Here is a 144,179-nt window from a genome sequence, read left to right on the forward strand (position 1 = left end):
CTTTCATTGCCTCCCTATTTCACTTTCCAAAATCTCACATCTTTTCAAAGGGCAATTGCTCAGCAGCGGTAAATTTTCTAGCATTGTAGGGACCCTTAGGGGGAACATGACTGGTGAGTTTCGGGCCCCTAGGCCGAAGAGGTCATAGCCTAGGGTCACAAAAACCTGTTTATTTGAGCTATTTCAATGGTAGTGATGGTGACGTACATAAATCTCAGCCATGGCCATTAGCAACGTCTGAATTTCACGAAATGTCTCATGCAGGTAGAAGACATATTGTTAGACTTGGATTCCAAAGATGGGGTCCCTACATTTCTGCAAACCAGAGTTACAGGGGTCCAAAATTGGTAAATTCCCCATAGGCTTTCATTGCCTCCCTATTTCACTTTCCAAAATCTCACATCTTTTCAAAGGGCAATTGCTCAGCAGACGCAAATTTCCTAGCATTGTAGGGACCCTTAGGGGGAACATGACTGGTGAGTTTTGGGCCCCTAGGCCGAAGAGGTCATAGCCTAGGGTCACAAAAACCTGTTTATTTGGGCTATTTCAATGGTAGTGATGCTGACGTACATAAATCTCAGCCATGGCCGTTAGCAACGTCTGAATCTCACGAAATGTCTCATGCAGGTAGAAGACATATTGTTAAACTTGGATTCCAAAGATGGGGTCTCTACATCTCTGCAAACCAGAGTTACAGGGCTCCAAAATTGGTAAAATCCCCCATAGGCTTTCATTGGGCCTACTATTTACCGTTCCAAAATCTCACACCATTTCAAAGGGCAATGGCTCAGCAGTGGCACAACTCACCAGTCATGATCCCCCTAAGAGTCCCTACAATGCTAGAAAATTTGGTACTGCTGAGCCATTGCCCTTTGAAAGGATGTGTGATTTTGGAAAGTGAAATAGGGAGGCAATGAAAGCCTATGGGGGATTTTACCAATTTTGCACCCCTGTAACTCTGGTTTGCAGAGATGTAGGGACTAGTGTTGGGCGAACACCTAGATGTTCGGGTTCGCGAACGTTCGCCGAACATCGCCGCGATGTTCGGGTGTTCGCGCCGAACTCCGAACATAATGGAAGTCAATGGGGACCCGAACTTTTGTGCTTTGTAAAGAGCTCTTTGAAAAAGAGCTTATAGTTTTTGAGAAAATTGATTGTAAAGTTTCAAAGGAAAAACTGTCTTTTAAATGTGGAAAATGTCATGTTTCTTTGCACAGGTAACATGCTTTTTTTCGCCATGCAGTCATAAATGTAATACAGAGAAGAGGTTCCAGGAAAAGGGACCGGTAACACTAACCCAGCACCAGCAGCAGCACACGTGATGGAACAGGAGGAGGAGGCGGAGGAGGAGAAGGCCACGCTTTTTGAGACACAACAACCCAGGCCTTGCATGAGGACAAGAAGCGTGCGGATAGCATGCTTTGTACCGACATGCAGTCATAAATGTAATAAAGATAAGTGGTTCAATAAACAGGGACCACGCGGCAACGCTAACCCAGCAGCAGCAGACGTGATGGAACTGGAGGAGGCGCAGGAGGAGAAGGCCACGCTTTGTGAGACACAACAACCCAGGCCTTGCATGAGGACAAGAAGCGTGCGGATAGCATGCTTTGTACCGCCATGCAGTCATAAATGTAATAAAGATAAGTGGTTCAATAAACAGGGACCACGCGGCAACGCTAACCCAGCAGCAGCAGACGTGATGGAACAGGAGGAGGCGCAGGAGGAGAAGGCCACGCTTTCAGGCGCAACTCAGGCCTTGCATGAGGACAAAAAAATGCGTGCGCAAAGCAATGCAATGAGTAGTTTTCAGGACACAATGGGCTATTCGGAGGAGCTATTCCCACCCCCACAATCTTCTACCTGTGAAAGGTCAATGGAACAGCCACAAATGTTGTGCCCGGATTCACAACCTTTTTCTGTGGAAAATGCACCTCGCACTGAAATTCAAGGCGAGGCCGAGGATGAACATGACGTCAACAACTCAACATGACGCAAAATGGGGGCGGAACAGAAAGCTGCTTTCAATGTTTTGAAGGCCTTAATTGCCTCCGGTGGCCAGTTAGATGCATCATTCATCACACCCAAATCCCAGAGCAATGTGTGCAGGAATTTGAATCGCAGGAGGTGTACCGAGATCATCTGGACAAGTGACCAAGTGACCAAGTGACAAGTGACCAAGTGACAAGTGACAAAGTGAAAAGTGACCAGTGACAAAGTGACAAAGTGACAAAGTGACTGACAAAGTGACAAAATGACAAAATGACAAAGTGACAAGTGAAAAAGTGACAAGTGACAAAGTGACAAGTGACAAAGTGACAAAGTGACAAAGTGACCAGTGACAAAGTGACAAGTGACAAAGTGACAAGTGACAAAATGACAAAGTGACAAGTGAAAAAGTGACAAGTGACAAAGTGACCAGTGACAAAGTGACAAGTGAGAGGTTGTTCTGGGGAGCTCTACTCCACTGCACACCGTCACATATGAGGAGAGGTCTCGTCGGGACTGCTGATCCTCCTCAGCTTGCTCAAAGCCTTGAGGGTTCCTGAAGATCCTCTGCTTGGAGTTTGCCGGGGTTCAGCTTGGTGTCGGGGTCGGCGGCGTCCTCCTCACTCCAACGTGGCAGATCTTCTGTTGAAGGAAAAAAAAAAAAACATTTTTAAAAGTCCAGTACCGCTTCTGAAGGACTCACCAAGAGATGCAGGAGCGCTTCAATCTAGCGCACCATCGCTCGCTGGGTGATGTCCCTCCCTACGTGCTGGAATTCTACGCTGCACATGCTAGCACGCTTTTGCGCAGTGCCGAGGCGCATTCCAGCAGCTAGCTACCAAGCTTCTGTGGATCTGATTGGGCCACCATGTTGGATCTCTGCCAAGTCCTCCAAAATTTTGAGCAATCCACGTTGCTTGTGACTGAGCAGTGGCAACTCTACAGTCAGCATTACAATACCACTGCTGTGTTTACTGAAGAAATCAATGTTGAAGATGGAAACCGCTGGCATGATGCAAGTGGGGGAATCTGAAGATGAAAACGATCAGCGTGATGATACCAACATCAGGCAACCTGCCTCAGGAAACGCTGGTCCCAGCTATGACAAAGAACAGGACGAGGAACAGCTGGAGTTGGAGCAGGAATTGGATGCCCCCACTGCCGAGGGACAGAGCGGTGCACGTTGGACTTCCACAATTTATCGGGAATGGACAGCAGAAGAGGAAGAAAGTGATGCTGGTGACGAATATGGTGCATCACAACAATCACAATGCTCACAAGAACATGAAGACAGAGAAGTCTGGCAGGATTCTCTGGCACACATGGCTCAATTCATGCTAGACTGCATTGAACGCGGCCCGTGCATTATTCACTATTCATTATTATTCATTATTCTGGACAACACCAATTACTGGGTTTATACCCAGTTTATACAAACACAATGTTAAAAAATTGATTAAGGAAAGTGTCAGACAGGTCAAAAATGGAACAATTCCAGCAGGCCCTTGAGGATGGAGACTTTAGAGAGGAGATTGACATCCTCCTCCTTCTCGAGCCAGTTGTACGCCGACAGACTGACTTCAGCAAACCCAGGAGGACCAGGAGGGCAGCAAAGAACACAAGCTGCTGCTAGTGCCCAAAAGGGAATGGTATTGGCAGTGTCCTTGGAGTGGGAACATTTTCTGACACCCATGCAGCAGCCCACAGAACAGCAATCGGGCAGTTCCACGTCCTCCAACACCAATCGCCTGGAGAAGATGGTCAAGGTCTACATGTCAGATGGCGTAGCTGTGTTGAACAATCCATCTGCAGACAGACGGTGAGTGTGACAGCACAGAAGGACCATGGCAACTCACTCATAGTACCACAGTTTGATAGTGCTGCCCAAAAAATTATATGGATCCGTGGACCCGGGCAGTACTGGGAAGTGGGAACGCAGATTTTAGTACCTAAACACACGATACAACATGTTTTCCGGGGTCGGACTCTGAGGCACATACAGATGGTCCCGATCATCATCCTCATCATACAACTCTTCTCCTGAGTCTGACCCACCCACCACCTCTGCCACCCCAACATCCCCAGACACAGATCCCTCATCGTCCTCAACATTAACTTGGGATGCTGGCCTGAGCCAGACCTCCTCCTCCACATCAGGCCCCATCATCTCCTCAATGGCAGCCCTAATTAATCGCTCTGGCGATGGACCGATGAACACAACGTTCTCCTCCGGGGAGGGCTGCTGCTGACCACTGGCTGCTGGGGTGGATGTTATAGCTTGCGTGGGGCGTTGGCTGTTGCTGTTGTTGGGAGTGCTGCTCACAGCGGAGGTCTCTGAGGAACTCATGGTGAGCTCATATAGTGGTTGGCGGTGAGTGGAGTATTACTGGTCCCAGCAATATACACACTGACTGGCAGAGTACGCAATGCTATATAGTGTGGCTGAGCGGTGTACACAGAGTGGCAGTAAACACAATGCTATATAGTCTGGCTGAGCGGTGTACACAGAGTGGCAGTACACACAATGCTATATAGTCTGGCTGAGCGGTGTACACAGAGTGGCAGTACACACAATGCTATATAGTCTGGCTGAGCGGTGTACACAGAGTAGCAGTAAACAATGCTATATAGTGTGGCTGAGCCGTGTACACAGAGTGGCAGAAAACAATGCTATATAGTCTGGCTGAGCGGTGTACACAGAGTGGCAGTACACACAATGCTATATAGTCTGGCTGAGCGGTGTACACAGAGTGGCAGTAAACAATGCTATATAGTGTGGCTGAGCCGTATACACAGAGTGGCAGTAAACAATGCTATATAGTCTGGCTGAGCCGTGTACACAGAGTGGCAGTAAACAATGCTATATAGTGTGGCTGAGCGGTGTACACAGAGTGGCAGTAAACAATGCTATATAGTGTGGCTGAGCCGTGTACACAGAGTGGCAGTAAACAATGCTATATAGTGTGGCTGAGCCGTGTACACAGAGTGGCAGTAAACAATGCTATATAGTCTGGCTGAGCAGTGTACACAGAGTGGCAGTACACGCAATGCTATATAGTCTGGCTGAGCCGTGTACACAGAGTGGCAGTACACACAATGCTATATAGTGTGGCTGAGCGGTGTACACAGAGTGGCAGTAAACAATGCTATATAGTGTGGCTGAGCCGTGTACACAGAGTGGTAGTAAACAATGCTATATAGTGTGGCTGAGCCGTGTACACAGAGTGGCAGTAAACAATGCTATATAGTGTGGCTGAGCCGTGTACACAGAGTGGCAGTACACGCAATGCTATATAGTCTGGCTGAGCCGTGTACACAGAGTGGCAGTACACACAATGCTATATAGTGTGTCTGAGCGGTGTACACAGAGTGGCAGTAAACAATGCTATATAGTGTGGCTGAGCCGTGTACACAGAGTGGTAGTAAACAATGCTATATAGTGTGGCTGAGCCGTGTACACAGAGTGGCAGTAAACAATGCTATATAGTCTGGCTGAGCAGTGTACACAGAGTGGCAGTACACACAATGCTATATAGTCTGGCTGAGCCGTGTACACAGAGTGGCAGTAAACAATGCTATATAGTGTGGCTGAGCGGTGTACACAAAGGGGCAGTAAACAATGCTATATAGTCTGGCTGAGCGGTGTACACAGAGTGGCAGTACACACAATGCTATATAGTCTGGCTGAGCGGTGTACACAGAGTGGCAGTACACACAATGCTATATAGTCTGGCTGAGCGCTGTACACAGAGTGGCAGTACACACAATGCTATATAGTCTGGCTGAGCGGTGTACACAGAGTGGCAGTACACACAATGCTATATAGTCTGGCTGAGCGCTGTACACAGAGTGGCAGTACACACAATGCTATATAGTCTGGCTGAGCGGTGTACACAGAGTGGCAGTACACACAATGCTATATAGTCTGGCTGAGCGGTGTACACAGAGTGGCAGTACACACAATGCTATATAGTCTGGCTGAGCGGTGTACACAGAGTGGCAGTACACACAATGCTATATAGTCTGGGTGAGCAGTGTACACAGAGTGGCAGTACACACAATGCTATATAGTCTGGCTGAGCTGTGTACACAGAGTGGCAGTACACACAATGCTATATAGTCTGGCTGAGCGGTGTACACAGAGTGGCAGTACACACAATGCTATATAGTCTGGCTGAGCGGTGTACACAGAGTGGCAGTAAACACAATGCTATATATAGCGTGGCTGAGCGAGGTACACAGAGTGGCAGTACACACAATGCTATATAGTCTGGCTGAGCCGTGTACACAGAGGGGCAGTACACACAATGCTATATAGTCTGGCTGAGCCGTGTACACAGAGTGGCAGTACACACAATGCTATATAGTCTGGCTGAGCGGTGTACACAGAGTGGCAGTAAACACAATGCTATATATAGCGTGGCTGAGCGAGGTACACAGTGGCAGTACACACAATGCTATATAGTCTGGCTGAGCGGTGTACACAGAGTGGCAGTAAACAATGCTATATATAGTGTGGCTGAGCGAGGTACACAGTGGCAGTAAACAATGCTATATATAGTGTGGCTGAGCGAGCGGTGTACTACTGTTCCCAGCAGCGACACACAATGACTGGGGGGGACCCTGGCTAGTGTGGCTGGAGAGCGAACTACCCTGCCTGCCTACCCAAAACTAAACCCACAGAAAAATGGCGGAGATATGACGTGGTTCGGGTATTTATTTACCCGAACCACGTGACCGTTCGGCCAATCAGAGCGCGTTTGGGTCCGAACCACGTGACCCGTTCGGCCAATCACAGCGCTAGCCGAACGTTCGGGGAACGTTCGACCATGCGCTCTTAGTTCGGCCATGCGGCCGAACGGTTTGGCCGAGCACCATCAGGTGTTCGGCCGAACTCGAACATCACCCGAACAGGGTGATGTTCTGCAGAACCCGAACAGTGGCGAACACTGTTCGCCCAACACTAGTAGGGACCCCATCTTTGGAATCTAACAATATGTCTTCTACCTGCATGAGACATTTCGTGAAATTCAGACGTTGCTAACGGCCATGGCTGAGATTTATGTACGTCAGCATCACTACCATTGAAATTGCCCAAATAAACAGGTTTTTGTGACCCTAGGCTATGACCTCTTCGGCCTAGGGGCCCGAAACTCACCAGTCATGTTCCCCCTAAGGGTCCCTACAATGCTAGAAAATTTGCCACTGCTGAGCAATTGCCCTTTGAAAAGATGTGAGATTTTGGAAAGTGAAATAGGGAGGCAATGAAAGCCTATGGGGGATTTTACCAATTTTGGACCCCTGTAACTCTGGTTTGCAGAGATGTAGGGACCCCATCTTTGGAATCCAAGTCTAACAATATGTCTTCTACCTGCATGAGACATTTCATGAAATTCAGACGTTGCTAACGGCCATGGCTGAGATTTATGTACGTCAGCATCACTACCATTGAAATTGCCCAAATAAACAGGTTTTTGTGACCCTAGGCTATGACCTCTTCGGCCTAGGACTGCATTGAACGCGACCCACGCATTGTGCGCATTCTGGACAACACCAATTACTGGGTTTATACCCTTCTGGATCCACGGTACAAACACAATGTTCCAAAACTGCTTGAAGAAAGAGTCAGACAGGTCAACATGGAAGAATACCAGCAGGCCCTTGTGGAGACTTTAGAGAGGAGATTGACATCCTCCCCCTCCTCTAGCCAGTTGTACGCCGACAGACTGACTTCCGCAAACCCAGGACGACCAGGAGGGCAGCAAACAACACAAGCCGCAGCTAGTGCCCAAAAGGGAATGGTATCGGCAGTGTTTTTGGAGTGGGAAAATTTTCTGACACCCATGCAGCAGCACACAGAACAGCAAGCGTGCAGATCCACCTCCAACACCGATCGCCTGGAGAAGATGGTCAAGGACTACATGTCAGATGGCATAGCTGTGTTGAACAATCCATCTGCACCCTTCAACTATTGGGTATCGAAGCTAGACACCTGGCACAAACTGGCAATGTACGCAATAGAGGTGCTTACTTGCCCGGCAGCCAGCGTTATGTCGGAACGCTGCTTCAGTGCTGCCGGAGGCATCGTCACAGATCAGCGTATCCGCCTCTTCACAGAAAATGCAGACCGTCTGACTCAAATTAAAATGAATCAATCCTGGATTGGAAACGACTATGCAACACTCCCGGACCCCAACCAAGTAACATGAACAATGAACATCTGTGATGGGTTAGCGTTTCCGGTCCCTGTTTATTGAACCTCTCATCTGTATTACATTTATGACTGCATGGCGACAAAATGCAAATTGCTAACCGCACGCTTCTTGTCCTCATGCAAGGCCTGGGTTGTTGTGTCTCAAAGCGTGGCCTTCTCCTCCTGCGCCACCCTCCTCCTGTTCCATCACGTGTGCTGCTGCTGGGTTAGCGTTACCAGTCCCTTTTCCTGGAACCTCTTATATGTATTACATTTATGACTGCATGCCGACAAAAAGCATGTTACCTGTGCAAAGAAAACAGACATTTCCCACATTTAAAAGACAGTTTTCCCTAAACTTTAAAATCGATTTTCTCAAAAACTATAAGCTCTTTTTGCTAATTTTTTTTCCTCTTGTACCCACTCCCAATGTGCACATACCCTGTAAATTTGGGGTATGTAGCATGTAAGGAGGCTTTACAAAGCACGAAAGTTCGGGTCCCCATTGACTTCCATTATGTTCGGAGTTCGGCTCGAACACCCGAACATTGCGGCCATGTTCGGCCCGAACCCGAACATCTAGATGTTCGCCCAACACTACACGTGACCCGTTCGGCCAATCACAGAGCTAGCCGAACGTTCGGGTAACGTTCGGCCATGCGCTCTTAGTTCGGCCATATGGCCGAACAGTTTGGCCGAACACCATCAGGTGTTCGGCCGAACTCGAACATCACCCGAACAGGGTGATGTTCTGCAGAACCCGAACAGTGGCGAACACTGTTCGCCCAACACTAGTCACAAGCATGGATGCCAGAAAAAAATTTTCTGACGCCAGCACCCACAAAAGGCATTGTCTATTTGTGCATGAAATAAATTTATACTTACCTTTTATGGTTTGTCCTTGTGGAGGTAAGATGTATATACTCCTACATATTTCTAATAGTAATCAGATACCTACAGTGCTTCTTACAGAATATGTAGTTTAGTCTAACCCTTGGCGGTCATATATTGCGAACACTCAGTGTTAAATCCAAGGAGCACGACCAACCAGAGCCTGCCCAGCAGACCTGGAATGCCGAGTAGGGACGGTTAATTTCCTGCAAGTCTGAATGGTGGTTGCAAATTGATGCAACCCATCCTTGTGAGTATAATACTTACATTTAACATATTCTACTTGTACAAATGGTACCACACCATTGGGATCCTGGTCTCTCTTATCTAGATACTTTGAAACGATTATGATCACAAAGGTTCACACCAGCCCTTTCTACTATAGGGAGGGGGGAGTTTCTGGGTCCTATAGAGCCTTCCCATTCCTCTCTCAGTACTGCTGTTCCAGCGCTGGCTTCCCCAATAGCAGTCTTTCACTGCTGTGACAAGCTTCAGCAATCTTTGGAAGCCCGAGTGCTCTGGAAGGCAGCCACTCCATACTACGCAAGATTAGTGTAAATTTTTTTTAAAAATGTAACAACGCTCCAAGGATCCAGGAGATAATACTCAAGTGAATGTCACCAGTTAGCAAGCTCCACAACTCGTGGGACAAGTATACTGGAAAACAAGATAGAAGAGGAGCGCTCTTGTAACGATTGGGGAATTATTTCCGTGGTCAGCGCACAAGATGCGCGCTGACACTGTGGAAATCCTCCACAAGCGTATAATTTGATAGAACCCAGCTTGGGTGCAATGCACCTGTAGAGGGCAATTCCCACCGGCAGATGGAGCTGTGGAGTGCAGACGAGCACAGCCTCTGCATGGCCACAGATTCCAGATGGGAATTGTACGAGTTGAAGCAATGCAGGGCAAGATAGCCCTTAAAAAGAGAGAGCACAGAGACAGAATGAATGTGTGTCCACCAATCTAGTCTCCACCCAGTGACGGTGAACACACATCAGCAGAAACAAAGTATGAACGCAATCGCAAGACTGGCGATTGCCAACAGACACAAGACCGAGCAAGACAGAGCACGAGAGTAGCAAAAGGCACAGCAAGCAACAACAATAAGAACATCAAGGAGAATAACAAATGCTAGCTAAACGTGAACACTGCACTCATTCGCAACAGCGAACGCGTTTAAGACACGATCACCGCGCGTTAGGCGCCCAGTGATAAGTGTGCCACCCTAACTAACCAATTTAACACAAACACGAAAAAGAGAACGCGAACGCTTGCTAAACGGTTACCTCACTGAGCCTACAGCAAGCATTCATTCCAGACAAGACAGACAGAAGGAGTAACCAGTAGCAACCGCAGCTCTGGCCTACACTCCCAGACAGAGCACAGAAGGAACCACTGCTGCTACCACTAGAGCGGATGCGATCCAGACAGACAGACAGATGGGGCTACCAGTAGCAACCGCTGCTCTGGCTAGCACTCCTAAGGCAGAATACAGAAGGAGACACTGACACTACCACTAGGGCGAATGCGATCCAAACAGATGGAGCAGCCAGTAGCAACCGCAGCTCTGGCTTACACACCCAGACAGACAGAACGATTTCCTGTCGACCGCTGCTGGCGACAAGACAATCGCAACAGAGAGACAGTACAGGGCAAAACAGATAATACAACCTGACTTCACTAGAAGGGATGCCTAGTGCAGTCCCAAGGAATTACTCTAAGATAAACTTTAGCAAACAAGCAAGGCTGATACTCCAGGAGAGTTAGCAGGAACAAACCATCATGACCAGCAAGGAATTCTGGGAGCAAATGGTATTTATACTGCAAGCCATCAAAGGAAGCAGCTAAGCAATTTGCATGACAAGTAGATGCAAATTCCTCACCAGCAGAGCAACTCTGAAACTTGCAAAGCGAAGACAGGTCTCTTTTCCAGAGACCTGCAGGACTCAGACCTAAAGAATGGACAAACAGCTGTCTGCCCGTGCAGACAGCTGAGCAGATCATTACAGTACTCCCCCCCTCCTCTAGGTATGGCTTCCAGACGTCTCTCAAAAAAACGTTTCCAAAAAAATCTAACTGAAGACTCATGAAGGTCGGGTCAGCCCGACAAGGCCCAATGCCAGAGTCAATCCTCCCGAAACCGACCTCGTTGGAAGCAGAAGCCACCGAAACATGCCCATCAGTACTACAAGTCTCAGTGTAACACCCATCAGAACTGTGAATGCCAGAGAAGAACCCATCGACACCCTTCAAGCAATACCCACCACCTTCCAGGGACCGTCCAAAAATACCAAACCTGCCACAATACCTATTCGAAGTGTCCCTTTCAATACAAAAGCCACTGTTGATCCCATCCAAGGTACCAAGCAAAATTTCTCTTGGAATCTCACAGAACACTTTGAAGCTCCACAGAGATCCCTAGAGGCCAGAATGCTCACCAGGCTCACATGGAGAACTATCAAGAACCCCTATGGAACCTATGACAATTCCGGAATCAGGATTACCAGGACAACCATCAAGATCAGGGCTTTCAGGGACCACTTCTGGGCATGCAGGCAGGCAGGCAGGCAATATCAGAACATGTCTCCACCGAGGAAGCATCTGAGCATGCTGGTAACCGAGGCACACTTGGGCTTTCTGGGTCACAGAGCACATTGGGGTACACTAGCACAAGAGAAACCTCAGGACATGTCGGGGAACTGCCAACCTCCGAGTCCGACACGACAAGACCAAAACCAGGACTGGGCAGAAAATAATCACGAGTAGTGGTCTCAGGTACTGGTCTTTCAAAAGAAGACTTGGACTCAGACTGAGAAGTTTCTGTGACTGTAATTGCATCTAACCAAAACTCATCATTGACTATGCATGACTGAAGCTCCACAAGAGCTGCAAAGGTGGTCAGCATAATAGCAATGCCTACTGAAGTGGGCAATACCTCAGACAGACCTCGGGGGCAGGAGGCATCTCCTAAAAGTTCTGCACCCTTTGGGAGGAACTTGGAAACCTCCAAAACATCAAACAAGACCTCAGAAGTATCATTTCTCAAGTTTTCTGACAAGGATTCTGAACTATCCATGTTACAGGGCCGAACATCAAATACCTTCTGCGGACAGGGCAGATGTCCCAGGAATGGTTCTACTATATGCTGAGACTGAATTTCATCATCAAAAACAGGATGCACAGGAATATCTAGTGAGTCCATTACTGACTCATCCAGAGGACAGGGTGGAAAGTCATCACTTTCCTCAGAATCAGACTTGCAAAACCAAAGCGTTGTCTCACCCTTAGACTCAGCTAACAATGTCGAATCCGAGGAGTCAGAGCGCAAAATTTGCGAATCCAAGATCGCTTTAGGTTGCGAAACTGACGCTTCCAAAGCGCAAGCCTCCGCAATCTGTGGAGCAGACTGCAAAGTGTTCAAAACAGAAACGCTGGCACAACTGTTATCTGGCAACGTGCCTTTACAGGTGTGAACAGAGCGAGACATAGATTTATTTGAAGAATAGGTTGTGACAACAACATGAGGAACTTTATTAGTCATATTAACATTACTCTTGAGGCTGCATGGCTTAGGAATTTTCCCCATAGCAGGATCATCTGAGAAACAGGCATCAGATCGCACAGACTTAAACTCCATACAAGCAGAAGAGAATCTATCAGAATTCACACAGGTCTCCACAATCGAAGTACACCCATTCATTTCAGGTCGCACAGTGTCTAAACTCACTTGCTTCACCCCAGAAAGGCAGGAACAATCATCTGATAACGGTGTCTCTTTATTGGAATCAATTGGTTGGTGAGTGTGCAATTCATTCAAAATCGTCTGCCACACACAAATCACCGGATCCACAAAACACTCGTCACACTCATCAGATTCAATCAAAGTGTACATAGAATCAATACAAGCATTAAGAATCTCTTCGCTTTTTGCGATGTAAAAATCGCAAAACGCCTTCCAATCAAATTCAAACTCCTCATTCAAAGCCCCAATCTCCCACGGAGCGAACGGAGGCTCAAACAACCCTGTATCAAAGAAACACTCATACGGGTTGGGATCAGAAACATGCACAGATTTTTTTACTGCTTTAATATAGTGTATAATCCTACCTATAATAGGATCCACATACGCTTTTGCCTTGGGCAATGAAATCTGAAACAAATTGAAAATTTCCTCTACACTGGGAATTTCGGTTTGGCTGGTCATACTGTAACGATTGGGGAATTATTTCCGTGGTCAGCGCACAAGATGCGCGCTGACACTGCGGAAATCCTCCACAAGCGTGTAATTTGATAGAACCCAGCTTGGGTGCAATGCACCTGTAGAGGGCAATTCCCACCGGCAGATGGAGCTGCGGAGTGCAGACAAGCACAGCCTCTGCACGGCCACAGATGTCAGATGGGAATTGTACGAGTTGAAGCAATGCAGGGCAAGATAGCCCTTAAAGAGAAAGAGAGAGCACAGAGACAGAATGAATGTGTGTCCACCAATCTAGTCTCCACCCAGTGACGGTGAACACACATCAGCAGAAACAAAGTATGAACGCAATCGCAAGACTGGCGATTGCCAACAGACACAAGACTGAGCAGGACAGAGCACGAGAGTAGCAAAAGGCACAGCAAGCAACAACAATAAGAACATCAAGGAAAATAACAAATGCTAGCTAAACGCGAACACCGCACTCATTCGCAACAGCGAACGCGTTTAAGACACGATCACCGCGCGTTAGGCGCCCAGTGATAAGTGTGCCACCCTAACTAACCAATGTAACACAAACACGAAAAAGAGAACGCGAACGCTTGCTAAACGGTTACCTCACCGAGCCTACAGCAAGCGTTCGTTCCAGACAAGACAGACAGAAGGAGTAACCAGTAGCAACCGCAGCTCTGGCCTACACTCCCAGACAGAGCACAGAAGGAACCACCGCTGCTACCGTTAGAGCGGATGCGATCTAGACAGACAGACAGATGGGGCTACCAGTAGCAACCGCTGCTCTGGCTAGCACTCCTAAGGCAGAATACAGAAGGAGGCACTGCCACTACCACTAGGGCGAATGCGATCCAGACAGATGGAGCAGCCAGTAGCAACCGCAGCTCTGGCTTACACTCCCAGACAGACAGAACGATTTCCTGTCGACCACCGCTGGTGAAAAGACAATCGCAACAGAGAGACAGTACAGGGCAAAACAGATAATACAACCTGACTGCACTAGAAGGGATTCCTAGTGCAGTCCCAAGGAATTACTCTAAGATAATCTTTAGCAAACAAGCAAGGCTGATACTCCAGGAAAGTTAGCAGGAACAAACCATCATGACCAGCAAGGAATTCTGGGAGCAAATGGTATTTAAACTGCAAGCCATCAAAGGAAGCAGCTAAGCAATTTGCATGACAAGTAGATGCAAATTCCTCACCAGCAGAGCAACTCTGAAACTTGCAAAGCGAAGACAGGTCTCTTTTCCAGAGACCTGCAGGACTCAGACCTAAAGAATGGTCAAACAGCTGTCTGCCCGTGCAGACAGCTGAGCAGATCATTACAGCTCTATGGTGCATTAACGTTTTATTTTCATTCGGCAAGGGTGTCCTGGCCAAAACACGTCATGGTGCTGCAGGCAATGTGAATGAGGCCCTTTCCACTCCACCCATTCCAAACAGTCTGATTTACACCAGGACCCCCTTGCTATTGGCAAAGGGCATTGGAGAGATGAGAAGGGACTTCTTATTACCCTGTATGGGAGATATGCTTGAACAACATTTGCATCTTGTAAGTGCAATTTTTATCCTTTTTTATGAAAATAAAATGTTAATGGACCATAGAGCGCTCCTCTTTTACCTTGTTGTATTCCATACTACACCTATGCGAATACACTTTCTTGCGCACTTGCTCTTGCGCTGTACGGAGTGGCCATCTTCGGGAGCACTCTAGACTTGTTCTGAGAAACACCAGTCTATACATAAGGGACTTATATGTTATCGCTTTTTGTAAAGCTAATACGATCTTCCTTTTCAAAAGATGTCAGGGGCTCAGGTGAGGCAACTTTTTCTGAATTGTTTAGTACACTTCAACAAAATCAGAAAATTGTGGACAGTAAAGGCAATCTTATCAATTAGCTGCTAAGTGAAGTGAGAGGTTTGAGTATTAACCCTTCCAGGAACTTGTAAACTAGTCACATGTTTTTGTTTTTCTGTTTTTTTTGCTTTCAGTTTTATGCTGTGTTTAATATCTTAGACCATAGGTGAAATGTGAGTTTAATCCCACTTTAGGAAAGCAGAAACATTTTCACACGTGTGATTTAGGTCTTAAGAAAAATGTGATTCCTAAATAAGATGTAAGAACTTTGTCATGTGTCTAATATTACAATTTATTTAAAATTTAGGTTAACTCAACTGTTCAAAAAGATGCATTATTATTAAAAAGAAGCAATAATAAAATACACACAAACACACGCTTAATGAACAATGTTGAAGAAAGAATAAACAAGGAGTATGAATTCAAAACGCCCATCCCTTTTCCGGTACTGGGCTATCAGAACTATAAATATCCCTCTAACATAGTATAACAAAATCTGTTGGATGGCACACAGCAGAGGGAAGAGCTGTGACCAGTGATGAAGATGTGGATTATACCATTGCTCCTCCTGATGGCTGCTCTCAGTGGTGCTGAGGACTCGTGTCCTGGTAAGATTCTACCACCTGTGTTCAAGTTTTAAAAACATCAGTTTTCTCAAGTTGCTCATTCAGATTCCACAGAATTGCAAAGAGTTTGTATGTTCTCTCCGTGTCCGCGTGGGTTTCCTCCGGGCTCTCCGGTTTCCTCCCACATTCCAAAAACATACGGATACGTTAATTGGCTCCCCCTAAAATTGGCCCTAGACTACAGTACTTACACTACATAATATAGACATATGGCAATGGTAGGGATTATATCGTGAGCTCCTTTGAGGGACAGTTAGTGACAAGATATATATATACACTGTACAGCGCTGCGTAATATGTCGGCGCTATATAAATACTTAATAATAATAATAATAATTGAAGCTTATGATCAGTATCTCTCTGAATCTGTATTTCCGATTGTAATTTGGTAAGCGGGAGATGGAAAACAGAAATTGGAATTCTGCGGAAATCCAACTTATCCCAACTCAGCAATTTTAGCCTAATCATAGAATTTGGAAGCATTGGATCAATCAGAAAATGCAGAATTTTTCAGCAAAATTTTAAATTCAGACCAATTTTCCATTTTTCTGATTTTCGTTTTTTCCGATTACATTTTTTTTTCCGATTTCTTTCTTTCTTTCTTTTTTTTGTGTGCATTCTCTAATGCAAAAAGTGACCAATAAAATACTCCTCGACAATCAGAAATCAGAAAAAATGAACATTGGAAATCAGAAAATCAGAAAAAATGGAAAACTGGAAAAATGGAAAATTAGAAATCGGAATTTCCACCGGAACCGGAAATAGGCATTTCCGACCATCCCTATTGATGTTAACCAATTTGGCTGAAGCAGCAATGTATATAAGGGCCCTTTTCCACTAGCAATCGCAATCACAAATCACAAACGCCTGCGATTGCATTTTTTCATTAATTTTGTTATGTGATTGTGATTTGCATTGCATTGCCACTCTAAAAATCGCTCCAGAAAGCGATTTGCAATTTCCAAATCAAATCACTATAGTGGAAAATACTTCTCATGATTTCTATGATAAAGTAATAACCCTAGCGATTTAAAAAAAATCACTAGCGATTTTGCGATTCAGCTGTGTAGTGGAAAAGGGCCTTAACAGATTTTTAGCACTAGCCTAAACAACCAGGGGAAACCTTCAAGGAAATGAGATGGTTCACCAGGTTTCGTTCTAGCTTTCTTTATGCAACTGCTATAAATGGTTGGAATGCTACACTCTTCTCAGTACAGACTCCTACTTTTTTGTGTTTGGGACATTCCCCTCTGGATCATTCCTTTTTCTTTAGGATAGCAGCTTTGGATCTGATGCAATAACATTTTCTCAATCTATCCTCTTATTATCTTACATGTAAAACACTTTTTTGTCAATACATACCACGTATTAAAAAGTATTACTGCATTAATTAACGTGATACAAGATCTACCCGGAACAGCTCATTTTCAGTAACAAGTTTGCATGGTCTGTACTGAAAAGTCATCATGGCGGCCGGCGTGACAGTACTGCGCATGCACGATTTTCTGATTCTAAATCGTGCTTGCGCAGTACTGTCATGCCGGCCGCCGTGATGACGCGTAGCGGCCAGCGTGATGACGACGAGGGTGGACGTTCAGGAAGTGTCAGCCCGACACCGTGGCCCTGGTGTCGCTGGTCGTGATTTCTGCGGAGGGACCGGCAGAGGAGCCAGGAGGACGTCGGGGGGGGGGGGGGGGGGGGGGGCTCCTGACCTACGGTGGGCTGCAGAAAGCCCCAGGTAAGTACCAATTTTGTTTTTAATATTACTCCTTGGTGTCCCTTTAAAGGACAACTGTAGTGAGCGGGATATGGAGGCTGCCATATTTGTTTTCTTATAAGCAATACCAGTTGCCTGGCTGTCCTGCTGATCCTCTGCCTCTAATGCTTTCCATTAGGGATGGGACGAATCCACAATTTCTTCGAATCCGAATCCGGATCCGAATCTAAAAAGGTTCTCGAATATCTCGAACCTTTCGAATCCCGAATCTAACGAATCCTGCACATAAGAATTGTGTGATCCGTGGTATAGTTGCCCGCAGTATAGGTACCCAGGCATAGGTGCCCACAGTATAGGTAGCTAGGTATGGGTGCCTTCAATATTGGTAGCTTTCAGTATAGGTAGCAAGGTATAGGGGCCTGCAGTATAGGTAGCAAGGTATATGGGCCTTCAGTATAGGTAGCAGGGTATATGGGCCTTCAGTATAGGTAGCAGGGTATATGGGCCTTCAGTATAGGTAGGTAGCTAGGTATAGGGGCCTTCAGTATAGGTAGTAAGGTACATGTGGCTTCAGTATAGGTAGGTAGGTAGGTAAAGGGACCTTCAGTATAGGTAGCAGGGTATAGTGCCTTAAGTATAGGTAGGTATGTAGGTATGTAGGTAGGTATAGGGGCCTTTAGGTAGGTATAGGGGCCTTTAGGTTGGTAGATAAAGGGACCTTCAGTATAGGTAGCAGGGTAAAGGGCCTTAAGTATAGGTAGGCATGTAGGTAGGTATAGGGGCATTTAGGTAGGTAGGTAAAGGGACCTTCAGTATAGGTAGCAGGGTATAGGGCCTTAAGTATAGGTAGGTATGTAGGTAGGTAGGTATAGGGGCCTTTAGGTAGGTAGGTACGTATAGGGGGGCCTTTAGGTAGGTGGGTAGGTAGGTAGGTAGAGGGACCTTCAGTATAGGTAGCAGGGTATAGGGCCTTATGTATAGGTAGGTATGTAGGTAGGTAGAGGGGCCTTTAGGTAGGTAGTTTAGTGCCCCCCAGCAGCATAGGTAGGTAGTCTAGTGCCCCCCAGCATAGGTAGGTAGTCTAGTGCCCCCCAGCAGCATAGGTAGGTAGTCTAGTGCCCCCCAGGATAGGTAGGTAATCTAGTGCCCCCCAGCATAGGTAGGTAATCTAGTGCCCCCCAGCATAGGTAGGTAATCTAGTGCCCCCCAGCATAGGTAGGTAATCTAGTGCCCCCCAGCATAGGTAGATAATCTAGTGCCCCCCAGGATAGTTAGTTTAGTGGCCCCCCCACCTGCATAGGTAGTTTAGTGCCCCCCAGCAGCATAGGTAGTTTAGTGCCCCCCAGCAGCATAGGTAGTTTAGTGCCCCCCAGCATAGGTAGTTTAGTGGCGCATAGGTAGTTCAGTGACCGAGCCCCCCCTGCCCCCATACTGTACCTGTCTGTTGTTCTCTCTCCCTCAGTCTGTCCGTCCGTCCGTCCGTCTTCAGTCTCAGCCAGGTCTTCTACGCGAGAGCGACGTCCACACCGTCCACACCTCGGGCCTTCACTGAACTATAGGCGGAGCGGCGTCAACGTCATCACGTGGCGACGGAACGTGAGGTCGTCAGTGGTCGCGATGACGTGGCGGCGCATCACACTGCGATGGAACGCGAGGTCGGCGGAGGTCGCGATGACGTCACAAGCGGCGCAGGTAATGTATACACAGCGATCGCGGCGGCGAAACGTTGCGGCGGATGCGGCGGATTCGTCGGATTCGTATCCCCTAAAATGGCATGGGGATTTGAATCCACGAATCTCGAATCTTTCTTAAGATTCGAGGGATTCGTGGATTCGCCAGATTCGAGGTCCCATCCCTACTTTCCATAGACCCTGAACAAGCATGCAGCAGATCAGGTGTTTCTGACATTATTGTCAGATCTGACAAGATTAGCTGCCTGCTTGTTTCTGGTGTTATTCAGACACTACTGCAGTCAAACAGATCGGCAGGCCTGCCAGGCAACTGGTATTGTTTAAAAGTAAATCAATATGGTAGCCGCCATATATCTCTCACTACAGTTCTCCTTTAAAGGCATTTTATTGATATGGGGCCATATGCAATTCACTTTTTCACCTGAGTTATCTCCTAGGAGATAATTTTCATCTTCTCCTTAAACTAAATTTTCATTTTTTTTAAAATTGAAATACTACCCAAAAGTTGTTGAAAAAGTACTATCAAATTTATTTTGAGTATTTTCTTGCTTGCTGGTGGCTTAAAGAGACTCTGTAACAAAATGTTGAGCCTTATTTCTTCTGTCCTATAAGTTCCTATTACTGTTCTAATGTGGTCTGGATTACTGCAGCCTTTCCTACTTGCACTGTCTCTGTAATAAATCTTATCTCCTTTCCTCTGTCATGTCTGTCGGGCTGAGGCTGGGATGTGTGGAATGTGCAGCACTGCTTGTCATTGGCAGAAGCTTTACACACCCCCTCCAAGCTCTGCATGAGTCACACAGTAAGCTAGTTCTCAGCCTATGATACTCTGGTTAGAAGCCAGTCTTTTGTTTGTAAACACTGCCTAAAACTGTTAATTACAAACCAGGATTGCAGCAGGGAGTGGCAGAAATAGCACAGAGGGGCCCAGGAGAACATAAGGAATAGAATGGTATGCTTTTTATTGTAAGAATTTTAGAGTACAGATTCTTTTTAAAGAGAACCCGAGGTGGTTGCTAAGAATCCAATTAGCACACAGAGGCTGGGTCTGCATATAATACCCAGCCTCTGTTGCTATACTGTTTGCCCCAGTCTTCCCCCTGCGCTCTACTTGCCCCCCATAAATCAATCGCCGTGCTGGTGACACGCAGCGTGTCGCCAGCCGGCTGTTTACATCTAAAGTGTCAGTCGCTCCCCCGCCTCCGATATCGCCGCTCCCCGCCTGTGTCTCTTCCCTCCAAAGATCCAGATAGGCCTCACTATGTTCTTATAAGACCTTGGCACATAATTGCAAATGTTTTCCACCTAATAGCAGGTATTACAAGGAAAGTAAAATCCCAGTCCTGATTTGCTGAATCACCTGGTGCTATGGTCAATACTGAGTGTTGCAAGAAGGCTACAAGGTGGTATGGCAATCAAGATATCATTTGCGCCTAACATCTGGTCTTCAGTGCAGGCGCGGAGCTAGGGGGGGTCGGGGTAGGTCAAGTGCCCCCGGGCGCCGGGTCCCTAAGGGCGCCCAGCTGAGCTGATTTTTTTTTTTTTGGTTTGTTTTTCTCTGCGGAGGGGAGCAGCGCAGAGAAGAGAAGAGGGAGAGCTATGCGGACAGTGGAGAAGGGGGCCATCTCCCCCCCTTCTCTCACCTTAGGACTCTCCCTCCCTCGCTGTCCCCTTCGTTATTGTCCGGGTGTCTGGCGCAGCGGGCGGGACTTACCTCCGTCTCGCTCCAGCGCCGGCCGGAAGTTTGGGTCCCGCAGCCGCTGCTCTGGTCTGGACTAGTCCAGAGTAGCGGCAGATCCATCCGCGCTGTGACGAGACGGAGGTAAGTTCCGCCTGCCGCTGCCAGCACCCGGACATTAATGGAGGGGACAGCGAGGGAGGGAGAGCAGCTCTCCCTCTTCTCTGCGCTGCTCCCCTCCTGCTGGGGAGCCAGGGAGGGGGACACCTGGCTACCTACTCTGGGCACATATACCCCTGGCTACATATACTGGGCATATATACCCCTGGCTACATATACTGGGCATATATACCCCTGGCTACATATACTGGGCATATATACCCCTGGCTACATATACTGTGCATATATACCCCTGGCTACATATACTGGGCATATATACCCCTGCCTACATATACTGGGCATATATACCCCTGGCTACATATACTGGGCATATATACCCCTGGCTACATATACTGGCCATATATACCCCTGGCTACATATACTGGGCATATATACCCCTGGCTACATATACTGGGCATATATACCCCTGGCTACATATACTGGGCATATATACCCCTGGCTACATATACTGGGCATATATACCCCCTGGCTACATGGACTGGGCATATATACCCCCTGGCTACATATACTGGGCATATATACCCCTGGCTACATATACTGGGCATATATACCCCCTGAATACATATACTGGGCATATATACCCCTGGCTACATATACTGGGCATATATACCCCCTGGCTACATATACTGGGCATATATACCCCTGCCTACATATACTGGGCATATATACCCCTGCCTACATATACTGGGCATATATACCCCTGACTACATATACTGGGCATATATACCCCTGGCTACATATACTGGGCATATATACCCCTGGCTACATATACTGGGCATATATACCCCTGGCTACATATACTGGGCATATATACCCCTGGCTACATATACTGGGCATATATACCCCTGGCTACATATACTGGGCATATATACCCCTGGCTACATATACTGGGCATATATACCCCCTGGCTACATGGACTGGGCATATATACCCCCTGGCTACATATACTGGGCATATATACCCCTGGCTACATATACTGGGCATATATACCCCCTGAATACATATACTGGGCATATATACCCCTGGCTACATATACTGGGCATATATACCCCCTGGCTACATATACTGGGCATATATACCCCTGCCTACATATACTGGGCATATATACCCCTGACTACATATACTGGGCATATATACCCCCTGACTACATATACTGGGCATATATACCCCTGGCTACATATACTGGGCATATATACCCCTGCCTACATATACTGGGCATATATACCCCTGACTACATATACTGGGCATATATACCCCCTGACTACATATACCCCTGCCTACATATACTGGGCATTTATACCCCTGCCTACATATACTGGGCATATATACCCCCTGCCTACATATACTGGGCATATATACCCCCTGACTACATATACCCCTGCCTACATATACTGGGCATATATACCCCTGCCTACATATACTGGGCATATATACCCCTGCCTACATATACTGGGCATATATACCCCTGCCTACATATACTGGGCATATATACCCCTGCCTACATATACTGGGCATATATACCCCCTGACTACATATACTGGGCATATATACCCCTGGCTACATATTCTGGGCATATATACCCCTGGCTACATATACTGGGCATATATACCCCTGGCTACATATACTGGGCATATATACCCCTGGCTACATATACTGGGCATATATACCCCTGGCTACATATACTGGGCACATATACGCCTGACTATATATACTGGGCACATATTATTCTCCTGGCTACATATACTGGGCATATATACCCCTGGCTACATATACTGGGCACATATACCCCTGCCTACATATACTGGGCATATATACCCCTGCCTACATATACTGGGCATATATACCCCCTGCCTACATATACTGGGCATATATACCCCCTGACTACATATACCCCTGCCTACATATACTGGGCATATATACCCCTGCCTACATATACTGGGCATATATACCCCTGCCTACATATACTGGGCATATATACCCCCTGACTACATATACTGGGCATATATACCCCTGGCTACATATTCTGGGCATATATACCCCTGGCTACATATACTGGGCATATATACCCCTGGCTACATATACTGGGCACATATACGCCTGACTATATATACTGGGCACATATTATTCTCCTGGCTACATATACTGGGCATATATACCCCTGGCTACATATACTGGGCATATATACCCCTGGCTACATATACTGGGCACATATACCTCTGGCTACATATACTGGGCACACATACCCCTGCCTACATATATTGGGCACATATACCCCTGGCTACCTGTTCTGTGGACATCTCTACCCCTGGCTACCTGTTCTGGGGACATCTATACCCCTGGCCACCTATTCTGGGGACATCTATACTGCTGGCCACCTATTCTGGGGACAACTATAGACCTGGGGCTACCTGTTTTTGGGGAACCACGTCAGATTGAGTGTATTTTGGAGAACTGCTGCCAGGTGAGAGGTGTCTACCATATTAAGGGGGCATTCTACCTATTTATGTGAAATGCTGTCTATTTATGTGACTCATGACTGCTGAATTTGTCTTGTTGGGGGCCTCATGGTTACTGAATTTGTCTTGTTGGGGGCCTCATGATTTGTTGGGGGCCTCAACATTGCTGAATTTGTCTTGTTGGGGGCCTCATGATTGCTGAGTTGGTTATGTTGGGGGCCCCATGATTGCTGAATTTGTCTTGATGGGGAGGGGGGGCTCATGATTGCTGAATTTGTCTTGGAACATGCTGGAAGGTACATACTGAGGGAGGGTGGGTGAGCGTGAGCCTGCTAACCTCCATATACATTTGGCTCCACCCATAACCATGCCCACATTTATTATGTGACCACGCCCCTTCTTGGCGCGGCGTGCTGCGCGCACCGCAACCTTGACTTTGGGGGGCGCATTAATAGTCTTTGTCCCCGGGCGCTGAAAACCCTAGCTACGCCTCTGCTTCAGTGCATAGTGTTTGCCTAGCTGGGACAATAATGCACAAATTCCTCCAGCACTCACAATAAATACAATAAGCTAACACAACATCAAAGACAATAAACATCTAATAAAGTCAAATATAATAGTTTGTTTAATTCTTTAATAGAGATGGCCCAAACTGTTCGCCTGCGAACAGTATTCTGCAAACTTCCGCAAACATTTGGTGTGTTCGACCCACCCCCTATACATCATCATTGAGATAACCTTTGACCCCTTAGCTTACAGTCATCAGACACATGGCAGCCAATCAGCTAGCACCCCTTCTGAACCCCCCACCCCGCTATCAAAAAGCAGTTGCGGTGGCCATTTTGGATTTATTCTCTGCTGGCTGCCGACTGTTAGTGAGAGCAGGTTCAGATTTGCTGCAGACAGGTAGGGAAAGCATTAGCTAGGCCTGTGTTCCTTTTGCTCACTTGCTGTGAAAGCACCCCAAGCAGCCCTTTTGAGGGCTAGTACATCGGTCTCCTGTGTTTTTTTTTGTGTGTGACACCCCACAGCCAACTGACACCCAGAGCTGTGTGCACACTACTGCTATTGTTGTTGTCTCATTACTTTGCACACACAGAACCACCCTTTTGGCATAACGTTTGGCATGGATCCCCCTCAGGCATGCCTCTGTCCAGGTGTTAGATCCCTTGAAACAACGTTTCCATCTGTTTTGTGGCCAGAAACAGTCTTTATAGGTTTTAAAATTTGCCTGCCAATTGAAGTCTATGGCGGTTCGCCTGTTCGCGAACATTTTCCAAAGTTTGTATTTGCAAACCCAAAATTTGATGTTCGCTACATCTCTACTCTTCAAGCCAAGATACAGTTTTAGCAGTAATTGAAATCAGTAAAAGCCGCATTCTAGTCAACAGTAAATGAACATCTTTGCCAGAGTGGCAAGAGGTGACCAACAGCGTACATGTAAAAAGGGACCCCAATAAAAAGAGTGCCAGACATAGTCGCTAATAGAATATTGGTAATATTTCCAATATTCTACTAGTTAACTCCGCTGGAAAAATATTGGTAATCTTTACCATACCCTAACCTTACCCTAACACCTGTGGCACCCGATAAATAGCGGGGACTGGTAAATGTTAATGATATTTTACTACTAGGCTCTTTCCTGGTGCCCAAATTTCCCAGTGGCTTTTTTCATGTATGCCCTCTATTCTCCTCTCCTTTCCCTTCCCTGACCTCTCTTCATCCCTCTTCTCTTCTTTTAAGTCTCTAAGCTGTTACAGCTGAGAATTTGCCTTAGACATTTGGAGAAATAGCATGTGACCAGACAGCCAAGTAGTGTGACTGTCTATTTTTTGGTGTGCAAATTAAACAGTGATTTCAATTTTTATTTATATTTTTTTTTCCTCATGATGATTCCAGTGTAAATATGCTGAGTGTTTCACTGACATGATTGCCTTTAATTGTTTCAGCCATTTTCATCTATGTATAAAATATATATTTTTTAATTTGTTGCCCTTTGAGGAATTCTGAATGTCTGTATTTTCAGACTGAAGCTTGCAAGTGTTTTTTAAAAAAGCTCTTCTCTAAAGAATGAGAATAGTGTGAACGGGCCCATCGGAAAGAATGAGCATTTTCAACATTCCTGCAGCTGCCATCCGCTCTAGGAAATGCTCAGTCGGTGGACCTAGATTAAATCAACCCTTAAAGTGGCACTATAGGGAAAAACTGGAAAATTTTAAATACATACCTCCACATAGCTATACTTGTCCCAGAGTAAATGCACCATACATTTTGTACTTATGTAGCTGTCACATACAGTAGGCATTATAATCTACCAACTCTGAACCTCTTACCAATAGATTTTGGACTAGTCCATCTCATGGGGGATTCTCAACATTTATTTTTATTGTTAAAGCATTTCCTGGAAACGACGTATGCAGACATGCCACCCAGCCTGCCTACTCATGTGACACTATTCCGGCAGCTGGACTGTTCAATTGACTTTCTGACTTTTCTCTGCTCTGTTTGCCTGCTGTTCCAACTTCAGCCTGTTATATGACCCAGCCTTGATTGCTGCCATTCCTGACCTCTACTTGTTGACTGACTTCACCTTGGCACCCCCTGCCCAGACCTCAACCTGTTGTTTGACTTTGAGTTGTACACAGAACCCGCAGACCTGTTTTCTCCTTCTTCGGTGGGCTAATACTGGTGGTTGCAAACCTGGTGGCCATTTGGAGCAAAGTAGTCTGTTACTTGCTAGGTGTAGCAGTTTATAGTCCCTTGCTGTGGTGTAGACCGGTGATCACTTAGACTATGTGCCCTGTGAAAGCCCACACAAAGCTCTAAAACCCACACAAAGCTCCAGTGCCAATAAGTCTTGACTTAACAGTATTCATAAAATAAAAAAACAAATTTTAATTAAAATATATTTTCCACTCACAATATTTCTCTTTTCTCAGAGGTGAAGATTGTTGGAGTGGGAGGTTCAGAAAAACTCACCATCCTCAGAGGATGTCCCGGCAGTGGTGGACCTCCTGGCCAGAAAGGAGATGTTGGGGCTCCTGGTGAGAAAGGTAAGCCTAAGTAGCTGAATTATCTGACCTCAAACAAATATAATTACTGCCCAACCCCCCCCCCAACCCCCGCCACAATGATGGTCTTCTGGTTACAACCTCATCCTGTTTCTCTATTTTTTGAAGGTGGGATTTATTTACTGCACAATAATACCATAATATGTCAGACATCCAATGTTTTTCATCCAAATCAGCTCCTCTCCCACAAAACCCTACCCCCCCCCCCCCTTACTTCAATCTATTGTTTGTATATAACATATATTTACAAGTTCTCAAAATAATTGCAATTCAAAATATTCTATCAGTCTCTATCAGTCTTGATGAAAATGTGAAAATGTATCAGTAGAATTTCTTTTTTTATAAATGTTAACCTTGTTAAAAGCTAGGTTAACATGAACCAACTTTACCTATGACCCAATCTAAAACTTTGGGAGATGCCAGACTTTTCCAATGCATCATATTAAGTTTCCTTCTGAAAGCAATTAGTGATCTATAGAAACACATTGAAGCACGCCCCCAAAGTATATAATCTATAACTTACAGTAACTCCCAATAACATCTTCTTTTGGGAAATAACACAAGTTAAAGAGTAACTGTCAGGCTGCAGAAGCTAATTTAAACCTCTATTCTCCTGTGTTAAACAGTTTAGAAGGAAGCTCAAAAGCCATTAGTGAAGATAAACATTTCAGTTACCTTTGATGTGTGCTTATCTTAACCTCTGTTATAGACCCATAAAGCCGCAAGCCGCAGCTAAACTGCAAAGCATTCTGGGGCCCTCCCCTCGGCTGCTAATGAGACGGTACAGGAGCTTCTAATCAGTCCAGCGCGCGAAGCACTGATAAATCTCGGGCAGACTACTCTGCAGGAGTCAGCTATTGTTCCTAGCCACATGGCTCATTAATATTCACTGCACACCGTGTTGTTCAAGAACGAGTGTATCTGTGATCAGAAGCAGGCAGGACATGACGACACATTTGGCTTCACAAACATGGAGCCTGCCATGAGCTGTCAGGAGCATCTATCTCTGCATATACTATATACAAATTCTGTGAAATCCAAACGTGGACAGTGAAATGCATATGTAATGTAAGTACAGCCAATCTTTAGCTACTGATATATGTGTTTATTTTCTCTGAGACCCTATACCTAACAGCTCCTCTTTAAAGCAAATACTTCTATGCATATATTCCCAAACTGATCCCAATAGGTAGCAAGCTTGGAACAGTTCCATACCATATCATAAAAGTCAGCTTTTTGGGCCCCACGTCCCCTACACCTGTAGCATCGAGCCTCATAATTCTGTCCAGCGACATATAAACCCTACGCAGAAACTTGAGTGATACCACTTGATCCTTTATCAAGATCTGAGGTATGAAGGCCACCAAGCACCTCTGACCACTACCCATCAGAAATCACGGGAACAGCCCTTTTCCAAGCATCTGGACACTGCAACAGCTCCCCAGATCTGGTAATAATTGCTTTCACCTTATGTGATTCAACCCTAAATGCAGATCTTGAATCTCTATATCCTATATCACAGAATACATGGCGAAGCTGCAGGTGTCTAAAAAAATAAATATATTTTCCATGTTGTTGTATAGTGAGGAGCACACATTTTGCATCAACATAATTTCACATCAAAATTCGCAATTACTCTGCAAAATTGTTATATGAAATTTTAGGAAAATCGTAATGAATGAAGTCTGTAATTGTAATCATTAGTAATTTCATGTAAATTTTCACTTAATTTTTGCGAAATTTCATGCCGACTTAAGCAGTTAATAGCAAAGCCACCATACATGCTATTGCCACCAAAATTGCTAAATATTTTAAAGTGGATCCGAGATACACTTTTACTCATTGCATAATTGTGTTCCTTTCATATAGTTTACAGGGCATTCATCAAGCCAAATATGTTTTTGTTTTAATACTCTAATTCCCTATAAAGTAAACAAGCCTCGCCCACAGCTTTTTCACAGTGCCTTGGCATTTTCAGACAGTAGCAAGGGCTCATGGGAGCTCAGTCTGGGCAGGGGGAGGGGAAGGTGTTACTAGCCATTGATTTCAGAGGCAGAGGGGAGAAGGGGGGAGGAGATGGCACTGAATGTGCACACAGGCAAGCTGATAGCATCTCCGGCCCTTAGCCTGTGACAATGTGACAAACAGAACATGGTTGCCCTCATTGTATCACAGGAATAAATAATCATAAACTTTTGCAGCTAGATATGCTATGTAAATTATCTAAACTTTAGATAAGATATATAGACAGGTTACTTGTTATAGTAGTTTTTCATCTCGGATCCGCTTTTAGGAGAATAGTAGGACCTTGTAGTTTTTGAGAAAATCAATTTTAAAAATGCAAAGAAGAATGTTTTTCATACTGTTATTTTCCTGAGTTTAAAAACCCCTTTTCTTTGCATTTTTAAAATCAATTTTTTGAAAAACTACAAGGTCTTTTTTAAAAATATTTTTATTTACTTGTACCCAATAGCCTTAACCACTTTACCCCCAGCGGTACGAATTTCTCCGCCCCTTTTTTCCCTCCTAAAAAACCAGGGACGGAGAAATCCGTACCTTCCGCGCTACCGCCGCTGTCCGCGCTCCCGCCGCTCGTGCGCGCGCACCCGCCGCTCGTGCACGCCGCCGCCCGCTCGCCCGGAGATCAATGCACGGGAAAATCCATTCCCGTTCGTTGATCTAGCCCCCGCAATGATCTGCTGCTTCTTTCAGAAACAGCGAGATCATTGTGCGTCTCCCAGCCTCCTACTGCTTCCTGTAAGCGTCCTTCCGGACGCTTACAGGTCGCATGTAAACAAACACTCTGTGGCCATCTTGTGGCCAAATAGTAAACTACACCCTAAAAGCATTTTACATATACAAACATTACATTTACACAATAAATTAACTCATTACCTCCCACACTCCCCAATTTTTATTTTTTTTTTGTAATTAAAAAAAAAAAAATACAATAAAAAAAAACATAAATAGTTACCTTAGGGACTGAACTTTTTAAATATTTATGTCAAGAGGGTATAACACTGTTACTTTATAAACTGCGGGCTTGTAATTAGGGATGGATGCAAAACTGAAAAAAATGCACCTTTATTTACAAATAAAATATTGTTGCCAAACATTGTGATAGGGACATAATTTAAATGGTTTTATAACCGGGACAAATGGGTTAATACATTTCATGGGTTTTAATTACAGTAGCATGCTTTATTTAAAAACTATAATGGCCGAAAACTGAAAAATAATAATTTTTTCCCACATTTTTTCCTATTTCCCCATTAAAACACATTTAGAATAAAATAATTCTTGGCATAATGTCCCACCTAAAGAAAGCCTAATTGGTGGCGAAAAAAAACAAGATATAGTTCATTTCATTGGGATAAGTAATAATAAAGTTATAGACGAATGAATGGAAGGAGCGCTGAAAGGTGAAAATTGCTCTGGTGGTCAGGGGGTAAAACCCCTCAGTGGTGAAGTGGTTAACATATGTAGCCACGTGATCGCCAGCGTATGCATGGGTGCATGTGTGATGTCACACATGCTCCCGTGTTACTCTGGCAACCACATGGGGTGTGTGTATGGACAGAGGGGCCCGGAGGCAGCATTGAACAGGCAACAGGCATGGACTGGTAATGTATAGTGCACTGGGCACCAGGGGGATGGGTGGGGGGGCACAGGGAAAATTAGTGGGGAGAGTGTAGGGCCAGGGAGGTGGCGGATGCGGCGTCACAAGGCTAATACTGGATCAATTTCAGCTTAAAATTGATCGGAAATAGGCCTGTGGTGATCAGATTTGATCAGAGAGAGATCTGTCTCTTGGTCGAGCTGCCCATTCATCGTCTGATGTATGGGCACCTTAAAGAGGAACTCCAGTGAAAATGATGTAATAAAAAAATTGCTTCATTTTTACAATTATTATGTATAAATGATTTAGTCAGTGTTTGCTCATTGTAAAATCTTTCCTCTCCCAGATTCACATTCTGACATTTATTACATGGTGACATTGTTACTGTGGGCAGGTTATTTAGCTGTTTCTAGCTGGTCTGGCTGTTAGAGACAGCTGTAAACAGCCATTTCCTGTCTGTGAACATTGTTACATTGTGGCAGTTTGCCAGGAGTACCGCGGTATTCAGAGCTTCTTGTGGGAGGGGTTTCAGCACAAAATCAGTCACACAGCGCCCCCTGATGGTCTGTTTGTGAAAATCATTCTATTTCTCATGTAAAAGGGGGTATCAGCTACTGATTGGGATAAAGTTCAATTCTTGGTTGGAGTTTCTCTTTAAGTGATTGAATTATTTGACCTTATACAAGGGAAATTACTGCCTCACCATCCACACTCATAGTCTTCTGGCTACAATCTCATCGTGTTTCTCTGTTTAGTATCTATCTTTCTGCAATGTTCCCCCACCCTTAGCTGCATTAATCACCCTTATTCTTCTCATATTGTAACTGTTTCATTAAATTAACAATTTTAATAGGTCAAAGAGGTGCTTCTGGAGAACATGGGAAGCAGGGGCCACCAGGACAAGAAGGTCAGTAGAAGATGAATACAGAGCAAATGCCATCTGCACTAACGTGTCATTTGGATGCAGGGGCATAACTGCAAACTACTGGGCCCCCAGTGAAAATCTCATGGGGCCCAGCTCCCTAGGATCCAACCTCCCCATGCCCTCCCCAACCAAAAATGGCCAGCATAACACTCACACTCCATTGTAAGTACAAAAGAGCACAGCACCCCTCAGCTACTCCCCATAGCAAGTGTAGCCAATATATTCCCCTTCCTCCATCGTAAGTAAAAGTACAGTCAGTATAAGGACCTATCCCAGTAAGTTTGTACACTACATTACCTCGCCTTCACCGACCATTTCAGCAAGAATAGCCATGGAAGCACCCTTGCCATCAATAACCAATACGCCCAGTAAAGTCCCCTTCATGCTGCCCGGCATGTATGGCGAGACATAGGAAGAGAATACTCTGCAGAAGGGGTAAAATCCCGTTGCATGAAAATGTTCATTTTCATCTGACAAATTTGTGAAAATATAATTGAATTTTCACAATATACACATTTTTTTTATGAAAATAAGAACTTTCCTAAAAATATGTTTTTCCATGCATAACCATAAAGTTTTGCGTGGAATAAAAAAAAAAAACAACTAAATTTTTCTTTTTGAAATGCAGGGGTGCTTGGATACCCCTTTTAAAAATCCGAATTGATCCGGATACCCAGATATCCAAACTTTCAGATATCTGCGTTCATGCGGATATCTGATCGCATTATCCGGGCTATCCGGAAGGGTTCGGATATCCGGATAGAAAAACCGGAAGTGCCCTTTAAATTGCTTTAGAAAAGTACATGAGGAATGTAGCATCATTATTTTTTAAAGGGGAACACTAATTGATGATGTGGGGACTTAAAATCCCCCCCCCCCCCCAAAAAAAAATGGATTTTATTATATCATTATTATTATATCATCTAACGTTTGCCTCTATCTTACCTTCTATGTGCCATAGTATAGCTTGTTTATTAATTAAATTGATTAAATTAATTTTAATTGTATTAATTAATTTTTATGAAGGCATAAACTGAAAGAGGTCCACACTAGTTCCTTAATTATTGATTGAAGTTGACCAATTATGTATTGTCTATTGGCGATTGATCGTTTTATTTATTGATTTTTTATTGATCCCTTATTGTTGATGATTATTGTGATTATCATTGATTATCTGTGGTCATTCTGGTTATTTTATATGGACCCCTTGTGTGTTTTCTCTGTTTCAGTTGCTCCTGCTTGTATGTGTTTTGCCTGAGGAAACGGGCTTGTGACCCGTGAAACGCATTGCAAAACTAATTGCTTTTGTTTGGAGTACTAAATTAATTAAATTTTATATTTTTGTACCATACAAAGTGGTTTTTTGGCTTTCTGTAGGGTAGGCAAGTCCACCATTGCCACCCACATTTTAATTGGTTTTAAATTGGTATTACTTTTATTCTGCTAACGCCTCTGTTTTTTCACTTTCAGATATCCGCGTTCATGCGGATATCCGATCGCATTATCCGGGCTATCCGGGTGGATTCGGATATCTGGATAGAAAAACCGGAAGTGCCCTTTAAATTGCTTTAAAAAAGTTTTTTAGGGTACATGAGGAATGTAGCATCATTAATTTTTAAAGGGGAACACTAATTGATGATGTGGGGACTTAAAATCCCGCCCCCCCCCAAAATGCCTTTCAATTAACATTAGGCCTAGGTTCCAGACAGCGGTTGTGCAGCCCACATTGTGTCCAAAGTCCAACCATACAACTGGGACATGGCAGTTTTCAGCCCAGACACCTCCAAAAAATTACACAGCAATTGTGTTTTGGGTTAAATATAGGTGGTATCAGTGACCTGTGGCACCCCGGCCTGGCAGCATGTGACACGTGTCAAGTGCCACATGCCAAGTGCCAAGTGACAGTCAGACAGCAGAGGAGAGGACACTAGTGCACACTAACTGTCACACTGGCACTGCTCACAGCACAGCAGTTCTGTAGAAAGCTAACACAGTACTACTACTACTCTAACAACTACTAGCACTGACTGCAGTACTACAGTACTAACTACACAATTACACAGTAATCCTATCCTACGGGGGGAGGAGGACAGGGAAGGCCCACAGGCAGGCCACGGGCCAGCAGGCTGTGCCCCCCCAGGGCACATCGATCCCCCACCAACCCCACCCCACATCCAGGACCACCAGATCGATGTGCCCTGGGGGGATGCTCGGGGTCGGCCCAGTCTTTGGCTTGACATGGACCATATACTGGGCTAATGCCTGCTGGCCCTGCCTGTGGGCCTTCCCTGTCCTCCTCCCCCCGTGGCCCTCCCCTCCCCCCCCTGCCCCGTTTCCTGTTGCCCCTGGGCACACTTGGCCGCGGCTATGGTGGCGCTCCGGCGGTGATGGCGACTGGGCGGCCCAGGGGACCCGGGGCCCCGCCTGCGGGACAGCCGGGCCACCCTTTCTCCTTACCATCGATCAGGGGGTGGGGTCTTAATAGTCCGTGCCCCTCAGCGTTCCCGGAGCCCTTTTGCGTCGGCCGCATTTCCATAGCGGCCCTGTTTGGGGGTCTCTGTGGGTCGCGTACAGTCGTACGCATATACGCGTTCCCTCCTACTTGATCCGCTTGGCGGTTGCGGACGCGAGGGAAACGCTGTGCGTGCACTTGTACGCATATATGCGTTCCCTCCTTTGATCCGCATCACCGCATGCGGACGCGGGGGGAACGCCATGCGTACATGCAGAGAATTGGATGCATCACGCCTCTGCCTCCACCTCTCACTCACCACCTGCATCCTGTGATGGTGGGGTGGGAGTGGTCATGGGGGGGCGTGGTAGCATCCTTTGGCCGCCCAGTGCCATTTTAGGCCGGCTCCTCTCTCCCACAGGCAGCAAAACTTCTGAGCCTGCCCTGATGATGCTGGTAATCTCACCAGTGAAACCGGTTGGCCTCTAAGGCTCTCTTTGTGACCAGACACACTTGTGGTGGCAGCACATGGGGTCCTGTGGATGTACTTTGCAGTGACCAGCTACTCAGATGAGTATACCTCAATGATATGCATTTCTACTGGTGACTTGAAAACAGCCTCCTATGGAGTAACCACTGTTTACCATATGATCATTGAAACAGCTTCCTAGGATGCACCTATATGCTGCTATATGCTGTTGTTTGCTGGAATTTTGAGTTTGTCTACATCAAGTTGATGCTGCTGAAGGGATGACCCTGGCGGACTGTTCCATGAATGAACTATATCAACTTTAATATCACACCATCTGTACTTGCATATGTCTGTGGTTTAAACACTTGCCTGTGAATCTGTCTCAGAATGTGCTTCTGATTGGGGCACTAACTCTGGTGAATTGCTTGTTGCTCCTGGGGCTTGCGGATGTGTCAGGCTTGCTGTGAATATAAATTTTTTTGTTTACTAGCCCGAAGTGCTTGCCACATACAGTGTGTGCCTATCAATCTACCTCTGTGCACCTGGCCATTGTTATAGCTCATAAATGAGACAGCTTGCCTGACCTGTGGACCTGCACATCAATTATTTTGTGATAACATATGCAGTAAGACCACCTATTGTGATGGATTGAATCTCTCTATCAGCCGTTATTCAGCCTTTTGATCCTGCAAATCACTGGAAATATTATAGCAACACAGCCGGAATCTGATATACCTGTGCTTTTTCTACTAGGATGTCTTTTCCCATTTAGGTCCTGGACACTTGGCCCTTAAAACCAATGAAACATTGCAGCAACACAGCCAGTATCTGATACACCTGTGCTTTTCTACTAGGAAGTCTTTTTCCATTTAGGTCCTGGACACTTGGCCCTTAAAACCAATGAAACATTGCAGCAACACAGCCAGTATCTGATACACCTGTGCTCTTCTACTAGGATGTTTTTTTTTTTTTTTTTTTTCCATTTAGGTCCTGGACACTTGGCCTTTAAAACCAATGATATATTTCTCTCCAAGGTCTTTTGTTTCAATGTTACCTGCTAGGAGTCGCTTCCCCCCTTTTTTGCATTAAGATATTTGATGGATTGCGCACTATCAATATTTTTTTAGGGGATCCCCTACATTTTTTCATCTGGCCTAGACATGGTGGCCCACCTGTGTGTTCTGGTCAATTTTAAATAGATTTACATATATGTGTGTTTATTTTGGTCATTAATAAAATTTGTACTTTTATATATAATTTATTTCCTCCTGCTTCCTTAGTCTTACATTGATCATATTGAGAAGTCTCAGACTTGTGGAGGATTATCTGTGATAGGAATTTTTAGGACCCATTTTTCAAAAATAATTAATGATTTACTAGTGTAGTGATAGTGAAGGGGTTAATCACTGAACAGCTTTCGGTTTATCACTGTGTACAGCCCTTGCTAGGCCAGCAGCACTGGAGCACACACTCTGACTGTCATACAGTGACATCAATCAAGCTAATTAATAATTTAACAATAGTGTAGTGATAGTGAAGGGGTTAATCACTGAACAGCTTTAGGTTTATAACTGTGTACAGCACTTGCTAGGCCACCAGCACTGGAGCATGTCTCTCAGTGAGCATTCAGCAAGCCAGGACGATATGTCTCATCATGGCAGCCCTCCTTATAATACACCTCCTTATAATACAGGGGGGCTGGCCAGTGTTCCTTTCTGTGATTGGGTGCCAGGGTTTAGGCTGGGAGCCCTCTGATTGGCTGAATGATGTCAGGTGGGGCTGGCCAGGGTTCCCCTCTGTGATTGGTTGCAAGGGCTTTTGCTGGGAGCCCTCTGATTGGCTCCAGGATGTCATCTCCTTAGTTACAGTATTTCCGATTCGGATATCCGCAATATCCGCGGATATCCGCGTTATCCGGCCAAATATCCGCAGATAGCTATCTGGATTTAAAAAAAAAACGGAATCCGAATCGGATAGTGGACCAGGAGGCCATGTGCGCGTCCGCGCGCTCCCGCGGATCGTTAGCCCACGAATCAGTGAATCAGGCTATGGTGCCCGATCACTTATTCCTCTCCCCCGCAGAAAAAGTGACAGCTTCTCTCAGAAGCTCCGCTTTTTCTGGCTGTTGCGTCCCCCATATGTCCCTCTAAGCGTATGTTACGCTTAGAGTGACGTCATGTAAACAAACTCATGGCCGCCATCTTGTGGCCAAAAAGTAAAACTACAACTAAAAGTAAAAAAAAAAACCTTAACACATTTACATTATAAAAGTTCTGTTTACATCCCACCCTCCCAAAAAATACCCAAATAAAATGTTTAATATAAAAAAACAAAAAACATGTAAATAATAATAAAAAAAAACATGTAAATATTTACCTAAGGGTCTAAACTTTTTAAATATCAATGTAAAGATGAAATATTTCTATACTTTTTTTTTATTTTAAACTTGTAAATAGTGATGGATGCAAAACGGAAAAAATGCACCTTTATTTCCAAATAAAATATTGTCGCCATACATTGTTATAGGGACATAATTTTAACGGTGTAATAACCGGGACATATGGGCAAATACAATACGTGAGTTTTAATTATGGAGGCATGTATTATTTTAAAACTATAACGGCTGAAAACTGAGAAATAATGAATTTTTTCAGTTTTTTCTCTTATTCTTCCTGTTAAAATGCATTTACAGTAAAGTGGCTCTTAGCAAAATGTACCACCCAAAGAAAGCCTAATTGGTGGCGGAAAAAAACAAGATATAGATCAGTTCATTGTGATAAGTAGTGGTAAAGTTATAGGCTAATGAATGGGAGGTGAACATTGCTTGGATGCATAAAGTGAAAACGACTGAAGGCTGAAGTGGTTAAAGGACAACTATCAAAGAAATCTTACTTTTCCACAATTGCACCAATAAATTATGCTGAAGGTATGTTCAAGGAATTTGGAAGACATTGGAATGATGCAAATGGAAAACATTCTTATACTCTTGTAAATAAGGTCTGTAGCCTGCTGAGAGATCCACAGCGGCTTCATGCTATTGCTACCTATTTTTATTCTAATATCTATCTGCCTGCTGTTACATCCAAGACCACCCACCTCCACCATCATAGCTTTATGTGATTGCTGCTTCAGGAAGCCAATGATAGGTAACTTTGCAGAAGCATGCACTGTCTGTTACCTCATACGGAGAAGGATCCACAGACAATCTTGATGCAGCAGTTGCCCGTTTTCTGCTCATAGTAGAGGGGGGGTGACCCGTATTCAGAGGTGGGCTGAAATCTTGCATCAAAATTTGTAATTACGCATTGTAATTGTACAATCATGCATTGTAATCAAAAAATAATTTTTCAAAAAGACCTTGTAGTTTTTGAGAAAATCGATTTTAAATATGCACAGAAAAATGTTTTTTAAACATTTTTTTGGTTTAAAAAACATTTTTATTTGCATTTTTAAAATCGATTTTCTCAAAAACTACAAGATATGTTTGGAAAATAGTTTTTTTTTACTTGTACCCACTATTCTCCTTAACATATGTAGCAATTTTGGTATCACTACCATGTATGGGGGCTTTGGAATTCACTTCCAAAATCGGCACAAAATTATGCAAAAATTACGCCAAATTTTAGATTAAATTACGAATTCCCATATGAAATCAATTGAATTTAGAAATCGTAATTGCGTATAAGCGTAAATGTGAAAATTAACGTGAAAGTTTGCGTAATCGTAATTAGCTGCTTACGATCATCACTCCTCGTATTTATTTTCTGCCATTTACATCTTGTGTGGCAAAATTTTTCAGATTTTTCAAGGAAAAAGGAACCATTATTTTATTTTGACTATCAAATTGTTTGAGTACATTTTAACCACCATTTATTTCTGCACTTGGAACACGTGGAAAAAAGCTATACTTGATAGTCTTTTAACTGTAAGAAGAGCTAATGCATGAGATAAACAAATAAGGAGAGATATTTCATGAGATAAACAGATAAAGATAGATACATCAAAAGTTGAGTCAAGTAAGGAGAGGTAAACCATGAATTAATCCAGTTAAGGAGAGATAAATTGTGGGTTAATACTGTATATACTAGAGAATAAGCCTAATTTTTGGACCCAAAAAAGTGGCCCAAAAGTGGGGGTCTCGGCTTATACTTGAGTCACTACTCTTTGAGTAGCCCCCACAGTGCCCCCACTATATGCACAGTGGTGCATCATCTGAGGGAGACCACTTGACCACTTGACAGTTCCATGGGAGGTCCCAGCTAACCTCATCTGGAGTTGTAGCCTTGGATGGCATACAGGGACAGTGTCTACTGAGTGGTGAGAATCCTTGCATTCCTATATCAAGCTTTAGATAGATACATGACTATGTGGCTCTGCATTCCTTGCTTTATCTTTATGCCAGCTTAAACTTTGCAACAGGCGTTCTTTGCATGTCCATCTCCACTGAAGGCCTATGTCTTGGCTTATTATTGCAATCTGCTGAATTTATGCTGTTTTTCTAATATATGGTTGTGGCCAGTCATGGCTGTGAGTGGTGTTGTGGTTGCAGCTTTTGCCATCCTGGCTTATACTTGGGTCAACATTTTTCCAGGTTTTTTTAAGGTAACAGTTGGGGGGTTGGCTTATACTTGGTTATATACGGTAAGTGGGAGTATTCAACAAAAAAGCTTTGTGAATCAGCCTCAATGGGGGTGCATGCTGTAAAGTGCAACGCATGATGAGTAAAGCATAATGAATTGCATGTAATGTATTACATTCTGCTCTACTCATTGTGCAGTATGATTGATAACTTAATTCAGCCACTGTCTGAAGGAAGCTTTCTGAGTTGCCGGCTTTTGTTCCTATGTGAAGTTCCTGACAGTACTCTTTTGGTTGATTGAACTGACTGTTGGCTATTACTTTACAGGTGTGAAAGGAGAAAAAGGAGACTCAGCCAATCGATATGGAGGTGAGATATGCTTCCAGTCATACTCACGGTTTGCTCTTGGGCATGGATGTGAGACAGCATGTTCTTTAGTTTGTTTGTCTTAGCACACACCATGGCTTAACAGGCTATGGCATACAGTGTGACGCTTTATGCAGATCTGCAATTAATGAGCAAAGTTTGGTGCTGATCTGCAGGGCCGGCCTTAGGTTTCACAGCGCCCTGAGCGTAACCAGGTTTTGGTGCCCCCCCCCCCCCAATTCATCCTCTTCGCGTTTCAGCGCACCACACACATACACTAATGGGGGGGGCGTATCCGTCCATCCTGAATCCTGACATATAGCTACAAGTCCCCCCCCCAGTATAGGTAGCCAGGCATAGGTGACCCAGTAAAAGTAGCCAGCTGTAGATCCCTCCCAGTATAGGTTAGCCAGGTAGGTGTCCCCAGTATAGGTAGCCAGTATACTGTCCCCAGTATAGGCTAGATAGGCATTTGTCCCAGCTATAGGTTAGATAGGTAGGTGCCCACAGTACAGGTTAGATAGGTAGCTGCCCCCAGTGTATAGGTTAGATAGGTAGGTACCTGCAATATAGGTTAGATAGGTAGCTGCCACCAGTATAGATTAGATAGGTAACTGCCCCCAGTATAGATTAGATAGGTTGCTGCCCCCAGTATAAATTAGATAGGTAGGTGGCCCGCAGTATAGATTAGATAGGTAGGTGGCCCGCAGTATAGATTAGATAGGTAGGTGGCCCGCAGTATAAATTAGATAGGTAGGTGGCCCGCAGTATAAATTAGATAGGTAGGTGGCCCGCAGTATAAATTAGATAGGTAGGTGGCCCGCAGTATAAATTAGATAGGTAGGTGGCCCGCAGTATAAATTAGATAGGTAGCTGCCCCCAGTATAGGTTAGATAGGTAGCTGCCCCCAGTATAGGTTAGATAGGTAGCTGCCCCCAGTATAGGTTAGATAGGTAGCTGCCCCCAGTATAGATTAGATAGGTAGCTGCCCCCCAGTATAGATTAGATAGGTAGCTGCCCCCCAGTATAGATTAGATAGGTAGCTGCCCCCCAGTATAGGTTAGATAGGTAGGTGCCCCCAGTATAGATTAGATAGGTAGCTGCCCCCCCCCAGTATAGGTTAGATAGGTAGGTGCCCCCAGTATAGATTAGATAGGTAGCTGCCCCCCCCCCCCCAGTATTGGTTAGATAGGTAGGTGCCCCCAGTATAGAGTAGGTAGATAGGTAGGTGCCCCCAGTATAGAGTAGGTAGGTGCCCCCAGTATAGAGTAGGTAGGTAGGTGCCCCCTCATACTGGAGGGGGAGCCGCGGGGAGGGCAGCCCGACCTCTCCCTCCCTTCCTCTCCGGGCCGCCCTCCGTGCTCCCCCCTCAGATGTACACTGCAGCAGAGCCAGAGAAGAACAACTCACCTCCCTCGCTGGTTCCGATCGCCGGCGCCTCTCACTTCCCGCTGGTCGCCTCTTCTACATTAGTTAGTGATGCACACTAAACTTCCTGCTTAACAGGAAGTTTAGTGTGTATCAGTAACTAATGTAGAAGAGGCGACCAGCGGGAAGTGAGAGGCGCCGGCGATCGGAACCAGCGAGGGAGGTGAGTTGTTCTTCTCTGGCTCTGCTGCAGTGTACATCTGAGGGGGGAGCACGGAGGGCGGCCCGGAGAGGAAGGGAGGGAGAGGTCGGGCTGCCCTCCCCGCGGCTCCCCCTCCATCACGGTGGCTGGCTGCACGGGCATCATGTTTGCGCCTATCACGGCACCGCCATTAACGGCTATAAACAGTAAATAGCAGCTAAAGCTGTAGATGGCTAAAATAGTAAATCACGGCTATAAACCTCAGGCACCTCAGGGTAGTGATGGGCGAACACCTGGATGTTTGGGTTCGGGAAAGTTCGCCGAACATGGCCGAGATGTTCGGCATGTTCGGGCCGAACCCCGAACTTTCCGAACATCCAGCTTTTGGGGGCCATATGGGGTCGCAGGCATAAGGGGGGAGCATGCCCCGATCGCGGGGGGGGGGGGGGGGTCGGAAATTCCCCCCACCCCCTCCGCTAGCGCTCCCCCCTCTGCCCGCTTCCCCATTCAAAAGTTTAAGCAAAGTACCTGTAGTGGATGGCCTGGCAGTGGGCGGCACTGTGGAGTGAGGAGGAGGAGTCCGGAGAGTGACGAGTTGAGGGAGGCCGGGCAGCGGGCGGTTCAGCGGAAGTACCCTTGTGGTACTTCCGCCCTTTCTCTGACCTCACGCCCGCTGCCCGGCCTCCCTCAACTCGTCACTCTCCGGACTCCTCCTCCTCACTCCACAGTGCCGCCCACTGCCAGGCCATCCACTACAGGTACTTTGCTTAAACTTTTGAATGGGGAAGCGGGCAGAGGGGGGAGCGCTAGCGGAGGGGGTGGGGGGAATTTCCGACCCCCCCCCCCGCGATCGGGGCATGCTCCCCCCTTATGCCTGCGACCCCATAGGGGGGCTGTATTCGGCCGAACAGGGCCCTGTTCGGCCGAACAGGGGCCCTGTTCGGCCCTGTTCGGCGGCCATTAGAAGTTCGGGGCGAACCCGAACTTAAAAGGCCGAACACCATCAGGTGTTCGGCCGAACGCGAACATCACCCGAACAGGGTGATGTTCTGCAGAACCCCGAACAGTGGCGAACACTGTTCGCCCAACACTATCTCAGGGCACCAAAATGTCCATTTATAACTGCTAATCATGGCTATTAACATTGCCACCTATGGCAGTGCCTTTTTTACAGGGCTCCCAGCACTCCTTTTACCTGCTTTGTTATTAGCACATTGTATACTTTAAAAAATGGATGTGGAATTGTGTCCAATTCTTAAAACTGTACATTCAATAGCTTTGTAGATTACTTATTCCAACACTGAAAACTTTTTATGTTGTTTAGTTGTGAGAAACTGTAAGGAGTTGCTGGATAAAGGCTTCACTGTGAGTGATTGGTACATCATATACCCAGATGGAGAGAGACCACTGGAGGTCCTGTGTGACATGCACAACGATGGAGGAGGCTGGATCGTACGTACCTCTAAACTCTCATCATTCCAATAATTTTACAAGTTCAGCTTCAAACAACAAGTGGTATGACAACCACTCACCCCATGTGTAACTATTTACCAACAGAGAAATGTGTAACTATTGAGGGCTGGATTGACGAGCTACTGTCTAATGGTGGCCACTAATGATCCAATCCTTTTCATCCAATCTTACACTTTCTATGTAATATAAGGGAACTGCTTTAATTATCCATTCAATATATTCACTCATTTTACCCTTGTGTAACGTAGATTTGGTAAAATTGGATGAAAAAGATTGGATCATTAGTGGCCACCTTAAGAAAGGGCACTAAGACCAGGCATAAAATGAAAAAAAAAGTCCACAAATAGGCAGCTGAACATTAAACTGAAGCCTACTACAGATGGGGGTGTTAAATGTAAAAAGGTAGAAGAAACGGGTCAGGTCCTTCTCCACTTGGGGGTTATGCAGGAAAGGGAGAGCTGTTGCACATGGAAGAGGGTTGACACACAGAGGTGTGTCTGGGATGTCAAATGCCTGAGTGATATTTGCCAGGATTATTAAAGGACACTGAAGTGAAAAAAACATGAAACCTATTTATTTCCTTTTAAACATTACCATTTGCCTGGAGTCCTGCAATCCGAATCACACACCTGAAACCAGCAGCCAGCTAATCTCGTCAGATCTGACAATAATGTTGGAAACATCTGATCTGCTGCATGCTTGTTCACGTTTTGGCCAGAGGGACTTTGTCAAGTGCACGTGACAAAGGCCCTCTGGCCAAAACTTTGTGTGTTTTAGTGGTTATGGTACCTGAATACAATTTGCAATTTTTGCTAAAGTCCAGGAAGAGACCCAATCATTTCTTACTTTGGATTGTTGCTACTACACACCTATGGTGGATCCGAGTGTAGACTGGTTTGCTCCCTGGTGAATAAATGCAGTGAGAGCAACAGGACGATACTATTCTTTGGCTTTGTAGTCAAGTAAATATGATTCTTCTTTAGTAGTTTCAAAAAAGTTGCAATAATTGTTCAATGTAGAATAAGTTAAAACATTGCTTAACCAGTAGTTTCACTTACCACTGGGTAAATTGGTGCAAATGGGAATGTCAATAATATTTCTCACATTACTCAGGGTGCTCAGTGTTGCAGTCATTGTTTGGTAAAAATGTCACCGTGTCTCACAGCAGACTAAAATCTTTTCATATCAAAAGTAACCTATAGAAAGTAGAGCTTTTCCAAGCAAAAGGTGATGGCGGGAGGGTGTTATAAAGCATGCTTGCTATTGTGGCTCACTCTGCAAAGGTTGAGAGAGAGGTGGGTCCCTCACCCCCTCCAGGGCCGGTTCTAGGAACATTGGTGACCCTGGGCAAAATTAACCTGGGGGCCCCAAATAGATACCCTCAACCAAAAAGCGGCAGTAGAGACACTTTGTTGCAGCCAGATTACCCCCTAGGACCCCTGAGCCAGGGGCTGCCACTCCCTGGCTCTGCCAAACACTGTGTAGGGGCCCTGGGGAGCAACAGTTAAGTTGGGGAGTGGCACCTTGGGGGCCCCTACAGGCTTGGGGGCCCTGGGGCAATTGCCCCCTTTGCCTCTATGGTAGCGCCGGCCCTGACCCCCTCAGCTATAAGTCAGAAATTTAGGTACAAGTCGATCTCTATACATTTATCTAGTAAGTTAGACCTACATTTCTAGACTATACTCTATATTGAGTATATAAGGTATTATAAATTCAGCTGATAATGTTAGAGTAAATATTAAAGTGCACCTCTAACTTGACTACAATTAACCATAAAATCTGTTTTGTTTAAAAATTTTCAAAAGGCAACTGTTATTCTGCAGCGATGGGGTGTCTGTTTTTTTTTCTGTCATTGCTACCTACAATGTCAGCTTGTATCAAGGATGGTCGGAAATGCAAAATTTCTGACTACCAGGAAATTCTGATTTCCGCCAATGCCGAATTGCCGATTATTGATTTTGTGGATTTCTAATTTTCTGAGGAGTCTTTTTTTAGTCATTTTTTCTATTGTGATACAGAGTAACCAAGCAGCTCAAGGTGACCCAAACTACTAGGAATGTATAGGGGGATAAAAGGAACCAAAAAGCCCTCCTACTAAAATAGGAATTGCCTTCTTAAAAGGGAAGGAAATTTGCAATAGCTCAGTTATAAGTGAACATTTGTGGTTACCCACAATGCACTACTTCTAAATATGCAAATTATCCCTTTCCACCCCCCTTGTTAAGCAAAGCAAGCATCCAGAACTGCTGGTGTATAACAAGCCTATAGCTTTAAGTTTTACACAGCCACATCAAACCCCATATGTAGACAGCCTGTTTTGGACTTTTAGTCCTCATCAGTACATGGCAGGGATTGATAAGGCTGTATGAAATAGGACTTGGACCAGTACAACAGAGTAACCAAGCAGCTTAGGGTGACCCAAACTACTAGGAATGTATAGGGGGATAAAAGGAACCAAAAAGCCCTCCTACTAAAAAAAAGTAAAGCTTGGTGTAATTGCCTTCTTAAAACAGAAGGAAATTTGCAATAATTCAGTTATACATGAACATTTGTGGTTACCCAAAATGCACTACCACTAAATATGCAAATTATCCCTTTTCACTTATAACTGAATTATTGCAGATTTCCTTCTGTTTTAAGAAGGCAATTACACCAAGCTTTGCTTTTTTAGTAGGAGGGCTTTTTGGTTCCTTTTATCCCCCTATACATTCCTAGTAGTTTGGGTCACCCTAAGCTGCTTGGTTACTCTGTTGTACTCGTCCAAGCCCTATCTCATACAGCCATATCAATCCCTGTCATGTACTGATGAGGACCAAAAGTCTGAAACAGGCTGTCACATGTGGGTTTGATGTGGCTGTGTAAAACTTAAAGCTATAGGCTTGCTATACACCAGCGATTCTGGATGCTTGCTTTGCTTAACAAGGGCGAAAGGGGTTAATTTGCATATTTAGTAGTAGTGCATTGTGGGTAACCACAAATGTTTTTCTATTGTCTAAATATCTAAATACTTCAAGCCTGGCTAGCTCAGTCGGTAGAGCATGAGGCTCTTAATCTCAGGGTCGTGGGTTCGAGCCCCACGTTGGGCGATCAAGATTGTCTAAATACTTCAGGGTTGACTTTGCATTCTCTGATTGGTCCATAGCTTCCGAGTTCTGTGATTGGGCTTAAATTACAGAGTTGTGGCAATGTGGTATTTCAGCAAAAATGCGGTTTCTGGGAGTTTTTTTTTTCCTTTCACTTTTTGTATTCCCTGATTGGCTAAATACTTCCGAGTTGACTCTGTATCCTCTGATTTGTCCAATGCTTCAGAGTTCTGTGATTAGGCTAAAATTACCAATTTGCAGTATAAGATTTCCCATTTGTGATCATAAATTTCTGTTCCATGGAGTCTCTGAATGACCATCCCTATGTAACCAGATTGGAGTTGGACCAAAAAATTGCATTTTCTAATAATTTTGATTGGCCCAGTCACAAAGCTACTTACAATGTGCATTACATTTGCAAGCAAGCATCTGATTTACCATATCTGTTCACTAACTAGTGATGTCTGTGAGCAGAAAATCTCAGGAAAAACATGTGATTAGTATGATCAGCTGATGTGATCAGTTTGATCAGCTGATAGACTTGCGATCAAGTTGCCAAAAATTCTGATTGGCTGTGATCGCTTCCTGCATTAGTACATATAACTGCAGCTGTATGTGAGTGGTCCACTTCAAAGCTGCATATATTTGTATAACATTAACCACTTAAGGACCGCATCATGTTTCCCAGATCTGTGCTGCGTGGGCTCTCCAGCCCTCAGCACAGATCGTGAATGAGGCAGGATGATCAGACTTCCCCCACTAGGAGGATGTCCTGCTGGGGGCGTCTGATCGCCACCGCTCTGTGTGGCTGAGCGGGGGGTGGGGGCTCCTCAAAGCCCCCTCCGCAGCGCTATTCCTCCCTCCCTCTCCTTTTCTCCCTCTCCCTTTTGCTATGGGCGGCACAGGACGGCGATCCGTCCTGAGCCGCCTCTGATAGGCTTCAGCCTATCAGATCCTGGCGATCCCCAGCCAATCAGAGGCCGGGGATCACCAATCTCCTTTAGGGCGCTGCTGCGCTGCAGCGCCGTATGGATATAAACACACGGGATTTCTTCCCCGCGTGTTTACATTTAGCCTGCCAGCCGCGATCGGAGGCTCACAGGCTGTTCACGAAGAAACCCTCCATGAACGGACATGGAACGGCCGCTGAACGAGCGGCCATTTCCATGGAAATCCACAAACGACCAGCCGCCGCCTATCGGCGTTAGCTGGTCGTTATGTGGTCATTTTCCATCAACTCTAAATTAGTTGCTTATCTCTGACCCTCCTAATTTGCAAACATACTGAATTCTAGTTTCCATTCTTTACCTTTAATGTTAAGGTAGAAATAGACATTTAACAATGTTTTGGACACAGTTTACATACGAAAGAGACACTTATGTAAAATTTTGAGTAACCCACTGGCTAATAACGTTTCTCTAATTGGTTAAACTCTCTCTAGGTTTTCCAGAGACGTGTGGATGGTTCTGTTGATTTCTATCGAGATTGGAAGGCTTACAAGACAGGGTTTGGCAGTCGTCTGACAGAGTTCTGGTTGGGGAATGACAATATTCATCAGCTAACATCTTCAGGTAATGGCCACTTGCACTTAAGTTCTGGGTTCTTAGGCTACGTCAGCAGTTATGCTGTGAAGTCTTGGAATGCTTTGATCTCTCTCTACGAGCAGAAAATATAGAAACTGAAAGCAGAAGTCCTCTGTTATCTCTCACTGCCCCCTAGTGACAAGTCACCATAAATACACATTACAGCAGTACTAACTAGTACCAAGGAAATGTATCAAACAAGAAATAGAAAAAAAAATGGTCTGGAGCACTTGCCAACCTCTATATAGACTGGCTGCTATAGGGTTAAAGTAGAAATTCACATTGCATACGCTGCACTTCGTTTTCTTGTATCATTGACCATTTGATTCGATTTTATAGAGAATGGATCACATTCCATTCTGCTCGATTGATGGAATTTGGTTGATATCTGACCCAATCGACCAGTTTACTTGATTGGGCAGGATGGAAAATATTGATTGATTGTAAAATAATTGACCACTGTTTACATGATTTCGATTGACACAGAATTTATTTTTTTGGTTCCAGAGATGCACAGGATCGGTAAGACCGATTAGTGAAGGTGAATCACATTGGATCTTGCTTGTAGTGTGTGGGCCACTAGTTGATTGACTTTCCATCATCCATGCTGTAGATCAGAGGTTCCCAACCGGTGTGCCGCGACACATTTATGTGTCGCGGCAGCACCAGCTATGTGTCGCCGCTCTCTGCTCCCCCTGCTTTTACCCCGCAGATTCCCCTTCTCAGGGCTACAAGAAAATGGCCGCCGCCGTCCACATTTGCAGACATGCGGCGGCCATTTTCTTGTAGATGTGCACTAACTACAGGCAGGCAGAGGGCGGAGGCAGCGCATCGAGGACGGAGCCATGAGTGGCTCAGGGAGGAGAAGAAGGGGCGGAGTGGTGGCTATGGAGGGGTGAGTTAGGGCAGGGATCCCCAACCTGTGGTCCGCGGGACGCTCCCAGTTGGGCCGCAGGACTGTCCTCTTCCCTTTCTGGGGCACTATACTGGCTATCCTGGGGCACTATACTGGTGCGCTATCCTGGGGCAATATACTGGCTATACTGGGGCACTATACTAGCTATCCTGGGGCAATATACTGGCTATACTGGGGCACTATACTGGCTATCCTGGGGCACTATACTGGGGCGCTATCCTGGGGCAATATACTGGCTATACTGGGGCACTATACTAGCTATCCTGGGGCAATATACTGGCTATACTGGGGCACTATACTAGCTATCCTGGGGCACTATACTGGCTATCCTGGGGCACTATACTGGCTATCCTGGGGCACTATACTGGAGCACTATACTGGCTATCCTGGGGCACTATACTGGGGCGCTATCCTGGGGCAATATACTGGCTATACTGGGGCACTATACTAGCTATCCTGGGGCACTATACTGGCTATCCTGGGGCACTATACTGGCTATACTGGGGCACTATACTGGCTATCCTGGGGCACTATACTGGCTATCTCTGGCTATACTGGGGCACTATACTGGCTATACTGGGGCACTATACTAGCTATACTGGGGCACTGCAGCATCAGCAGATTGTTTCTGAGCCCCTCATTGTGCCTGCTGCATCAGCAGATTGTTACTGAGCCCCTCATTGTACCTGCAGCACCAGCAGATTGTCACTGAGCCCCTCGTTGTGCCTGCAGCACCAGCAGATTGTCACTGAGCCCCTTATTGTGCCTGCAGCACCAGCAGATTGTCACTGAGCCCCTCATTGTGCCTGCAGCACCAGCAGATTGTCACTGAGCCCCTCATTGTGCCTGAAGCATCAGCATATTGTCACTGAGCCCCTTATTGTGCCTGCAGCATCAGCAGATTGTTACTGAGCCCCTCATTGTGCCTGCAGCATCCGCAGATTGTTACTGAGCCCCTCATTGTGCCTGCAGCATCAGCAGATTGTTACTGAGCCCCTCATTGTGCCTGCAGCATCCGCAGATTGTTACTTAGTCCCTCATTGTGCCTGCAGCATCAGCAGATTGTTACTGAGCCCCTCATTGTGCCTGCAGCATCATCAAATTGTTACTGAGCTCCTCATTGTGCCTGCAGCATCAGCAGATTGTTACTGAGCTCCTCATTGTGCCTGCAGCATCAGCAGATTGTTACTGAGCTCCCCACCATTGTGCCTGCAGCATCAGCAGATTGTTACTGAGCTCCCCACCATTGTGCCTGCAGCATCCGCAGATTGTTACTGAGCCCCTCATTGTGCCTGCAGCATCAGCAGATTGTCACTGAGCCCCTCATTGTGCCTGAAGCATCAGCAGATTGTCACTGAGCCCCTCATTGTGCCTGCAGCATCAGCAGATTGTTACTGAGCCCCTCATTGTGCCTGCAGCATCAGCAGATTGTCACTGAGCCCCTCATTGTGCCTGCAGCATCAGCAGATTGTTATTGAGCCCCTCATTGTGCCTGCAGCATCAGCAGATTGTTACTGAGCCCCTCATTGTGCCTGCAGCATCCGCAGATTGTTACAGAGCTCCCCACCATTGTGCCTGCAGCATCAGCAGATTGTTACTGAGCCCCTCATTGTGCCTGCAGCATCCGCAGATTGTTACAGAGCTCCCCACCATTGTGCCTGCAGCATCAGCAGATTGTTACTGAGCCCCTCATTGTGCCTGAAGCATCAGCAGATTGTCACTGAGCCCCTCATTGTGCCTGCAGCATCAGCAGATTGTTACTGAGCCCCTCATTGTGCCTGAAGCATCAGCAGATTGTCACTGAGCCCCTCATTGTGCCTGCAGCATCATCAGATTGTTACTGAGTCCCTCTTTTCTATCATACGGGACGTGTCATGTATATCGGAATGTTTGGCATGGTGTGACGTGTCACAGATATCTGAATGTTTGTCGTGATGTGTCACGACCTGGAAAAGGTTGGGAACCACTGCTGTAGATGATCACCCAATAAAATGGATCACTTAATCAATTGATCTTTTAATAGTTTGATAGAAAATTGAGTAATGTATGGATATCTTTAAAAGACAAACACTTATATTGCGCTTTTCTCCTGGCGGACTCAAATTGCCAGAGCTGCAGCCACTAGGACACGCTCTATAGGCAGTAGCAGTGTTAGGGAGACTTGCCTAAGGTTTCCTACTGAACAGATGGTGTCTTACTTTAGTCTATGCAATATTCATAGAACATCTATGGCTCGATTCATGCCTTATCAGAGTAAACACGCCTTATCACAGTAGCATAGCGAGCGCTACGAACTTTTGCCTGCTAATTGACGATGACTAGAGCTCCACTCATCCTGCCCTGAGCCCCTGCGGGTCCAATCACTTTAGAGGACATTAATTGACACTTTTATTGGCCCAATAGGCTATATGTCAAGTTTCGTGTCAATTGACAGGCAGCCTATTGGGCCAATCAAAGTGCAGGGATAATGTCCTTTAACCATTTGATTATCACAGTGCTAAACCCCCCTAAAGACCAGGCTGTTTTTTCTGTAATTGGCCACTGCAGCTCTAAGGCTAAGCTGCAGGGCCGCACAACACGGCAGTGATTACCCCCCTTTTCCCCCACCAACAGAGCTCTCTGTTGGTGGGGTCTGATCCCTCCCCCCCCCCCCCCCCCCCAGTTTTTATTTTTTTTAATCAATTTTTATATTATTTTTTTAAATTATTTTTTACTATTTATTTATTTATTTATTTTTAAACCCTCCCACCCCCCCAGCTGGCCAATCCGCGTACGTTAAAAAGGGGCGCTGGGAAAAGAGGGCGCCGGGTTTTAAACGATAAACATGGATAACGTTTAAAAAATATAATGTACTATATTTCGTTTAAAAATAATGTTTTATAAAGTTATAAATCATTAAATAATGTGCATGAAATTGGCAATTGTGAAAACGTTAATCTTCCGTTTAAAAAGTGAAACGTATAATAACGTTTAAAAAAAAAAAGTAAGTAACCCTCCCTGTACCTACCCCTAACCCCTAGACCCCCGTGTTGGTGCCTAAACCTAAGACCCCCCTGGTGGTGCCTAAACCTAAGACTCCCCTGATGGTGCCTAAACCTAAGACTCCCCTGGTGGTGCCTAAACCTAAGACTCCCCTGGTGGTGCCTAAACCTAAGACCCCCCTGGTGGTGCCTAAACCTAAGACCCCCCTGTGATAAGCATTAATAACGTGTGAAAAAAATATTGTGCTGTTTTTCGTTTAAAAATAATGTTTTAAAAAAGATTGTACTGTTTTTCGTTTAAAAATAATGTTTAAAAAATTATAAATCATAAAATAATGTGTAATCATGAGAAGCAGTTATAAAACAGTAAAAGTCTCCGGGCGCCGCTTATAAAACGTTATTTTTCTCCGGCGCCCTTTTTTCCTGTCGGGCGCCCATTAAACGATATTTATTATGGGAGTGAATGGCGGCGCCCAATTTGTCCACTTGCCTCAGGCGCCCGAATTTACTGTTCCCGGCCAATCCTGGCGATCGGCTGTCATAGGATCCTGCCTATGAGAGCCGATCGCTCTCTTGTCCCCCAGGGGGACAGCGCTGCTGCCGATCGCAGCACTGTACATGTAAATAGACTGCGATTACACCGTCTAACAGTCAGTGATCACCGCTCGGAGACTGAAGAGGGGACAGAGCTCCGCCCCCCAAGCAGGAGATGTGCGCGCATTCTGCGCGCAATCTCCTGCAAACTGCAGCCCCAGGACTTGACACCATTCGGCGCTAGGTGGTCCTGGGGCTGCCGCCGCGGCCACGCCCATGGGCGTGGAGCGGGCTTAAGGTAGTTAAAGTGATTGGACCCGCAGGGGTTTAGGGCAGGACGAGTGGAGCTCTTGTCATTGGCAATTAGCAATCAAAAATGTGTAGTGCTCGCTATGCTACTCTGATAAGGCTCGCTAACTCTGATAAGGCATGTTAACTGTGATAAGCGTGCTAATTCTAATAAGGCATGCTATTTGTCTTAGTGAATCAAGCCCCTAGTGTGATGTGATCCAACAGGCTACAGTATCCCAACGCAGTGAATGCAGTGCATTATGTAATAGAACAAATTTTGCATAATCATAATTTCACATCGTAATTCGCAATTACCATTCAAAAAATCGCAATGCAAAATTTTGGGAAAAAATGATAATTGTTTTTTTTTATGTAAACACAATCAGGAACTGTAATTTTTTTGTCATTATCTGTGTAATTTCGACTTTAGAAGTGAATAGCATAGCCCTCATACATGCATCACCAAAATAGCTAGGTATGCTAAGGGGAATAGGGGAATAGTGGAAACAAGTACAAAAAAATACTTTTTTTTTTTTCAAAAAGACTTTGTCGTTTTTGCGAAGCTTGATTTTAAAAATGCAAAGGAAAATAGATTTTAATAAAGCTTGGTGTAATTGCCTTCTTAAAACAGAAGGAAATTTGCAATAATTCAGTTATAAATGAACATTTGTGGTTACCCACAATGCACACCTACTAAATATGCAAATTATCCCTTTTTGCCCTTGGTAAGCCAAGCAAGCATCCAGAACCGCTGGTTTATAGCAAGCCTATAGCTTTACGTTTTACACAGCCATATCAAACCCACATGTAGACAGCCTGTTTCAGACTTTTGGTCCTCATCAGTACATGGTAGGGATTGATAAGGCTGTATGAAATAGGGCTTGGTCGAGTACAACAGAGTAACCAAGCAGCTCAGGGTGACCCAAACTACTAGGAATGTATAGGGGGATAAAAGGAACCAAAAAGCCCTCCTACTAAAAAAGCAAAGCTTGGTGTAATTGCCTTCTTAAAACAGAAGGAAATTTGCAATAATTCAGTTATAAATGAACATTTGTGGTTACCCACAATGCACACCTACTAAATATGCAAATTATCCCTTTTTGCCCTTGGTAAGCCAAGCAAGCATCCAGAACCGCTGGTTTATAGCAAGCCTATAGCTTTAAGTTTTACACAGCCATATCAAACCCACATGTAGATTTTACAGATTTTAATAATTGTCATTTTTCGGAGTTTAAAATCTATATTTCCTTTGCATTTTTAATATCTATTTTCTCAAAAATGACAAGGTCTTTTTGTAAAATGTATCTTATTTCTACCATTCCCCTTAACATCCGTAGTAAATTTGGTGACAATGGTGTGTATTGGGGCTTTGCTATTGACAGCTAAAGTTGGCACAAAATTACATGAAAATTATGCAAAATTAAGTGAAATTCTGAATGGATTACACAAATTGAATGTCCAAATCATAATTATGCAAAATTTTGTGTAACTGTAATTAGATTATGATCATGACTAGCATTACACACAGTGGCAGCGAAGCATAATTTTTATTGACTGTATGCTTCACTATATACAATACAATAGTCACATAATGTGTGATGCGACTTTTCCCCTCCATCGCATTGTGTTCCTGTTTTTACAGGGAATGCAATGCAGCTCTCACTGTGAACTTAGTCTTCCAAAAGTCTACAAGGAACTATTGGAAGGTAAAAAAAAAAGGTTGTGGTGGTGTGGATAAGCAGAATCTTGAAGATCATGGATTGGTAAAACAAATTAAAACTATGACTAGAACTAGCTGCAAAATAATTGTATCTATACAGTGACCTCCATGCAATGAGGCTTAGAGATGGCCCAAACTGTTCTGCCGCAAACAACAGGTGTTCACATTAGCCCCCTCAGGCAAACACATGGCGTGTTCGACCCGCTCCCTATACCTTATAATTAGGGATGATTGGAATGTGCAAATTCCGTTCTGCCGGAATTGCAGAATTCCGCCAGCGCTAAATTCCGTTGCCATTACATTTCCGCAGAATTTCGAGAATTCCGCATTCCGGTGGAAAAATTAAAGTAATCGCAAATGAAACCTTGTTTATGCTAAATGGTAGTCCATGGGACCTAGTGGCTGTTCCCCGGGTCATTTTTTTTTTGCAGCAGCAGCAGGAGGTGTCGCTTAAGCCATGGGACCTGGCGGTGGTCCCATGGTGGTCATTTTGGTGCCGCAGGAGGTGTTGCGTAAGCTATGGGACCTGGTGGTGGTCCCATGGCGGTGGTTTTGTCGCTGCAGGAGGTGTCGCGTAAGCTATGGGACATAGCGGTGGTCCCATGGCAGTCATTTTGGTGCCACAGGAGGTGTCGCTTAAGCCATGGGACCTAGCAGTGGTCCCATGGCGGTCATTTTGGTGCCGCAGGAGGTGTCAATTAAGCCATGGGATCTAGCTGTGGTCCCATTGCGGTCATTTTGGTGCCGCAGGAGATGTCGCTTAAGCCATGGGACCTGGCAGTGGTCCCATGGCGGTGGTTTTGGCACCGCAGGAGGTGTCACTTAAGCCATGGGACCTAGCGGTGGTCCCATGGCAGTGGTTTTGGCGCCACAGGAGGTTTTGCTTACGCCATGGGACCTTGCGGTGGTCCCATGGCGGTCATTTTGGCACCGCAGGAGGAGTCGCGTAAGCTTTGGGACCTGGCAGTGGTCCCATGGCGGTGGTTTTGGCGCCACAGGAGGTGTCACGTAAGCTTTGGGACCTGGCGGTGGTTCTATGGCTGTGGTTTTGGCGCCACAGGAGGTGTCACATAAACTTTGGGACCTGGCGGTGGTCCCATGGCAGTTGTTTTGGCGCAGCAGGAGGTGTCGCGTAAGCTATGGGACCTGGCGGTGGTTCCATGGCGGTGATTTTGGCACCGCAGGAGGTGTCACATAAGCTTTGGGACCTTGCGGTGGATCCATGGCGGTGGTTTTGGCGCCACAGGAGGTGTTCCGTAAGCTTTGGGACCTGGCGGTGGTCCTATGGAGGTGGTTTTGGTGTAGCAGGAGGTGTCACGTAGGCTATGGGACCTGGCGGTGGTCCCATGGCGGTGGTTTTGGTGCCGCAGGAGGTGTCACGTAAGCTTTGGGACCTGGCGGTGGTTCTGTGGCGGTGGTTTTGGCGCCACAGGAGGTGTCGCATAAACTTTGGGACCTGGCGGTTGTCCCATGGCAGTTGTTTTGGTGCCGCAGGAGGTGTCGTGTAAGCTATGGGACCTGGCGGTGGTTCCATGGCGGTGGTTTTGGCACCGCAGGAGGTGTCACGTAAGCTTTGGGACCTGGCGGTGGTCCCATGGCGGTGGTTTTGGCGCCGCAGGAGGTGTCGCTTACGCCATAGGACCTGGCAGTGGTTCCATGGCGGTGGTTTTGGCGCCCAGTAGGTGTCGCGTAAGCTATGGGACCTGGGGGTGGTCCCATGGCGGTGGTTTTGGCACCGCAGGAGGTGTCACTTAAGCCATGGGACCTAGTGGTGGTCACATGGCGGTGGTTTTGGCACCGCAGGAGGTGTTGCTTACGCCATGGGACCTTGCGGTGGTCCCATGGCGGTCATTTTGGCACCGCAGGAGGAGTCGCGTAAGCTTTGGGACCTGGCAGTGGTCCCATGGCGGTGGTTTTGGAGCCAAAGGAGGTGTCACGTAAGCTTTGGGACCTGGCAGTGGTCCCATGGCGGTGGTTTTGGCGCCACAGGAGGTGTCACGTAAGCTTTGGGACCTGGCGGTGGTTCTATGGCTGTGGTTTTGGCGCCACAGGAGGTGTCACATAAACTTTGGGACCTGGCGGTGGTCCCATGGCAGTTGTTTTGGCGCAGCAGGAGGTGTCGCGTAAGCTATGGGACCTGGCGGTGGTTCCATGGCGGTGATTTTGGCACCGCAGGAGGTGTCACATAAGCTTTGGGACCTTGCGGTGGATCCATGGCGGTGGTTTTGGCGCCACAGGAGGTGTTCCGTAAGCTTTGGGACCTGGCGGTGGTCCTATGGCGGTGGTTTTGGTGTAGCAGGAGGTGTCATGTAGGCTATGGGACCTGGCGGTGGTCCCATGGCGGTGGTTTTGGTGCCGCAGGAGGTGTCACGTAAGCTTTGGGACCTGGCGGTGGTTCTGTGGCGGTGGTTTTGGCGCCACAGGAGGTGTCGCATAAACTTTGGGACCTGGCGGTTGTCCCATGGCAGTTGTTTTGGTGCCGCAGGAGGTGTCGCGTAAGCTATGGGACCTGGCGGTGGTTCCATGGCGGTGGTTTTGGCACCGCAGGAGCTGTCACGTAAGCTTTGGGACCTGGCGGTGGTCCCATGGCGGTGGTTTTGGCGCCGCAGGAGGTGTCGCTTACGCCATAGGACCTGGCAGTGGTTCCATGGCGGTGGTTTTGGCGCCCAGTAGATGTCGCGTAAGCTATGGGACCTGGGGGTGGTTCCATGGCGGTAGTTTTGGTGCTGCAGGAGGTGTCGCTTACGCCATGGGACCTTGCGGTGGTCCCATGGCGGTCATTCTGGCGCTGCAGGAGGTGTCGCTTACGCCATGGGAGCTTGCGGTGGTCCCATGGCGGTGGTTTTGGCGCCGCAGGAGGTGTCGCATAAGCTGTGGGACCTGGCGGTGGTCCCATGGCGGTGGTTTTGGTGCCGCAGGAGGTGTCGCGTAAGCTTTAGGACCTGGCGGTGGTTTTGGCGCCACAGGAGGTGTCGCTTAAGCTTTGGGACCTATACAAAATGGTTGGGATAGGTGAGATAGCTAGGGAGCTGGTTGCTAACATAGGATTGATTGTTTTTTGTTAACACTGTAATTGGTGCTGAAATAATTCCGATTTTCATGCAGAAATCCGTTTGGGTGGTTTTTGTAAGCCTCTGATTGGTGCAGAAATTCCGATTTTCATGAAAAAAAAATCCTGTTGTTTTCACTTTAAACTTCTTCTAGGGGCTTCCTTGTGATTGGCTTACAAAATTCCACATTCCGCCGGAATTACGCATCGTTCCGCGGAATTTCCGCTATAGCGCTAAGGCAATTCCGTTCCGATGCGACGGAACGGAATCACCATATTCTGGCCGGAATCGTGGAAAAATGAATTCCGCGTTACACGGTGAGCATCCCTAATTATAATGTAACCAAACTTTGACCCCTCACCCCAGAGTCAGCAGACACATGGTAGCAAATCAGCTATTCCTCCCACCTGGATCCCCCTCCGCCCCACCACCTATCAGAAAGCCAGCACAGCATCCATTTGCAGTCTGTGTTTGGCTTCTGTGCTAGGCAGATCAGGGAGAGTGTGCTGCAGATAGAGAAAGCGTTAGTTATGCCTAGTACACACCATACAATTTTCTGTTATGCTGGGCATACACGGATGCAATTATGCACCGGATTGAGCCGCTGGATCGATGCCGGCGCATCCCCGCTCGTCCGCGCGTGTGCGTGGATCGATTCCCGCTCGTCCCCGCCGGAGGACAATAGCGGGGAATCGAGCGGCTGATAAGGAGCGCCGGCGGGGACGAGCGGGAATCTATCCAGCAGGTCATCGGACCTGTCGGATATTATCAATCGAGCCATCAGCGGCTCGATTGATAAGGAAAAGAAACTCCGTGTATGCCCAGCATAAAGTTGAAAATTATCTATCTGGCAGTAGCACACTAACGGTGGCAACGACGGGTCCGCCGGACCCTCCCGCTGGGCGGACATTCAGCCGACAGTAGTGTGTGTGTACGCGCTGTCGGCGGACTGATAAGGCTGTTTCTGAACGATCCGCTCAGCGGATCATTTAGAAACAGCCTTATCAGTCTGCCGACAGCGCGTACACACACACTACTGTCGGATAAACATCCGTCCAGCTACTGTCGGCTGAATGTCCGCCCAGCGGGAGGGTCTGACGGACCTGTCGTTGCCGGATGTAGTGCGTGTGTACACACCTTTACAGAAAATCTAACAGAAAATTGTATGGTGTGTACCTAGCATAATGCTGGGAATACACGGTGAGATAGCTGCGCCGGATCGAGCCGCTGGCTCGATCCCGGCACATCCCCGCTCATCCCCGCCGGCGCCTGGATCGATCCCTGCTCGTCCCCGTGGGCGCTCCTTATCTTCCGCTCGATTCCCCGCTATTGTCCGCCCACGGGGATCGTGCGGGGTATCGAACCGGCGGGTCATCGGACCTGTCGGAAATTATCAATCGAGCCGCTGATGGGGGATGGGGGGATGATAAGGGGGAAACGTGCCATGTATCCCCAGCATTAGGCCTGTATTCTGTGTCCCCAGTGGAGTTTCTTGCTGCCACAATACTAATTCACCATCTACATAACCCCAGAGCCCTTCTAAAGGCTCTGTTTTGATCTTGTGATATTGATGTTCAATGTGTCCATGCAGTGCACTTTAGCTGTTGCAGACAGGGGCAGTCAGTGCTTAGTGCTACAGTAGTTCACCCTTTTGAGGGCTGTTTTTCTTTTTCTTGCTATTGTTATATGGCAATCCTGGGTGTCCAGTGCACACGTTAGCTGTTGGAGTTGGGTCTGCTGGTCGTATTAGTGCACCAACCATAACCCAATAATCCTGACCTTCATCACCATTACAGGAAACTAGTATCCACTACTGCCCCCTGTATATGGCCTCATTGTAGAATCAGTGTTTTTTTTTAGTCACTTAACTGTCATTGAACTACCTCATCCCGACAGAAGGGTCTGGAAAACTGGGATTGCCTGCACTCCCGCAAACATGCGCACAAGCACAGTGGCCACTACACACCACTACACAAAGACTGCCACTGAAAGGACTAACATTTATGTTCCGGAGGTGTCAACTAGTAAAACAATGATTTGCTCACCTGACGTTATCACTAAAGCACTTTGGGGTTGTTTGCGATGCGTTAAACACGGCGTTTTGTCTGTCATTGGGAACTGGGCATAACCCTTACACTACCTTATCGCTGTGTTCGCATGCCGGACGTTTTAAAGCACTTAATTCCACAAATTTAGGAGTGTACTTTGATTTCTGCCGTTTTCAGATTAAAACACAACTCTGTGTCAACTACATCATTTTTGGTTGGGCTTTTGCCATGGATCCCCCCTTGCCATGGCAAGGTCCAGGTGTTGGCCCCTTGAAACAACTTTTCCAACACTTGTGTAGCCAGGCCCAGAAACAGTTCCTACAGGTTTAAAAATTGTCTGCCCATTGAAGTCTACGGTGGTTCGCCAGAATCGCCTGTTCACAAACTTTTGCGGAAATTCGGGTTTGAGGTTTGCGAACTAAAAATGTAATGTTTGCTACATTACTAATGAGGCTACAATATATAAAAGGAGAATTGTAATATCTTTAAAAAAGTTACATACTCAGCTAAGAGGAAGGAAGGCTCTGGATTCTTTAGAGCCTTCCCGGTCCTCTCTACGACCCCCTGTTCCACCACCGGGCCCTCCGTTCCAGGCTTCCAGCATCTGACCTTGATGTTGAAAAAGTACTCAGGTCTCTAAATACTTCTGAAGACGAGTGGCTCCAAACTGGGCACACACAAGCATGAACTTGAGCCACTTGTCTTCGTAAAAGTAGTTGGAGGCCCAAGTACTTCTGAGGAGCCACCCAAGACACAGCTGATGGGAGATTCGAATGGGAGCCTGGTGGTAGAATCCAGAATCTCCCTTCCTCTAAGGTAAGTATCTAACTTTTTTGTTTTACATTATCGTTGTCTTTTTAAATTGAAAACTAGAGTGGAATTCCATAGTTAGAGCTCATAAATATTTCTGTTGTCATTCTCAGCTCTACTTCGAATAAATGCTGATATATGCCTAAACTTTAAGTGTAGCCTACAAGCTGCTCCAGCCAACACCACTGCATGAAATAAAATATGCCCCTGTTTCAACATTACAGAAGGGTCTTGTCTAAAAAATTCCCTCATCATGTGATTTAGAGAAAAGGTGTTATGAATCTAATGATGTTGTCTCGGCTACAAACATGAAATGTCAGTGAGTCAGAGGCTTTTGAGGTCTCTAAATGGTTTGAGGACTTTGGCAGAATGAGGAAAACAACATCCAGATACGTAGCTTTCGTAGAACTTTGTTGTTATTTTATTATGTGTTATTTTTCCTTATTCAAGTTTTCATGATGTCATTTCAGGGACCTGGGAGCTGAGGGTGGATCTCCAGGACTCTGACTTTGTACAGTTTTCAGCTAAATACAATTCCTTTAAAATTTTGGGAGAATCTGAGAAGTACAAATTGGTGTTGGGAAGCTTTGCAGGTGGCAATGCAGGTAAACAAGCCAGGCAATCTATATCAGCTTTTAGCTACGCATTGCGAACAAGCAGGTCTACATTAGGGATGAACAAAATTTTCAATGGGGATCAATTCCCATTGGTCCAATGAGTGGACCAATAGAGTGGACGAGGCTTACCTTCATATATGAGCAGCACTCTAAATGCAATTGGTTTGTTGTTTACTGAAAAAAAAAAAAAAAAAAAAAAGCAAGAAAAAAAAATGTGTCATGGGTGATTATCCTGCTTAATCAGGTAAGTACAACTGTCTAAAACTAGAAGTCTTTAAAGAGAACCTGTACTGAGTAAAAATATTTAAAATAAACACATGAGGTAACTTCAAATGAACATTACATAGTTACCTTGCCATCAGTTCCTCTCTGAAGCTCACCATTTTCTTCTGACAATAATCCCTTCCAGTTCTGACAATATTCTGTCAGATCTGAAATATATCAGTTGCTGTCAATAAAATATCAGTTGCTGTCAGTTATAGCTGAGAGGAAAACTGATGTACCAGGTAATGTCCATGTTTCCCTATGGCTCAAGTGGGCGATGTTACAGTTTAACTGTGTGCTGACCAGAAAGCTGTTATGGGTAATGGCCATTTTCAAAATGGAGGTCGGAAAATTCCCTTGATCACAGTGAACAAACAGGACGCGGGACAGGAGAAAGACACTGAGGAGTAGACTACATGGAAGGCAAGTATGACTTGTGTATGCTTATTTTGACTTTTAATTTTCAGTTCAGGTTTTCTTTAACCACTAGCCAGGTTTGCGATAGTATATCTATGCCCTGTGGGAACGTCTTCTATTCTCTATGCACGAAGTGCATGAATGTGCACGCCCACAACCCCCTCCCCTCCATGGCGGTGTACTAGTACACCAATTAGTGAATGGGAGCACAGTTCCCATTCACCAATTTAAGTGCCCATGCTCAATGGCCAATGGAAGATACCCTGGGGGACATCTTGTGGCCAAATAGTTAAATTATACCTACATAAAGTTTATATATATAAAAGTGTGTGTGTGTGTGTGTGTGTGTGTGTGTGTGTGTGTGTGCGTGCGTGCGTGCGTGCGTGCGTGCGTGCGTGTGTGTGCCGCGATCACTCGAAAACGCCTTGACCGGTTTGAATGAAACTTGGTACACAGATCCCTTACTACCTGGGATGATTTGTTCTGGGGGTCTCATGTCCCCATTTCACACCTGGGTGGAGCTACAAACAGCAAATCAGATTTCACCCATTCATGTCAATGGAAAAAATGGAAAAGGCTGCCATTCTCACAGTGATCAAGCCAGAGACCCCACACTTGGCACAGTTGGTCACTTGGTGACCAAGGTTACAAATCCAGAAAAAGTGGGAGGAGCATAAAACAGCCAATCAAATTTCAGCCACTCATTTTAAATGGGAAAATGTAAACTGCAGCCATTCTTACACTGTTAATTGCAAGGTTTTCAAACTTGGCACATTTGGTCACTGGGTGAATGAGATTGAGATTCAAGAAAGTGGGTGGAGCCTACAACAGCCAATCAAAATTCACCTATTGATTTTCAAGGGGAATATTTAAACTTCTGCTATTCTCACACTGTTAATGTGTAGAGGCTTCAGACTTGCTACAGTTGGTCATGGGTGACTGGGGTCCAAATTCACTAAAGGGGCGGGGGCCACAAACTGCCAATCAGATTTCATTGCTGGATAAACTGCTTCCATTCACACATTTTTGATGCCAGGAACCCAAAAGTTTACAAACGTGGTCATTGAGTGATTGTGTGTCAAGGTTACAAACAGGGGGCAGAGCCAAAACAAATTTTACTGGGAAAGTATAAACTGCAGCCATTCTTACACTGTTAATGGCTGAGTTCTCAAACTTTGCACAGTTGGTCATTGGGTGACTGGGATCAATATTGAGGGAAGTGGGTGGAGCCTAAAAAAAGCCAATCAAAATTCACCTGTTGATTTTCAAGGAGAATATTAAAATTACTGCCATTGTTGCACTGTTAATGGCACAAGCCTCAAACCTGATATAGTTGGTCACTGGGTGACTGAGGTTCATTTTAAGAAAGGGGGCGGAGCTACAGACAGCCAATCAGATTTGTTTAATTTAAAAGGCAATATACAAATTATTGATACCGAGGACCCCAAAGTTTATAAACCTGGTAATTGAGTCACTGTATGTAAAGGTTAGAAAAAGTGGGCAGCGCCATCAACTACATTTTTTACATGGGAAAATATAAACTGCAACCATTCTTACACTGTTAATGGCAGGGTTCTCAAACTTGACACAGTTGGCAACTATGTGACTTAATATTAATATTTAGAAATGCGGGTGGAGCCTTCAACAGCTAATTAAAATTCACCTGTTGATTGTCAAGGGGAATATTTACATTGCTACCATTCTTACACTGTTAATGGTAGAGGCCTCAAACCTGATACAGTCATTCATTGGGTGACTAGAGTCCAAATTCAACAAAGGGGGTGGAGCCACAAACAGACAATGTGATTTGTTAGATTGATTTCAGCCTTTCTGTTATTGGCAGGGTTCTCAAACTTTGCACAGTTTGTCACTGGGTGACTGGGATAAATAATTAGGAAAATGGGTGGAGCCTACAACAGCCAATCAAACTTCACCTGTTGATTTTCAAGGGGAATAGTTAAATTGCTGTAATTCTTACACTGTTAATAGCAGATGACTTAAACCTGGTACAGTTGGTCACTGGGTGACTGGGATCCAAATTCACTAAAGGGGGTGGAGCCCCAAACAGCTAATCAGATTTCTTTGCTGGATAAACTGCTTCCATTCACTCAATTTTGATGCCAGGAACCCAAAAGCTCACAAACCTGGTCATTGAGTGACTGTGTGTCAAGGTTAGAAAAGTGGGTGGAGTTAAATACAAATTTCACTGGGAAAATGTAAACTGCAGCCCTTCTTCACTGTTAATGGCAGGGTTCTCACACTTTGCACGGTTGGTTACTGGGTGACTGGGATTCATATTCAGAAAAGTGGGTGGAGCCTAAAAAAGCCAATCAAAATTCACCTATTGATTTTCAAGAGGAATATTTACATTGCTACCATTCTTACACTCTTAATAGCAAAGGCCTCAAATCTGGTACAGTCAGTCACTGGGAGACTGGGATTTATATTCTGAAAAGGGGGCAGGCCACAGTCAATCACATTTGTTTAATTTCAATGGGAAAATGCAACTTAATGATGCCAAGGACCCCGAAGCTCATAAACTTGCTCATTGAGTAACTGAATGTCAAGGTTAGAAACAGTGGGCGGAGCCAAAAACAACCAACTTTTTAAATGGGAAAATATAAACTGTTAATGGCAGGGTTCCCAAACTTGACACAGTTAGTCACTGGGTGACTGGGATTAATATTCAGAAAAGTGGGTGGAGTCTACAAAGCTAATCAAAATTCCCCTGTTGATTTTCAAGGGGCATATTGAAACTGCTGCCATTCTTAACACGGTTAATGGCAGAGGCTTCAAACTTGCTACAGTCGGTCATTATGTGACTAGGGTTCAAATTCACTAAAGGGGTGGAGGCACAAACAGCCAATCAGATTTATTTGCTGGATAAACTGCTTCCATTCACACAATTTTGATGCCAGGAACCCAAAAGCTCACAAACTTGGTCACTGAGTGACAGCGTGTCAGGTTACAGAAAGTGGGTGGAGTCAAATATACATTTCACTGGGAAAATGTAAACTGCAGCCCTTCTTCACTGTTAATGGCAGACAGGGGCGTTCCTTGGGTCCTTGGAGATCGGTGGCACCTAGAGGCACTAGGTGAGGGGCAAACAATGGGCGTGGTCATGCAGTGAGTGGGCGTGGCCATGGGTGGGGCCAATCATACATTAGATTAGGACAGCGGTGGCGAACTTTTTGGAGCGCCAAACTGCAACCCACAAGTCACTTATCTATCGCAAAGTGGCAACAGCAATTTAAACTAAATACTATACAATCGTTTTAACACATACATGAACATTATGGAAAATCCAAGTTTAAAAACTGTGAAGATAAACAATTTCATCCATCCTACTGCTGAAAAAATATATTCATTTTTTTAGAACCTCCCAGTTTTATTTTCTGTTTTAAAAAGCTAAAAAAAGTAGGTTTAATGCTATTGTCTTATATGATGATGATTCAGCTTTTCCCATAGTCTCGCAGTTAGCAATCATGTGACCCCCAACAAGACAAATTCCGCAATCATGAGGCCCCTATCAAGACAAATTCAGAAATCATGAGGCCCCCAACAAGACAAATTCAGCAATCATGAGGCCCCAACATGACAAAGTCAGCAAGCGTGAGGCCCCCAACAAGACAAATTCAGCAATCATGAGGCCCACAACAAATCATGAGGCACCCAACAAGACAAAGTCAGCAAGCGTGAGGCCCCCAACAAGACAAATTCAGCAATCATGAGGCCCCCAACAAATCATGAGGCACCCAACAAGACAAATTCAGCGATCTTGAGGCCCCCAACAAATCATGAGGCCCCCAACAAGACAAATTCAGCAATCATGAGGCCCCCAACAAGACAAATTCAGCAATCATGAGGCCCCCAACAAGACAAATTCAGCAATCATGAGGCCCCCAACAAGACAAATTCAGCAGTCATGAGGCACCCAACAAGACAAATTCAGCAGTCATGAGGCACCCAACAAGACAAATTCACCAGTCATGAGGCACATAAATAGACAGCATTTCACATAAATAGGCAGAATGCCCCCTTAATATGGTAGACACCTCTCACCTGGCTTCTGAATTCTCCTCTACTGTCTTCTGTGCCTGGCAATACTGTTTTTGGCTGGATTGGGGATGATGTGTGAGCTTAAAGGCCTGGCAGTGATGCTGTGGCCTGGCTGGCAGTGATGCTGTGGCCGAAGTTGTGGCTGGGTTGGCTGTCGGTGATGCTGGGCTGGGTTGGCTGGTTGAAGTAAATGCTGGCCTGACTGGTGGTGATGCTGTGGCCTTTTTGACAGTGATTCTGGGCTGGTTGGCTGGTGATGATGCTGGGCTGGCTGGCCTGGATAGTTTAGGTAGCGACAGGTGCCCCCTAGTTAAGGTAGCGCCAGGAGTACCCCAGTTTAGGTAGTGACAGGAGCCCCCCAGCTCATTTAGTGATAGGAGCCCCCCAGTGTATGTAGTGACAGGCACCCCCCAGTTAGATAGTGAGTGACAGCAGGGACCCTCAGTTAGACAGTGAGTGAGTAACAGCAGGGACCCCCAGTTAGATAGTGAGTGACAGCAGGGACCCCCAGTTAGATAGTGAGTAAAAGCAGGGACCCCCGTTAGGTATCGAGTGACAGCAGGGACCCCCGTTAGGTAGTGAGTGAGTGACAGGGACCCGTTAGGTAGTAAGTGACAGCAGGGACCCCCATTAGGTAGTGAGTGACAGCAGAGACCCCCAGTTAGGTAGTGAGTGACAACAGGGACCCCAGTTAGGTAGTGAGTGACAGCAGGGACCCCCATTAGTTAGTGAGTGACGGCAGGGACCCCCATTAGATAGTGAGTGACAGCAGGGACCCCCAGTTAGGTAGTGAGTGACAGCAGGGACCCCCAGTTAGATAGTGAGTGACAGCAGGGACCCCCAGTTAGTGAGTGACAGCAGGGACCCCCATTAGTTAGTGAGTGACAGCAGGGACCCACATTAGGTAGTGAGTGACAGCAGGGACCCCCATTAGTTAGTGAGTGACAGCAGGGACCCCCATTAGGTAGTGAGTGACAGCAGGGACCCCCATTAGTTAGTGAGTGACAGCAGGGACCCCCATTAGTTAGTGAGTGACAGCAGGGGACCCCCATTAGGTAGTGAGTAACAGCAGGGACCCCCAGTTAGGTAGTGAGTGACAACAGGGACCCCCAGTTAGATAGTGAGTGACAGCAGGGACTCCCAGTTAGGTAGTGACAGCAGGGACCCCCATTAGTTAGTGAGTGACAGCAGGGACCCCCATTAGTTAGTGAGTGACAGCAGGGACCCCCATTAGTTAGTGAGTGACAGCAGGGACCCCCATTAGTTAGTGAGTGACAGCAGGGACCCCCATTATTTACTGAGTGACAGCAGGGACCCCCATTAGTTACTGAGTGACAGCAGGGACCCCCGTTAGGTAGTTAGTGAAAGCAGGGACCCCCGTTAGGTAGTGAGTGAAAGCAGGGACCCCCGTTAGGTAGTGAGTGACAGCAGGGACCCCCATTAGTTAGTGAGTGACAGCAGGGACCCCCAGTTAGGTAGTGAGTGACAGCAGGGACCCCCGTTAGGTAGTGAGTGACAGCAGGGACCCCCATTAGGTAGTGAGTGACAGCAGGGACCCCCATTAGGTAGTGAGTGACAGCAGGGACCCCCATTAGGTAGTGAGTGACAGCAGGGACCCCCAGTTAGGTAGTGAGTGACAGCAGGGACCCCCATTAGGTAGTGAGTGACAGCAGGGACCCCATTAGGTAGTGAGTGACAGCAGGGACACTACCATTAGGTAGTGAGTGAAAGCAGGGACCCCCGTTAGGTAGTGAGTGACAGCAGGGACCCCGTTACTTAGTGAGTGACAGCAGGGACCCCCAGTTAGGTAGTGAGTGACAGCAGGGACCCCCGTTAGGTAGTGAGTGACAGCAGGGACCCCCGTTAGTTAGTGAGTGACAGCAGGGACCCTATTAGGTAGTGAGTGAGTGACAGCAGGGACCCCCGTTAGGTAGTAAGTGAGTGACAGGGAGCCCCGTTAGGTAGTGAGTGCCAGGCGCGCTCCCCACCCCACCTACCTTGCCGGCCGCGTCAGGCCTCAGGATCAGCGGGCGACCTGACCAGATAGAGCGGGCGCCGGGCACAAATATGCGGAAGTGATGTCACTTCCGCATATAAGCGGTGTCCACTAGGTCCTAGCTCCCGCTCTATCTGGTTGCCCGACGCTGATCGAGGTCTGACGGCTGACGCTGCTGTGTGGCAGTAGGGACAGCCGGGGGGCAGCGGCGGCAGGGAGATCCGTGGCACCCCAGGACAGATTGGGCGCACGGGCCCCCCCCAAAAATAGGGCTAGCGACGCCCCTGATGGCAGGGTTCTCAAACTTTGCACAGTTTGTTACTGGGTGACCAGGGTTAAATGAGGAAATTGGGTGGAGCCTACAACAGACAATCAAAATTCCCCTGTTGATTTTCAAGGTGAATATTAAAATTGCTGACATTCTTGCACTGTTAATGGCACAAGCCTCAAACCTGGTACAGTTGGTCATTGGGTCACTGAGGTTCAAATTCAGAAAAGGGGGTGGAGTCACAAACAGCCAATCAGATTTGTTTCATTTCACTGGGAAAATACAAATTATTGAAGCTAAGGATCCCAAAGCTCACAAACTTTGTCACTGAGTGACTTTGTGTCCAGGTTACAAAAAGTTGGTGGAGCCAAAAACAAATTTCACTGGGAAAATATAAAGTTCAGCCATTCTTACACTGTTAATAGCAAGGCCCTCAAACTTTGCCCAGATGGTCACTGGGTGACTAAGATTAATATTTAGGGAAGTGGGTGGAGCCTATAACAACTAATCAAAATTCACATGTTGATTTTCAAGGGGAATATTTAAATTGCTGCCATTTTTACACTGTTAATAGCAGATGCCTCAAACCTGCAACATTTGGTCATTGGGTGACTGGGGTTCAAATGCTGGAGAGGGGCGAAGCCACAAGCAGCCAATCTGATATGATTAATTTCTATGGGAATATACAAATTATTGATGCCAAAGACAGCAAAGCTCACAAACTTGGTCATTGAGTATTTGTGTGTTAGGGTTAGAAAAAGTGGGTGGAGCCAACACCAGCCAAATACATACCCAGGCAACGCCGGGTCATCAGCTAGTTTATAAATAAAAGTGCATACTGGTACATATACCATTAAAATGATCCCCTTACCTGAACCCAATCTCCCATAGTTAACATAATAAAATATTTGCATAAAAAAAAGACATTTAAAATAAATAAATAAATAGTTGCCTTATGGATTTTTTTAATACGTATGTCATGAGGGTATATTACTGTTATATTTACAAATGAGGTCTTGTAATTAGTGACGGATTCAAAATAGAAAAACTACACCTTGAGGTTGGGAGCACACATGGCAGAAACGTTTGCGGAGTGTAAAATGCTGCGATTTATGCAGCAATGTTAGTCTATGGGACACAGAAGGAGCTGTGTAGTACTTGCGATTTACAGTAAGCGTTTTGCAGATGCTGGTAGTGTTGCATAATATGCAGGCTGGCTGCCAAAATGCATATATTGAAAGTCTATGGTAACGTATATAGGTTGAGTTTTTCATGCATTTTCTGCAGCATTTTCAATTAAAAAGTAAAGATCTCTGATGTGTTTCCACTTCCTGTTGTCTTCGTAATGATTTGCATATATTTAAATAAAACACGCATGAAAATTGCATCTGTGTTAAAAATCGCAAAACCCAAACGCACCAAAAACGCAATACAAAAACGCAAACGCACTTACGGAAACTGCAGGATTTTAACACTATGCTATGTGTGTACCTAGCCTCACTGAGTCCCTCCCCACCTTATAAAAGGCAGGCAGCGTCAGGCAGTGGACTCACTCCTGTGCCTGCAGTAATTAATGAAGGGTTAGCTGCTGCAGACTCTCATAGGGAAAGCTTAGGCTCTTGTAGGATTCTTAGCTTGCTCCTTGCTGATTGTTATTGCTAAAAAAAAAAGCACCCCTCAACAGCTCTTTTGAGAGCTAATCTTGTTCTTGTGATCTCTTTTTTTTTTTTCTGTGTGTCCCACTGACAGTTCTGTTGCATAGACGGCCTTGGTAATTCCTACTGTGTGTGTCACTGCCAGGCCCAGCACATTCAGTGACCACCTGTGTGTGTGCCAGGTGCACATTGTAATACCCATCACTGCATATACTTACCTACCTGTTGTTCACAGTGCATCCACCCACCTACCTACCTGTTGTTCACTTCAGTGCACCCACCCACCTACGTGAGCGCACGTAGTGTCACTGTGCCTGTCCGGTACCTGTCTGTGTGTGACAGGTGCACATTGTAATACCCACTGCATATACCTGTCACTGTGCACCCACCCACCTATGTGAGCGCACGCAGTGTGATATACCACTAGGGGCGCTCACCGTATTTTGCGGAATTCCGTTTTTCACGATTCCCGTTGGAAATTGGTGATTTTGTTCCGTCGCATCGGAACGGAATTGCCTTAGCGATCCGACGGAATGCCGGAATTGCAATGCGGAATTCCGTCAGTATGCAAATTTTTGTACGCCAATCACAAGGAAGATCCTAAACAGAAGCTTCTAAAAGGATTTCTGCATGAAAATAGGAATTTCTGCACCAATTAGAGTCTTAAGAATAACCAACCAATCCTACGTTAGCAACCAGCTCCCTAGCTACCTATCAGCAGCTATCCCACCGATTTTGTATATAAGAGAGGTGTGCAGTCAGGAAGCTTGTGGTTTCAGTCTGGTGTTGGGGAGAGAGGAGAGACAGACCTATACTAGTTGTTTTCACATAAAACAAAAGTCTTTTTCAAGACTGTATATAAACCAAAAGTCTTTTTAAAGACTCTGTGAGAGAGTGTTAGAGTGTGAGCTATATTAGTAGTAGTAAGCTAGCTGTATTTGTGAGAGAGTGACAGTAGATTGTTAGTTTGAGGGAGAGATTGTAGTGTAGTGTGCTAGTAGTTGCTGCAGAGCCAGCCAGCCAGGCTGCAGGCTTAGGGCCCGTTCAAATCACAAATGCGGATGGCCATGCGTGCGGAACGCGTGCGGACCGCAACGCGTACGAACGCATGGCCATCCGCGTTTGTGTGCATTGCGTGGCTGATCCCATCACTGAAAAGTGAATGGGACAGCCACGCGTTTTAGCAAAATCTGCGTGCAGCATGCGTTCCCGGACCGCACAGGTCCGGAACGCATGCAGTGTGAACATCAGACATTGCACGCTATGCGTGTTTCCAAAACGCGGCTGGAAACGCGTGCAGTGTGAACGGGCCCTTAGTGTTTCACAGAGTGAGAGTGAGTTAGGTGTTTGATTTGGAGCAGTGCTTTTCGGCGCTGCTAGATTTGGGCTCAGCCAGCACCGCCATAGACTGTAATGGGAATAAGTCTATAGCAGCGCTCAGTGAGTAACGTCGGCTCCGTCAGAAGACGGAGCTGAAGTTGCTTAAAAAACAAAATAATTCGGACTCCAGCAATCGCTGGAAGCCAAATGATTTCATTCCCCCACTATCCATGGCGGCCTGGAGGGGGAATAGTAATTAAAACGGCCCGGACTTGTGCAGAAGCAGGATCAGCCATATACCGGCTGTAACCTGCGCCCAAGTCTACCGGCGCCTATTTCAAATGTATGCGTTTGATTAGTCATTGATTAGTTGAGTGAGTGTAGTGCAAGTTTTTTTTTTTTTTTTTTTTTTTTTAATTTTAACCACTTCTCTACCACAGGTTTTTTCCCCTTCAAAAGCTCTTCACATTCATTCGGTAATAACTTTATCACTAATTATAACACTGAAATGATCTATACATTATTTTTTACCGGAAAAACTAGGCTTTCTTTGGGCAGTACTTTATGCTAAGAATTATATTAGTTTATATGGATTTGACAGGGAAGAAGAAGCAAAAAATGAAAAAAATCACCATTTCTCAGCTTTCAGCTATTGTAGTTAAAAAATAAATTGTGCTATTGTAAATAAAACAGACACATTTTATTTGCCAATTTGTCCCGGCTTTTACAATGTTTAAATTGTGTCCCTAGTACAAAGTATGGCGATAATATTTTATTTTGGGTTAGGGGTGAAGGAGTTTCAAAAATAATGAAAATGTGTTTAATGTTCCTATGGTAAGTGAATAATGGTGTATTTGGAAGTAGTTTTACTTTTTGGCCACAAGATGGTGCTATACATACTCAGTTTTCTAAAAATAGAAAACAGAACCAAATATTTATATGTGTTTATAGGTGTTTGTAAACAAGGACGTAGAAAAGCGTGGCAGAAGTTGCTAAGTGGTTAATTGTTTTTTTTTGTTTTCTTTATTTTGTTTTTTTGATTTATTTTCTTTATTTCACCCCTTATTTTCTGATCTGTTCTGTTGCTCATACCCATTCTTCAATAAAGTTTGTGGCCCAAAACAATGGAGCGAGGGCAGCAGCAATTTTCTGCCACTCCTACAAGGAAATGGAATGATGGTGGTGTTGGTAGATCACATCAAGTACGTGATAAGGTTGAGGGTGGCAGCAGCAGCAGGAAGCGTTCCCACTTGGTCAGAGATGTCTTCCCTTTGTTCGCAGCACACAGGAAAATTTTGTCAGAGCAGGAGGCGAAGACAGTTGTGGATTATTTTGATCAGGAACCCTCTACCCAGTCTGAGGAACTTGAAGCTAGTTGCAACAGCGCCAGTAGTGGCTGCCAGGTTCCTCATGACCAGAACCCGACCGCAGCTGTTTCTCTTGATGAGGTTGTTTCCTCCCAGTACACTGTTCCAGAAGTAAAGCACACCTACATTGCTGAGAGAGATGTGCAGAAGCTTTGGAGGAGATAATGGGACCAAGCTCCCAAGAAGTGGTGGGTTCTGTGGTGACAGAAATGGCCACTGTGTTTTCTTCATCCAGTGTCACTAGTCAACATCATCATCACCACCACTCAACTACAGAGGTGTTTGGTGGCCAGGTGGAGGGTCCAGAAGAGTCACTTATTGAACTGGATGATATTTTGGATGATGAGGTGGCTGATCAAACGTAGTTGCCACCTGTTGGTTTAGGCACTAGCAGGCGTGAGCAGCCTGTAGAAACAGAGCAGACAGTTGGCCAGCAGCCTGCAAGTGCCTTCCCATCTGTAAGTACCCGCCACCAGTCCAATGCTGATCATCGAGGTGCTAGAACAGGTCGCACCACTGCTGGACGTGCACGCACGTCCCCTGCATGGCATTTATTTTAGTGTTCTGGAAGAGGATGAATCCAGGGCAGTCTGTTGTGTGTGCCATAAATCGGTGAGCAGAGGCAAATCGGGCACCGGGTTGGGCACTTCAGGGCGGGAGTTTGAATATGTAAAAAATTACAATCAGATGGGTGGAGGAAAAGCAGCAGCAACAGGCCCCTCCTCTTTTTTTCTAGTCATCCCCCTGTCCCTATCCAACCTGCTCCTCAGTCCCATTCAAATTCAAATCCCTCTGCATGCCAGGCTGGTAGAGGACTTCAGACCTCGGCACGCACCTCGTCATCACCCTTGGTTTCCTCTGAATCACCAGTGTTCCAGCGTCCGGCATTTGTGCCAGAAATGTTGCGGAGGAAGCGGATGCTCCCTACAAGTGATCCGTTTTTAGTGAAAAATAATGCGCTCGTGGCAAGGCTGTTGGGCCAACAGCTGCTGCCCTACCAGTTTGAGGACTGTGCCCCCTTCTGCAGACTGATGATGAACAGTCTCTTTGCCTGATGAAAGGAGGACTTGGTCTCCTGAAACGCGTTGCAATATATTTTAATAAATCTTAACACTATACGGCAGCCGCCGATTCTTCTTTCCTACACGCATTGCTGCATTACAATCAGACTACCACTCCAACTGCCCGTGAACTGCCTGTGCAAGACTCATGGAGCAGCGTGGAGCTTTGCTTTTAGATCCCTCAATCCTGGAGCTGATGCTTTGAAATCCACCACAATCTGTTTGTGCAACCGCATATAGCGGACTCGCACACAGACAGGGTGTACAACTTCAGAGCCGCTCACTGCCTGCCAACAACCATCCGAGTGAAGGAGGAATCCAGCTTCCTTTGTGCCTGATCCCTGGCTAGAGGGATAAAAGCCTACACGCTGGCTACTCCTGTACAGGCTCTCCAGCAACTTCTAGAGGTGAGATTATTCTGAATTCACCTAATCTACTGCTGTACTGTTCCCCTGAGTGCGCTCGGTCTCTTCTTGTCTCAAACACAGATACTTTTGCCACCGAGGTGGATACCAAGAGCAGCACCTTTATCCTTCCCCTCTTCTACCCTGCCACACTGATCGCTCCTTCTGTTTGCCGGAAGTAAACTGCCTGCTTTTTTTCCAAATATGATGATGAACAGTGTTGCTCCACAATGGAGGATCCCCAGCCGCCATTATTTTGCCAGGAATGCTATCCCTGCCCTTCACCAGCACATTGTGGAGTGTGTCGGCCGGTCTATGGATCATGCTGTCGGTGGCAAGGTGTACTTCACTATGGATGGCTGGAGCAGCAGGCACGGGCAGGGAAAGTATCTCACTTTTACCGCCCATTGGGTCACCCTCCATTGTGCTGCTGAGGAGGGTGCAAGATCTGGGGCATCTCAGCTGGTGGTGCCGCCACGTGGGTTAAAGGAGAAGCCTGTTCCACTTCCCTCTGCTACCTGTTCTGTCCAAAGCCAGTCTGCCGTTGCTAAGCCTCCCAGCAAGTGGTCCCGCTCATACACTGGTCTGCACAGCACCATCGATGCCAAGCAGTGCTGAAAATGGAATCAATGGACGAGAACAGGCAAACCGGATCTGTAATCCTTGCAGCCTTACATGAGCAGATTCGGCAGTGGGAGGGATGCCTGCACGGGGCGGTTCTGCTAGCGATGCAATCTTGAGATGGCGTCCAACTGAAGCCTCCCACCTGAATGCTAATGGCTGCTAGATGTGGTATGGCAGGTAAAGGGTGTATGACAGTGCATCCTGATTGGCTGACGAGCACCTGCTGACCAATTTCAAATGTAGCTGGATGCATGTACTGCTGTGTTCTATTGCTTGTGTGTGTTGAATTTAGCATTACGTATGGAGGCAGTGTTGGTGGGTTTTCCGGATGTGAGAGGTCCAGAGCCTGGGTGTGAGAGGTCCAGGCCCACCTGCACTCCCCTCCAGGTATCACGTGTTGGCCTTGGGGCCCCGGCCAGTGAGAGAGGTCCGGGGCCCCTGGCCATCGTGTGAACCACTCGTGTGTTTTTGATGTATACACATGCAAGATGTTTTAAAGCACTTTAGGCCATGCCCCCCACCAGGTGTTAGGCTACTTGAAACATCTTTTCCATCACTTTTGTGGCCAGCATAACTGTTTCTAGTTTTCAAAGTTCGCCTCCCCATTGAAGTCTATTGCGGTTCGTGAAAGTTTGCGCGAATCGAACGTTTGGTGAAGGTTCGCGAACCTAAAATCGGAGGTTCGGGCCATCTCTAGTTGTAATAACCGGGACATATGGACAAATGAAATAAGTGGGTTTTAATTACAGTAGCATGTTTATTTTAAAACTATAATGGCTGAAAACAGAGAAATAATGAATTATTTCAATTTTTTCTTATTATTCACATTAAAATGCATTTAGCATAAAATAATTCTTAGCAAAACATACAAAAACACCCAAAGAAATCTTAATTGGTAGCGAAAAAAAAAACAAGGTATAGATAATCTTGCTGTGATTAGTAGTGATAAAGTTACTGGTGAATGAAAGGGAGGAACTCTGAAATTTAGAAATTGCGCTGGCTCTCAAGGGAAAAACCCTGCAGTGGTGAAGTGGTTAATATTGTGCTATAAATATAGAATTCAATATAATTACTATATCAGTAGTAATAATGTTGTCTAAATGGCAGTCAATTCAACTTTTCTATTGCAAAAAAATGATATTTACTAAAGCTGATGAGAAAAATACACACAGACATAGTATTTAACCACCCTGGCGTTCTGATTAAATCGCCAGGGTGGCTGCGGGAGGGTTTTTTTTAAATAAAAAAAAAACTATTTCATGCAGCCAACTGAAAGTTGGCTGCATGAAAGCCCACTAGAGGGCGCTCTGGAGGAGTTCTTCCGATCGCCTCCGGCGGCCAGAAGTAACACGGAAAGTTTCGCAAACACGTGTTTCGCTTACCTCGTCGCCATGGCGACGAGCGTAGTGACGTCATGGACGTCAGCCGACGTCCTGACGTCAGCCGCCTCCGATCCAGCCCTTAGCGCTGGCCGGAACTGTTTGTTCCGGCTACGCTGGGCTCGGGTGGCTGGGGGGACCCTCTTTCGCCGCTGCACGCGGCGGATCGCTGCGCTGCAGCGGCGATCAGGCAGCACACGCGGCTGGCACAGTGCCGGCTGTGTGTGCTGCTTTTTATTTGGTGAAAATCGGCCCAGCAGGGCCTGAGCGGCAGCCTCTGGCGGTGTTGGACGAGCTGAGCTCGTCCAGACCGCTCAGCTGGTTAATATGCATTTGTGCATGTATATAGCTCTGACTTAATCTAAACTAATCCCATTTACACAGGGGTCGAGTGGTGCATGGACGCGGGTGAACGGCGTCCACTTACTATTTCCAGAGAGTGGACGCCGTTCACCCTGCCATGTTCGGAGGGGAGCAGCGCAGTGGAAGGAAAGCTGTGAGCAGCGGTGGAGAAGGGGGGCAATCTCCCCCCTTCCCTCACCTTAGGTGCTCTCCTTCCCTCGCTCTCCCCTCCTGAAGTAATGTGCGGGCAGCCGGCAGCAGGCGGGACTTACCTCTCCTCGTTTCGGCACCGGATCTGCGTGCCGCTGCTCTGGTCTGGACCAGACCAGACTTTCGGCACGCAGATCCGGTGTTCCGACGACGAGGAGAGGTAAGTCCCGCCCGCTGCCGGCTGCCCGCACGTTACTTCAGGAGGGGAGAGCAAGGGAAGGAGAGCACCTAAGGTGAGGGAAGGGGGGGGGGGAGATGACCCCCCCCCCTTCTCCACCGCTGCTGACAGCTCTCCTTCCACTGCGCTGCTCCCCTCCTGCTGGGGGACACCTGACTACCTATTCTGGGGACGTATACCCCCTGACTACATATACTGGGCACATATACCCCTGGCTACATATACTTTGCACATATACCCATGGCTACATATATACTGGGCACATATACCCCCTGACTACATATACTGGGCACATATACCCCCTGACTACATATACTGGGCACATATACCCCCTGTCTACATATACTTTGCACATATACCCCTAGCTACATATATACTGGGCACATATACCCCCTGACTACATATACTGGGCACATATACCCCCTGACTACATATACTGGGCACATATACCCCTGGCTACATATACTGGGCACATATACCCCTGGCTACATATACTGGGCACATATACCCCTGGCTACATATACTGGGCACATATACCCCTGGCTACATATACCACTGGGCACATATACCCCTGGCTACATATACCCCTGGCTACATATACTGGGCATGTATACCCCTGGCTACATATACTAGGCATGTATACCCCCGGCTACATATACTGGGGATATATACCCCTGGCTACATATACTAGGCACATATACCTCTGGATACATATACTGGGGACTACTATACTCATGGCTACTTATACTGGGGACACCTATAGACCTGGCTACCTATGCTGGGGGTACCTATTTTGGGGGAACTGCTGTCAGATTATCTGCATTCTTGTGGAACCGCTGTTATGTATTTTGGGGTACAGCTGCCAGATTATGTGTATGTTAGGGGAACGGCTGCTGCCAGATTACGTGTATTTTGGGGAACAGCTGCCAGATTATGTGTATGTTAGGGGAACGGCTGCTGCCAGATTACGTGTATTTTGGGCAACTGCTGCCAGATTATGTGTATGTTTGGGGGACCACTGCTGCCAGATTATATGTATTTTGGGTGCTAAGTGTATTTTGGGTGATCTGCTGCCAGGTTTCGCGTATTTTTGGGAACTGCTTCCAAATTATGTGTATGTTGGGGGAACTGCTGCTGCCACATTATCTATTTTGGGGGAACCACTGCCATTTTATCTGTATTTTGGAGGAACTTCTGCCAGATTATGTGTCTTTTTGGTGAAATGCTGTCAGATTACATCTATTTTTGGGGGATACACTACGGCAGAGCTCAAACTTCCCTGGCAGACCTTTTACATCACTGCTAAGGTCGTGTATATTTGGCCCCACCCATGACCACGCCCAAATTATGCTTGACCACGCCCATTTTTGGCGCGCCGCGCTCAGCGCAGATGTTTTCCAGGTGAGTCCACTCACCTCTTTTCCCAGGACTAAGACCCCTGCATTTACAGATATGTATCAAGGTGGCCATACATGGTACAATTTTTAATTTTTTTTTCGATTAGATAATTTAGTTCAATTATTCCGTTAGATCGAATATAAAGATTTTTCCAGCATGTCCGATCAGATTTTTCTAGAAAAAATGGGATAATTGTTCAAATTTCTTGATAAAAAAAAAAATATTTTCAACTTTCATTCGATTTGATCATTTAGATTGAATAAACGGGATAATCAAACGTTTTTATTGTACCATGTATGGCCATCATCAGATATATATCTCAATCCTGCTCTGAGGGCTCGTTCGCATCTGAGATGAGGTTAGTGAAAGGTCAAAGGTCAATGCATACACTTACTGCAATGAGTATGCATACAGGAAGACAGATTTTGGGGATTTTGAGCTGTAACTGTGTGCGGCGAAACGCAATGCACAAAAACGCAGCGTTAGATATAAAATGAAAGTCTATGTGCATGAATGAATATTAAGAGCAAATGTAGGCGGAATATTATATTTATTAAAGGATTACAAATAGAGGCAGAAAGTAATGATGAGCATAATGACCTAATTATGATTATGCAAAATTTTGTGTAATTTGCGAAATTACGATTACGGCCATAATTGAAATTTTGCAAATTTCAAAAAATTTCGCAACATTTTGTGTTTATGGAGAATTTCATAAATACGATCGTTTAGGTAACGCAAATGTAATGATTGGTGTCAGCTAAACAGATTTTCTGATTATTGATGATCTGCAGTATCACCAATAATACAGATGCTATACCTGATTATGTGGTGATCTGCAGAATCACCAATAATGCTAGTATACCCAGACACAGGACTACCAATGTGAGATAGTGTTTGGTGCAACAGTAATGAGGAATATGAAATCTCCCAAGGAGCGGGTGATTCAGACAATACTGCAGCCTCTGATCACCTGAGGAGCAGGCGAGTCAGGCTGTACTGTAGTTAGAGGACACCTGTGGCGGAGGTATCACCAACTGAGCTACAGAGAATGATCACCTGAGGAGCGTGTGATTAAGACTATACTGCAGCCAGTGGACACCTGAGGAGCAGGTGTTACAGACAGTGCTGCAAATGATATTCACCTGAGGAGCAGGTGATTAAGACTATACTGCAGCCAGTGGACACCTGAGGCGCAGGTGTTACAGACAGTGCTGCAAAGGATATTCACCTGAGGAGCAGGTGATTTACGACTACACTGCAGCCAAGGGACACCTGAGGAGCAGGTGTTACAGACAGTGCTGCAAAGGATATTCACCTGAGGAGCAGGTGATTAAGACTATACTGCAGCCAGTGGACACCTGAGGAGCAGGTGTTACAGACAGTGCTGCAAATGATATTCACCTGAGGAGCAGGTGATTAAGACTATACTGCAGCCAGTGGACACCTGAGGAGCAGGTGTTACAGACAGTGCTGCAAAGGATATTCACCTGAGGAGCAGGTGATATACGACTACACTGCAGCCAAGGGACACCTGAGGAGCAGGTGTTACAGACAGTGCTGCAAAGGATATTCACCTGAGGAGCAGGTGATATACGACTACACTGCAGCCAAGGGACACCTGAGGAGCAGGTGTTACAGACAGTGCTGCAAAGGATATTCACCTGAGGAGCAGGTGATTAAGACTATACTACAGCCAGTGGACACTTGAGGAGCAGGTGTTACAGACAGTGCTGCAAAGGATATTCACCTGAGGACCAGGTGATTTAGGACTACACTGCAGCCAATGGACACCTGAGGAGCAGGTGTTTACGGACAGTGCTGCAGTTGAGCTTCACCTAAGGAGCAGGTGCAAAGCCACAGATCCCTCACCAGTGGCTAGGCCCACTGGTGAGGCAAGAAGTTCAGACAAGCAGAGTAGACAACGTACAGGCAGATAAGGTAGAAAGACAGAAGACTGATTCAGTGTTAGGTTCAGGCAGGGTCAGCAACAGCAATCAGATGGGCAGAGGTACAGAGTCAGTAAGCAGGAGGATAGTCAACGGAAGCAGAAGGTCATAACAGATAATACAATAAACTAGTACTTTAAGCTATCAACAGAATCTGGCTAAGTGTGGATCCCCAGCTGAGCTGGTTCTAGCATACTTTGGGATCTGACTAGGTCTGAGCACTCACACGTTAGCATTCGCAACAGCAGACACGGGACAACTGACAGACTACCACTATATATACATAGCAGCTCCGCAGCGCCACCCTAGTCACTCAGCCAATCCGAGATAGCGTTTGGAGTCAGCTGACCTGGCAGATCAGCTGACTCCCCTTCTATTCGCATAAAGGTTCTGTCGCCTGGCGCGCCCGCGCATAGCCCCCAATCTATGTGCAATAGAAGGACCAGGCAGAGCACCAGCATGTAACTGTGCGGCCGAAGCCGCCGGCTGATACGCGGAGATAGCCGCCATGCTGCTTGTCTCCGCGGCGACATCTCCGCTATATATTACTGTACCCCCCCCTGAGGAGTGGACCCCGGACACTTCCTACCCGGCTTCTCAGGGTGTAACTCATGAAACTCTTTCTTTAAATCCTCAGCATGCATGCGACACTCCGGCACCCAATTTCTCTCCTCCAGGCCATACCCCTTCCAATGGACCAGGTATTGTACAGAATTCTGCACTAAACGAGAATCCAAAATCTTCTCGATCTCATACTCCGGTTGATCGTCAACCATCACAGGGGGAGGGGGGGGGGAGAGGAATCCACATGCACCGCAGGCTTTAACAGAGAAACATGGAATGATCTCACACCTCTCATGCTGGCTGGGAGATCAATCACATATGTGACATCATTAATCTTTCTGGACACCGGGTATGGGCCTACAAATCTGGGTCTTAACTTAGGTGATGGTTGTTTTAATGCCAAATGCCGAGTAGAAACACAGACCATGTCTCCTGGGGAAAACTTCCACTCTACAGACCGTCTCTTATCCGCCTGTTTCTTCTGAGTCTGAAAAACTTTTCCCAAATTCCTCTTAACTAGCACCCAAATCTCTTAAGGCCCTTTGCCAATCCTCCAGGGCTGGAAAAGGAGTAGATGCCACAGGTAAAGGAGAAAACTTGGGGGATTTTCCCGATACCACCTGAAAAGGGGAAAATCCTGAAGAGGCACTCTGCAAGTTATTGTGCGCAAATTCTGCGAATGGCAGAAACTTTACCCAATCTGACTGTGCATCTGCTACATAACACCTGAGGAATTGTTCAAGGGACTGGTGAACTCTTTCGGTCTGACTATTGGTCTGTGGGTGGTAGCCTGATGAAAATGAAAGGTCCATACCCAACTGATGGCAAAAGGCTCTCCAGAATTTCGACACAAACTGGACTCCCCTATCTGACACCACGTTCTTCGGAATGCCATGCAGCCGGAACACAAGCTGAATGAAGAGATCAGCTAACTCCTGGGCCGAGGGGAGTCCTTTCAGAGGGACGAAATGAGCCATCTTACTAAACCTATCAACTACCACCCAAATGACCGTCTTACCCTCAGACCTGGGGAGTTCTCCTTCAAAGTCCATGGACAAATGAGTCCAGGGTTCATTTGGCACTGGTAGGGGTTGCAATGTACCCACTGGTGCCTGGTGAGAGGGTTTACGCCTAGCACAATCTGAACACTCTTTCACAAACTCTTTACAATCCAGTGCCAGTGAAGGCCACCATACACATCTGGCCAGTAGATCCTGGGTTCGGGCAGCTCCGGGATGCCCAGCATTCTTATGGGAATGGAATAATTGTAAGAGTTGCAGGCGAAAAGGAAGTGGTACGAACATAACCCCCTCAGGCTTCCTGTGAAGAAACGCGGAAAAGCCGCCGCATGGACGCAGGATGAGGCGGCTGTTTCCGCGGCTGGCATAGCAGAACGCGGAGAAACCGCCGCGTCTGATGCTGCGGTTTGTACGCATAAGCCTGCTTCTCACAGTAAGGCGGCATGCGGAGGAAACGCTGCACGCTCAGACAGCGGATTCCGCATCCCATACAGCAACAACATTACAACACATGACTGGTGTGGCTGGGACTGATAGTCCACACTGGTTTAGGAGGAAGCGTGCACGCGCAGAGAGGCAGGGCCTTTATGGCAGTCAGTGGAGGGTCAGCTGACCGGGCCGGTCAGCTGACAACTGCAGCAACTTTCATTGGTCTAGCACTTAAGGGAGGTGCTGGAGAGCACTGGTGTATATATACTGGGTGCTGGTCATTCCTCTGGTGTCTGTCGTTGCGATCACTACGTGGTAGCACTCAGACCTTGTCAGAATCTGTGTTCTAGCATAGTTTCCAAAGGTGTTGACGATCACGGACCTCACACCTTAGCGTTAGGAATATTGAACTGTATTATTTGTTATGACCTTCTGCCTGCCTGACTATTCTCCTGTACTCTGATTCTGTACCTTGCTATTTCTGATATCCTGTTGCCAAACTCTCCTCGTTCCTGGACTCTGTATTTGCCTCCTGATTCTGTACCTTGCTATTCTGATACCCCGTTGCCAAACCCTGCCTGTTCATTGGATTCTGTATCTGTCTCCTGAATCTGTACCTTATCTGTCTGTGTGTTAACAACCTGGCTTGCCCGACCTCGAGAACTGGCCTTACTGTTAGAGGCAGTTCCCAGACCTGTTAGTGACACCCTCTCACTGGTGTCACTCACACTCTGTCCTTCCTACTCTCAGCCTAGCTCCTCCCCCGGGAGAGTCTAGGCCAGCGGAAGGAACATACTTCTGTGCAGTACTCAAAGTTTTGCTGTTGCACTTAACACTCACTTGTTGCTCAGGTGTCCAGAGGTTAGTAGATATATCTGATTATCGATGATACTGCAGATCATCAATAATCGGGTATATTCTGTATTCTCGGTGATACTGCAGTTCACCGGTAATCAGACCCTCTCTGTGTTACATCAATCGTTACACTTCCCTTCTGAAATGTCTTGTTGGTAAGGCCCCAGAGTACCCGTCCAGTCCTCCCAGGTCTCAGTAGCTGCCAAGACCACTTTCTGGCATAGGATGGTCTCAGGGGTTGAAGGCTGAACTGTCTCAGGCTCAAATCACCTAGATAGAGCGTCCGCTTTGACGTTCTTACTACCTGGTGTATACGTTATGATAAATTTGAACCTTGAAAAGAATAGGGACCAGCGGGCCTGTCGGGGACTAAGTCTTTTGGCCCCTTCGATGTACTCCAGGTTTTTATTATCTGTGTAAACTGTGATTGTATGTTCTGCCCCTTCCAGCCAATGGTGCCATTCTTCAAAGGCTAACTTAATGGCCAAAAGCTACCGATTGCCAATATCGTAGTTCCTCTTGGCAGGGAAGAACCTACGAGAGAAGAAGGCACATGGGTGTAGTTTGCCTTGAAGACTAGAGCGCTGAGACAGTACAGCCCCAACCCCAATTTCTGACGCATCAACCTCAACAATAAAGGGGAAGGTGACATCAACGTGTCTCAGAATGGGTGCAGAGCAGAACAGTTTCTTTAACGTGGCAAAGGCGGTCTGTGCCTCTGCCGACCAGTGATAAGTGTCAGCCCCTTTTCTGGTGAGATTGGTAAGGGGTGACACTACAGACGAGAATCCCTTGATGAACTTTCTGTAGTAGTTGGCGAAGCCAAGAAATCTTTGGAGTGCCTTCAACCCTACAGGTTGAGTCCACTCCAAAACAGCAGAGACTTTTTCTGGATCCATGGAGAGACCAGAAGTGGAGATAATGTACCCCAAAAAAGGAACTTTCGTGACCTCGAAGAGGCACTTCTCTAGCTTTGCATACAGCGAATTCTGTCTTCATTTTCTTAAAACAAACTTAACATGTTTACGATGTTCTGTCAGACTAGGAGAGAAAATCAGTATGTCGTCTAGATACACTAGCACAAACTTTCCCAAAACCTCCCGAAACACTTAATTAATTAACTCCTGGAAGACGGCAGGGGCATTACACAACCCAAAGGGCATAATTAGATACTCGTAATGCCCGTCCGGCCGTGTTGAACACTGTCTTCCATTCGTCACTGTCCCTAATGCGCACCAGGTTGTATGCCCCTCTCAGGTCTAACTAAGAGAAGATACTGGCATTGGTCACCTGAGCAAACAAATCGTCAATCAGAGGCAACAGATAACGATTTTTTACTGTGATCTTATTTAGACCTCGATAGTCGATACAAGGTCTAAGGCCACCGTCCTTTTTCTGTACAAAAAAGAACCCAGCCCCGGTTGGAGACCGTGAAGGACGGATGAAGCCCTTAGCCAAATTTTCTTTAATGTATTCCTGCATTGCCAGCTTCTCAGGCCCTGACAAATTATAAAGATGCCCTCTAGGAGGCATACAACCAGATCTTAGCTCTATGGGACAATCGAAACTCCGGTGGGGCGGGAGTTTATCTTCAGATTTTGAACAGAACACGTCAGCGAATTCTGCGTACTGCACTGGCACCCCTTTAACCTGTACCTTGGTAGCACAAACAGCAACTCTCTCCAAACAATGATGATGACAATGGGTTGACAAGTTCTGTAGCTGACCTGAAGCCCAGTCAATCTGAGGAGAGTGGAGTTGCAACCAGGGCATACCAAGAATGATGGTAGAGGTTGCCATTTGTAGGACAAAAGACTATAATTTCTCCTTGTGTAACACCCCTATATTACATATCAACAAAGGAGTCTGAGAAAGAGGCTGTCTACACTGTAACGGAGAATCATCTACTGCTGTGATCAAAATCTGCCGATCTAAAGGGAGTAAGGGAATCCCCAATTTTTTTACAAAATCATAGTCTATAAAATTGGCTGCAGAGCCCGAATCCACAAATGCCTCTGTAGAAGTGGTCTGGCCTTCCCAGGTAATGGAACAAGGGAGGAGAAAACAATTATTGTTTAGAGGTAAAGACTGCTCGCCTAGGGTATTACCTCTGACTACACCTAGGCGGCAGCGTTTCCCGACTTCTTAGGACAATTCTGGACAACGTGACCATCCTCAGCACAGTATAGACAGAGTCTCTCTGACCTTCTGCAATTCTTTTCCACTTGCGTCAACCTAGAGTGTCCGATTTGCATCGGCTTGTCTGGAGGTGACGAGGGTGGAGAGGAGGCATAGCAGACAGATCTTATAGCATTCCTACCATGAGTCTGTTTCTGGTAGCGCAGGCAGCGATCTACCCGCACGGCCAAAGAAATTGCTTTGTCTATAGATTTGGGCTCAGGATGTCCCAACATCAAATCAGAGACTGCATCGGACAATCATGACAGGAAACAGTCTAGCAATGCATATGTTCCCCATCTAGCTGACACAGCCCACTTCCTAAACTCCACAGCATAAACTTCTCCCGGATTGCGACCCTGCCTGAGAGTTTTTAGTTTCCTTTCAGCAGTGATTGCAATATCCGGATCATCATATATAATAGCCATGGCTTTAACCTGCCTGGCGTTCTATTAAGATCGCCAGACAGGCTGCGGGAGGGTTTTTTTTTAATAAAAAAAAAACTATTTCATGCAGCCAACTGAAAGTTGGCTGCATGAAAGCCCACTAGAGGGCGCTCCGGAGGCGTTCTTCCGATCGCCTCCGGCGCCCAGAATAAACAAGGAAGGCCGCAATGAGCGGCCTTCCTTGTTTTGCTTACATCGTCGCCATAGCGACGAGCGGAGTGACGTCATCGACGTCAGCCGACGTCCTGACGTCAGCCGCCTCCGATCCAGCCCTTAGCGCTGGCCGGAACTTTTTGTTCCGGCTACGCTGGGCTCAGGCGGCTGGGGGGACCCTCTTTCGCCGCTGCTCGCGGCGGATCGCCGCAGAGCGGCGGCGATCAGGCAGCACACGCGGCTGGCAAAGTGCCGGCTGCGTGTGCTGCTTTTTATTTGAGCCAAATCGGCCCAGCAGGGCCTGAGCGGCAGGCTCCGGCGGTACTGGACGAGCTGAGCTCGTCCAGACCGCCCAGCAGGTTAAAGAATTCCTGGACTTAGGATAAGGCCTCATGTTCTGCATGAAGACTATATGCCCATGTTTGTGAATCTCCTGACAAGAGGGTCTTTATAAATGTTACCCTCTGGTGCTCAGATCCTGACAAGTTAGGCCTCAACTCAAAATAAGATAACACACGATTCCTAAAATTCTGAAAGTCAGATCTATGGCCAGAAAACTTTTCAGGTACGGACGTCCGTGATTGGAGGGGATCGCACTGCATCAACGGCTGTTTGGAGTACCTGTACAGTCCCAGACAATTGAGTAATCTGAGTCTGTTGGGTATTAATCAACCCGGTAAGATTGTTTACTGCGGTGGTAAGGACTCCAACTTGGTCACGCAGTGCGTCCATAATGTTTGGTCTGCTGTTCTGTAACGATTGGTGTCAGCTAAACAGATTTTCTGATTATTGGTGATCTGCAGTATCACCAATAATACAGATGCTATACCTGATTATGTGGTGATCTGCAGAATCACCAATAATGCTAGTATACCCAGACACAGGACTACCAATGTGAGATAGTGTTTGGTGCAACAGTAATGAGGAATATGAAGTCTCCCGAGGAGCGGGTGATTCAGACAATACTGCAGCCTCTGATCACCTGAGGAGCAGGCGAGTCAGGCTGTATTGTAGTCAGAGGACACCTGTGGAGCAGGTATCACCAACTGAGCTACAGAGAATGATCACCTGAGGAGCGTGTGATTAAGACTATACTGCAGCCAGTGGACACCTGAGGAGCAGGTGTTACAGACAGTGCTGCAAAGGATATTCACCTGAGGAGCAGGTGATTAAGACTATACTGCAGCCAGTGGACACCTGAGAAGCAGGTGTTACAGACAGTGCTGCAAAGGATATTCACCTGAGGAGCAGGTGATTAAGACTATACTGCAGCCAGTGGACACCTGAGGAGCAGGTGTTACAGACAGTGCTGCAAAGGATATTCACCTGAGGAGCAGGTGATTAAGACTACACTGCAGCCAAGGGACACCTGAGGAGCAGGTGTTTACGGACAGTGCTGCAGTTGAGCTTCACCTGAGGAGCCTGGTGCAAAGCCACAGATCCCTCGCCAGTGGCTAGGCCCACTGGTGAGGCAAGAAGGTCAGACAAGCAGAGTAGGCAACGTACGGGCAGATAAGGTACAAAGACAGAAGACTGATTCAGTGTTAGGTTCAGGCAGGTTCGGCAACATGAATCAGATGAGCAGAGGTACAGAGTCAGTAAGCAGGAGGATAGTCAACAGAAGCAGTAGGTCATAACAGATAATACAATAAACTAGTACTTTAAGCTATCAACAGAATTGTGGATCCCCAGCTCCGGCTGGTTCTAGCACACTTTGGGATCTGACTAGATCTGAGCGCTAACACGTTAGCATTCGCAACAGCAGACACGGGACAACTGACACTATATATACACAGCAGCTCCGCAGCGCCGCCCCAGTCACTCAGCCAATCCGATATAGCGTTTGGAGTCAGCTGACCTGGCAGATCAGCTGACTCCCCTTCTATTCGCATAAAAGTCCTGTCGCCTGGCGCACGCACACGTAGCCCTCAATCTATGTGCAATAGAAGGACCAGGCAGAGCACCAGCATGTAACTGTGCGGCCAAAGCCACCGGCTGATACGCGGAGATAGCCGCCATGCCGCTTGTCTCCGCGGCGGCATCTCCGCTATCCATTATAGCAAACAAATCAGAATTTTGCGTTTAACATGTAAATTCATCCGTTCTCGAAATTGTGTTCCAGTCCAGAGCCTCCTGATACATTTAAAGAGACAGCACTTGCAGGGACCTTTGCATTATCAGATATTGCAAGGCCCAAAACCAAGTGTCTCAACATGACTACTAAGTGGCTGCAGGTAGAGCCTCCTGATACATTTAAAGCATGTGCAGAGGCCTTTGCATTATCAGTAATTGCAGTCAATGAGTAACTTTACTGAGTTTAGTCATTACCTAAATGTGCATAATTAATATTAGAAACAAAATTACTGCCATTTTTGTAATTAAAATAAGTTTGTTTCTATAGAAAACACAAAATTATGAAATTTCACGTTAAACGAAAACGGCGAAACACGCAATTACGAAACCGAAATTTTGTGTACAGAATTCCGAATTACGGTTTTCATGACAATTACAAAATGACGAATTTGTGTCGTAGCGGCAAAATTTGCGTACGTAATTAAGGAAACACAAAATTATGAAAATGTTGCCTCAACACTAGCAGAAAGTGTATTGTGGCTGCCATTTCATGATAAGGGCTTGGAGGACAACTGTAACAAGAAGGATAAGGAGGCTACCATATTTATTATTTTTGTTTCAATGTTTTTTTATATTGAAGTTTTTGAAACAATAGTTAACAAACGATTACTTATAGTCATAAAAGCGGTTACAATAAACACAGATATAAAATAGTAACACATGGCAGGACAGAACATAGTCCTGATGTTTAACTGATCAACTGTATGCAGAATTAAACATGGGTATATCAATAACGGAGAATGCAGAGCTAGTGTCACTAGGGTAAACCTCTTGAAATATATGCTGATTTTGATCAACCTAGATGGTACAGTTGATGGGCTGTACCAAAACGTGTCTTGTGGAGTTTGACACGAATGACAGCGGGGTAAGTTTGTTTTATCTGATCCAGACGGGGAGGGGGTAGGCGGACGTATGGGAGGAAGAAAGGAAGGGGGGGGGGGGCTTTAGGGGGTAGAGAGAAGAGGGCCAGAACTAGGTTTTAGAGTTGGCTACCAAGTTTTGCTCAACAGTAAGAGAGTATTAGTTATATAATAGTTGTGGGGAGATTTTATACCAGGGAACTTTAAGGTGATCAATTGATCTCCCTGGAAGGGAGCGTTTAAGGAACAGAGCTTCCATATTTAAGTTTAGGTCTACCTGGCTTCGGAGCGGAGTTAACGTGGGTATCTTGTTGTGACCTCAGTTAGATAGGATCAGCTGACGAGCAGCACAAATAATGTGGGTGATTAATGGTCTGTGAGGGTTCTGAAATGATTCCAGACCCACTAGTAGGAGTCCAAGTACGAAGTTTGGGGGAGTGTTTTGTCCTGATATTAAGGATATTATTTTAAAAATTTTGGACCAAAATACGTTAATAAGGGGGCATTCCCAAAGAATGTGGAGTAATGAGCCCGACGAATTACAGTTCCTCCAGCATAGTGGGGAGCAGAGGCATAGCAATGGGGATAGCAGTCATAGCGTTGCTATGGGGCTAGAGTTGAGCTGAAATTTTCGTAATTTCGCATTACTAAAATTACGCATGCAAAATTTGCGATTACGATGCGAAATTACAGTAGCGTAATTGCCATTAAAATCGTAATTGAAAATACCATAAGCGTAATTTTCAACGCGTAATTTCGCGTTTCGTTCATGCCGTAATTTCGCATTAAACGCTACCGTAATTTCGCGTTAAACCGTAACGCTCCGTATAATATAAAAAAGCCGCCGACTTTAAGGGTTAATAGCAAAGCCCCCTTAAATGCTAAGAGCCTCAAATTTGGAGAATATATTAAGGAGATCAGGAGGAATAAGAGGACATTTTTTTTTTTCAAAAAGACCTTATATTTTCTGAGAAAATCGATGTTAAAGTTTCAAAGGAAAAATGTAAACATTTAAAAACCCGCCAACTTTAACGGTTAATAGCAAAGCCTGCTTAAAGTTTAGGAACACCAAATTCCCAGGGTATATTAAGGGGATCAGTGGGAATAAGAGGAAATTTTTTTTTTCAAAAAGACCTTATAGTTTTTGAGAAAATCGATTTTTAAGTTTCAAGGGCGAAAATGTCTTTTAAATGCAGAAAATGTCAGTTTTTTTTGCACAGGTAACAATAGTGTATTATTTTCATAGATTCCCCCAAGTGGGAAGAGTTTTACTTACTTCGTTCTGAGTGTGGGAAATATTAAAAAAAAACGACGTGGGGTCCCCCCTCCCAGACCTCTTTAACCCCTTGTCCCCCATGCAGGCTGGGATAGCCAGAATGCGGAGCACCGGCCGCGTGGGGCTCCACACCCTGACTATACCAGCCCGCATGGTCCATGGATTGGGGGGTCTCGGAAGGGGAGGGGCAGCCAAGCTTTCCCCTCCTCCTCCGAGCCCTTGTCCAATCCAAGGACAAGGGGCTCTTCTCCACCTCCGATGGGCGGTGGAGGTGGAGGCCGCGATTTCCTGGGGGGGAGGTTCATGGTGGAATCTGGGAGTCCCCTTTAAAAAGGGGTCCCCCAGATGCCCACCCCCCCTCCCAGGAGAAATGAGTATAGAGGTACTTGTACCCCTTACCCATTTCCTTTAAGAGTTAAAAGTAAATAAACACACAAACACTTAGAAAAAGTATTTTAATTGAACAAAAAACATAACCACGAAAAAAGTCCTTTAATATTCTTAATTAACCATTAATACTTACCTGTCCCTTTAAATAAATGATCCCTCGAAATAGCCTCGGAAATGTTCTATCAGTTACAATGTAACAAAGTTATTACAATGTAACAACTTTGTTACATTGTAACTACGCCGCACCCGACGCCACTCACCGCCGCCGCCGCCGCCGCCGCGTCTGTGCTGCAGGACCCGACAGAGCTCTGAGCTATATAGCTCAGAGCTCTGAGAAGCATCTTTGTATTTTGGCTCCAAGGAGCCCCATTGGTCCTTAGCAGACTTCTGATTTAAAGGAACCCCATTGGTCTGCTAAGGACCAATGGGGCTCCTTGGAGCCCAAATACAAAGATGCTTCTCAGAGCTCAGAGCTATATAGCTCAGAGCTCTGTCGGGTCCGTGCAGGACGCTAAGTCCCCGCCGGCTCCGCTGCCCTCCCCGCCTCTCCCACATGTCACCCACATGTCACCCACATGTGGGTGACATGTGGGTGACAGATGTGGGCGAGGTGGACAGCGGGAGCTGCGGGGACTTAGCGTCCTGCACGGACCCGACAGAGCTCTGAGCTATATAGCTCAGAGCTCTGAGAAGCATCTTTGTATTTGGGCTCCAAGGAGCCCTATTGGTCCTTAGCAGACCAATGGGGTTCCTTTTGATTTGAAGGAACCCCATTGGTCTGCTAAGGACCAATGGGGCTCCTTGGAGCCAAAATACAAAGATGCTTCTCAGAGCTCTGAGCTATATAGCTCAGAGCTCTGTCGGGAATGTGTGCAGCGCAGACGCGTATGCGGAGGCGGCGAGTGACATCGGGTGCGGCGTAGTTACAATGTAACAAAGTTGTTACATTGTAATAACTTTGTTACATTGTAACTGATAGAACATTTCCGAGGCTATTTCGAGGGATCATTTATTTAAAGGGACAGGTAAGTATTAATGGTTAATTAAGAATATTAAAGGACTTTTTTCGTGGTTATGTTTTTTGTTCAATTAAAATACTTTTTCTAAGTGTTTGTGTGTTTATTTACTTTTAACTCTTAAAGGAAATGGGTAAGGGGTACAAGTACCTCTATACTCATTTCTCCTGGGAGGGGGGGTGGGCATCTGGGGGACCCCTTTTTAAAGGGGACTCCCAGATTCCACCATGAACCTCCCCCCCAGGAAATCGCGGCCTCCACCTCCACCGCCCATCGGAGGTGGAGAAGAGCCCCTTGTCCTTGGATTGGACAAGGGCTCGGAGGGGGAGGGGAAAGCTTGGCTGCCCCTCCCCTTCCGAGACCCCCCAATCCATGGACCATGCGGGCTGGTATAGTCAGGGTGTGGAGCCCCACGCGGCCGGTGCTCCGCATTCTGGCTATCCCAGCCTGCATGGGGGACAAGGGGTTAAAGAGGTCTGGGAGGGGGGACCCCACGTCGTTTTTTTTTTAATATTTCCCACACTCAGAACGAAGTAAGTAAAACTCTTCCCACTTGGGGGAATCTATGAAAATAATACACTATTGTTACCTGTGCAAAAAAAACTGACATTTTCTGCATTTAAAAGACATTTTCGCCCTTGAAACTTAAAAATCGATTTTCTCAAAAACTATAAGGTCTTTTTGAAAAAAAATTTTTTCCTCTTATTCCCACTGTTCCCCTTAATATACCCTGGGAATTTGGTGTTCCTAAACTTTAAGCAGGCTTTGCTATTAACCGTTAAAGTCGGCGGGTTTTTAAATGTTTACATTTTTCCTTTGAAACTTTAACATCGATTTTCTCAAAAACTATAAGGTCTTTTTGAAAAAAAAAATTTTCCTCTTATTCCTCCTGATCTCCTTAATATATTCTCCAAATTTGAGGCTCTTAGCATTTAAGGGGGCTTTGCTATTAACCCTTAAAGTCGGCGGCTACCTAACATTGATACATGCGTCAACTTTTCCGCTTCGGGAGCATGACCATACGCATTAATTTCGTAATAGCTGTTGCAATGCGAAAATTACGCGAAAATTACGCTTACGCGAAATTTCGCGAAATCCTTCTTCATTACGATTATGTACTTACGGCCATAAACGTAATTACACTAATTACGCGAAATTTCGCGAAATCATAATTACTCCATTACGCTCATCTCTATATGGGGCCCCGCGGCAGCCCTACATCATAGGGGGCCCGCAGCTGCCTATATTTCCGGCGCCGGTCCGCCCCCCTCCGCCCCCCTCACTTCGGTGGGCCCCCTCCTTTTACGAGGGAAGGGAGGTGCGGCATATTCAGCAGGCTCCGGCGGGGTAATCAGAAGCTAGAGGTTCAGCTGACCCGGGCTACGGTGTCTCCTCTGTATGCCGCGCACACTGCTTCCTGGTTTATTGCGCGCGGCATACAGAGGAGACACCGTAGCCCGGGTCAGCTGAACCTCTAGCTTCCCCGGATTACCCCGCCGGAGCCTGCTGAATATGCCACACCTCCTGCCGCTCGTAAAAGGAGGGGGGACCCCGGACCCCAGGTGAGGCGGGGGGGGATAGGAGTCGGGCCCCTACCCCACTAAACCACCCGCCCAGCTAGCCGCTCACCCACCCAGCTGTCCGCCCACCCAGCTGCCCGCCCACCCACCCAGCTACCTGCCCACCCAGCTGCCTGCCCACCCACCCAGCTGCCCACGCAGCTGCCTGCCCACCCATCGACCCACCCAGCTGCCTACCCACCCACCCACCCAGCTGCCTACCCAGGGGCCTGCCCAGCTACCCACCCACCCACCTACCCAGCTACCCACCCAGCTACCTACCCAGCTACCTGCCCACCCACCCAGCTACCCACACAGCTACCCACCCACCCAGCTACCTGAAGCTACCCACCCACCCAGCTACCCACCCACCCAGCTACCCACCCAGCTGCCTAATCACCCACCCAGCTGCCTAATCACCCACCTAATCACCCATCCACCTGCCTAATCACCCACTCACCTGCCTAATCAGCCGCCTAATCACCCACCCGCCTAATCACCCTGCCACCCAGCTGCTTAATCACCCACCCAGCTGCCTAATCACCCACCCAGCTGCCTAATCACCCACCCACCCAGCTGCCTAATCACCCACCCAGCTGCTTAATCACCCACCCACCCAGCTGCCTAATAACCCACCCATCCAGCTGCCTAACCACCCACCCACCCATCCATCCATCCAGCTGCCTAACCAACCAACCAACCACCCACCCACCCCTCCATCCATCCAGTTGCCTAACCGCCCACCCACCCACCCACCCGCCTAACCTCCCTCCAGGTAATTGATGTTAGCCCACTATAGACCTGGCTACATATACTGCATTTTGTGGGTAAATCTGGCGACAATCTGATTGCATTTTGTTGGGGGAATTTGGCGACAATCTGATTGCATTTTGTCGGGGAATCTGGCGATAATCTGATTGCATTTTGTGGGAAAATCTGCAGACGATCTAGTTGCAATTTGTGGGGAAATCTGCCACCAATCTGGTTGCATTTTTTTGGGAAATCTGCCGCCAATCTGGTTGCAATTTGTGGGGAAATCTGCCGAAAATCTGGTTGCAATTTGTAGGAAAATCTGCCGACAATCTGGTTGCATTATTTTGGGAAATCTGCTGCTAATTTGGTTGCATTTTTTGGGGGGAAATCTGCTGCCAATCTGGTTGCAATTTGTGGGGAAATCTGCCCACAATTTGGTTGCAATTTGTGGGGAAATCTGCCAACAATCTGGTTGCATTTTGTGGGGAAATCTGTTAACAATCTGGTTGCTTTTTGTGGGGAAATCTGCCAACAATCTGGTTGCATATTGTGTGGAAATCTGCCGACAATCTGGTTGCATTTTGTGGGGAAATCTGCCGTCAATCTGGTCTCATATTGTGTGGAAATCTGCCGACAATCTGGTTGCATTTTGTGGGGAAATCTGCCGACAATCTGGTTGCATTTTGTGGGAAAATCTGCCAACAATCTGGTTGCATTTTGTGGGGAAATCTGCCGACAATCTGGTTGCATTTTGTGTGGAAATCTGCCGACAATCTGGTTGCGTTTTGTGGGGAAATCAGATTTCCCCACAAAATGTTTGGGTGGGAGGTCTGAGGTCTGTGGGGTTGGAAGGTCAGGGGGGGGGGGGAAGCATACTTTTTTTTTGCTATGGGGCCCAGTCATTTCTAGCTACGCCCCTGGTGGGGAGTGTTGGGAGGAGAATTTGGACAGTTTTAAGGGGGTCATATATCAGTTGAACAATATTTTTTTTGAGGTTTCTATGTGGGTTATGCATTTTGAGTAGCGTTGTAAGTCTGATAAGGCTCTTTGGAGGTTATATACTGTTAAAGGGGTATGGACATCTATATCCCAGGATTGTACTGAGCGTTGGAGAGGGTTATCGGAGGCAGAGATTAACAGTTTATACCAAACCGATATTTGACCCTTAACCTTGATAGGGCGGGATTGGGGGTGAATTAAGTCCCCCTCCCTACGGAGGGGCTTAATTTTAATAGGACTTTTTTGTGTAGGTGTGAGATCTGTAGGTATTTGAATGTCTCTCGGTCATTTAGCTTAAATTTCCATTTTAGGTATGAAAAAGGGATTAAGGATGATTGGTCAAACAGATTATTAAGCCAGAGGATGTCGGCCTTTATCCAAGATTGCGGATTAAAGTTGGGAATTAAAGATTTTAAGATCGTTATAGGGATGTTGGCTGGTATTAGATCTTTTTCGGGCTGCCTTTTTTTGAATAGGGTGTTCCAGGCAGCTACTGTTGCCGAGATAGTTGGCTGTGTGATTCTAGGGGGAGGTTGTGATGCCCAGGTTATGTATAAGTAATCAAGTAGAGGAATATCAGCTAGATCTCTTTCTAGTATTACCCACGTTTTTTCAGGGAACTCTGGCCACCAATATTTTGACATGTCCAGGATTTAGGCTGTGTAGTAAAAAAAAAGGGTCTGGTAGGCCAAATCCACCATGAAGCGGGGAGGATATTAGGGTTTGATATGATATTCTATGTTTTTTATTTTTCCACAAATATTGTAGGACTATCTTACGGAGCCTGTGAAAAAATGTATAGTGTAGGGGGATGGGGAGCGTCCTGAAGAAGTAGAGGATCTTAAGAAATGTTGACATTTTATATGCTGCAATTTTGCCTGACAGGGAGAACTCAAATTGCGCTAGATGGTCTAATTCAGCTTTGATAGTCTCTAAGAGTGGGAGGAAATTACGGGAGTAGAGTTCACTCGTTTTTGGAAGGATATTAACGCCTAAGTATGGGATTGTATGTTTGGACCAGGGGAAAGGAGAGATTTTTGAGATTTCATCTTTAAGTTGAGGAGAAATGTTTATTCCCATTAGCAGTGACTTATTGTCATTGACTTTGTAGAGTGAGGCTTCAGAGAACTCTTTAAGTGTATTGCAGATGTGTGGAATGGCAGTTAACGCATCCGTGATTGAAAGCAGGACATCGTCCGCAAAAAGATTGATTTTCTGTTCCATTCTAGAGAAAGGGATGCCCCGGATATTAGGGTTAACCCTTCTATGCTCAGCTAGAGACTCCATCATTAGAACAAAGATTAGAGGAGATAAGGGGCATCCCTGTCTCGTGCCGTTTGTAATTGAAAACTGTTTTAAAATGAACCCAGAGACGTTGACTTGAGCCGAGGGGGCCTGATATAGAGCTAAAATTGCTCTTAAAAAAGACCCATCAAATCCGAATTTGAGTAATGTTTGTTCTATAAAACCCCAATGAACCCGGTCGAAGGCCTTCTCCGCGTCTAAGGCTAGCAGAATAGAAGGCCTTCGACCGGGTTCTAGAGCATGTAGAATGTTAATAACTTTACGAGTACCATCTGCTGCTTGTCTTCCTTTTGTGAACCCTACTTGGTCTATATGGAGTAAGTCTGGTAATATATCAAATATGCGGTTTGCTAGAATTTTGGAATACAATTTAAGGTCACAATTTAAAAGAGAAATCGTGCGGTAAAGAGAGGGAGAAGAAGCATCTTTCCCAGGTTTTGGGATCACCGTAATTATTGCTTTGGTGAATTCTTGAGGTATTTGGCCATGCGTAATAAAGTCTTTGAATAAGGAGGTAAGTTTTGGTGCTAAGATTGTGGAAAAGGTCTTATAATATTCATTGGAGAACCCGTCAGGTCCCGGGGCTTTCTGTGATTTTAATTTGTTAATTGTGTTGAGAACTTCCGAGATAGTGATTGGGGAGTTTAGGGTAATTTTTTGTTGGTCCGTGATGGAAGGAAGGTTGATCTGACTAAGGCATTTTTCAATGGTTGAGGGGTTTGGTTGGGTGGTGGCGGGATCGTCTCTTAGATTGTATAGGGAGCTATAGAAGTCGCTAAAAGCATTTGCTATGTCTCGGGGGTTAGTAAGGTGTCTTTTTGTAAAGGGATGTACTAATTTATGGATTTTCGCTTTGGCTTGTCTATTCTTGATTAATTTTGCCATTAGGGGACTAGCCTTGTTATGTTGATGGTAATAGTTAAATTTCATCTTGGAAATATGGAATTCATATTCCTCAGATAATGCTAGTCTAAGCAGATGGCGTAACGTACATAATTCTTTGATGAGAGTGGAGTTGGGAGTAGTTTTATTTTCTGCTTCCTTTATTTTAATTTTTGTTAGAAGGTCTGATATTTTTTTTGTTTTGGCCCTCTTTGCCCCTGATCCCATTTTTATCAAGATGCCTCTAATGAAGGCTTTATGAGCCTGCCATACGGTGCTCCCTCTAATTTCCCCCGTATTATTGATATTGTAAAATTCCTCAATTTGTTCAGCAATTCGTTTTGCATTATTTGAGGGGAGAAGTAGAGATGTATTCAGTCTCCATAAGCAGGGTTTTTTTTTTTTTTTTTTTTTTTTTTTTTTTTTTTATCAGAAGGTACAGACTAACCAGCAAGCTCATGGTGACCCAGAACTCATTGGAGTGTGTAAGGGACTACAATGGTCCTAAAAGCCCCCTTTCTAAGATGTTAAGAAAAACAAAAGTTTGCTTTCTTAAAACAGAAAGAATTTGCAATAATTCAGGTTGGAGTGAGCTTGAGATGTCTCCCAGGGCATCACTGCTGAATATATGCAAATTAACCATTGTACCCTTAGAAGCTAAACACACCTCCAGAACCGCTGGAATGCAATGATGTGTCAGCTTGTTAATTTGAACAGAGCCATAATAATCCAACATGCATACAGACTGTTTCGGATTGTTTGATCCTCATTAGTGCATGGCATGGATTAATTTGGCTCTATGCTGTAGGGCTTGTAACACCGAGAGGTACAGACTAACCAGCAAGCCCATGGTGACCCAGAACTCATTGGAGTGTGTAAGGGACTACAATGGTCCTAAAAGCCCCCTTACTAAGATGTTAAGAAAATCAGGATTTGTATCAGGAGAAAGGGTTAGCATTAAGGAAATTGGCGCATGGTCTGACCATGTGATGGAGTGGATGTCTGATTTTTGAACCAGTTGTAACGTGTATCTGTCCGTGAGAAAAAAAGTCAATTCTTGTATAGCTGTGGTGGATATGCGAGAAGAAAGTATAGTCTCTTTCCGAGCTGTGAGTGATATTTATTCGTTTTAAACAATACCAGTTGGCTGACAGCCCTGCTGGCATACATATAAAATTGCTGCCGGGAGACTTGGGTGCAGGATACAGCCGTTATGGCTTAATCTGCTGCTGCACAAGTCCTGGCGGCGTTAATTACTATTCTCCCTCCAGGTCCTCAGGGATACTGGGGGATGATGTAATTCAGTTCCAGCTATTGCTGGCGGACGAATTACAGTGTATTAAAAGTAACTTCAGCTCCGTCTTCCGACGGCGCTGAAGTTACTCACTGTGCTGTGCTATAGCCGTAATTCCTGTTATGGTCTATGGTGGCGCCGGCTGCACCCAAATCTCCTGCTCTGTTATTACAGCACTCGCCCATGCTGATCAATTTGGCTGCTGTAGTGTCTCAATAACACCAGAAGCATGCCTACAACTTATATTGTCAGATCTGACAATAATGTCAGAAACACCTGATCTGCTGCATGCTTGTTCAGGGTCTTTGGCTAAAAGTATTAGAGGCAGAGGATCGGCGAGACAGCCAGGCAACTGGTTATTGTTTAACAGGAAATAAATATGGCAGCGTGCATATATCTCCTTTAATTAACTCAACTGCCATTTCACTGAAGAATATAAGAAAAACCTTATGTTTTTATTTACTGTGCAGACAAACCTCAAAATTGTCTCTTGGACTTAAAGTGTAGGCAGACAGCAGTGTCATAACCTGTGGGCCCCATTTGCTTTTTGAATTATTATAAATATTATTTTTTACCATAACTTGAATATTATTCACACAGAAATTCATCTTGTAGAGTTATAGAGGAAATAAATACAGTTATGAAAACAACACTGAATACCTTTACATATTGACAAGTACTTCAGCAATTTCAGTGCACCCACTGATGCCCACTGTTCACTCTCACCTCCCTGCACACAGAGCTGCCCGGAAGGGATAAGTATTTTTGACACTTCACAATTGTTCATGTTTACGTACATGCTGTGCATTTACTTTGCTTTTTAGCCCCCCCCCCCCCCCCCCCGGAGAATTAAAGTGACAGCGTCAGACTGTTTTTCTCTTTGTTTAGTTACATTGGACTGTTTCCTGTGGTCAGGGCCAGACAGGGCCGGCCCGCTCATGAGGTGGGGTGAAACGTTTGCCTCAGGCGGCAAACTTCTAGGGGAGGCACCCGCCCGTCCGTGGGTGCGGGGGGGGGGGGGGGCGGCCGCCGAGCCGGAGGGGTAGCGGGCAGGATGGGGGTATTGGCCCTCGCCTGGGTCCCCCGATCTGCGCTCCCCTCCAGCTGTAATAGGAAGCAGCCGATGCCCAATCGTAAGAGGCACGGGCGGGGAGGACTCACCTTATCCGCGTTCCAGCGTGCGCTCCACTAACGTCACTTCCTGCATCGCCGTCCACTTACAATACAGTGGGCGGCGATGCAGGAAGTTACGTCAGTGGAGCGCACGCTGTAACGCAGATAAGGTGAGTCCTCCGTGCCCGTGCCTCTTACTATTGGGCATCGGCAGCTTCCTATTACAGCTGGAGGGGAACTCAGATCGGGGGACCCAGGCGAGGGAGGGGGGTCCGACCCCCCTCCCCACCGCTAGGCCCAATACCTCTCCGGCTCGGCGGCCCCCCACGGGGGGTGGGCGGCGGCGGCAATTTTTTTTATAAATTTACCTCAGGCGGCAAAAAGTCTAGGGCCAGCCCTGGGGCCAGATTTGTACTTTTTACTGCCCAAGGCCCACTATCACCAGCTGCTCCAGACCAACAGCATCCCAAACACCCCCCCAACATGGCAGGGATTCAATTGTAGGCTCCTCTGAGGACAGTTAGTGATGCCAGGGATTATAAACAGTTTATAAATAAGGAACACGCGCTAGTGATAATGATTTAATCTATAAAATTCTCATGTACATAGATAAAATGCTAAAAAAAACCACACCTATAACAAAACACTCATGCCTCTCATACTATTCACAATCATACCATAAATTCATCAGGTGTATCAAAAACCTCTTCCTAACAACCTGAGCTAATTAAGATCTACACCTAGACTCTTGATTGCTTGTTGGCAGTCCTTAATAGCATAGGATTCCTGGAGCATAGAAAAAAAGGCTTTTTTCTTTTCTTTCTTTCCAGCAACTATTCCAAAAATAGATCGTATATTAAGATCCTATTCATGAGAAGAGTTGATCAATTTTGTGCAATAAACAGGTGTCAGTTCCAACAGTGCATCACTCAGCCTCAGTGGATTCAGCCCGTGTGATATGTGCTGTCAGTTTTTCACACAGGCATCTTTTAAGACTTTATAAGTCACACTGCATAGATCAGCCTCAGTGGATTCAGCCCGTTTCATATGTGCTGACAGTCTCGTTTACAAACGCTTTTTCAAGCGTGACTTTACAGCAAACTATGTTCAATCAGAGTACCTCTATGTCTTAGAAGCTCCTCTCCCCGATCTTCAAGCTATAGACTCAGCCGGGTACTTCAGAGCTCCCTTTTCCGTTCAGCTCTCGGCGATGCTTGGTCGCATACGTCACTTCCTGCTGACAAGTTCAGCGTGACGCCCGCTGTCTGTACCAGCAAGCCTTTGATGTGCAAATGGTCGCTAAGCGCTATTGCGGCCAGTTTAGTTCCTAAATGCTCCAGAAACGGTTTATTCAGTTACAAGAGAACCTCTACGCGTTTCAGCTATAATACGTTAGCCTTCTTCAGGAGGATTGATTTTACTCGACATAGTTCATCCACTTAAATAGGTTTTTGCCTGCTCCACCACCCATGTGCAGGTTTATCTCCGCCCACCTCATCATTATGCAAAGTGTGGGTTTATGCAAGTACTTAGCTCATTTTGGCACCTCACAGCTTTTCTTATGCAGATTTATCAACACCCACCTCATCATTATGCACATGTGGGTTTATGCAAATCCTTATACTACCTCTATGACATCTCACAGCCCAATACCTCTCCGGCTCGGCGGCCCCCCACGGGGGGTGGGCGGCGGCGGCGGCAATTTTTTTTATAAATTTACCTCAGGCGGCAAAAAGTCTAGGGCCAGCCCTGGGGCCAGATTTGTACTTTTTACTGCCCAAGGCCCACTATCACCAGCTGCTCCAGACCAACAGCATCCCAAACACCCCCCTCCCCCCAACATGGCAGGGATTCAATTGTAGGCTCCTCTGAGGACAGTTAGTGATGCCAGGGATTAGAGTGCCAGATGTGGCTGTTTGTAGCCCCCCCACTGCTATTTGCAAACTCTGTGTAGCAGGATGAATGTTCGGAAGGCTAACTGCTGCTGCTAGCCTGCTGCCCACAGACCGCCCCTTGCTTTCCTGGTGCCCTAGGCCATGGCCTTTGTGGCCTTGCCTGAAATCCGGCCATGCCTGTGGTCTTGAGCATGTTGCTCAGGTTTTGTAGCATATATTTTGCAGCATTGTGACACTTGATTAACCATTTATGCCTCCTGGATGTAGTACCTACGTCCAGGAGGCCACGTGCGCGTCCGCGCGCGTGCATGCGCACTCCCGGCCGCAGATTCGGTAGCCCAGGAATCAATGTATTGAGCTATGGTGCCCGATCACTGATTCCTCTCCCCCGCTGAAAAAGCGACTCTCGGAAGCTACGCTTTTTCTGAAGCTCTGTCCCTCTAAGCGTACATTGTACGCTTAAAGTGACGTCATGTAAACAAACTCAAGATTGCCATCTTGTGGCCAAAAAGTAAAACTACAAGTAACAGTAAAAAAACATTGCACAAATATTTCCCCAAATAAAACACTATTTATATCCCACCCTCCCAAAAATGCCCACATAAAATGTTTAATAAAAAAAAAAAAACATTACTATTAAAAACAAACAAACACATAAATATTTACCTAAGGGTCTAAACTTTTTAAATATCTATGTAAAGATGAAATATTTCTCTCTATTTTTTTTTTTATAAGCTTGTAAATAGTGATGGATGCAAAACGGAAAAAATGCTCTTTTATTTCCAAATAAAATATTGTCGCGATACATTGTGATAGGGACATAATTTAAACAGTGAAATAACCGTGACATATGGGCAAATACAATACGTGGGTTTTAATTATGGAGGCATGTTTTATTTTAAAACTATAATGGCCGAAAACTGACAAATAATGCATTTTTTCATTTTTTTTTCTTATTCTTACTGTTAAAATGCATTTACAGTAAGGTAGCTCTTAGCAAAATGTACCCCCCAAAAAAAGCCTAATTGGTGGCGGAAAAAACAAGATATAGATCAGTTCATTGTGATAAGTAGTGATAAAGTTATAGGCTAATGAATGGGAGGTGAACATTGCTCGGATGCATAAAGTGAAAACGACTGAAGGCTGAACTGGTTAACCAATCCGTTTAGCATCCGAGTTCTTTGGTCTACATTTTGTCACATTTTGTCACCATAACACATGTTGAACAATATATATTATGTTTTTACAATTTATGTTTTTAGAATAGTGGGAGGGGCTTTCTGTCCTGGGTCCTCAGGATCAGGCCATATCAATTTATACAATTTTCTTCTGTTCCAGGGGATTCTTTGTCCCACCACAGTGGGATGATGTTCACCACTCTAGACCAGGACAACGACCCAGACTCTATAAACTGTGCCACACTTCATAAAGGAGGCTGGTGGTATAGAGGCTGCCATGCTTCAAACCTGAATGGATTATACATGCCTGGAAAAAAGCTTGCTATGAGCGCCAGTTGGTCCAGTGCCAAGAAAATCCACTACAGCTTCCAACAGATTGAGATGAAGATTCGGCCCATCTAATCTGCAGCAAAGCACTTAGAAGACAAACTGTACTCAACATGAATTTGGCAACTCAGTATCCAAATCTTTGCCTAGCCTATTGATATCAGATTTTCTATAGCCTTGTCTCCTTATAAAAGGAAGTTTTTCATTACCTTACATGATGAGTTTAAAATAGTGGTCTCATGATCTATGCAATCTTTTCATTTGCTTTCATTTTCATCCTATGTGGGCAAAATGTCATGTGACATCACATCCCCTGTGGTGCTGTGCTCTTCATTTGGTGCTGCAGGGAGGATTATGAACGTGTGCTAAAACTTTGTGTCATGGGTTGATGTGCTAGCCACCGGTAATATTGCCATGCTGAAGCAGCACACAACAATATTTCTGTTGCAACCACTAGCAGTGTACAGTGCATTACGTAATTAGTGCAACCCACATTAAATGATTTATGGAAGTTTTGCTACTGTAATGCGCATTATGCAACTTGAGTGCTCACGGAAATATTACCAGTGGTTTGAGCATCAACTCCACAATCTCTCACTGTGGTGTGATCATTTATGCTGTGCTTTGCTATAGTGGGTACTGGGAAGGCCATTTTAGTTGCAGTTTCCTACATTAAAATTCATGTTCTAGCAGTGCTAACCTAGTGCAGTAACAGTCACCCACATGCTTTCAGCTGCAAATTAACAATTATATTTAGTTCATTGTTTCAGTTGGGGTGCCTTGTAGTTCAAAACCAGATAACAAAGATTAACCCATAAGTCCTCCACTGCACAAAAGATGGTGAATATTCCTGTACTTCAGGAGTTACAGGAATAATTACCACCTGTTGCGCAATGGGAAAATCTTAGTTTCCTACTTTTAGTGATGAGCAGAAATTACACCTATGCGTAATTATGGTTTGTAATTTGCAATTACGCATCATAATCGTAATGCTACATTTTGGGGAAAATCAGTTAATTTCGTATGTTTTCATAAAAATTTCATAATTTCACATAATTTTGTGCATAATTTTTGCATAATTTTGTGCCAAGTTAAGCGGTTAATAGCAAAGTCCCCATACAGGCTATTGTTACCAAAATTGCCACATACATTAAGGAGAATAGTTGGGTACAAGTCAATATTTTTTTTAAAGCGGTATCGTCACCATAAAAATCAAATTTCAACAGCAACTGGTCTGAGTGTATTAAGTGATAAAGATGCTAATCCTGCATTCAAAACTTTCAAAACTTTTTCTGCTGTTATGATTTGGAGTTATCACATACTTAAGGAACACTGGCCCTTTAGTAGTCGGTGCCAAAGAATTGCATGCAGTTTTTTTTTTAATCTATAATCTATTCCTCCTCTTCCCTTTATTTCCCTGCCAGCTGCTTATCTGAAACCGAATCCTCTGCTCACTTGTGTTTACAAGCAAGGCTGAGGCGACTCAGTGATTGGAGGAGACAAGAAAAAAAGTAAAGGGCAGAAATGACATCACGAGTTAGCCTTAACTGTGGGCAAAAGACATGGCCCCCACCAGGAACAGAATTCTCGTAATTTACTATATAACATTCACTGAAATCAAAAAGTGGACAGTATAATACATGTGTTATGTAAGTAGAGCAAGTATTTATCTACTTATATATGTGTTTTTTCCCAGGCTGGAATAGTATGGCTGATCCTCCTGCTTTAAATGAAAAGAAAAATGTTTTTTAAACTGTAATTTTTAAGAGTTGAAGAACCACCTTTTCTTTGCATTCTTAGAAACAATTATCTCAAAAACTACGAGGTCTTTTTGGAAAATCCTTTTTTTTTTAATTGTTCCCACTATTCTCCTTAGCAATTTTGGTGTCAATAGCATGTATGGGGGCTTTGCTATCCACTGCTAAAGTTGGCACAAAAAACTGAGAAAATTATGCAAAATTTTTATCCAAAATTACAAATGACTATACGAAATCAATTGAATTTACAAATCGTATATGCGTAATTGCAAAGATTGAAGCAAAATTTCACGTAATCATAATTATGTAAGGCTTGGAGGTGTATTCCCCACGGTCAGCTCGTGATGCATAAGCTGACGTGAAGGAGGTACACACACCAGCACAAGGAATCAGGATATCCCCAGTTTAGTGGAGGGGAGGACTGACTCCAACAGGAGATTGTGGCGCACAGAGCCGGTGCAGATCTGACAGCCACAAACAATGCTTTCGCTATAACTAGTGTTGGGCGAACATCTAGATGTTCGGGTTCGGGCCGAACAGGCCGAACATGGCCGCGATGTTCGGGTGTTCGACCCGAACTCCGAACATAATGGAAGTCAATGGGGACCCGAACTTTTGTGGTTTGTAAAGCCTCCTTACATGCCACATACCCCAAATTTACAGGGTATGTGCACCTTGGGAGTGGGTACAAGAGGAAAAAAAAATTAGCAAAAAGAGCTTATAGTTTTTGAGAAAATCGATTTTAAAGTTTCAAAGGGAAAACTGTCTTTTAAATGCGGGAAATGTCTGTTTTCTTTGCACAGGTAACATGTTTTTTGTCGGCATGCAGTCATAAATGTAATACATATAAGAGGTTCCAGGAAAAGGGACCGGTAACGCTAACCCAGCAGCAGCACACGTGATGGAACAGGAGGAGGGTGGCGCAGGAGGAGAAGAAGGCCACGCTTTGTGAAACACAACAACCCCGGCCTTGCATGAGGGCAAGAAGCGTGCGGATAGCAGGCTTTGTACCGCCATGCAGTCATAAATGTAATAAAGATAAGTGGTTCAATAAACAGGGACCACGCGGCAACGCTAACCCAGCAGCAGCAGACGTGATGGAACAGGAGGAGGCGCAGGAGGAGAAGGCCACGCTTTGTGAGACACAACAACCCAGGCCTTGCATGAGGGCAAGAAGCGTGCGGATAGCATGCTTTGTACCGCCATGCAGTCATAAATGTAATAAAGATAAGTGGTTCAATAAACAGGGACCACGCGGCAACGCTAACCCAGCAGCAGCACACGTGATGGAACAGGAGGAGGGTGGCGCAGGAGGAGAAGAAGGCCACGCTTTGTGAGACACAACAACCCCGGCCTTGCATGAGGGCAAGAAGCGTGCGGATAGCAGGCTTTGTACCGCCATGCAGTCATAAATGTAATAAAGATAAGTGGTTCAATAAACAGGGACCACGCGGCAACGCTAACCCAGCAGCAGCAGACGTGATGGAACAGGAGGAGGCGCAGGAGGAGAAGGCCACGCTTTGTGAGACACAACAACCCAGGCCTTGCATGAGGGCAAGAAGCGTGCGGATAGCATGCTTTGTACCGCCATGCAGTCATAAATGTAATAAAGATAAGTGGTTCAATAAACAGGGACCACGCGGCAACGCTAACCCAGCAGCAGCAGACGTGATGGAACAGGAGCAGGCGCAGGAGGAGAAGGCCACGCTTTGTGAGACACAACAACCCAGGCCTTGCATGAGGGCAAGAAGCGTGCGGATAGCATGCTTTGTACCGCCATGCAGTCATAAATGTAATAAAGATAAGTGGTTCAATAAACAGGGACCACGCGGCAACGCTAACCCAGCAGCAGCAGACGTGATGGAACAGGAGCAGGCGCAGGAGGAGAAGGCCACGCTTTGTGAGACACAACAACCCAGGCCTTGCATGAGGGCAAGAAGCGTGCGGATAGCATGCTTTGTACCGCCATGCAGTCATAAATGTAATAAAGATAAGTGGTTCAATAAACAGGGACCACGCGGCAACGCTAACCCAGCAGCAGCAGACGTGATGGAACAGGAGCAGGCGCAGGAGGAGAAGGCCACGCTTTGTGAGACACAACAACCCAGGCCTTGCATGAGGGCAAGAAGCGTGCGGATAGCATGCTTTGTACCGCCATGCAGTCATAAATGTAATAAAGATAAGTGGTTCAATAAACAGGGACCACGCGGCAACGCTAACCCAGCAGCAGCAGACGTGATGGAACAGGAGCAGGCGCAGGAGGAGAAGGCCACGCTTTGTGAGACACAACAACCCAGGCCTTGCATGTGGACAAAAAGCGTGCGGATATAGCAGCAATGCTTTTTGCCGCCATGCAGTCATAAATGTAATACAGATGAGAGGTTCAATAAACAGGGCCCGGAAACGCAACACCATCCCAGATGTTCATTGGTCATGTTACTTGGTTGGGGTCCTGGAGTGTTGCGTAGTCATTTCCAATCCAGGATTGATTCATTTTAATTTGAGTCAGACGGTCTGCATTTTCTGTAGAGAGGCGGATACGCCGATCTGTGACGATGCCTCCGGCAGCACTGAAACAGCGTTCCGACATAACGCTGGCTGCCGGGCAAGCCAGCACCTCTATTGCGTACATTGCCAGTTCGTGCCAGGTGTCTAGCTTCGATACCCAATAGTTGAAGGGTGCAGATGGATGGTTCGACACAGCTACGCCATCTGACATGTAGTCCTTGACCATCTTCTCCAGGCGATCGGTGTTGGAGGTGGATCTGCACGCTTGCTGTTCAGTGGGCTGCGGCTGCATGGGTGTCAGAAAATTTTCCCACTCCAAGGACACTGCCGATACCATTCCCTTTTGGGTACTAGCTGCGGCTTGCGTTGTTTGCTGCCCTCCTGGTCGTCCTGGGTTTGCGGAAGTCAGTCTGTCTGCGTACAACTGGCTAGAGGAGGGGGAGGATGTCAATCTCCTCTCTAAAGTCTCCACAAGGGCCTGCTGGTATTCTTCCATTTTGACCTGTCTGACTCTTTCTTCAAGCAGTTTTGGAACATTGTGTTTGTACCGTGGATCCAGAAGGGTATAAACCCAGTAATTGGTGTTGTCCAGAATGCGCACAATGCGTGGGTCACGTTCAATGCAGTCTAGCATGAATTGAGCCATGTGTGCCAGAGTCCTACCAGAATCCTCATCATCCTCTTGTGAGCGTTGTGATAGTTGTTGTGATGCATCATAGTCGTCACCTTCCTCCTGGTCTGCTTCTGCTGACCATTCGCGTTGAATTGTGGAAGTCCAACGTGCACCGCTCTGGCCCTCGTCAGTGGTGGCATGAAATTCCTGCTCCAACTCCAGCTGTTCCTCCTCCTCTTCTTCGTCATAGCTGCTGGGGCCAGCGTTCCCTGAGGCGGATGGCCTGATGTTGGTACCATCACGCTGATCGTTTTCTCCTTCAGATTCCCCCAGTTGCATCATGACAGCTGTTTCCTTGATTTTTAACATCGACCTCTTCAGTAAACACAGCAGTGGTATGGTAATGCTGACTGAAGAGTTGTCACTGCTCACAAGCAACGTGGATTGCTCAAAATTTTGGAGGACTTGGCAGAGGTCCAACATGTTGGCCCAATCGGATCCACAGAAGCTTGGCAGCTGGCCGGATGCGCCTCGGTACTGCGCCGTCATGTACTGGACCACTGCACTCTTCTGCTCGCAAAAGCGGGCTAGCATGTGCAGCGTAGAATTCCAGCGCGTAGGGACATCACACAGCAAGCGATGGTGGGGGAGATTGAAGCGCTCCTGCATCTTGGCGAGTGCCCCCGAAGCAGTACTGGAATTTCTACAATGTTTGGACACTCGACGCACCTTCAACAGCAGATCGGGCACGCCTGGGTATGTCCTCAGGAACCGCTGAACTACTAGGTTCATCACGTGCGCCAGGCAAGGGATGTGTGTCAGCTTAGCCAACCTTAAAGCGCGAATGAGATTACTCCCATTATCACACACAACCATGCCCGGTTTCAGGTCCAGCGGTGCCAGCCACAAATCCGTCTGTTCCTTTATTCCCCTCCAAATTTCCTCCCCTGTGTGCTGCTTATCCCCAAGGCAGATTAGCTTCAGCAACGCTTGCTGACGCATGCCAACAGCTGTGCTGCACTGCTTCCACGATCCTACTGCTGCTGGGTTAGCGTTTCCGGATGAGGTACAGCTTTGAGATGCGTTGGAGGAGAAGGAGTCAGAGAGGTAGGTGCTGCTGTTGTTATCCAGTGGGAGGGACGGCGGTGCAGCTGTTTGTGGCGTGGGCAACACCCGTGCCGTAGCAGGTGAGGAATCGCTGCCAGGCTCCACAAGGTTCACCCAGTGCGCGGTAAGGGAGATGTATCGACCCTGGCCGAACGCACTCGTCCAGGTGTCAGTGGTGAGGTGAACCTTGCAGGCAACGGCATTCTTCAAGCTTCGGGTTATTTTGCTGACCACGTGCTCATGCAACTCAGGCACTGCAGAGCGTGCAAAGTGGTAGCGGCTGGGAACCACGTAACGTGGGATGGCCACTGACATCATGCCCTTGAAGCTGTTTGTCTCCACCAATCGATATGGCAGCATTTCGCAGGCCAGAAGCTTGGCTATGCTGGCTGTTACTGCCACGGCCCGGGGGTCATTTGCTGGCAATTTCCTCTTGCGCTCAAACATCTCCGACACAGACAACTGAACCGTAGCGCTGCACACGGAAGGGCTGTTGGTTGTTGTGTTTGATGAACACTGGGAGACCTCAAGAGCACTACTCCGGAAAGTGACAGTGTCAGCGTCGTCTGATGTTTGTGAATGTTGTGAACCACGCAATGGCTGGGCTACTGCTGCTGCTGAGGCGGGTCTGGTGAACCCAAGGGAGGCAGTGTTGTTTCTGGTACCCTGTCCTGACGCGTTTGCCCAAAGAGTGGGATGTTTGGATAGCATGTGACGGCTCATGCTGGTGGTGGAGAGGTTGTTAATATTTTTCCCCCTGCTCAGGCGGGTCTTGCACACCTTGCAAATCGCCATGGTAACATCCTCAGTGCAGTCTTCAAAGAAAGCCCAGACTTTGGAGCACCTGCCTCCTTGCTGGCGATTTCTGTTTGCTCCTCTTTTGCCTCTCACTTGAACTTCCACGCTTGTGGTGCCTGAAATTGCGCGCCGCCTACCTTGTGGCACAAGGCGAACTCGTGCAGCAGTGTGTTCTTCAACAGACTCATCTGTGCTGCTGCTACGACGGCGATGTTCTCGTTCACAAACAAAATCTGGGTCTCTGTCCACATTGTCCATACCCTCCTCTTCCATCTCCTCAAACTCGTCATATGTCATTGTGGGCCACCGCCGTGGAGTAGAGCTCCCCACAACAACCTCTGCGCAGCACACTCCAACGTCGTCTTCCAGATCTTGTCGGCCGACCTCCTGCAATTGCAACCCCTCCTGCCCAAATTGCTCTGGGATTTGGGTTTCCGAGTCCTCTTCGGACTCGCCTTGTATTTCAGTGCGCGGTGCATTTCCCACAGTTAACGGTTGTGAATCCAGGCACAACATTTCTGGCTGTTCCTCCATTGACCTTTGAAAGGTGGAAGTTTGTTGGGCTGGGAATAGCTCCTGCGAATACCCCATTGTGTCCTGAGGTAATTCATCGGACTGGTTATCTGGCAGTTGTGTGCGTGGTGTCGCTGCCGGTTGTGTCAGCTTTGTGCCCACTGGCTCCTTGTAACTGGCTGAGGACTCGGACCTCGTGCGTGATGTGCTGGTGCTGCTTAACCCACTGCTGGACGCTTGAGAGGTCATCCAAGTAATTATCTGGTCCTGTTCTTTTGGATTTGTGAGGGTTGTTGTCCTGGACAACATGGGCGGTATTGAGTGGGTTTTCTTGGGTGCTCCCCTGTGGCCTGTACGTGAACCGTCAGGGGAAACACCTCTTCCCTTGCCCCTCCCTCTTTCACCGGATTTCTTCCTCATTTCACTTATCCTTACAGTACACGCTGACTGGCAGCAGTACAGTGGCAGTACAGAAATGCTATACAGTACCACTATTCCCAGCAGCGACACAGAGCACAATGCTATACAGTGACGGGTGAGCGGTGTACCACTATTCCCAGCAGACACAGAACAGTACACAGAATGCTATATAGTGTGGCTGAACGAGCGGTGTACCACTGTTCCCAGCAGACACAGAACAGTACACAGAATGCTATATAGTGTGGCTGAACGAGCGGTGTACCACTGTTCCCAGCAGACACAGAACAGTACACAGAATGCTATATAGTGTGGCTGAACGAGCGGTGTATTACTGTTCCCAGCAGACACAGAACAGTACACAGAATGCTATATAGTGTGGCTGAACGAGCGGTGTACTACTGTTCCCAGCAGACACAGAACAGTACACAGAATGCTATATAGTGTGGCTGAACGAGCGGTGTACTACTGTTCCCAGCAGACACAGAACAGTACACAGAATGCTATATAGTGTGGCTGAACGAGCGGTGTACTACTGTTCCCAGCAGACACAGAACAGTACACAGAATGCTATATAGTGTGGCTGAACGAGCGGTGTACTACTGTTCCCAGCAGACACAGAACAGTACACAGAATGCTATATAGTGTGGCTGAACGAGCGGTGTACTACTGTTCCCAGCAGACACAGAACAGTACACAGAATGCTATATAGTGTGGCTGAACGAGCGGTGTACTACTGTTCCCAGCAGACACAGAACAGTACACAGAATGCTATATAGTGTGGCTGAACGAGCGGTGTACTACTGTTCCCAGCAGACACAGAACAGTACACAGAATGCTATATAGTGTGGCTGAACGAGCGGTGTACTACTGTTCCCAGCAGACACAGAACAGTACACAGAATGCTATATAGTGTGGCTGAACGAGCGGTGTACTACTGTTCCCAGCAGACACAGAACAGTACACAGAATGCTATATAGTGTGGCTGAACGAGCGGTGTACTACTGTTCCCAGCAGACACAGAACAGTACACAGAATGCTATATAGTGTGGCTGAACGAGCGGTGTACTACTGTTCCCAGCAGACACAGAACAGTACACAGAATGCTATATAGTGTGGCTGAACGAGCGGTGTACTACTGTTCCCAGCAGACACAGAACAGTACACAGAATGCTATATAGTGTGGCTGAACGAGCGGTGTACTACTGTTCCCAGCAGACACAGAACAGTACACAGAATGCTATATAGTGTGGCTGAACGAGCGGTGTACTACTGTTCCCAGCAGACACAGAACAGTACACAGAATGCTATATAGTGTGGCTGAACGAGCGGTGTACTACTGTTCCCAGCAGACACAGAACAGTACACAGAATGCTATATAGTGTGGCTGAACGAGCGGTGTACTACTGTTCCCAGCAGACACAGAACAGTACACAGAATGCTATATAGTGTGGCTGAACGAGCGGTGTACTACTGTTCCCAGCAGACACAGAACAGTACACAGAATGCTATATAGTGTGGCTGAACGAGCGGTGTACTACTGTTCCCAGCAGACACAGAACAGTACACAGAATGCTATATAGTGTGGCTGAACGAGCGGTGTACTACTGTTCCCAGCAGACACAGAACAGTACACAGAATGCTATATAGTGTGGCTGAACGAGCGGTGTACTACTGTTCCCAGCAGCGACACACAATGACTGGGGGGGACCCTGGCTAGCGTGGCTGGAGCGCGAACTACCCTGCCTGCCTACCCAAAGCTAAACCCACAGACAAATGGCGGAGATATGACGTGGTTCGGGTATTTATTTACCCGAACCACGTGACAGTTCGGCCAATCAGAGCGCGTTCGGGTCCGAACCACGTGACCCGTTCGGCCAATCACAGCGCTAGCCGAACGTTCGGGGAACGTTCGGCCATGCGCTCTTAGTTCGGCCATATGGCCGAACGGTTTGGCCGAGCACCGTCAGGTGTTCGGCCGAACTCGAACATCACCCGAACAGGGTGATGTTCTGCAGAACCCGAACAGTGGCGAACACTGTTCGCCCAACACTAGCTATAACGTCTCAGCGCAAAGTAGCGCTGAGCGCACAAACCAGAACTGAAGAGATCAGGACAGGTAAACAGAATGAACGCTTGCTAGCTAGCGGCTACTTAGCGACAGCAAGTGTCCAAAACCAGACAGACTGGAATGAGGCAGCCAATGCGTTGCGGCGATGGCGTGCCTCACAAAGACAGGACAGGAATAGTCAGAAAATAGCAGGATCGAGATAGATGAACGTAACACAGATAAATATACAATAAGTATGTTTTCCTAGCGTATTACAATTACAGCTATCAATGAAACTCTTTGTAAGGTCTGACTAACATATGTATATATCGGCAATGAACCGATATATGACATAAGCAGGAACGCTGACTAGGACTGGAGTAATACAGGGAACAGGACTCAGAAGGATTCGCTATCTCTTCGCAGAGATGAACGCAATCCACAAACAGTAACAGAACAGGATTCAGAAGGATTCGTTATCTCTTCGCAGAGATGAACGCAATCCACAAACAGGACCAGGAACAGGATAACTAGCTCAGCACGGGTGTTCACGGTACGCGCAAACTACCAAAACGTGCTGGAAAACTGACTAACTGAACACAGGAAATAAACAGCTCGTGTACGTATATATCAGCGACACTGATATATCAACGTAACACAAATACAAGGAAAATAATAAACGTGCTGGTATGCATATATATTGGCAATGAACCAATATATGATGCAAAGACCAGCAAAGAATCTTTATAACAAGAAACACGATCGGGGGCTAAAGCGACAGCAAGGCAGGCTTAGCTGAAGCTATGAAAACCCAAGGAAACCCTGCAGGAAGCAGATCTTTATACTGAGGTCAACCAATGGGAGCAGACATGCAGATTCCCACACAGGTGAATGATAATCAGTCACAAGCTGACAGCAGGGAAAGACAGACAAAGCTATGCAGCTTGCATGGAAATAGATCAGAACTGCCTGAGCTGCAGCACTACTTCCAGCAATAGCTGCTGCAGCAGCGATCATTACAGTACCCCCGCCTTTAAAAGCGGATTCCAGACGCTTTTCAAAACTGAAATTCTCAACAAAACAGTCTGACTGATAATTCATGATGACCGGGACAGCCCGGCAAGACCGAATTCCAGAATCAGTCCCCACAAGACTGGACCCATCAGAACCAGAACCTACAGAACCATGCCCATCAGTACTACAAGCCCCAGTGTGACACCCATCAGAACCATGATTTCCAGAAGAAAGCCCTCCGAAATTCCCTGAGCGATACCCACCGCCTTCCAGTAACCGTTCAGAAACACCAAAGCCTTTGCAATGCCCACCGGTACTGTCTTTACCAACACAAAACCCACTGTTGAACCAGTCCAAGGCACCAGGACAAGTTTTCTCAGAGACCTCCCAGAACACCTTGAAGCTCCAAAGAGATCCCCATAGGTCAGAATGCCCCTTAGGCTCACATGGAGAACTATCAAGAACCCCTATGGAACCTAGGGCAATTCCCGAGTCAGGGCCACAAGGACAAACATCAATATCAGGGCTTTCAGGGACCAGAACCATCTCTGGGCATGCAGGCAGACTGGCAACATCAGAACGTGTTCCCACTAAGGAAGCATCAGAGCACGCTAACACCTTAGACACACTTGGGCATTCTGGCACACAAAGAACATCTGGGCACACCGGCACAAGAGAAACCTCTGGGCATGTCAAGGAACTGTGAGCCTCAGGGTCAGCCAAGACGGGACCAAAACCAGGACCGGCCAAAAAAAAATCATCGTGACTAGACTTCGCAACTACTGAATTTTTACACGAGAATGCAGGATCAGACTTAGATGTCGCTGATTCCAGCAAAGTCAGTAACAAATCAGATTCAGGAGCACTAACAAGACAGGACAAATCTTCTGATGTATGCACTGAACCAGATAGGGACTCCACAACTACCTCTGGACTGGACAGAGACTCATTTAATACACTGGATTGGAGCTCATGAGGCGCTGCAGAACAAGTCAGTATTGCAGCAGCCCCCACAGGACTAGCCAAAACTGAGGAATTCCCTGAACAGGAAGGGGACTCTGGAACCTCTGCCACAGCGGCCAGAGAACCAGAATCTTCCAGGATACAAGGCAGGGTTTCAGGAATGCTTACTAAATCAGACTGAAATTCTGAGACTTCTGTTATTTTGACCAGAGAATCAGAATTATCCATGTTACAGGGCAAGACTTCTGAAACATGCAGAGGACAGGGCTGGAGTTCCTCGGCTGTTACAACACTGGAGAGGGACTCAACAACATTGGTTAAATCAGACTGTGTACAGGGCAAGGTATCTGACACACTTGCTGACGAGGACAATATTTCAATGGCTTCTGCTTTGCTGGGCAGAAATTCATCAAGTTTTATTAGAGCAGACTGTAATTCCAAAACAGCTGCTAGACAAGTGAATATTACTGCAACACCAACTGAGGTAAGCAGTGCCTCAGACCCTTCTGCTAGAGGGTTTGAAATATCCAAAGTACTGGGTGAAGCATAAGACTCTGCGACCACAGCTTCACTGGACAGGATCACCGAACAGTCCATATTGCAGGGCAAAATCATGGAAGCACCTGCTGGACAGCATAATGATTCTGTGACCTGAGTTTCATTGGAGAGATCTACAGCACAATTCATGGTACAGGGCAAATTTATTGGAACATTTTCTGAACAAGGTAATAATTCTGCGATTTCAGATTCACAGAGCAGATGCTCTGAGCTATTCACAAAACTAGAGCGAGGTGTAGAAACAGGAAGATCAAGACACAATGTTTGCGCATCTGAATCACCATTCAATTGTAAAATTGGAAAATTCAGATGCTGGGGTTCTGAGATTTCTGGACAGGATTGCTGGGACTCGGAAACTGATGTAGTGCATCTATTGGCATCTGCTGGATCAGACAGGAGTTGAACTTTATTAACACGGGTAATTTCTGCAGAAGTGTTTGCAGAGACAGGCAAGATTTTTCTGGTGTCTGTTTCACTGAACAAAGACTCATGAGTACTGGCTAGGCTGGACTCAGAAGTCAGCAGGACCTCTGGATTCTCTGCTGAGAAATTTGTGCAGGGCAAAGTTAAGAAAGTATCAGTGGCTTCTGTTTTACTGGGAAGTAACACTGAGTTATCCATGGTACAGGGTGGAGTTACAGGAACATTCACAAGACATGGCAGGGACTCAGTAACTGGAGAAGTGGGACAGTCTCCAATTGACAGTGTGTCTTCCCTGGTATCAACTGATTGAATCGCATAAAAATCATCCAAAATCATTTTCCACACATCGATCAATGGAGCCACAAAGTCATACCCACACACACCAGTTTTTATTAGGTTATAGGCAGACTTAATGCATGCATTCAATACTAATTCACCTTTTGCACTGTAAAATTGACAAAATGAACTTGAATCATTCTTCCATTCATTGACCAGAGCTTCCATCTCTCCTTTCTCAAATGGAGGATTCCAAGCATACTTAACAGGCAGATCACAGTTTGCAGATATGATTGTGGCAGGGACATATATTGGGTTAATTAGCAGGTGATTGGCAGATTCCTTATTCTTAAGAATCTCTAATACCTGTAGCAAGTGTTTAACTGTAGTGTATGCAAACTTTCCTTGCTTCACAAATAAGTTGATTTGTTCAATACTCTGTATTATCTCCTCATAATCATACTCAGATAATTCTTTTAAACAAAAATCTTTATTTTCCCTAGCCAGGGAGGAAAGTTCATTAGTAGTTTCATAAGTCCATTTAACTCCCCTGAAAGACAATTGCATTTCATTATCTGTTAATGGCAGAATCTCATTATAGGTCTCAGTCGCTAAGGATAACGACTCTGCAGATTGGACACGTTTTTTAGAACGTTTGCGTTTTGCCTTTGACCTTGCGGTTTTTGATGATTTATTCAAAGCTGCAGGAAAATTATCAGTAACACTTTCTGCTTGCTGCTCATTCTTGCAAGCAATTGAAGGAGCAGCTGATTGGCCTGCTGCCAGGAGTTCATTAAGAGGAAAAGGCAATGGATCTATGCGCAACCAGTTATGGATCACAAACGCTAGAAATTCCAGCGGTCTCTCATTCAAATCGGAATGATTGAGAACATCACATGCCCACTGAAGCAATTGCCCTTTAAACAAAATATAAACTAGCTGGAGTGCCCAGGTTGAAACAGGAGTCGCTTGGAGATCGGGATTGGCCAGGAACCTGGCACATTCAGAGAAAAACTCATTTTCTGTTTCAGGGTTAAGTTCTTCAAATTTCTTAAAGGAACAGGAACCATAATTAACTGTGTCATACTTTCTGGGAATCCCCCCCACAATGGGGATTGGTAATGGGGTTTTCATAATGTAAGGCTTGGAGGTGTATTCCCCACGGTCAGCTCGTGATGCATAAGCTGACGTGAAGGAGGTACACACACCAGCACAAGGAATCAGGATATCCCCAGTTTAGTGGAGGGGAGGACTGACTCCAACAGGAGATTGTGGCGCACAGAGCCGGTGCAGATCTGACAGCCACAAACAATGCTTTCGCTATAACGTCTCAGCGCAAAGTAGCGCTGAGCGCACAAACCAGAACTGAAGAGATCAGGACAGGTAAACAGAATGAACGCTTGCTAGCTAGCGGCTACTTAGCGACAGCAAGTGTCCAAAACCAGACAGACTGGAATGAGGCAGCCAATGCGTTGCGGCGATGGCGTGCCTCACAAAGACAGGACAGGAATAGTCAGAAAATAGCAGGATCGAGATAGATGAACGTAACACAGATAAATATACAATAAGTATGTTTTCCTAGCGTATTACAATTACAGCTATCAATGAAACTCTTTGTAAGGTCTGACTAACATATGTATATATCGGCAATGAACCGATATATGACATAAGCAGGAACGCTGACTAGGACTGGAGTAATACAGGGAACAGGACTCAGAAGGATTCGCTATCTCTTCGCAGAGATGAACGCAATCCACAAACAGTAACAGAACAGGATTCAGAAGGATTCGTTATCTCTTCGCAGAGATGAACGCAATCCACAAACAGGACCAGGAACAGGATAACTAGCTCAGCACGGGTGTTCACGGTACGCGCAAACTACCAAAACGTGCTGGAAAACTGACTAACTGAACACAGGAAATAAACAGCTCGTGTACGTATATATCAGCGACACTGATATATCAACGTAACACAAATACAAGGAAAATAATAAACGTGCTGGTATGCATATATATTGGCAATGAACCAATATATGATGCAAAGACCAGCAAAGAATCTTTATAACAAGAAACACGATCGGGGGCTAAAGCGACAGCAAGGCAGGCTTAGCTGAAGCTATGAAAACCCAAGGAAACCCTGCAGGAAGCAGATCTTTATACTGAGGTCAACCAATGGGAGCAGACATGCAGATTCCCACACAGGTGAATGATAATCAGTCACAAGCTGACAGCAGGGAAAGACAGACAAAGCTATGCAGCTTGCATGGAAATAGATCAGAACTGCCTGAGCTGCAGCACTACTTCCAGCAATAGCTGCTGCAGCAGCGATCATTACAGTACCCCCGCCTTTAAAAGCGGATTCCAGACGCTTTTCAAAACTGAAATTCTCAACAAAACAGTCTGACTGATAATTCATGATGACCGGGACAGCCCGGCAAGACCGAATTCCAGAATCAGTCCCCACAAGACTGGACCCATCAGAACCAGAACCTACAGAACCATGCCCATCAGTACTACAAGCCCCAGTGTGACACCCATCAGAACCATGATTTCCAGAAGAAAGCCCTCCGAAATTCCCTGAGCGATACCCACCGCCTTCCAGGAACCGTTCAGAAACACCAAAGCCTTTGCAATGCCCACCGGTACTGTCTTTACCAACACAAAACCCACTGTTGAACCAGTCCAAGGCACCAGGACAAGTTTTCTCAGAGACCTCCCAGAACACCTTGAAGCTCCAAAGAGATCCCCATAGGTCAGAATGCCCCTTAGGCTCACATGGAGAACTATCAAGAACCCCTATGGAACCTAGGGCAATTCCCGAGTCAGGGCCACAAGGACAAACATCAATATCAGGGCTTTCAGGGACCAGAACCATCTCTGGGCATGCAGGCAGACTGGCAACATCAGAACGTGTTCCCACTAAGGAAGCATCAGAGCACGCTAACACCTTAGACACACTTGGGCATTCTGGCACACAAAGAACATCTGGGCACACCGGCACAAGAGAAACCTCTGGGCATGTCAAGGAACTGTGAGCCTCAGGGTCAGCCAAGACGGGACCAAAACCAGGACCGGCCAAAAAAAAATCATCGTGACTAGACTTCGCAACTACTGAATTTTTACACGAGAATGCAGGATCAGACTTAGATGTCGCTGATTCCAGCAAAGTCAGTAACAAATCAGATTCAGGAGCACTAACAAGACAGGACAAATCTTCTGATGTATGCACTGAACCAGATAGGGACTCCACAACTACCTCTGGACTGGACAGAGACTCATTTAATACACTGGATTGGAGCTCATGAGGCGCTGCAGAACAAGTCAGTATTGCAGCAGCCCCCACAGGACTAGCCAAAACTGAGGAATTCCCTGAACAGGAAGGGGACTCTGGAACCTCTGCCACAGCGGCCAGAGAACCAGAATCTTCCAGGATACAAGGCAGGGTTTCAGGAATGCTTACTAAATCAGACTGAAATTCTGAGACTTCTGTTATTTTGACCAGAGAATCAGAATTATCCATGTTACAGGGCAAGACTTCTGAAACATGCAGAGGACAGGGCTGGAGTTCCTCGGCTGTTACAACACTGGAGAGGGACTCAACAACATTGGTTAAATCAGACTGTGTACAGGGCAAGGTATCTGACACACTTGCTGACGAGGACAATATTTCAATGGCTTCTGCTTTGCTGGGCAGAAATTCATCAAGTTTTATTAGAGCAGACTGTAATTCCAAAACAGCTGCAAGACAAGTGAATATTACTGCAACACCAACTGAGGTAAGCAGTGCCTCAGACCCTTCTGCTAGAGGGTTTGAAATATCCAAAGTACTGGGTGAAGCATAAGACTCTGCGACCACAGCTTCACTGGACAGGATCACCGAACAGTCCATATTGCAGGGCAAAATCATGGAAGCACCTGCTGGACAGCATAATGATTCTGTGACCTGAGTTTCATTGGAGAGATCTACAGCACAATTCATGGTACAGGGAAAATTTATTGGAACATTTTCTGAACAAGGTAATAATTCTGCGATTTCAGATTCACAGAGCAGATGCTCTGAGCTATTCACAAAACTAGAGCGAGGTGTAGAAACAGGAAGATCAAGACACAATGTTTGCGCATCTGAATCACCATTCAATTGTAAAATTGGAAAATTCAGATGCTGGGGTTCTGAGATTTCTGGACAGGATTGCTGGGACTCGGAAACTGATGTAGTGCATCTATTGGCATCTGCTGGATCAGACAGGAGTTGAACTTTATTAACACGGGTAATTTCTGCAGAAGTGTTTGCAGAGACAGGCAAGATTTTTCTGGTGTCTGTTTCACTGAACAAAGACTCATGAGTACTGGCTAGGCTGGACTCAGAAGTCAGCAGGACCTCTGGATTCTCTGCTGAGAAATTTGTGCAGGGCAAAGTTAAGAAAGTATCAGTGGCTTCTGTTTTACTGGGAAGTAACACTGAGTTATCCATGGTACAGGGTGGAGTTACAGGAACATTCACAAGACATGGCAGGGACTCAGTAACTGGAGAAGTGGGACAGTCTCCAATTGACAGTGTGTCTTCCCTGGTATCAACTGATTGAATCGCATAAAAATCATCCAAAATCATTTTCCACACATCGATCAATGGAGCCACAAAGTCATACCCACACACACCAGTTTTTATTAGGTTATAGGCAGACTTAATGCATGCATTCAATACTAATTCACCTTTTGCACTGTAAAATTGACAAAATGAACTTGAATCATTCTTCCATTCATTGACCAGAGCTTCCATCTCTCCTTTCTCAAATGGAGGATTCCAAGCATACTTAACAGGCAGATCACAGTTTGCAGATATGATTGTGGCAGGGACATATATTGGGTTAATTAGCAGGTGATTGGCAGATTCCTTATTCTTAAGAATCTCTAATACCTGTAGCAAGTGTTTAACTGTAGTGTATGCAAACTTTCCTTGCTTCACAAATAAGTTGATTTGTTCAATACTCTGTATTATCTCCTCATAATCATACTCAGATAATTCTTTTAAACAAAAATCTTTATTTTCCCTAGCCAGGGAGGAAAGTTCATTAGTAGTTTCATAAGTCCATTTAACTCCCCTGAAAGACAATTGCATTTCATTATCTGTTAATGGCAGAATCTCATTATAGGTCTCAGTCGCTAAGGATAACGACTCTGCAGATTGGACACGTTTTTTAGAACGTTTGCGTTTTGCCTTTGACCTTGCGGTTTTTGATGATTTATTCAAAGCTGCAGGAAAATTATCAGTAACACTTTCTGCTTGCTGCTCATTCTTGCAAGCAATTGAAGGAGCAGCTGATTGGCCTGCTGCCAGGAGTTCATTAAGAGGAAAAGGCAATGGATCTATGCGCAACCAGTTATGGATCACAAACGCTAGAAATTCCAGCGGTCTCTCATTCAAATCGGAATGATTGAGAACATCACATGCCCACTGAAGCAATTGCCCTTTAAACAAAATATAAACTAGCTGGAGTGCCCAGGTTGAAACAGGAGTCGCTTGGAGATCGGGATTGGCCAGGAACCTGGCACATTCAGAGAAAAACTCATTTTCTGTTTCAGGGTTAAGTTCTTCAAATTTCTTAAAGGAACAGGAACCATAATTAACTGTGTCATACTTTCTGGGAATCCCCCCCACAATGGGGATTGGTAATGGGGTTTTCATAATGTAAGGCTTGGAGGTGTATTCCCCACGGTCAGCTCGTGATGCATAAGCTGACGTGAAGGAGGTACACACACCAGCACAAGGAATCAGGATATCCCCAGTTTAGTGGAGGGGAGGACTGACTCCAACAGGAGATTGTGGCGCACAGAGCCGGTGCAGATCTGACAGCCACAAACAACACTTTCGTAATAACGTCTCAGCGCAAAGTAGCGCTGAGCGCACAAACCAGAACTGAAGAGATCAGGACAGGTAAACAGAATGAACGCTTGCTAGCTAGCGGCTACTTAGCGACAGCAAGTGTCCAAAACCAGACAGACTGGAATGAGGCAGCCAATGCGTTGCGGCGATGGCGTGCCTCACAAAGACAGGACAGGAATAGTCAGAAAATAGCAGGATCGAGATAGATGAACGTAACACAGATAAATATACAATAAGTATGTTTTCCTAGCGTATTACAATTACAGCTATCAATGAAACTCTTTGTAAGGTCTGACTAACATATGTATATATCGGCAATGAACCGATATATGACATAAGCAGGAACGCTGACTAGGACTGGAGTAATACAGGGAACAGGACTCAGAAGGATTCGCTATCTCTTCGCAGAGATGAACGCAATCCACAAACAGTAACAGAACAGGATTCAGAAGGATTCGTTATCTCTTCGCAGAGATGAACGCAATCCACAAACAGGACCAGGAACAGGATAACTAGCTCAGCACGGGTGTTCACGGTACGCGCAAACTACCAAAACGTGCTGGAAAACTGACTAACTGAACACAGGAAATAAACAGCTCGTGTACGTATATATCAGCGACACTGATATATCAACGTAACACAAATACAAGGAAAATAATAAACGTGCTGGTATGCATATATATTGGCAATGAACCAATATATGATGCAAAGACCAGCAAAGAATCTTTATAACAAGAAACACGATCGGGGGCTAAAGCGACAGCAAGGCAGGCTTAGCTGAAGCTATGAAAACCCAAGGAAACCCTGCAGGAAGCAGATCTTTATACTGAGGTCAACCAATGGGAGCAGACATGCAGATTCCCACACAGGTGAATGATAATCAGTCACAAGCTGACAGCAGGGAAAGACAGACAAAGCTATGCAGCTTGCATGGAAATAGATCAGAACTGCCTGAGCTGCAGCACTACTTCCAGCAATAGCTGCTGCAGCAGCGATCATTACAGTACCCCCGCCTTTAAAAGCGGATTCCAGACGCTTTTCAAAACTGAAATTCTCAACAAAACAGTCTGACTGATAATTCATGATGACCGGGACAGCCCGGCAAGACCGAATTCCAGAATCAGTCCCCACAAGACTGGACCCATCAGAACCAGAACCTACAGAACCATGCCCATCAGTACTACAAGCCCCAGTGTGACACCCATCAGAACCATGATTTCCAGAAGAAAGCCCTCCGAAATTCCCTGAGCGATACCCACCGCCTTCCAGGAACCGTTCAGAAACACCAAAGCCTTTGCAATGCCCACCGGTACTGTCTTTACCAACACAAAACCCACTGTTGAACCAGTCCAAGGCACCAGGACAAGTTTTCTCAGAGACCTCCCAGAACACCTTGAAGCTCCAAAGAGATCCCCATAGGTCAGAATGCCCCTTAGGCTCACATGGAGAACTATCAAGAACCCCTATGGAACCTAGGGCAATTCCCGAGTCAGGGCCACAAGGACAAACATCAATATCAGGGCTTTCAGGGACCAGAACCATCTCTGGGCATGCAGGCAGACTGGCAACATCAGAACGTGTTCCCACTAAGGAAGCATCAGAGCACGCTAACACCTTAGACACACTTGGGCATTCTGGCACACAAAGAACATCTGGGCACACCGGCACAAGAGAAACCTCTGGGCATGTCAAGGAACTGTGAGCCTCAGGGTCAGCCAAGACGGGACCAAAACCAGGACCGGCCAAAAAAAAATCATCGTGACTAGACTTCGCAACTACTGAATTTTTACACGAGAATGCAGGATCAGACTTAGATGTCGCTGATTCCAGCAAAGTCAGTAACAAATCAGATTCAGGAGCACTAACAAGACAGGACAAATCTTCTGATGTATGCACTGAACCAGATAGGGACTCCACAACTACCTCTGGACTGGACAGAGACTCATTTAATACACTGGATTGGAGCTCATGAGGCGCTGCAGAACAAGTCAGTATTGCAGCAGCCCCCACAGGACTAGCCAAAACTGAGGAATTCCCTGAACAGGAAGGGGACTCTGGAACCTCTGCCACAGCGGCCAGAGAACCAGAATCTTCCAGGATACAAGGCAGGGTTTCAGGAATGCTTACTAAATCAGACTGAAATTCTGAGACTTCTGTTATTTTGACCAGAGAATCAGAATTATCCATGTTACAGGGCAAGACTTCTGAAACATGCAGAGGACAGGGCTGGAGTTCCTCGGCTGTTACAACACTGGAGAGGGACTCAACAACATTGGTTAAATCAGACTGTGTACAGGGCAAGGTATCTGACACACTTGCTGACGAGGACAATATTTCAATGGCTTCTGCTTTGCTGGGCAGAAATTCATCAAGTTTTATTAGAGCAGACTGTAATTCCAAAACAGCTGCTAGACAAGTGAATATTACTGCAACACCAACTGAGGTAAGCAGTGCCTCAGACCCTTCTGCTAGAGGGTTTGAAATATCCAAAGTACTGGGTGAAGCATAAGACTCTGCGACCACAGCTTCACTGGACAGGATCACCGAACAGTCCATATTGCAGGGCAAAATCATGGAAGCACCTGCTGGACAGCATAATGATTCTGTGACCTGAGTTTCATTGGAGAGATCTACAGCACAATTCATGGTACAGGGCAAATTTATTGGAACATTTTCTGAACAAGGTAATAATTCTGCGATTTCAGATTCACAGAGCAGATGCTCTGAGCTATTCACAAAACTAGAGCGAGGTGTAGAAACAGGAAGATCAAGACACAATGTTTGCGCATCTGAATCACCATTCAATTGTAAAATTGGAAAATTCAGATGCTGGGGTTCTGAGATTTCTGGACAGGATTGCTGGGACTCGGAAACTGATGTAGTGCATCTATTGGCATCTGCTGGATCAGACAGGAGTTGAACTTTATTAACACGGGTAATTTCTGCAGAAGTGTTTGCAGAGACAGGCAAGATTTTTCTGGTGTCTGTTTCACTGAACAAAGACTCATGAGTACTGGCTAGGCTGGACTCAGAAGTCAGCAGGACCTCTGGATTCTCTGCTGAGAAATTTGTGCAGGGCAAAGTTAAGAAAGTATCAGTGGCTTCTGTTTTACTGGGAAGTAACACTGAGTTATCCATGGTACAGGGTGGAGTTACAGGAACATTCACAAGACATGGCAGGGACTCAGTAACTGGAGAAGTGGGACAGTCTCCAATTGACAGTGTGTCTTCCCTGGTATCAACTGATTGAATCGCATAAAAATCATCCAAAATCATTTTCCACACATCGATCAATGGAGCCACAAAGTCATACCCACACACACCAGTTTTTATTAGGTTATAGGCAGACTTAATGCATGCATTCAATACTAATTCACCTTTTGCACTGTAAAATTGACAAAATGAACTTGAATCATTCTTCCATTCATTGACCAGAGCTTCCATCTCTCCTTTCTCAAATGGAGGATTCCAAGCATACTTAACAGGCAGATCACAGTTTGCAGATATGATTGTGGCAGGGACATATATTGGGTTAATTAGCAGGTGATTGGCAGATTCCTTATTCTTAAGAATCTCTAATACCTGTAGCAAGTGTTTAACTGTAGTGTATGCAAACTTTCCTTGCTTCACAAATAAGTTGATTTGTTCAATACTCTGTATTATCTCCTCATAATCATACTCAGATAATTCTTTTAAACAAAAATCTTTATTTTCCCTAGCCAGGGAGGAAAGTTCATTAGTAGTTTCATAAGTCCATTTAACTCCCCTGAAAGACAATTGCATTTCATTATCTGTTAATGGCAGAATCTCATTATAGGTCTCAGTCGCTAAGGATAACGACTCTGCAGATTGGACACGTTTTTTAGAACGTTTGCGTTTTGCCTTTGACCTTGCGGTTTTTGATGATTTATTCAAAGCTGCAGGAAAATTATCAGTAACACTTTCTGCTTGCTGCTCATTCTTGCAAGCAATTGAAGGAGCAGCTGATTGGCCTGCTGCCAGGAGTTCATTAAGAGGAAAAGGCAATGGATCTATGCGCAACCAGTTATGGATCACAAACGCTAGAAATTCCAGCGGTCTCTCATTCAAATCGGAATGATTGAGAACATCACATGCCCACTGAAGCAATTGCCCTTTAAACAAAATATAAACTAGCTGGAGTGCCCAGGTTGAAACAGGAGTCGCTTGGAGATCGGGATTGGCCAGGAACCTGGCACATTCAGAGAAAAACTCATTTTCTGTTTCAGGGTTAAGTTCTTCAAATTTCTTAAAGGAACAGGAACCATAATTAACTGTGTCATACTTTCTGGGAATCCCCCCCACAATGGGGATTGGTAATGGGGTTTTCATAATGTAAGGCTTGGAGGTGTATTCCCCACGGTCAGCTCGTGATGCATAAGCTGACGTGAAGGAGGTACACACACCAGCACAAGGAATCAGGATATCCCCAGTTTAGTGGAGGGGAGGACTGACTCCAACAGGAGATTGTGGCGCACAGAGCCGGTGCAGATCTGACAGCCACAAACAATGCTTTCGCTATAACGTCTCAGCGCAAAGTAGCGCTGAGCGCACAAACCAGAACTGAAGAGATCAGGACAGGTAAACAGAATGAACGCTTGCTAGCTAGCGGCTACTTAGCGACAGCAAGTGTCCAAAACCAGACAGACTGGAATGAGGCAGCCAATGCGTTGCGGCGATGGCGTGCCTCACAAAGACAGGACAGGAATAGTCAGAAAATAGCAGGATCGAGATAGATGAACGTAACACAGATAAATATACAATAAGTATGTTTTCCTAGCGTATTACAATTACAGCTATCAATGAAACTCTTTGTAAGGTCTGACTAACATATGTATATATCGGCAATGAACCGATATATGACATAAGCAGGAACGCTGACTAGGACTGGAGTAATACAGGGAACAGGACTCAGAAGGATTCGCTATCTCTTCGCAGAGATGAACGCAATCCACAAACAGTAACAGAACAGGATTCAGAAGGATTCGTTATCTCTTCGCAGAGATGAACGCAATCCACAAACAGGACCAGGAACAGGATAACTAGCTCAGCACGGGTGTTCACGGTACGCGCAAACTACCAAAACGTGCTGGAAAACTGACTAACTGAACACAGGAAATAAACAGCTCGTGTACGTATATATCAGCGACACTGATATATCAACGTAACACAAATACAAGGAAAATAATAAACGTGCTGGTATGCATATATATTGGCAATGAACCAATATATGATGCAAAGACCAGCAAAGAATCTTTATAACAAGAAACACGATCGGGGGCTAAAGCGACAGCAAGGCAGGCTTAGCTGAAGCTATGAAAACCCAAGGAAACCCTGCAGGAAGCAGATCTTTATACTGAGGTCAACCAATGGGAGCAGACATGCAGATTCCCACACAGGTGAATGATAATCAGTCACAAGCTGACAGCAGGGAAAGACAGACAAAGCTATGCAGCTTGCATGGAAATAGATCAGAACTGCCTGAGCTGCAGCACTACTTCCAGCAATAGCTGCTGCAGCAGCGATCATTACAGTACCCCCGCCTTTAAAAGCGGATTCCAGACGCTTTTCAAAACTGAAATTCTCAACAAAACAGTCTGACTGATAATTCATGATGACCGGGACAGCCCGGCAAGACCGAATTCCAGAATCAGTCCCCACAAGACTGGACCCATCAGAACCAGAACCTACAGAACCATGCCCATCAGTACTACAAGCCCCAGTGTGACACCCATCAGAACCATGATTTCCAGAAGAAAGCCCTCCGAAATTCCCTGAGCGATACCCACCGCCTTCCAGGAACCGTTCAGAAACACCAAAGCCTTTGCAATGCCCACCGGTACTGTCTTTACCAACACAAAACCCACTGTTGAACCAGTCCAAGGCACCAGGACAAGTTTTCTCAGAGACCTCCCAGAACACCTTGAAGCTCCAAAGAGATCCCCATAGGTCAGAATGCCCCTTAGGCTCACATGGAGAACTATCAAGAACCCCTATGGAACCTAGGGCAATTCCCGAGTCAGGGCCACAAGGACAAACATCAATATCAGGGCTTTCAGGGACCAGAACCATCTCTGGGCATGCAGGCAGACTGGCAACATCAGAACGTGTTCCCACTAAGGAAGCATCAGAGCACGCTAACACCTTAGACACACTTGGGCATTCTGGCACACAAAGAACATCTGGGCACACCGGCACAAGAGAAACCTCTGGGCATGTCAAGGAACTGTGAGCCTCAGGGTCAGCCAAGACGGGACCAAAACCAGGACCGGCCAAAAAAAAATCATCGTGACTAGACTTCGCAACTACTGAATTTTTACACGAGAATGCAGGATCAGACTTAGATGTCGCTGATTCCAGCAAAGTCAGTAACAAATCAGATTCAGGAGCACTAACAAGACAGGACAAATCTTCTGATGTATGCACTGAACCAGATAGGGACTCCACAACTACCTCTGGACTGGACAGAGACTCATTTAATACACTGGATTGGAGCTCATGAGGCGCTGCAGAACAAGTCAGTATTGCAGCAGCCCCCACAGGACTAGCCAAAACTGAGGAATTCCCTGAACAGGAAGGGGACTCTGGAACCTCTGCCACAGCGGCCAGAGAACCAGAATCTTCCAGGATACAAGGCAGGGTTTCAGGAATGCTTACTAAATCAGACTGAAATTCTGAGACTTCTGTTATTTTGACCAGAGAATCAGAATTATCCATGTTACAGGGCAAGACTTCTGAAACATGCAGAGGACAGGGCTGGAGTTCCTCGGCTGTTACAACACTGGAGAGGGACTCAACAACATTGGTTAAATCAGACTGTGTACAGGGCAAGGTATCTGACACACTTGCTGACGAGGACAATATTTCAATGGCTTCTGCTTTGCTGGGCAGAAATTCATCAAGTTTTATTAGAGCAGACTGTAATTCCAAAACAGCTGCTAGACAAGTGAATATTACTGCAACACCAACTGAGGTAAGCAGTGCCTCAGACCCTTCTGCTAGAGGGTTTGAAATATCCAAAGTACTGGGTGAAGCATAAGACTCTGCGACCACAGCTTCACTGGACAGGATCACCGAACAGTCCATATTGCAGGGCAAAATCATGGAAGCACCTGCTGGACAGCATAATGATTCTGTGACCTGAGTTTCATTGGAGAGATCTACAGCACAATTCATGGTACAGGGCAAATTTATTGGAACATTTTCTGAACAAGGTAATAATTCTGCGATTTCAGATTCACAGAGCAGATGCTCTGAGCTATTCACAAAACTAGAGCGAGGTGTAGAAACAGGAAGATCAAGACACAATGTTTGCGCATCTGAATCACCATTCAATTGTAAAATTGGAAAATTCAGATGCTGGGGTTCTGAGATTTCTGGACAGGATTGCTGGGACTCGGAAACTGATGTAGTGCATCTATTGGCATCTGCTGGATCAGACAGGAGTTGAACTTTATTAACACGGGTAATTTCTGCAGAAGTGTTTGCAGAGACAGGCAAGATTTTTCTGGTGTCTGTTTCACTGAACAAAGACTCATGAGTACTGGCTAGGCTGGACTCAGAAGTCAGCAGGACCTCTGGATTCTCTGCTGAGAAATTTGTGCAGGGCAAAGTTAAGAAAGTATCAGTGGCTTCTGTTTTACTGGGAAGTAACACTGAGTTATCCATGGTACAGGGTGGAGTTACAGGAACATTCACAAGACATGGCAGGGACTCAGTAACTGGAGAAGTGGGACAGTCTCCAATTGACAGTGTGTCTTCCCTGGTATCAACTGATTGAATCGCATAAAAATCATCCAAAATCATTTTCCACACATCGATCAATGGAGCCACAAAGTCATACCCACACACACCAGTTTTTATTAGGTTATAGGCAGACTTAATGCATGCATTCAATACTAATTCACCTTTTGCACTGTAAAATTGACAAAATGAACTTGAATCATTCTTCCATTCATTGACCAGAGCTTCCATCTCTCCTTTCTCAAATGGAGGATTCCAAGCATACTTAACAGGCAGATCACAGTTTGCAGATATGATTGTGGCAGGGACATATATTGGGTTAATTAGCAGGTGATTGGCAGATTCCTTATTCTTAAGAATCTCTAATACCTGTAGCAAGTGTTTAACTGTAGTGTATGCAAACTTTCCTTGCTTCACAAATAAGTTGATTTGTTCAATACTCTGTATTATCTCCTCATAATCATACTCAGATAATTCTTTTAAACAAAAATCTTTATTTTCCCTAGCCAGGGAGGAAAGTTCATTAGTAGTTTCATAAGTCCATTTAACTCCCCTGAAAGACAATTGCATTTCATTATCTGTTAATGGCAGAATCTCATTATAGGTCTCAGTCGCTAAGGATAACGACTCTGCAGATTGGACACGTTTTTTAGAACGTTTGCGTTTTGCCTTTGACCTTGCGGTTTTTGATGATTTATTCAAAGCTGCAGGAAAATTATCAGTAACACTTTCTGCTTGCTGCTCATTCTTGCAAGCAATTGAAGGAGCAGCTGATTGGCCTGCTGCCAGGAGTTCATTAAGAGGAAAAGGCAATGGATCTATGCGCAACCAGTTATGGATCACAAACGCTAGAAATTCCAGCGGTCTCTCATTCAAATCGGAATGATTGAGAACATCACATGCCCACTGAAGCAATTGCCCTTTAAACAAAATATAAACTAGCTGGAGTGCCCAGGTTGAAACAGGAGTCGCTTGGAGATCGGGATTGGCCAGGAACCTGGCACATTCAGAGAAAAACTCATTTTCTGTTTCAGGGTTAAGTTCTTCAAATTTCTTAAAGGAACAGGAACCATAATTAACTGTGTCATACTTTCTGGGAATCCCCCCCACAATGGGGATTGGTAATGGGGTTTTCATAATGTAAGGCTTGGAGGTGTATTCCCCACGGTCAGCTCGTGATGCATAAGCTGACGTGAAGGAGGTACACACACCAGCACAAGGAATCAGGATATCCCCAGTTTAGTGGAGGGGAGGACTGACTCCAACAGGAGATTGTGGCGCACAGAGCCGGTGCAGATCTGACAGCCACAAACAATGCTTTCGCTATAACGTCTCAGCGCAAAGTAGCGCTGAGCGCACAAACCAGAACTGAAGAGATCAGGACAGGTAAACAGAATGAACGCTTGCTAGCTAGCGGCTACTTAGCGACAGCAAGTGTCCAAAACCAGACAGACTGGAATGAGGCAGCCAATGCGTTGCGGCGATGGCGTGCCTCACAAAGACAGGACAGGAATAGTCAGAAAATAGCAGGATCGAGATAGATGAACGTAACACAGATAAATATACAATAAGTATGTTTTCCTAGCGTATTACAATTACAGCTATCAATGAAACTCTTTGTAAGGTCTGACTAACATATGTATATATCGGCAATGAACCGATATATGACATAAGCAGGAACGCTGACTAGGACTGGAGTAATACAGGGAACAGGACTCAGAAGGATTCGCTATCTCTTCGCAGAGATGAACGCAATCCACAAACAGTAACAGAACAGGATTCAGAAGGATTCGTTATCTCTTCGCAGAGATGAACGCAATCCACAAACAGGACCAGGAACAGGATAACTAGCTCAGCACGGGTGTTCACGGTACGCGCAAACTACCAAAACGTGCTGGAAAACTGACTAACTGAACACAGGAAATAAACAGCTCGTGTACGTATATATCAGCGACACTGATATATCAACGTAACACAAATACAAGGAAAATAATAAACGTGCTGGTATGCATATATATTGGCAATGAACCAATATATGATGCAAAGACCAGCAAAGAATCTTTATAACAAGAAACACGATCGGGGGCTAAAGCGACAGCAAGGCAGGCTTAGCTGAAGCTATGAAAACCCAAGGAAACCCTGCAGGAAGCAGATCTTTATACTGAGGTCAACCAATGGGAGCAGACATGCAGATTCCCACACAGGTGAATGATAATCAGTCACAAGCTGACAGCAGGGAAAGACAGACAAAGCTATGCAGCTTGCATGGAAATAGATCAGAACTGCCTGAGCTGCAGCACTACTTCCAGCAATAGCTGCTGCAGCAGCGATCATTACAAATTAGCTGATTACGATTATATCCAGTGGCGGCGCCACACTGGGGCTTACCCAGGCTTCAGCCCCAGCTGGCAACTTATCAGCCCCCCCTAAAGCCCCCCCCCCCCTCCCGCCGTGGCCACTGCAAGTTCCTTCAGGAGGAGGACTGTCTGGACACGTGAAGAGGGCCTGGCGCTGACTGTCACCACCAGCTATCAGTCACCGCCCCGGCCCGGGACATAAACATAATGCTGGCACACTAGCAGCCACGCAGAGCGGCCTGCATATAAAAAATTCTGTCACGTGACGACGTCCAGCGTCATGTGACACTTGCAGCGTACTTCCCTCGCCTGGCCCGCACAGGCAGCTTCAGCAAGTTTCCGCCGAAGAGGCGAAGAAAAGAGACTGCGTGTCTGCAGCATGCCCAGCACTCACACCCACCCAGCCCAGACACCCACGGACAGCACAGGAAAGGTCCGAGCGGCGTCGGACTGGAGCCGAGCCAGCCAGAGCTGAGGCAGCAGCAGCAGGAGAAACTCGTTACTCTGAGCGAGGAAGGAAGGCTCAGTCAAGGCAGCTCAAGGTGGGTGTCCTCCTTTCCTGTGTCCAGCCAGCCAACTGCCAATTTTATTTTTTTTGCACAGGCCTGAGCTCAGCTGCCCTGGGGGGCCCCAGCCCACCACACCAGCCAGGCTTGAGGCCTTCCCACCCACCACCAGCCAGGCCTGAGCTGCCCTAAGGTGCTCCAGCCCACCACACCAGCCAGGCTTGAGGCCTTCCCACCCACCACCAGCCAGGCCTGAGCTGCCCTAAGGTGCTCCAGCCCACCACCACCAGCCAGGCCTGAGCTGCCCTGAGGTGCTCCAGCCCACCACCACCACCAGACAGGCCTGAGGTGCCCCAGCCCACCACCACCAGCCATGCATGAGGCCTTCTCACCTCCACCCAGGCCTGAGGTGCCCAAGCCCACCACCACCAGCCAGGCCTGAGGCCTTCCCAACACCAGCCAGGCCTGAGGTGCCCCAGCCCACCACCACCAGCCAGGCCTGATCTGCCCTGGGGCCCCCAGCCCACCACCAGCCAGGCCTGAGGCCTTCCCACCACCAGCCAGGCCTGAGCTGCCCTGAGGTGCCCAAGCCCACTACCACCAGCCAGGCCTGAGGCCTTCCCACCACCAGCCAGGCCTGAGCTGCCCTGAGGTGCCCCAGCCCACTGCCACCAGCCAGGCCTGAGGCCTTCCCACCACCAGCCAGGCCTGAGGTTCCCCAGCCAACCACCACCAGCCAGGCCTGAGCTGCCCTGAGGTGCTCCAGCCCACCACCACCAGCCAGGCCTGAGGTGCCGCAGCCCACCACCACCAGCCATGCCTGAGGCCTTCCCACCACCATACAGGCCTGAGGTGCCCTAGCCCACCACCAGCAGCCAGGCTTGAGCTGCCCTGAGGTGCCCCAGCCCACTACCACCAGCCAGGCCTGAGGCCTTCCCACCACCAGCCAGGCCTGAGGTGCCCCAGCCAACCACCACCAGCCAGGCCTGAGCTGCCCTGAGGTGCTCCAGCCCACCACCACCAGCCAGGCCTGAGGTGCTCCAGCCCACCACCACCAGATAGGCCTGAGGCCTCCAGCCCACCACCAGCCAGGCCTGAGGTGCCCTCAGCCCACCACCACCAGCCAGGCCTGAGCTGCCCTGAGGTGCTCCAGTCCACCACCACCAGCCAGGCCTAAGCTGCCCTGGGGCCCTCAGCCCACCACCACCAGCCAGGCCTGCGCTGCCCTGAGGTGCTCCAGCCCACCACCACCAGCCAGGCCTTAGCTGCCCTGGGCCCCCCAGCCCACCACCACCAGCCAGGCCTTAGGCCTCCAGCCCACCACCAGCCAGGCCTGAGGTGCCCTGGGGCCCCCAGCCCACCATCACTAGCCTGACTACATATACTGGGGACAGCTATACACCTGGCTACATATACTGGGGACACTGGCTGTCTGTCATTATGTGCATTAACTGGTGAAAAGCTGTCTCTTATGTGCATTTAATGGGGAAACTCTGTCTGTCATTACGTACATTAACTGGCGAAAAGCTGTCTCTTATGTGTATTTACTGCAGAAACGCTGTCTGTCATTACGTGCATTTACTGGTGAAAAGCTGTCTCTTATGTGCATTTAATGGGGAAACGCTGTCTGTCATTACATGCATTTACTGGTGAAAAGCTATCTGTCATTACGTGCATTTACTGGTGGAAAGCTGTCTGTCATTACGTGCATTTACTGGTGAAAAGCTGTCTCTTATGTGCATTTACTGGTGAAAGGCTGTCTGTCATTATGTGCATTAGCTGGTGAAAAGCTGTCTCTTATGTGCATTTACTGGGGAAATGCTGTCTGTCATTATGTGCATTAACTGGTGAAAAGCTGTCTCTTATGTGCATGTACTGGTGAAAGGATGTCTGTCATTATGTGCATTTACTTCATATTTTTTTTTATGTAACTACATTAGCTGGTACAACTACATTACAGTTATCCCCGCCCACATGATGCAATGACCATGCCCATTTTGTCACCACGGCACGCTTACACTGGGGGGCAATGTAAGCCCCGCCTGCCAGCCCTTGTGCCCCCTTTGAGCCCCCCAAAAAATCTGAAGCTGGAGCCGCCACTCATTATATCGACCTACTTTTGCTAGTGACAATAAATCCTCAAATCATGACATAATTAAGAGTAATGTGAAAAATGACATAGCAGAGATCTGTTTCCTCATTCAGTTACTTATTAGGCTGCTCTTCTTTCCCTCCTGGGATGTACGTTAAAGGGGAGGGACCTGAACGCAGAACTTCCTGTCTGCTCTAAAAGATAAGTACCAGCATAATAACCTTTACAGAAAAACATTTCTTTGTTACAGCTGATACAAATCCTACATAAATTTGCAGTGTGGCTACTTCCTGCTTTCATGGAAGCAGGCGTAGGGTTAACATCCTGTGTTTACTCATTAGCTGCTCTGCTGTGGCAGAGGAGATTCCTGAGCTCACACAGCTGAGAGATCAAATCACAGTGGTGCTTACGTAGAGATGGCCCGAATGGTTCGCCGGCGAACGGTTCGGGCGAACTTCCGGTGGTTCGCGATCGCGGAGAACCGCAAACTTTTCCGGGAGTTCGGTTTGCCCTCATAATGCACCATTAGAGTCAACTATGACCCTCTACATCACAGTCAGCAGGCACATTGTAGCCAATCAGGCTACACTCCCTCCTGGAGCCACTCTCCCCCTTATAAAAGGCAGGCACCGCCAGCCATTATACTCACTTGTGTGCCTGCAGTAAATAGAGAAGGGACAGCTGCTGCAGACTCTCATAGGGAAAGATCAGTTAGGCTCTTGTAGGCTTGTTAGCTTGCTCCTTGCTGATTCTTATTGCTAAAATAGCACCCCACAACAGCTATTTTGAGAGCTAATCTTGTTCTTGTGATCTAATTTTTTTTTCAGTGTGTCCCACTGACACTTGTGTTGCATAGACAGCCTTGATAATTCATACTGTGTGTGCCACTGCCAGGCCCAGCACATTCAGTGACTACCTGTGTTTGTGACAGTTGCACATTGTAATACCCATTCCTGCATATACCTACCTACCTGTTGTTCACAGTGCACCCTACGTGAGCTGAGTGCATGCAGTGTCACTGTGCCTGTCCGCTACCTGTCTGTGTGTGACAGGTGCACATTGTAATACCCATTACTGCATATACCTACCTACCTGTTGTTCACAGTGCACCCACCTACCTACGTGAGCTGACCGCACGCAGTGTCACTGTGCCTGTCTGCTACCTGTCTGTGTGTGACAGGTGCACATTGTAATACCCATCACTGCATAAACCTACCTGTTGTGTTCAGTGCACCAACCTACCTACGTGAGTGCACGCAGTGTGATATACCACTCCGTGCATACCTGTTAACTGCACCTGTGTGACTGCACATTGTATTAGTCAAGTCAGTGCATACCTTTCACTTCATCCCCCCTAAACAAAAGGCAGTGGCAGGCCACCTGGCAGGTCTGTTCGAGGTCACGCTGTCGTGATTTCGTGCGGCAGCTGTTTGCGGTGCGTTACACAGTGATTTTGGTGTGTCAGTGGGAAGCAGTACTCTAATTACACTCCCTGATGGATGTATACACATGCAAGATGTTTTAGAGGAACTTTAGTCCTGCAATTTAGCATTCAATGTGATTGATTTCTGCCCTTAAAATGCTGCTTTGCGTGCAATCCGGATTTTTCCCCGGGACTTTTGACGTGTATCCCACTCTGCAATGGCCCCCTCCAGGTGTTAGACCCCTGAAAACATATTTTCCATCACTTTTGTGGCCAGCATACATTTTTCTAGTTTTCAAAGTTCGCGAATTGAACCTCCCCATTGAAGTCTATTGCAGTTTGCGAAAGTTTGCGCAAACTGAACTTTCGCGGGAGGTTCGCGAACCTTAAATCGGAGGTTAGGGCCATCTCTAGTGCTTAGTCACAGATGAAGGGGAATTAGACAGACTAAACTCTCTAAATACATACAGGGTGAATTTCTCTCTGTTTTCCTTCTGTCCTGTGCAAGAGTTCAGATCCACTTTATGCTGATTAACTTCAGTAAACAGAGCTTCCTCTCTAAGCAGGCAAGCTCCACCCACGGGCCAGTTTCTTGTGAGCCTCTAACTGGATGAATTTTGGTCTAAGATCTCAGCCGTATTTTATTGACACTATTACATACTGTATGTACAGTATGGACTTTAACAGAATCTGTATTGTATCATCTGTGATGATTTGTCTACATGTGAATGAATGTGTGTCCAACATCCAATGTAAACAATAAAAATAATGGTCAAAATAAAATGTCTCTTTGGATTGTAACGATCGGTGAAGCACAGAGAGGATCTGATTACCAGTGATCTGCAGAATCACTGGGAATACAGATGTATACCAGATTATACGTGATCTGCAGTATCACTGATAATCCGATATACTAGCTAACCTCTGTTCACCTGAGTAGAGTGTAGTGTTAGGTGCAATAATGACTCTTAGAGGACTAGGCCTCAGTGCAGCAAGGAGTACTGCACAGATTCCTTCCGCAGACCTGAGCTCTCCAAGACGGGAGGAGTCAGACTGACAGTAGGAAGGACTGGCTGAAAGTAACCTTCAGGAGGAAGGATCACTAACAGAGCGATGAACCGCCTCTAACAGTAAGGTCGGTTCTCGAGGTCGGACAGGCCAGGTCGTACACACACGGACAGATAAGGTACAAGATCAGGAGGCAAAGGCGGAGTCAAAGTACAGGCAGGGTTCAGCAACGGGGTATCAGATATATTGGGGTACAAAATCAGGAGGCAGAAGCAGAGTCTAGGAACGAGCCGGGCTTCGGCAACAGAGTATCAGAAATATCGAGGTACAAGATCAGAGTTCAGGAGGATAGTCAAGGCAGGCAAAAGTCATAACAGATAATCACAATCAAACTAGTACTTTAGCTATCAACAGAATCTAGCTAAGTGTAGGATTACAGCTCTAGCTGGTCCCGGCACACTTGCGGATCTGACTACGGATCTGGGTGCTCCCACATATGTGATCGCAACGCCAGACAAAGAGCAAGTGAACAGCCAGCAGTATATATACACGGAGGCCTCTCCAGCACCTCCCTAAGTGCTGGACCAATCAGGAGTGGAGCTAGAGTCAGCTGACCAGCCTGGTCAGCTGACTCCCTTCTGCGTGTCATAAATTTTCTGCCTAAGTGCGCGCGCGCGCGTCACTCTGCAACCTGAGGGACTATGAGTCCCAGGCACAGCAGCCCCGCTCTGCGGCGTCTCCGCAGCGGGGGTATGCGGACCAACCGCCGCGTCTGACGCGGCGGTTTCCCCGCTCTCCATGTGTGTCTGCTCGGAGACAGCCGCCTCGTGCTGACAGGCGGCTGCCTCTCCGTGTGCAGCAACCCTGCGCATGGAAAGAGCCGCCTGCCGCTGGCTCATGGCGGCAGCTCTTCCGCGTTTCCTTACAATACCCCCCCCCCCCCTGAGGAGTGGACTCCGGACAGCTCCTTCCAGGTTTTTCTGGATGTAAAGCATGAAACTTCCTCACCAACTCATCCGCATGCATACGGTTCCCAGGTACCCATTGCCTCTCCTCAATGCCGTACCCTTTCCAATGTACAAGATATTGTACTGAGTTTTGTACCATGCGTGAATCTAATATCTTTTCCACTTCATATTCGGGTTGGGCATCTACCAACACGGGAGGAGGAGGAGTGGGACCCACCTGGACTGCTGGTTTAAGCAGGGACACGTGAAACGACCTTACGCCCCGCATGCTGGCAGGAAGATCAATGGTGTAAGTGACGTTATTAATTCTTTTAGTCACGGAGAATGGACCCACAAACCTGGGACCCAGTTTGGCAGATGGCTGCTTCAGGGTCAAGTGACGTGTGGACACCCAGACTAAATCTCCTGTCTGAAACTTCCATTCCACGGAGCGTCTCTTATCTGCTTGACCCTTCTGACTCTGGAACGCCTTCTGCAAATTCCCCTTAACAATTCCCCAATTGTCCCTGAGTGACCTCTGCCAATCCTCCAGTGCTGGAAACGGAGACGAGACAACAGGAAAAGGGGAGAATTTGGGTGACCTCCCTGTCACAATCTGGAATGGAGAAAACCCCGACGAGGAATTCTTCAAATTATTTTGGGCGAATTCCGCGAGAGGCAGGAATTTCACCCAGTCGCTCTGTGCCTCCGCAACGTAACATCTTAGGAATTGCTCTAAAGACTGATTGATTCGTTCAGTCTGCCCATTAGTCTGTGGGTGGTAGCCTGACGAAAAGGACAATTTCATGCCCATTTGGTGGCAAAATGCCCTCCAGAATCCAGACACAAATTGGACTCCCCTATCAGACACAATGTCTTAAGGAATGCCATGCAGCCGGAAGACGTGAATGACAAACAATTCGGCCAGTTCTTGAGCCGAGGCTAATCCTTTCAGGGGCACAAAATGGGCCATTTTGCTAAACCGGTCGACTACCACCCAAATAACAGACATGCCTTCAGACCTGGGCAATTCCCCTACGAAATCCATGGACAAGTGGGTCCATGGCTCACTCGGGGTGGGCAAAGGCTGCAACCTTCCTACAGATGCCAGCCGGGAGGGTTTATTCTTGGCACATACCGCACACTCCCTGACATATTCCTTGCAGTCAGTTGCCAACGAAGGCCACCAAGCACACCTGGCAATCAGATCCTGCGTTCTGGCAGCCCCAGGGTGACCAGCATTCTTATGGGTGTGAAAGAGTTGCAGGACTTGTAAACAAAATGGCAATGGAATAAACATTACCCCTTCGGGTTTCCCCTCAGGAACATCCTGCTGAAAGGGACCCAAAATCTTTGTCCAATCCTCCCAAGTATCCGTGGCGGCCAACACCAGTTTCTGCGGGATAATGGACTCAGGGGCGGGTGGCTGTGCTGTCTCTGGTTCAAAACACCCGGAGAGGGCATCTGCCTTGACGTTTTTGCTGCCTGGAGTGTACGTGATTATAAACCTGAACCTCGTAAAAAATAGGGACCACCGGGCCTGACGAGGACTTAGCCTCTTAGCCCCCTCGATGTATTCCAAGTTCTTATGGTCGGTGTAAACTGTGATCGTGTGCTCTGCCCCCTCTAACCAGTGGTGCCACTCCTCAAATGCCAATTTAATAGCCAGAAGTTCCCGATTGCCTATATCGTAGTTTCTTTCTGCAGGTGAAAACCTGCGGGAGAAGTAAGCACACGGGTGTAATCTGCCTTGTAACCCAGACCGTTGAGACAGCACCGCCCCCACCCCAACTTCCGAGGCATCTACCTCCACGATAAAGGGGAAGGACGTGTCCACATGTCTCAAAATTGGTGCTGAGCAAAATAATTTCTTCAAATGAACAAATGCCGCCACGGCTTCAGGAGACCAGTGGTTGGTATCCGCCCCTTTTTTCGTGAGACTGGTAAGGGGGGCAACTAACGTGGAGTACCCCTTAATGAACCTCCTGTAATAGTTCGCGAACCCTAAAAATCTCTGTAGGGCCTTCAACCCCACTGGCTGCGGCTACTCCAACACGGCCGTGACCTTGGCAGGATCCATTGAGAGGCCCGAGGTGGAAATTACATAACCTAGGAACGTGACCGTGGTCACTTCAAAAATGCACTTTTCCACCTTAGCGTAGAGCATATTTTGCCTTAGTTTGTTCAGGACAAATTTCACATGAACTCTGTGCTCGGAGAGGTTATTGGAGTAGATTAGTATATCATCGAGATATACCAGTACGAATCTACCCAATACCTCCCGGAATACCTCATTGATTAGTTCCTGGAAGACGGCTGGCGCATTGCACAGCCCGAAGGGCATCACTAAATACTCGTAATGCCCGTCGGGTGTGTTAAAGGCCGTCTTCCATTCATCGCCCCTTCTTATGCGGATTAGGTTGTACGCCCCCCTCAGATCCAACTTAGAGAAGATCTTTGCAGTAGTGACCTGCGTGAATAGATCGTCTATGAATGGTAACGGATAGCGATTTTTCACCGTGATCTTATTGAGACCCCGGTAATCGATACAGGGTCGAAGACCCCCGTCTTTCTTCTTAACGAAGAAGAAACCGGCCCCAGCGGGAGACCGGGAGGGCCGGATGAACCCCCTGGCCAAGTTGTCATGAATGTATTCCTGCATAGCCATCTTCTCGGGACCGGACAAGTTATACAGATGACCCCTAGGGGGCATACAACCAGCACGGAGATCAATGGGGCAATCGAACGGGCGATGAGGAGGTAATTGATCAGCCGCTTTGGGGCAAAATACATCAGAAAACTCGGAATAGACCTCGGGGACACCCTCCACGTACATCTTGGTCTGACACAATGTCACCTTCCCTAAACACTGTTGGTGACAATGATCGGACCATCTGGTTACCTGACCCGTAACCCAATCTATTTGTGGAGAGTGGATTTGTAACCATGGCATGCCCAGGATGATAGTGGAGGTTGACATGTGCAAGACAAAAAACTGTAATTGTTCCCCATGCAGTACCCCTATCGTGACCTTCACCTGCGGAGTCTGTAACAGGGGACGATCCCGTTGCAGAGGGGAATCGTCTACTGCCGTGACCTGAATGGGAGGACTTACTGGAGTGAGAGGAATACCCAACTCCTGAGCAAATTCAATGTTCATAAAATTAGCCGCTGAGCCAGAATCAATAAAAGCCTCAGTAGTTACAGACTTATTATCCCATGTAATTGTACAGGGGAAAAGTAGCTTCTTCTCTTTTTGGGGTGAGAATGATGTGCCTAGGGTGTCACCCCCCACTACTCCTAGGCAGACCCGTTTCCCGGCTTATTAGGGCAGTTTCGCACTCTATGCCCTGTTTCTGCACAATACAGGCACAGTTGTTCTGATATTCTCCGCCTTCGCTCCACCTGGGTCAGTTTGGATCGACCAATTTGCATTGACTCGGGTGGAGGCAAGGCCGGAGGAGGTGAGACAGGAGGAGATGCTGTTACTGAGGATGCAGCAGAAGGTGCCGCATACGAAGTCACCCTGGCACGGTGACTGCCCCTAGTCTGCCTCTGATGGCGTAGTCGACGATCGACTCGGATGGCCGATGCTATGGCCTCATCGACTGTTCTGGGCTCGGGTAAGGTTAACATCAAGTCAGAGACCTCTTCCGACAACCCAGACAGGAAATAATCCATCAGAGCAACGTTGTCAAATCTGGCGGTCACAGACCATCTGCGGAATTCAGCCGCGTAATCCTCGACTGAGCCTCTACCTTGCCGCAAGAGTTTGAGCTTGCGTTCAGAGGTAGCCGCAAGGTCAGGGTCATCGTATATTACGGCCATGGCCTTAAAAAATTCCTCTACCGAAGTTAGAGCAGTATCAGTGGGAGGCAGATTGTATGCCCAGGTCTGGGAATCACCGGTTAACAATGTTTTAATAAATATGACCCGTTGGGTCTCAGTCCCCGAGGATCGGGGTCTCAGCTCGAAATATGACAACACTCTACTCCTAAAATTCCGGAAGTCAGACTTGTGGCCAGAAAATGTATCAGGTACTGGCATACGTATGTCAGCACTAGGAGAGGATCGCACGGAATCAACTGACGTCTGAAGGGTTTGCACAGAGCCTGATAGGACATCAATCATAGTCTTGTGGCTACCCAGCACTTGGTTGATGTTTTCCACCGAAGTGGCAAGTGCGCCCAGACGGTCAGTGTGTGCGTCCATTTGCATTTTTTGGTCTGGCGTTCTGTAACGATCGGTGAAGCACAGAGAGGATCTGATTACCAGTGATCTGCAGAATCACTGGGAATACAGATGTATACCAGATTATACGTGATCTGCAGTATCACTGATAATCCGATATACTAGCTAACCTCTGTTCACCTGAGTAGAGTGTAGTGTTAGGTGCAATAATGACTCTTAGAGGACTAGGCCTCAGTGCAGCAAGGAGTACTGCACAGATTCCTTCTGCAGACCTGAGCTCTCCAAGACGGGAGGAGTCAGACTGACAGTAGGAAGGACTGGCTGAAAGTAACCTTCAGGAGGAAGGATCACTAACAGAGCGATGAACCGCCTCTAACAGTAAGGTCGGTTCTCGAGGTCGGACAGGCCAGGTCGTACACACACGGACAGATAAGGTACAAGATCAGGAGGCAAAGGCGGAGTCAAAGTACAGGCAGGGTTCAGCAACGGGGTATCAGATATATCGGGGTACAAAATCAGGAGGCAGAAGCAGAGTCTAGGAACGAGCCGGGGTTCGGCAACAGAGTATCAGAAATATCGAGGTACAAGTAGAGTTGAGCTGAAATTTTCGTAATTTCGCATTACTATAATTACGCATGCGAAATTTGCGATTACGATGCGAAATTAGCGTAGCGAAATTGCCATTAAAATCGTAATTGAAAATACCGTAAGCGTAATTTTCAACGCGAAATTTCGCGTTTCGTATCATGCCGAAATTTCGCATTAAACGCTACCGTAATTTCGCGTTAAACCGTAACGCTCCGTATAATATAAAAAAGCCGCCGACTTTAAGGGTTAATAGCAAAGCCCCCTTAAATGTTAAGAGCCTCAAATTTGGAGAATATATTAAGGAGATCAGGAGGAATAAGAGGAAAAAATTTTTTTTCAAAAAGACCTTATAGTTTTTGAGAAAATCGATGTTAAAGTTTCAAAGGAAAAATGTAAACATTTAAAAACCCGCCGACTTTAACGGTTAATAGCAAAGCCTGCTTAAAGTTTAGGAACACCAAATTCCCAGGGTATATTAAGGGGATCAGTGGGAATAAGAGGAAAATTTTTTTTTTCAAAAAGACCTTATAGTTTTTGAGAAAATCGATTTTTAAGTTTCAAGGGCGAAAATGTCTTTTAAATGTGGAAAATGTCAGTTTTTTTTGCACAGGTAACAATAGTGTATTATTTTCATAGATTCCCCCAAGTGGGAAGAGTTTTACTTACTTCGTTCTGAGTGTGGGAAATATAAAAAAAAAACGACGTGGGGTCCCCCCTCCCAGACCTCTTTAACCCCTTGTCCCCCATGCAGGCTGGGATAGCCAGAATGCGGAGCACCGGCCGCGTGGGGCTCCGCACCCTGACTATACCAGCCCGCATGGTCCATGGATTGGGGGGGTCTCGGAAGGGGAGGGGCAGCCAAGCTTTCCCCTCCCCCTCCGAGCCCTTGTCCAATCCAAGGACAAGGGGCTCTTCTCCACCTCCGATGGGCGGTGGAGGTGGAGGCCGCGATTTCCTGGGGGGGAGGTTCATGGTGGAATCTGGGAGTCCCCTTTAAAAAGGGGTCCCCCAGATGCCCACCCCCCCTCCCAGGAGAAATGAGTATAGAGGTACTTGTACCCCATACCCATTTCCTTTAAGAGTTAAAGTAAATAAACACACAGACACTTAGAAAAAGTATTTTAATTGAACAAAAAACATAACCACGAAAAAAGTCCTTTAATATTCTTAATTAACCATTAATACTTACCTGTCCCTTTAAATAAATGATCCCTCGCAATATCCTCGGAAATGTTCTATCAGTTACAATGTAACAAAGTTATTACAATGTATCAACTTTGTTACATTGTAACTACGCCGCACCCGACGCCACTCGCCGCTCAGCCGCCGCAGACGCGTCCGTGCAGGACGCTAAGTCCCCGCAGCTCCCGCTGTCCACCCCGCCCACATCTGTCACCCACATGTCACCCACATGTGGGTGACATGTGGGTGACATGTGGGAGAGGCGGGGAGGGCAGCGGAGCCGGCGGGGACTTAGCGTCCTGCACGGACCCGACAGAGCTCTGAGCTATAGCTCAGAGCTCTCTAAAGCATCTTTGTATTTGGGCTCCAAGGAGCCCCATTGGTCCTTAGCAGACCAATGGGGTTCCTTCAAATCAGAAGGAACCCCATTGGTCTGCTAAGGACCAATGGGGCTCCTTGGAGCCCAAATACAAAGATGCTTAGAGAGCTCTGAGCTATAGCTCAGAGCTCTGTCGGGTCCTGCAGCGCAGACGCGGTGGCGGCGGCGGCGGTGAGTGACGTCGGGTGCGGCGTAGTTACAATGTAACAAAGTTGATACATTGTAATAACTTTGTTACATTGTAACTGATAGAACATTTCCGAGGATATTGCGAGGGATCATTTATTTAAAGGGACAGGTAAGTATTAATGGTTAATTAAGAATATTAAAGGACTTTTTTCGTGGTTATGTTTTTTGTTCAATTAAAATACTTTTTCTAAGTGTCTGTGTGTTTATTTACTTTAACTCTTAAAGGAAATGGGTATGGGGTACAAGTACCTCTATACTCATTTCTCCTGGGAGGGGGGGTGGGCATCTGGGGGACCCCTTTTTAAAGGGGACTCCAAGATTCCACCATGAACCTCCCCCCCAGGAAATCGCGGCCTCCACCTCCACCGCCCATCGGAGGTGGAGAAGAGCCCCTTGTCCTTGGATTGGACAAGGGCTCGGAGGGGGAGGGGAAAGCTTGGCTGCCCCTCCCCTTCCGAGACCCCCCAATCCATGGACCATGCGGGCTGGTATAGTCAGGGTGCGGAGCCCCACGCGGCCGGTGCTCCGCATTCTGGCTATCCCAGCCTGCATGGGGGACAAGGGGTTAAAGAGGTCTGGGAGGGGGGACCCCACGTCGTTTTTTTTTTATATTTCCCACACTCAGAACGAAGTAAGTAAAACTCTTCCCACTTGGGGGAATCTATGAAAATAATACACTATTGTTACCTGTGCAAAAAAAACTGACATTTTCCACATTTAAAAGACATTTTCGCCCTTGAAACTTAAAAATCGATTTTCTCAAAAACTATAAGGTCTTTTTGAAAAAATTTTTTTTCCTCTTATTCCCACTGATCCCCTTAATATACCCTGGGAATTTGGTGTTCCTAAACTTTAAGCAGGCTTTGCTATTAACCGTTAAAGTTGGCGGGTTTTTAAATGTTTACATTTTTCCTTTGAAACTTTAACATCGATTTTCTCAAAAACTATAAGGTCTTTTTGAAAAAATTTTTTTTCCTCTTATTCCTCCTGATCTCCTTAATATATTCTCCAAATTTGAGGCTCTTAACATTTAAGGGGGCTTTGCTATTAACCCTTAAAGTCGGCGGCTTTTTTATATTATACGGAGCGTTACGGTTTAACGCGAAATTACGGTAGCGTTTAATGCGAAATTACGGCATGATACGACTGTAATGCGAAAATTACGCGAAAATTACGCTTACGCGAAATTTCACGAAATCCTTCTTCATTACGATAATGTACTTACGGCCATAATCGTAATTACACTAATTACGCGAAATTTCGCAAAATCGTAATTAGGTCATTACGCTCATCTCTAGGTACAAGATCAGAGTTCAGGAGGATAGTCAAGGCAGGCAAAAGTCATAACAGATAATCACAATCAAACTAGTACTTTAGCTATCAACAGAATCTAGCTAAGTGTAGGATTACAGCTCCAGCTGGTCCCGGCACACTTGCGGATCTGACTACGGATCTGGGTGCTCCCACATATGGGATCGCAACGCCAGACAAAGAGCAAGTGAACAGCCAGCAGTA

General features: G+C 46.4%; 1 protein-coding gene across 2 annotated transcripts; it reads left to right on the top strand.

The window, feature by feature from the left end:
* The first annotated feature begins 15,650 nt into the window (after positions 1-15,650).
* On the top strand, positions 15,651-102,393 carry LOC137527917 (ficolin-1-like). 2 transcript variants are annotated; one of them, XM_068248981.1, is made up of 8 exons: positions 15,651-15,749; positions 26,429-26,542; positions 31,033-31,086; positions 38,935-38,976; positions 41,868-41,995; positions 46,541-46,670; positions 59,503-59,637; positions 100,998-102,393. In XM_068248981.1, the coding sequence occupies exons 1-8, from the start codon at positions 15,680-15,682 to the stop codon at positions 101,237-101,239; spliced, it is 915 nt and encodes a 304-aa protein (XP_068105082.1). In that variant the 5' UTR covers positions 15,651-15,679; the 3' UTR covers positions 101,240-102,393. The 2 variants fall into 2 exon arrangements, with proteins under 2 accessions (XP_068105082.1, XP_068105083.1); XM_068248982.1 differs by lacking the exon at positions 31,033-31,086.
* The last annotated feature ends 41,786 nt before the right edge of the window (positions 102,394-144,179 follow it).

This window comes from Hyperolius riggenbachi, chromosome 8 (genome assembly GCF_040937935.1).
Source record: "Hyperolius riggenbachi isolate aHypRig1 chromosome 8, aHypRig1.pri, whole genome shotgun sequence".
Lineage (NCBI taxonomy): Eukaryota > Metazoa > Chordata > Amphibia > Anura > Hyperoliidae > Hyperolius > Hyperolius riggenbachi.

What these genes read in the sequence shown, in the direction of transcription:
- LOC137527917 (XM_068248981.1), top strand. Translation starts at nt 15,680, where the DNA reads ATGAAGATGTGGATTATACCATTGCTCCTCCTGATGGCTGCTCTCAGT. An exon ending in GGGGCCACCAGGACAAGAAG is followed by an intron (nt 31,087 to 38,934) that starts GTCAGTAGAAGA and finishes ATTACTTTACAG; the next exon opens with GTGTGAAAGGAGAAAAAGGA. An exon ending in CTTTGCAGGTGGCAATGCAG is followed by an intron (nt 59,638 to 100,997) that starts GTAAACAAGCCA and finishes CTTCTGTTCCAG; the next exon opens with GGGATTCTTTGTCCCACCAC.